We start from the raw sequence: 131,247 nt of genomic DNA on the forward strand, positions 1-131,247 counted from the left end.
CTAATCTGCCCCCCACAACGTCGCCGACACCTACCTACACTTATTAACCCCTAATCTGCCGAGCGGACCTGAGCGCTACTATAATAAATGTATTAACCCCTAATCCGCCTCACTAACCCTATCATAAATAGTATTAACCCCTAATCTGCCCTCCCTAACATCGCCGACACCTACCTTCAATTATTAACCCCTAATCTGCCGACCGGAGCTCACCGCTATTCTAATAAATGGATTAACCCCTAAAGCTAAGTCTAACCCTAACACTAACACCCCCCTAACTTAAATATAATTTACATCTAACGAAATAAATTAACTCTTATTAAATAACTTATTCCTATTTAAAGCTAAATACTTACCTGTAAAATAAATCCTAATATAGCTACAATATAAATTACATTTATATTATAGCTATTTTAGGATTAATATTTATTTTACAGGCAACTTTGTAATTATTTTAACCAGGTACAATAGCTATTAAATAGTTAAGAACTATTTAATAGTTACCTAGTTAAAATAATTACAAATTGACCTGTAAAATAAATCCTAACCTAAGTTATAATTAAACCTAACACTACCCTATCAATAAAATAATTAAATAAACTACCTACAATTACCTACAATTAACCTAACACTACACTATCAATACATTAAATAAACACAATTGCTACAAATAAATACAATTAAATAAACTATCTAAAGTACAAAAAATAAAAAAGAACTAAGTTACAGAAAATAAAAAAATATTTACAAACATAAGAAAAATATTACAACAATTTTAAACTAATTACACCTACTCTAAGCCCCCTAATAAAATAACAAAGCCCCCCAAAATAAAAAATTCCCTACCCTATTCTAAAATACAAAAATTACAAGCTCTTTTACCTTACCAGCCCTGAACAGGGCCCTTTGCGGGGCATGCCCCAAGAAGTTCAGCTCTTTTGCCTGTAAAAAAAAACATACAATACCCCCCCCCCAACATTACAACCCACCACCCACATACCCCTAATCTAACCCAAACCCCCCTTAAATAAACCTAACACTAAGCCCCTGAAGATCTTCCTACCTTGTCTTCACCTCACCAGGTATCACCGATCCGTCCTGGCTCCAAGATCTTCATCCAACCCAAGCGGGGGTTGGCGATCCATAATCCGGTGCTCCAAAGTCTTCCTCCTATCCGGCAAGAAGAGGACATCCGGACCGGCAAACATCTTCTCCAAGCGGCATCTTCTATGTTCTTCCATCCGATGACGACCGGCTCCATCTTGAAGACCTCCAGCGCGGATCCATCCTCTTCTTCCGACGACTAGACGACGAATGACGGTTCCTTTAAGGGACGTCATCCAAGATGGCGTCCCTCGAATTCCGATTGGCTGATAGGATTCTATCAGCCAATCGGAATTAAGGTAGGAATTTTCTGATTGGCTGATGGAATCAGCCAATCAGAATCAAGTTCAATCCGATTGGCTGATCCAATCAGCCAATCAGATTGAGCTTGCATTCTATTGGCTGTTCCGATCAGCCAATAGAATGCGAGCTCAATCTGATTGGCTGATGGGATCGGCCAATCGGATTGAACTTGATTCTGATTGGCTGATTCCATCAGCCAATCAGAAAATTCCTACCTTAATTCCGATTGGCTGATAGAATCCTATCAGCCAATCGGAATTCGAGGGACGCCATCTTGGATGACGTCCCTTAAAGGAACCGTCATTCGTCGTCTAGTCGTCGGAAGAAGAGGATGGATCCGCGCTGGAGGTCTTCAAGATGGAGCCGGTCGTCATCGGATGGAAGAACATAGAAGATGCCGCTTGGAGAAGATGTTTGCCGGTCCGGATGTCCTCTTCTTGCCGGATAGGAGGAAGACTTTGGAGCACCGGATTATGGATCGCCAACCCCCGCTTGGGTTGGATGAAGATCTTGGAGCCAGGACGGATCGGTGATACCTGGTGAGGTGAAGACAAGGTAGGAAGATCTTCAGGGGCTTAGTGTTAGGTTTATTTAAGGGGGGTTTGGGTTAGATTAGGGGTATGTGGGTGGTGGGTTGTAATGTTGGGGGGGGGGTATTGTATGTTTTTTTTTACAGGCAAAAGAGCTGAACTTCTTGGGGCATGCCCCGCAAAGGGCCCTGTTCAGGGCTGGTAAGGTAAAAGAGCTTGTAATTTTTGTATTTTAGAATAGGGTAGGGAATTTTTTATTTTGGGGGGCTTTGTTATTTTATTAGGGGGCTTAGAGTAGGTGTAATTAGTTTAAAATTGTTGTAATATTTTTCTTATGTTTGTAAATATTTTTTTATTTTCTGTAACTTAGTTCTTTTTTATTTTTTGTACTTTAGATAGTTTATTTAATTGTATTTATTTGTAGCAATTGTGTTTATTTAATGTATTGATAGTGTAGTGTTAGGTTAATTGTAGGTAATTGTAGGTAGTTTATTTAATTATTTTATTGATAGGGTAGTGTTAGGTTTAATTATAACTTAGGTTAGGATTTATTTTACAGGTCAATTTGTAATTATTTTAACTAGGTAACTATTAAATAGTTCTTAACTATTTAATAGCTATTGTACCTGGTTAAAATAATTACAAAGTTGCCTGTAAAATAAATATTAATCCTAAAATAGCTATAATATAAATGTAATTTATATTGTAGCTATATTAGGATTTATTTTACAGGTAAGTATTTAGCTTTAAATAGGAATAAGTTATTTAATAAGAGTTAATTTATTTCGTTAGATGTAAATTATATTTAAGTTAGGGGGGTGTTAGTGTTAGGGTTAGACTTAGCTTTAGGGGTTAATCCATTTATTAGAATAGCGGTGAGCTCCGGTCGGCAGATTAGGGGTTAATAATTGAAGGTAGGTGTCGGCGATGTTAGGGAGGGCAGATTAGGGGTTAATACTATTTATGATAGGGTTAGTGAGGCGGATTAGGGGTTAATACATTTATTATAGTAGCGCTCAGGTCCGCTCGGCAGATTAGGGGTTAATAAGTGTAGGTAGGTGTCGGCGACGTTGTGGGGGGCAGATTAGGGGTTAATAAATATAACATAGGGGTCGGCGATGTTAGGGCAGCAGATTAGGGGTACATAGGGATAACGTAGGTGGCGGCGGTTTACGGAGCGGCAGATTAGGGGTTAAAAGTGTAATGCAGGGGTCAGCGATAGCGGGGGCGGCAGATTAGGGGTTAATAAGTGTAAGGTTAGGGGTGTTTAGACTCGGGGTACATGTTAGAGTGTTAGGTGCAGACGTAGGAAGTGTTTCCCCATAGGAAACAATGGGGCTGCGTTAGGAGCTGAACGCGGCTTTTTTGCAGGTGTTAGGTTTTTTTTCAGCTCAAACAGCCCCATTGTTTCCTATGGGAGAATCGTGCACGAGCACGTTTTTGAGGCTGGCCGCGTCCGTAAGCAACTCTGGTATCGAGAGTTGCATTTGCGGTAAAAATGCTCTACGCTCCTTTTTTGGAGCCTAACGCAGCATTTTTTTGGACTCTCGATACCAGAGTTAAATTTATGGTGCGGCCAGAAAAAAAACCCGCGGAGCGTTAACAGCCCTTTTACCGCCGAACTCCAAATCTAGGCCTTAGAGAGCTTGTGGAGCATTCAGCAGGAGAAGTCCTCTTCTTTAAAGAAACCCTTTGTTTTGCGCCATTTTTTTAAAATATTCGCAAGGTGATGATGGTAGATTTTTCATGTTCTTTTTTTTACAAAAGAAATACTATAATTTGCAGAAATAGCAGCAGCACTAGCAACATCAACTGTAGATTATGAATGCTAAATATCATATAACATTAAATTCTAGTAGTACAAGACACTGTTTATCTGATTCGAAATCCAGCAGCAGTAGCAGTAGGTAGCGGTAGGACAGCCGAGGAAGCAGTAAAAGGACATAAAAAATAAAAATGATCTTTTATACTTTGATTTTTAAAAAATTATTTTTATATTTTATATCCTTTTAAAAAAAAATTTTGGGGGAGGTTTACATATTTGTATCCACCGCAAACACAATTGGTCTTTGTTCTGAGGGATCATCGTCGTCTGTATCACTGCTGCCGGTAGTGTTTTGTCTGATAGCCTCCAACTGATGTTGTTCTGGTATCCAGTGTTGATTCATTTTGAGAAATGTTAAACGGTCAACATTTACACTAGATAGTCTATTTCGATGATCAGTCACAACACTACCAGCAGCACTAAACACACGCTCTGACTGAACACTCGTTGGGGGACAACTTAAATATTGAAAGGCAATATGTGACAATTCAGGCCATAATATTTTTTTGGATTTCCAGTAACTCAATGGGTCAGAACGAGGCTCGATAAAAGTGTTATCCAACATATATGCAGTTACCATTTGCACTGCAGAACACTGATTGTCTTCATGTAATCTTGCATCTTGACCTGTAGCCATAATGCCATATTTGCCAAAAAGACCCCACAATGAGTTAGTGGAATTACCGCCGCACACTGAATTGTCAGATATTGAGTCAGACTCAGAACTGTTACAATCTGGGAAAGAAGTCCGACCACTACCAGTGCAACTGCTGCTAGACTGATTTGTAGAGTTGTTTGAGTTTGCTCGCCGATTAATTTCAATTTCTTGCTTTACTTTGTAGATGAGTACTCCCTTGCATCTCTCAACCGTATGTTCTTTTCCATCAACAAAATTATACATCTGACCTTTAAAACGTGGGTCCAACAGAGTAGCAAGAAGGTACTCATCTCTTTTTTTGATGGAGATGATCCTTGGATCTTTCAACAAACACAAAATTAATTTTCTTCCAAGCTGAGCAAGATCAAACAACTCTATATCATTCTCATCTTCAGCAGAATCAGATAAACAGTTATCTTGCACTTGATGCAAGGAACTCAGTCTAGTTTCAAGAAGCGAAATTAATGGAAGGACCTGACTAAGGCTTGCATCTTGTTCACTTACCATTAATGTTGCCTCTTTAAACGGCTGAAGAACCTTGCACACATCACTCATAAGATGCCACTGTGCCGAAGTCAAATGGACTCCATCTAATGTTTTTCTTAAAGTCATAAGGTATTCAATTATTGCCTTTCGTTGTTCATAAAGGCGTTGAAGCATGTCAAACGTGCTATTCCATCGCGTAGAAACATCAATTATGAGTTGATGGCGTGGCAAATTATTGTTTTCTTGTAATGTTAGTAACGAATTTTGGGCATGGTAGGAACGGTGGAAATGCGAGCATATCTTTCGTGAAGCATTCAACATGTCATGAATATGTGTTGAATCTGAAAGAAATTTGTTAACAACCAAATTTAATATATGTGCAAAACAAGGCACATGTATCATTTGTCCATTCTTGAGTGCACAAACAATGTTAGAGCCATTGTCTGAAGACACAAAACCAACCGTGAGGCTGCGTGGCAAAAACCAATCATTTATTACTTCATTCAGCTTATCAAGAATATTAGCTGCATTGTGATTCTTTCGTTCAAAACTATTCATGCACAGTGTTGCATGCTTACGATAAGATATGCGTTGCATTGGCCTTGAGGAAACATACTCATTAGAGTCATTACTTACGGCAAATGATACCCAATGTGCAGTCACAGTCATATAGTCTGCACCCTGTGGACTTGTCCACATGTCAGTTGTAATATGAACTTTGTTACACTCTGACATTTCTAATTGTTTGCCAACATTTTGTAAAACAATTTTATGAATTTCTGGAACACCTTTTCGTGAAAAATAATGACGACTCGGGATTTGCCAACGGGGAACCACTGATTGCATTAATTCCCGAAAGCCTTGACCTTCAACAAATTTAAAAGGAAGCATATCGATTGCAAGCATTTTTGCAACTTTAAAATTAATTTGGCGAACGCGTTCATGGTTTGGGGGATATTTTTGACCACTCTCAAAAGCAACTTGTAAAGTACTCTGTCGCTTAGACACTGCTGTACTCCCAGAACTTGGCACTAAATTTGATAAAAGTTGATTGCTGCTGCTGCATGAACTTCTACTGGTGTTATTAAAGCCATCATCATTGGCAGTAGGTGGTAGCATAACATTAGTATTTCTTTCTGTGGATAAAGCAAGATTTTTATTTAAATATCTGTCCCATATCACTTTATGTCTACTATTCATATGAGACCGCAAGGAAGTGGTTCCCAAATTACTTCCTGCTTTTCCTCGACTTATTTTTTTATTACATATTTTACATGTTGCTTTACTTTGATCTAGTTTATCGACAGAATAAAAATTCCAAACTACACTACCACCTACTGCACTACTACGTGACCTGGGAGTCATAATGGATGATGATGATGGAATTTCCATTACAGCAGCGCCAGCTGCTCTTATTTCACAAGTTGCAACTTGTGGTGGTGTAGCATCTAGTGGTTCAATTGTGGGAATTTTTCTTTGTTTGGCCCCGTTGGCAGCATTAGAATGAATTCTATCTGACTGTGACTGCAACATTGGTGACTCTTTGGATGGAATAGCACGTTTGAGATGCTTTTGGAACAGTGGATACGTAGAAGTGATGGTGCAAGGTGGATTTGGTTCCTCAATGATACTACAATCTGAATCATCAGAATCACAATCGAGATTTGGAGTATACACAGATCCTTCAGATATAAAATCTTCAAATTCAAATTCAGAATTATTTTCATTTTCTACAGAGATGCTGCTACTGCTGCTGCTATTCCTTCCGGAAGTTTCCATAGTTATTTCAAGATCAACTCCATTATCACCTGCTGGTTCTCTGGGTAATTCATTAATAGAAGTGGATTTTTCTAATGCTGCTTCCTGCAAGCACTGCTGCTCTGCATGTTCAGATCCAATTGGGGGATTTTTTTTCTTCAAAAATGCATGAATTGCCATTCTTTGACGACCACTGCGTGTGGTTCCGGACACTTTGTTTTCTTTAACTACTTCAACTGCATCATTATTGGTCTCCATTTGCTTTTGCTGCTGTTGACTGCTGCTGCTGGAAGCTGAAATCATTCTTCTTGCAACTTTTTTTGGCAACTTGGTAGATTCCAATTAAAGAAGACACTGCTTTAATTTTATTGAATAATAAAATTTGATGAGTAACAAAATGCTATTGCACGTCTGTGTCGTTATTTCTTGCTGCTACTGCTGCTGCTGTATAAATCTTCTCACTCTATAATTAACAATGATTTAACTTAGGATAAAACATACATATACACCCAAATAATACATATATATATAATACATATAACATTACATATATGTCTAGTATGCAAACCAAAGTTAATAGAAATGTATTACATTTTTGTATAGTCTACTGACTATGTGATTTTGAATGTTCTTGATTGACAAAGCAGATTAGAACTATATAGTTGGTAAAACTTGTAGTGTAGTATACGTGAGTGTGTGTGTATGTATGTGAGTGAGTGTGTGTGTGTGGTTGTATGAGTCTGTGTATGAGATTGTGTGTGTATGAGAGAGTGTGTGTATGAGAGTATGTGTGTATGGGATTGTGTGTGTATGGGATTGTGTGTGTATGAGTGCGTGTGTGCGAGAGTATGTGTGTGCATGAGATTCTGTGTGTGTGTTGTATCAGTGTTTGTGTATTAGAGTGTGTGTGTGTGTAAGAGTGTGTGTGTATGAGAGTATGTATGTATGAGTGTGTCTGAAAGTGTGTGTGTATGAGAGTGTGTGTATGAGATTGTGTGTGTGTATGAGAATGTGTGTGTATGACTGTGTGTGCGTGTGTACGTGTACTTATGCAATTTTAATAAATACATTACAAGCGTGGAGGGGTCTCATTTCAAACATTTAGCCAAATGGGAGACGAACTGTCTTAGACTTTGATAACTAAGATAAAAAATTTGAATTCTAATTTTAATTAGAAATAAAACCATCTTATCTATTATAGTTAGTAATGGAATGGTGTTAAAATTCGAATTTTAACACTTCTAGTATTAACTATAATAGCTAAGATGTGTTAATTTCGAAATAAAATTCGAATTTTAACACCACTAGTAACCATTATAGATAAGATGTGCTAATTTAGAATTAAAATTCGAATTCGAATTTTACATCTTTGCTATTGTTTTAAATTCGCAATTAACATAATGATACATACAATTCGAAAATAAAACAATAACTATAATAAAGATGTAAAATTCGAATTCGAAATGAACATATGTATTATAGTTAATAGTGTTGTTAAAATTCGAATTTTAATTCGAAATCAACACCTCTATCATTTAATAGTTATACTATGTGATGGAGGTGTTGGTTTCGAATTAAAATTCGAATATTAACACTACTTGTAACTATAATAGATAAGTTATGCTAATTTAGAATTAAAATTCGAATTTTACATCTTTGCGATAGTTTTAAATTCGAAATTAAAATAATGTTACATACAATTCGAAAATAAAACAATAAGTATAATAAATATATAAAATTCGAATTCGAAATCAACACTTCTATCATTTAATAGTTATAGAAAGTAAAGGAAGTGTTGATTTCGAATTAAAATTCGAATATTAACAGTACTTGTAACTATAATAGATAAGATGTGCTAATTTCGAATTAAAATTCGAATTCGAATTTTACAACTTTGCAATAGTTTGAAATTCGAAATTAACATAATGTTACATACAATTCGAAAATAAAACAATAAGTATAATAAATAGGTAAAATTCGAATTCGAAATGAACATATCTATTATAGTTAATAGTGCTGTTAAAATTCGAATTTTAATTCGAAATCAACACTTCTATCATTTAATAGTTATAGAAAGTAAAGGAAGGGTTGATTTCGAATTAAAATTCGAATATTTACAGTACTTGTAACTATAATAGATAAGATGTGCTAATTTCGAATTAAAATTCGAATTCGAATTTTACAACTTTGCAATAGTTTGAAAATCGAAATTAACATAATGTTACATACAATTCGAAAATAAAACAATAAGTATAATAAATAGGTAAAATTCGAATTCGAAATGAACATATCTATTATACTTCTATCATTTAATAGTTTTAGAAAGTAAAGGAAGGGTTGATTTCGAATTAAAATTCGAACATTAACAGTACTTGTAACTATAATAGATAAGATGTGCTAATTTCGAATTAAAATTCGAATTCGAATTTTACAACTTTGCAATAGTTTGAAATTCGAAATTAACATAATGTTACATACAATTCGAAAATAAAACAATAAGTATAATAAATAGGTAAAATTCGAATTCGAAATGAACATATCTATTATAGTTAATAGTGCTGTTAAAATTCGAATTTTAATTCGAAATCAACACTTCTATCATTTAATAGTTATAGAAAGTAAAGGAAGTGTTGATTTTGAATTAAAATTCGAATATTAACAGTACATGTAACTATAATAGATAAGATGTGCTAATTTCGAAATAAAATTCGAATTCGAATTTTACATCTTTGCAATAGTTTTAAATTCGAAATTAACATAATGTTACATACAATTCGAAACTAAAACAATAACTATAACAAAGATGTAAAATTCGAATTCGAAATGAATATATGTATTATAGTTAATAGTGTTGTTAAAATTCGAATTTTAATTCGAAATCAACACCTCTATCATTTAATTGTTAGATTAAGTGATGGAGGTGTTGGTTTCGAATTAAAATTTGAATTTTAACAGCACAAGTAACTATAATAGATAAGATGTGTTAATTTCGAATTAAAATTCGAATTCGAATTTTACACTATCCTTATTGTTTTAAATTCGAAATTAACACAATACATACAATTCGATAATAAAACATAACTATAACAAATATGTAAAATTCGAATTCGAAATGAACATATCTATTATAGTTAATAGTTGTGTTAAAATTTGATTTTTAATTCGAAATCAACACCTCTATCACTTAATAGTTAGATTAAGGGATGGAAGTGTTGGTTTCGAATTAAAAATCGAATTTTAACAGCACTAGTAGCTATAATAGATAAGATGTGTTAATTTCGAATAAAATTTCGATTTTTACATCTTTGCTATAGTTTTAAATTAGAAAATAATACAATAATACATACAAATCGAAAATAAAACAATAACTATAACAAATATGTAAAATTCGAAATTAACATATCTAATATAGTTAATAGTTGTGTTAAAATTCGAATTTTAATTTGAAATCAAGACCTCTATCACTTCATATAGTCATATAAAGTGATATGTGTTGATTTCGATTTTAAATTCGAATTTTAACACCTTTAGTAATTAATAATAGAGAAGATAGTTCATTTAGAATTAAAAATCGAATTTTACATCTTTAATAGTTAATAATTCGAAATTAACACAATAATAACTGAAATTCGAAATTTAAAAAATTAAACACATCTATCACTTGATATAACTACTATATTAGCCTTAAATTCGAAATGAACTCCATAACTATAAAAGATATAACATTTGAAAATAACACCATCATAACTTTATTAAAGGGACATGAAACCCACATTTTTTCTTTCATGATTCAGAAAGAGCATGTGATTTTAAACTACTTTATAATTACTTCTATGATCTAATTTGCTTCATTCTCTTGATATCCTTTGCTGAAAAGTATATCTAGATAGCATCTGTAGCTGCTGATTGGTTGCTGCACATAGATGCTTCGTGTGATTGGTTCACCCATGTGCATTACTATATCTTCAAAAAAGATATCTAAAGAATGAAGCAAATTAGCTAATAGAAGGAAATTGGAATGTTGTTTAAAACTTGGAATTTCAAATAGAAAAAAATACAATACAATACAATCTACATAGGTAAATATAGCACTACAGCAATATCAACTCATCAAAATGCAAAGCCAAAAAAATGCATACCATTTTTAAAAAAAAATGAAAAAATCCAATTAAAAAAAAAAAAATATATTAAAATAAGCTTTTTACATTACAGTACCTAATTATACATATCAGAGTTAAAAAATCTCAAATAAAATCGAGTATATATACAATACATATAAATTAGAACCTAGTCAGCATCACTGGCTGCCAAATTGCAAATTTGCCCAATTCCATACTACAACACAGGACTAGCAGGCAGCACAGTAAAAAAGAAACAACACTACATTACAACAATTACAACATCTCTATGATGAACATCAGTACTTCTCAACCACAGTCCTCAAGTTAACCTAGGCTAGTAGTAAGCTATCTTTATAACGTCTTAAAAGGATTGTCTAGTCAAAATTAAAGTTTGCTGATTCAGACAGAGGCAGAGCATGCAATTTTAAGCAACTTTCAATTTTACTCCTATTATCAATGTTTCTCAATTCTCTTGGTAAAAGTGAAAGAAATATCTGAATCATGAAAAAAAAAAAAAAATCTGTTTCATATCACTTTAACTGGAGCACAGGTTAAATAATCAGTAACCATGTTAACTAAATTGGCCCTCACCTTAGGTACTGATTATTTCACCAGTGCTCTAGTTAAGACAGCATGAAAATATGGGCTGTATTTTGCCTATAAAAATAAATAGACCGCATATTACCTCCACAAATATTGATGAAATTGATTGAAGATGAAGATAACAAATGAGTCTTCTCACGGCGTGCAGTCCACCCTCCACAGTTGTGTAATGTGTCCACACAAAATTCCAAAAAAAGATGCCACAGGAGCAAATAGATAATAGTATATAGAAAAAAATTGGTATCCAAATAATCCAACACGAGTACACGACCACAAAACCAGTACGTCCTTCTCCAAAACTAAACCTTTCAAATGAAATGTTAAGAGCTACATCTATTTATAACATTTACATATGGGAGGGAATAACTTGATTTAAATATTTAAATTCGAATATTAAATAATTCGAATTCGAATATTACATTTAAAAATACAATTTTAGTTAAGAAATACAATTTCGAAATTAAAATCAAATTCGAAAATTTCGAATATTTATAATATAATAGCATTATTATAACAAATTCGAATTTGAATAGTACATTAGAAAAGCAAATACTATTTCGAAATTTAAATCGAATTCGAATATCTCATTACAAATAGTATATAATATATTCAATCGAATTCGAATATAACATTTCGAATTAGAATATGATATATCTCATCGAATTCGATTAGAATCGAATTCGAATATTATATTTCGAATTCGAATGTGAAATATAGTTTTCGAATTCTAATATAATATTCGAATTTGAATAGAATAGAATTCGAATATTATATATCGAATTCGAATGTGAAATATAGATTTCGAATTCGAATATAATATTATCCAAAATAAAACATTCTATTAATAAGAAAATCGAATGTTCGAAATGTTAACTAAACATTCGAAATTCGGTTCGAACGAACGAATATCGGAAAATTCGTTTTAAAATTCGAATGTTTAGAAACATTCGCCCATCCCTAGTTACATGTATAAGCTGTATTATATAACATATAAATATTACCTGTCTGATTACAGTACTGTACTGTCTGTCTGAGGGTGCTGTGTATAAACATGATATAAAACTACCTTTAGGTTACATGTATAATCTGTATTATATAACATATAAATATTACCTGTCTGATTACAGTACTGTCTGTCTCAGGGTGCTGTGTATAAACATGATATAAAACTAACTTTATGTTACATGTATAAGCTGTATTATATAACATATAAATATTACTGTCTGATTACTGTACTGTCTGTCTGAGGGTGATGTGTATAAACATGATATAAAACTACCTGTATGTTACATGTATAAGCTGTATTATATAACATATAAATATTACGTTTCTGATTACTGTACTGTCTGTCTGAGGGTGATGTGTATAAACATGATATAAAACTACCTTTAGGTTACATGTATAAGCTGTATTATATAACATATAAATATTACCCGTCTGATTACAGTACTGTCTGTCTGACGGTGCTGTGTATAAACATGATATAAAACTACCTTTAGGTTACATGTATAAGCTGTACTATATAACATATAAATATTACCTGTCTGATTACAGTACTGTACTGTCTGTCTGAGGGTACTGTGTATAAACATTATATAAAACTACCTTTAGGTTACATGTATAAGCTGCATTATATAACATATAAATATTACCTATCTGATTACAGTACTGTCTGAGGGTGCTGTTTATAAACATGATATAAAACTACCTTTAGGTTACATGTATAAGATGTATTATATAACATATAAATATTACCTGTCTGATTACTGTATAGTGATGTCCCGAACTGTTCGCCCGCGAACGGTTCACAGCGAACATAGCTTGTTCGCGTTCGCGTTTGTGGGCGAACACATGGCGATGTTCGATCCGCCCCTATGTGTCATCATTGTGGAAACTTTGACCCTTTATGTCACAGCCGCCTGACACATTAGAGCCAATCAACATCAGACACTCCCTCACAGACACTCCCAGCTACTCGGAATCCGCCATTTTAGACTCATAACGACCTTGCTTTTTTAATGAGAGGACGTGTTGTGTTTTTGCTCCTGACATTAATAGTAAAAACATAGCTAGGCTAGTGTATTTACAGTCTAGAAGGACTCCACTCATCTCTGCTGCAAGCACAGCACCCCAAAAAGCCCTTTTTAGGGCTATATTTCGTGCCGTTTTTTTTTTGTTTTGTTTTTTTTTTATTAGCATTTGCCTGGCTTTCAGCTGTGTGTTTAAGGCTCACAGCATATGCTGTGACTACTGCCACCACTGATATCTCCCTAACAACATTAGTTTAAATTTAACTAACCCAAAAATATAATTATTTTTCTAGTGTAATTTTTTTTCATTTTTTATCAGGCCAGTGTCACACAGCATATACTCTGGTTCATTGCTCTGTGCCAGCCAGCAGCCAGCAGTGTTAATATCCGTTTATAACATTATTTTTAATTTAAAAAAAAAACACAAAAAAATATTTTTCTAGTGTAATCTAATTACATTTACTATCATGCCTGTGTCTGTCAGGCTCAGTCAGCATTAATATACCTCTTTTTTTTCAGTCTTTTGGTTAATTGGTCTGTGCCAGGCAGCCACCCAGCACTCATATCTATTTTTCTTTCACCTTAATTTTAATATAAAAAAAAAAAAGTTTAAATTTGTTTGCTAGTGTAATCAAATCTAATTTTCTATCCGGCCTGTGTGTTTTGCTGACATAGAGAGCCTACTGTGTTTACTTGCTGCCCTCCCTAGTCTATGAGCCACGACTCATATGTGTTTAACCTTTTTTTAATTTCCCCCCCAAAAAAATAATTTCAATCATTTTTCTAGTGTAATCTAATAGTATTTTCTATCAGGCGTGTGTGTATCCGACATACATAGCCTACTGTTTTTAATAGCTGCCCTTCCAAGGCTATCAGCCACGACTCATATGTATGTGCTTAACCTTTTTCTTAAAATTTCCAAAAAAAAGTCTTTAAATCATTATGCTAGTGTAATCTAATTGTATTTTCTATCAGGCCTGTGTCTAACTGTCTATCTGACTTACACAGCATACTGTTGTTATAATTGCTGCCCTACGTAGCAGCCAGCCAGTGCGACCACTCATAGAGTCATATGTGCATTGCACTTCTTAACATAATTGTAATATTAAAATCTAAAATTTTAAAATATTTTGCTAGTGTAATGTAACTTAATTTTCTATCAGTCCTGTGTTTTTGTCACTTACACAGCATACTGTGTTAAATTACTGCCCTACCTACCATCCACGACTCATATCTGCCAGCCTGTCTGCCAGGCCCAAGTAGCCAATTAGTGGCACCAATCACAATTCTTGTAACAGTAATAAAAATAAAAAAAATCATAATTTTTTGGACTGCAAATATTCAGTCTCCTAGGGCCATTGAATTTCATTTACCTCCTGCCTGCCACTGCCAGCCTTTTGTGCCAGGCCGTCTAGCCAACTATTTACACCAATCATAATTGTTGTCACAGTCAGACAGTATAGTTATTAATTTAAATTAAAAAAATTTTTAGTGTTGATCTTAACCCTCAGTTTGCTCGTGCCTTTGAATTGCACTTTTCTACAGCCTTCCAAGCCTGTGTGCCAGGCCTACTTAAAAAATATTTACACCAATCATATTTGTTGTGACAGTATTCTAATAATTAAAAATTAAAATTTTTGGTAATAGTTGCTGTGATTTGAATCGTCAGTTTGCTGGTGCCATTGAAACGCACTTTCCTGCTGCCTTGCAGCCTGCTGTGAGCCAGGCCCCCACCTAGCCAATTGTTGTCAGCAATCATATTTCTGTTAACAGTATTGCAAAAATTGTCAATCATCACTGTTTAGACTGTCAGTAATCAGTCTCCTAGTGTCCTTGAATTGCATCTCCCTCCTGCCTGCCATCCTTTTGTGCCAGGCCGTCTTGCCAACTATTTACACCAATCTTAATTTTTTGTCACAGTATAGTTACTAATTAAAATTAAAAAAATCTTTATTGTTGATGATCTTAACCCTCAGTTTGCTCGTGCCTTTGAATTGCAGTTTTCTACAGCCTTCCAAGCCTGTGTGCCAGGCCTACTTAAAAAATATTTACACCAATCATATTTGTTGTGACAGTATTCTAATAATTAAAAATTAAAATTTTTGGTAATAGTTGCTGTGATTTGAATCGTCAGTTTGCTGGTGCCATTGAAACGCACTTTCCTGCTGCCTTGCAGCCTGCTGTGAGCCAGGCCCCCACCTAGTCAATTGTTGTCAGCAATCATATTTCTGTTAACAGTATTTCAAAAATTGTCAATCATCACTGTTTAGACTGTCAGTAATCAGTCTCCTAGTGTCCTTGAATTGCATCTCCCTCCTGCCTGCCATCCTTTTGTGCCAGGCCGTCTTGCCAACTATTTACACCAATCCTAATTTTTTGTCACAGTATAGTTACTAATTATAATTAAAAAAATCTTTATTGTTGATGATCTTAACCCTCAGTTTGCTCGTGCCTTTGAATTCAGTTGTCTACAGCCTTCCAAGCCTGTGTGCCAGGCCTACTTAAAAAATATTTACACCAATCATATTTGTTGTGACAGTATTCTAATAATTAAAAATTAAAATTTTTGGTAATAGTTGCTGTGATTTGAATCGTCAGTTTGCTGGTGCCATTGAAACGCACTTTCCTGCTGCCTTGCAGCCTGCTGTGAGCCAGGCCCCCACCTAGCCAATTGTTGTCAGCAATCATATTTCTGTTAACAGTATTGCAAAAATTGTCAATCATCACTGTTTAGACTGTCAGTAATCAGTCTCCTAGTGTCCTTGAATTGCATCTCCCTCCTGCCTGCCATCCTTTTGTGCCAGGCCGTCTTGCCAACTATTTACACCAATCTTAATTTTTTGTCACAGTATAGTTACTAATTAAAATTAAAAAAATCTTTTTTGTTGATGATCTTAACCCTCAGTTTGCTCGTGCCTTTGAATTGCAGTTTTCTACAGCCTTCCAAGCCTGTGTGCCAGGCCTACTTAAAAAATATTTACACCAATCATATTTGTTGTGACAGTATTCTAATAATTAAAAATTAAAATTTTTGGTAATAGTTGCTGTGATTTGAATCGTCAGTTTGCTGGTGCCATTGAAACGCACTTTCCTGCTGCCTTGCAGCCTGCTGTGAGCCAGGCCCCCACCTAGCCAATTGTTGTCAGCAATCATATTTCTGTTAACAGTATTGCAAAAATTGTCAATCATCACTGTTTAGACTGTCAGTAATCAGTCTCCTAGTGTCCTTGAATTGCATCTCCCTCCTGCCTGCCATCCTTTTGTGCCAGGCCGTCTTGCCAACTATTTACACCAATCCTAATTTTTTGTCACAGTATAGTTACTAATTATAATTAAAAAAATCTTTATTGTTGATGATCTTAACCCTCAGTTTGCTCGTGCCTTTGAATTCAGTTGTCTACAGCCTTCCAAGCCTGTGTGCCAGGCCTACTTAAAAAATATTTACACCAATCATATTTGTTGTGACAGTATTCTAATAATTAAAAATTAAAATTTTTGGTAATAGTTGCTGTGATTTGAATCGTCAGTTTGCTGGTGCCATTGAAACGCACTAATGCGTTAACACAACATAGTTACCATGGGTCGCAGACCAAGAGCAGATGTCTTATTATTATATTTTGTATGGGTAATCATCCAGGCCGTATAGACCTCACCAAATAGGGGGAGTTACAGAGATTAAAGTGCTAAGAATGGTAGTACTTAAAACACAACCTCGTTAAAATAGGTAGCAGACCACATGTCTTATTATTATAATTTTTCAGGGTAATCTGGCAGGCCATATAGAACTCCCACGATAGGGGGGGGAACAGGGATTAAAGTGCTAAGAAAAGTACTAATTGACACAAGCTAGTTGGGTCCAAGAAAGGCATGTTTGATTATTAGAATTTATTAGGGTAATTATATCTAACAAATATATCTATTTCTCTTCTATCGATTCTATCTAACTATCAATCTATGTATATCTATCTATCCTATCTATCACTATCAATCTATCTTCTGTCCGGGATGTTTTGAGACAGCCACTTTGGGAATGTTAGTTGATTTAGACCCATTATGGCTTAAAAGCAGACTCTGCATCAACTATGTAATTTTCCATGGGAGTTTTGCCAGGGATCCCCCTCCAGCATGCAACAGTCCAGGTGTTAGGACCCTTGAAACAACTTTTCCATCACTATTGTGGCCAGAAAGAGTCCTTGTAGGTTTTAAAGTTCGCCTGCCTATTGAATTCAATGGCGGTTCGCGCGGTTCGCGCGTTCGCGAACAATACCGGAAGTTCGAGTCCGCGGTTCGCGAACCGAAAATTTTAGGTTCGCGACATCACTATTACTGTACTGTCTGTCTGAGGGTGCTGTGTATAAACATGATATAAAACTACCTTTAGGTTACATGTATAAGCTGTATTATATAACATATAAATATTACATGTATGATTACAGCATTGTATGTCTGAGGGTGCTGTGTATAAACATGATATAAAACTACCTTTAGGTTACATGTATAAGCTGTATTATATAACATTTACATATAACTGTCTGATTACAGTACTGTACTGTCTGTCTGAGGGTGCTGTGTATAAACATGATATAAAACTACCTTTAGGTTACACGTATAAGCTGTATTATATAACATATAAATATTACCTGTCTGATTACTGTACTGTCTGTCTGAGGGTGCTGTGTATAAACATGATATAAAACTACCTCAAGGTTACATGTATAAGCTGTATTATATAACATATAAATATTACTTGTCTGATTACAGTACTGTACTGTCTGTCTGAGGGTGCTGTGTATAAATATGATATAAAACTACCTTTAGGTTACATGTATAAGCTGTATTATATAACATATAAATATTACTGTCTGATTACTGTACTGTCTGTCTGAGGGTGCTGTGTATAAACATGATATAAAACTACCTTTAGGTTACATGTATAAGCTGTATTATATAACATATAAATATTACTTGTCTGATTACAGTACTGTACTGTCTGTCTGAGGGTGCTGTGTATAAATATGATATAAAACTTCCTTTAGGTTACATGTATAAGCTGTATTATATAACATATAAATATTACATGTATGATTACAGTATTGTATGTCTGAGGGTGCTGTGTATAAACATGATATAAAACTACCTTTAGGTTACATGTATAAGCTGTATTATATAACATATAAATATTACCTGTCTGATTACAGTACTGTACTCTGAGGGTGCTGTGTATAAACATGATATAAAACTACCTTTAGGTTACATGTATAAGCTGTATTATATAACATATACATATTACCTGTCTGATTACTGTACTGTCTGTATGAGGGTGCTGTGTATAAACATGATATAAAACTACCTTTAGGCTACATGTATAAGCTGTATTATATAACATATAAATATTACCTGTCTGATTACAGTACTGTCTGAGGGTGCTGTGTATAAACATGATATATAACTACCTTTAGGTTACATGTATAATCAGTATTATATAACATATAAATATTACCTGTCTGATTACAGTACTCTACTGTCTGTCTGTGGGTGCTATGTATAAACGGATATAAAACTACCTTTAGGTTACATGTATAAGCTGTATTATATAACATATAAATATAACCTGTCTGATTACTGTCAGTCTGTCTGAGGGTACTGTGTATAAACATGATATAAAACTACCTTTAGGTTACATTTATAAGCTGTATTATATAACATATAAATATTTCCTGTCTGATTACTGTACTGTACTGTCTGTCTGAGGGTGCTGTGTATAAACATGATATAAAACTACCTTTAGGTTACATGTATAAACTGTATTATATAACATATAAATATTACCCGTCTGATTACTGTACTGTACTGTCTGTCTGATGGTGCTGTGTATAAACATGATATAAAACTACCTTTAGGTTACATTTATAAGTACTGTCTGTCTGAGGGTGCTGTGTATAAACATGATATAAAACTACCTTTAGGTTACATGTATAATCTGTATTATATAACATATAAATATTACCTGTCTGATTACAGTACTGTCCGTCTGTCTGAGGGTGCTGAGTATAAACATGATATAAAACTACCTTTAGGTTACATGTATAAGCTGTATTATATAACATATAAATATTACCTGTCTGATTACTGTACTATCTGTCTGAGGGTGCTGAGTATAAATATGATATAAAACTACCTTTAGGTTACATGTATAAGCTGTATTATATAACATATACATATTACCTGTCTAATTATATTATTTTTATTATTATACTTTATTTATGAATCGCCATCATATTCCGCAGCGCTGTCCATGGATACAGTTAATTTAAATAAAACAATAATATAAAACTTCTAAGACACAGGACAAAATTTACAAACACATACAGGAAGAATTGAGGGCCCTATTCCTGTGGGAATTTATAATCTATGCTGGATTGCCTATCTGTTAATGAACTCTGCCTGTCTGACAACTCTGCTTGTTTAACCCCTGAATTGCTAGATTGCCTAACTGTTATTGAACTCTGCCGGTCTGACCACTCTGCTTGATTAACCCCTGAATTGCTGGATTGCCTAACTGTTAATGAACTCTGCCTGTCTGACCACTCTGCTTGCTTAACCCCTGAATTGCTGGATTGCCTAACTGTTAATGAACTCTGCCTATCTGACCACTCTTCTTGTTTAACCCCTGAATTAATTGATTTCTTAAATGTTAATGAATTCTGCCTGTATGACCATTCTGCTTGCTTAACCCTTGAATTGCTGGATTGCCTAACTGTTATTGAACTCTGCCTGTCTGACCACTCTGCTTTTTTAACCCCTGAATTGCTGGATTGCCTAACTGTTATTGAACTCTGCCTGTCTGACCACTCTGCTTGTTTAACCCCTGAATTGCTGGATTGCTTAACTGTTAATGAACTCTGCCTGTCTGACCACTCTGCATGCTTAACCCCTGAACTGCTGAATTGTCATACTGTTATTGAGCCCTGCCTACCTGGATTTCCTTTGTTGCTGACACCTGCCTGTTCCTGGTCATTCTATTGGTTTACCCCTGAACTGCTATACTGCAGGATTGCCTTCTTATTGCCGTGAAGGACTACCCTGCCTACCGTGAGTACTGCTTACCTCTTTTCATAAACTCACTCTGTTCTGGGATATTTCCTATCATTCCACTTGACGCCGAGATAAGAAGACTACTGGCCAAGTTTGGTCTGATAGAGGAATATCCCACGAGCATTACAGAAGCAAATTTGCTAATAGAAGTAAACTTGAAAGTTGTATCAAATTGTGTGTTCTAACTAAATCATGAAAGAACATTTTTGGGTTTAATTTTCCTTTAAGTGTCTTATCATTTGGTGCAGTTTCATTTGCTATATGACATCACTGCAGTTAGATATATCTGTATGACTAAAGAATATTAACCTTATTCATGTAAAGGGAAACAAGTGAAGTGGCATAGCTGTTAGTGCAAATAAAAATGTGCTGTATCACAAGTTCTTATAAATATATTGTTGCTTTTAATGTTATTAATTTTATTGTATCATTATGTCACAAGCATAGGTCATCTCTAGTTAAGATCTCCACCTTTGGTGAACGTGATATTGATGATTATCTTCAGCAAGAGTTTACTAGCACCATCCTTTTTAAATGATTCAGTTTAAAAGGGTAAGCTGTGAGCTTTAGGTTCATAACATTTCTTTTTTAGATCATTTAATAAAATCTATGACGAGTCCTATATCATAAAAATGATTAGAAAAGTCACCATCCATGTAATAAGAATTGGAATACAAAGTGCTGATTTGCTGCCATAACTTATATTTAGGAATGAATTTGGTGTGAATCTAACATTTTGCACAACTGCTGAGGCTTCGGGAGCATTTTCTACTATCCAGTCTGCATAGGCCGGCAGGCGAGTGTACACTCCAGGGCGGTTCTCAATACCACAACCCTCTCCGAAACTTACCAACCCAACCAAGTACCAGCGCCCATCCTGGGCACACACCAAAGGTCCACCAGAGTCCCCCTGAAATGTAAGATACAATGCGTAATTACTGATGTGTAGAACAATACATGACACTTTAGTATAAATCAGTAATAGTTTCTGTATAAGGTAACGCTATTACATCTTTTCAGGGTCACTTGTTCTGGCCTGGGCTAGTGAGTTTGTCTTTTTACCTTGATTTAGAATTGTATTGTATCTGAGAATCTGAGGGATATGAAAGTCAAAATTAAAGTCCATGATTCAGAAAGACCATTCAATTTAAAAAAAAAAAAAATACATTTCAATTTATGTCCATTTTCAAATTTATTTATTTTACATGGCAAAAAACTGGAGTACTGGCAAATAAATGGGATCCTAAATTTAAGAAAAAGACATACATTTAAGAATTAAATTATATTAAACTGGAAATCTCTATAGGGTTAATGAGGGCATTGTCTCTCCAAATGCCAGCAAATGCCTTATTATTATTATAATTATTTATAATAATAATAATAATAATTATAATGATAATAATAATACTTATATATAAGGTTCTCAAATGTCCATTTTAGGCTATTAATTATTTAGATAACTTTTTATATAGCTAGTTTTTTTTTTATGTAAATATTATACATTTCTTTAATGCTTCATGCATCCTTGAAATACCTTATTGACAAGACAACTGTTATTGCTCTTTTTCTCTTCCATCTTTTTGGGCAATTCCTAAACTGGCTAATGCAACAATGTAATTTTTAGATCATAAAATCACCTTCAAAAACCTTACATAACAAATTAATTTAAAAAAGAAAACACCCTCTACAAAACAGCCCTGGCTTATTAATGCAAAATAGAACACAAGAACATAAATAAATAAAAATGGAACAACCTTGTCAACTTTGAAATCGTGAGACATAATCACAAGACAAGATGCTTGACAGGGGTAATAGCGTTCTGCATGCTGGGCTGAGGTGTAGGAAAATCCCAACCATACCTCTAGAATGCCCATGGCGAGTCCCTGTAGACACCTTAGATCCTACCCAGTGAGGTTATATAACAGAACAGATGTGAATATTTTACAATCACCTTTACATAAACTAATAAGTTCTTGTTTGATATGTGAGATATGTATTAGCCGCTCACGCAACTATGGGTGTCAATGGCAGAAACGCCCACTATCAAAGTGCTTAGGGAACGTTCAATGAACTTTGAATATGATCTTGTGCTCACGAGCACCCTATGCAACCTTATGAGCATCTATAAACCTAGTTCAAAGTTTTATTTCAAAGCTATTTTATTAAGTATATTTCTTAAAGTGGCAGTAAACTTAAAATGAAACTTTCATGATTCAGACAGAGCATGCAATTTCAAACAACCGCCGTTTCTCTTCCCGCATCTCCTATTGTATTTAGCATATTAATGATGAATCCAGTTTCCTCCAATCATTGCGTGCCCTCGTTGGCATTCAGCTCGTATGACATGCAACGGTTGGAAGAAGCCGGATTCGTCATTGATCTGCTTAATACAGTAGGAGATGCGGGTGGAGGAAAAACGTTATGTTTACCATAACGCAATGGTAAGTATTTTAAAAAAAAAATCGTCTTTGTAAAGTTTAATGAAGTAAGTAAAGTGCCCCTGTTTTTAGGATTATTTTTAGATACCTGGGAACTAATTACTTAAACTTTACTATCACTTTAAAGGACCATTAAATACTTGGGAATTGCATAATCAAATGCATAATTAAAAGAAAATGCAATAACATAATTTTCTTGTCTACTGTATCATGTGACAGCCATCAGCCAACCACAACATGCGTATATATATATATATATATATATATATATATATATATACTGTGAGCTCTTGCACATGCTCAGTAGGAGCTGGTGCATATAAAACAATTGTGCACATTATGAATTTGAAATGTTTTTTTCAATTGCTGCTCTATCTGAATCATGACAGTTACATTTTTACTTTAGTGTTCCTTTAATAAAGGTCTGTTTTTATTTAGGAATATGGATTTATCACTCATTAAAAATATTAATAATTAAAAATATCTACAAAAAATTATATTATTAATACACCTAGGGCTAGAGTACTAATGGTGCACTAACAGTTATGCACAAGCAAAAAGGGGTTTATTGGGAATGTTTGTGCGCGTCATGTTTTTCACTCGTATTGCAAATTGAAAGTAAACGCAATCGCTTGAGCTTAACTGAAGTGAATATGTGTCAGAGCTCTGGTTAACTGTTTCGCAAAACGAAATTAAAAATACATTACAAAGTACAGTTGCACTCATAATAACACCATCTAATAAATATACATTACACAGTACAGTTACACACATAATAACACCATATAATAAATATACATTACATAGTACAGTTACACACATAATAACACTATCTAATAAATATACATTATACAGTACAGTTACACTCATAATAACACTATCTAATAAATATACATTATACGGTACAGTTACATAATAACACTATCTAATAAATATACATTATACAGTACAGTTACATAATAACACTGTCTAATAAATATACATTACACAGTACAGTTACACTCATAATAACACCATCTAATAAATATACATTACACAGTACAGTTACACACATAATAACACTATCTAATAAATATACATTATACAGTACAGTTACATAATAACACTGTCTAATAAATATACATTACACAGTACAGTTACACACATAATAACACTGTCTAATAAATATACATTACACAGTACAGTTACACACATAATAACACTATCTGATAAATATGCATTACACAGTACAGTTACACTCATAATAACATCATCTAATAAATATACATTACATAGTACAGTTACACACATAATAACACTGTCTAATAAATATACATTACACAGTACAGTTACACACATAATAACACCATCTAATAAATATACATTACATAGTACAGTTACACACATAATAACACCATCTAATAAATATACATTACACAGTACAGTTACACACATAATAACACTATCTAATAAATATGCATTACACAGTACAGTTACACACATAATAACACTATCTAATAAATATACCTTACACAGTACAGTTACACACATAATAACACTATCTAATAAATATACATTACACTGTACAGTTACACACATAATAACACTATCTGATAAATATGCATTACACAGTACAGTTACACACATAATAACACATCTAATAAATATACATTACATAGTACAGTTACACACATAATAACACCATCTAATAAATATACATTACACAGTACAGTTACACACATAATAACACTATCTAATAAATATGCATTACACAGTACAGTTACACTCATAATAACACTGTCTAATAAATTTACATAAAACCAAGAAAAGAGTAATGTAGTTCTGAATGGTCTCTATGCGTGGCTTACTGTGTACTAAAGTTGCTGATCCCATAGGTAGCGTGAAGGGAAAACACTGCTCCTTGTTACTAGAGCCTGATGTATCAGGTATCATAAAGGACTTCAAGTGTTCATATTCAAAGGATGAGGGGTTATATATGCCTCCAACTGCTTAGTAATACAAAGCAGTGACTTTCTAGGAAATATTCCTGTCCTTAGGTAATGTTCACAAGAACCGTGTAAGTGCCCCCAAACCTCCTAAGAAAGCTGGAACCGCTATGCGGTAAACTCCGTCTCACGGAGAACAAGTTGTGTCACAGCGGAGGTGAGCAGGATGAGATAGCCCAAACGTTCACAACAAAGTAGTTGGGTAAATGCGGGAGAGGGAACAGAGTGAAACCGTGCACTCACTTAACATCTCTCTCCGACCGTCAGAATGCACCACCACCATAGAACGCTGTCACCGGCGTCTTCCTGGTATCCTGATGACGTGTGCACAACACGTGATTCACTTCTTCGATGTAGCCGCAATACACACCTTCCTTCCAAAGCCAATCAATGGGTAGGTTGAAGGGGCACTCCACACGGTCAGTCCAACGGGGAATCAGCGCCACAAAATAGGGGGAGCGCTGCTGCCATACAGGCTCAAAACATAATGATCCAAAATAGAAAAAAGAAGTGGCAGCAGCATGTATAATAAAAAGTCAAAATTTTATTTATAATCCATTTAAAAAGTATTCCATGGAGGAACGGTGAAAGTAGAAAAATAAATAGAGCACAGGCATGAAAAAACAGTATAAGCGTTTCAGCGTGAGCCGTAATCACTAATGATACAAACTTTTACTCTAAGGTGCTTTAAAAAGGGGTTGCAGAAACCTTATTGGTTAAAACAAATATTGAATTCAACCAATGCCCGTGCTACAATGTAGTTAGTTTCCATTGACGAAAACACACTATACACAGATTCAAATACGTATAAAACACAATGTTAAATATTTCTACAAAGGATATATAAATATACAAGTATGCATATATACACCACTACAGTATAAATACTCCTACCTAGGTAAACCTCGAATATAGAAATCAGCACATATTAGATTTTAATTAATATATTTATTTAATTTTATTTTGTTCCATTTCATTTTATTCCAAATTATTTTAATTCATTTTAAAAACATATGTTGTGGAGCCGCCAGCTTATAAGAGCATATAGGAATGACCATACTTTAAAAGGTGTCATTATGATCCAAGGTGCAGGCTCCCCATCCAAGTGCTCAAACAATATAAAACAAAACAAAATGAAACAAATCAAACCATACTCTAAAGTAGCAAGAGTCCCTAGAGTGCCAAGACAATCATAGTGTTGAAATGCTAAAGACAACAATCTATACCAACGTTTCACAGAGAAAAGAGATAAAATACAATATACATATATGTCCTAGACTTTTCATAGACGTTTTCTTATTGGCTCTGTACACAAGACAACATATCTGTATGGGTACCATGTTGTATATGTGTGTAACAGACATCTCTATTGATGAAGAAACTAGTATGTCAAATAAATATGTTAATATGGGAAGTAGTGTTCAAAAATTATTCCCAATAGTTAATAAGATCAAACTCTGCATTAAGGCCCAAAGGGACCTTAGTGCAGAGCTTGAAAATCCATAGCATTTCTCGTCTCTCCAACAGTCTCTGTCTATCTCCACCCCTTGTGGGAGGAGTTACCTTGTCTATGGCTAGCCACCTAAAACTGGTTACATCTTTCTGGTGAAAGACAGAGAAATGTTGAACTATGGGGGATGTGGACTTTCCTGTGTTGATTTTAGAAAGATGCTCTCTGATCCTTGATCTAATGTCACGGGTCGTAAGTCCCACATATTGAATTTTACAAATTGTACATGTGATTAAATAAATCCCAAATGTAGACATACAATTGAGACAGTAATTGATTTCAAAAGTGTGGCCCGTGACAGCAGATGTAAAGGTATCTGAGACATCAATATGGTCGCATGCTCTGCATCTACTGCTACCACATTTAAACATGCCCTTGCTAGTAAGCCAAGAGCTAGTGTGTACAGTGGTTTTGGGTAGTACAGTAGGTGATAGATAGTTGCCCAAAGATTTGTTTTTTCTGTATGAGCATCTTACACCATCTTTCACACAGTCCACCAGCCTGTCATCAGCTATCAAGAGTTTGAAATGTTTTCTTACAATATCACAAATTTTGTGATATTCAGTGCTGTAGTCAGTCACAAAATTCACCTGATTTGTCACTCCCTTTATAGTGTCCTGTCTGTCCTTAAGTAGGCTTGTCCTACTTACAGTCTTAACCTCGTTCATAGCTCTGTTGATGATTTTTCTTGGGTAGCCTCTAGAGCGTAAACGACCCACTAGTTCCCTTTGATGATGTTGAAAGCTCTCATCTGTAGAGCAATTTCTTTTAGTTCTCATCAGCTGTCCCTTTGCAATAGAATATGATATATTCTTAGGGTGACAGCTGTTTGCATGCAATACACAGTTGCCCGAGATTGGTTTTCTGTATATGCTACTCTCAATTTTACCATCATTATTGCCCTTTAAAGTCACATCTAAAAAATATATGGATGAGGTAGACGTTTCAAAAGTAAACTGGAGATTAAATGTGTTGGTATTAATGAATTCCATGAATTGTAGCAATTCTCCATGTGTGCCTTGCCATTCAAGCAGGAGATCATCAATGAATCGGCCATAATATACAATGCAGTCTCTGTGGGGGTTCATATCCCCAAAGATGTGGGACAGCTCCCACCAACCCATATATAGGTTGGCATAGGAGGGGGCAAACTTAGCCCCCATAGCTGTCCCACACCTCTGGAGATAAAAAAAACCCTCAAACTCAAAGTAGTTATGGCTTAGTAAAAAACGTGTTACCTCAACCACAAAATTACTGAAATCACTTCCCAAATTAGAATATAGGGAAAGCATAGAACTCAGTGCCTCCAACCCCTTGTCGTGGGGGATGGAGGAATAAAGAGCAGCAACATCTACTGTGAGCCAGCTATAAGATGGATCCCAGTTGAAGTCGTTCAGATCCCTGAGTACATGTTTAGTATCACGTATAAAGCTGGGAAAAATCTGGACCAGTGGATAAAGAACAGCATCGAGCCACTCAGATACATGCTCTGTAAGTGACCCGATGCCACTGACAATAGGTCGTCCCTTGACTGATGTAAGGGACTTGTCCACCTTCGGGAGATGGTGAAACACAGGGGTCACAGGATGTTGGACACTCAGATAGTCAAATGTACTTTGATCAATAAAACCCTGCTCAAGTCCATCATCCAGAAAGTGCACAAGTTCCCTTTGATATTTATGGACAGGATTCGCCGGTAGTATAAAATACTGTGTTTCATCACAGAGTTGGCGTAGGGCTTCATCTCTATATGCTGTTTTGTCCATAACCACTACAGAGCCGCCTTTGTCGGCTGCCCTGATCACAATGTTGTTATTGGATTGTAGTTCAGTATACATTACATAGTACAGTTACACTCATAACACCATCTAATAAATATACATTACACAGTACAGTTACACGCATAATAACACTATCTAATAAATATACATTGCACAGTATAGTTACACACATAATAACACTATCTAATAAATACATTACACAGTACAGTTACACTTATAATAACACCATCTAATAAATATACATTACACAGTACAGTTACACACATAATAACACTGCCTAATAAATATACATTACACAGTACAGTTACACTTATAATAACACCATCTAATAAATATACATTACACAGTACAGTTACACTTATAATAACACTGTCTAATAAATATGCATTACACAGTACAGTTACACTTATAATAACACCATCTAATAAATATACATTACACAGTACAGTTAAACTCATAATAACACTATCTAATAAATATACCTTACACAGTACAGTTACACTCATAATAACACCATCTAATAAATATACCTTACACAGTACAGTTACACTTATAATAACACCATCTAATAAATATACATTACACAGTACAGTTACACTCATAATAACACCATCTAATAAATACACCTTACACAGTACAGTTACACTTATAATAACACCATCTAATAAATATACATTACACAGTACAGTTACACTCATAATAACACCATCTAATAAATATACCTTACACAGTACAGTTACACGCATAATAACACTATGTAATAAATATACATTACATAGTACAGTTACACATAATAACACTATCTAATAAATATACATTACACAGTACAGTTACACATAATAACACTATCTAATAAATATACATTACATAGTACAGTTACACTCATATTAACACTGTCTAATAAATATACATTACACAGTACAGTTACACATAATAACACTATCTAATAAATATACATTACACAGTACAGTTACACACATATTAACACTGTCTAATAAATATACATTACACAGTACAGTTACACTTATAATAACACTATCTAATAAATATACATTACACAGTAGAGTTACTCATAATAACACTATCTAATAAATATACATTACACAGTACAGTTACACACATAATAACTGTCTAATAAATATACATTACACAGTACAGTTACACACATAATAACACTATCTAATAAATATACATTACACAGTACAGTTAAACTCATAATAACACTATCTAATAAATATACCTTACACAGTACAGTTACACACATATTAACACTATCTAATAAATATACATTACACATTACAGTTACACTCATAATAACACCATCTAATAAATATACATTACACAGTACAGTTACACACATATTAACACTATCTAATAAATATACATTACACAGTACAGTTACACTCATAATAACACCATCTAATAAATATACATTGCACAGTACAGTTACACACATAATAACACTGTCTAATAAATATACATTACACAGTACAGTTACACACATAATAACACTATCTAATAAATATACATTACACAGTACAGTTACGCTCATAATAACACTATCTAATAAATATACCTTACACTGTACAGTTACACACATAATAACACTATCTAATAAATATACATTACACAGTACAGTTACACTTATAATAACACTATCTAATAAATATACATTACACAGTACAGTTACACTCATAATAACAATATCTTATAAATATACCTTACACAGTACATAGATATGAGATCTCAGGTGTTAAAAACAAAAAAGTCTGCAAAGTGCTTTAAGATTGATATATATACATATACATGTCTAAAGATTTTTATGTATGGAAATATATATATATATATGTTTATATGTGTGAACATATGTATTTATATATGTGTATACAGACATATATATATATATAAACACATAAATATATATGTACACATTTATAGACATATATATAAGTGCATTGGAGCCCTTTGCAGTTAAGTAGATGAAAACATGTAAAAAGCATATTTATGCAATATTCATATTTAATAAAGTGTTATAGTGTGTATTTACTGTAAATATTTCACATTCCTATCTTCTGCACATAGCAGAATAAGTTCTGTTTTTTAATTAGATATTTATATATATATATATATATATATATATATATACACTATATATATATATATATATATATATATATATATATATATAAATCTGTATATATCTATTCTTATATATAATCATGTATAAATATAGGTATAGATATATATTTTACAAAAGTACTATCAGATATATATAGAAATCTGTATTTATGAATAAAAAGAACATATTCTGCTATGTGAAGAACATTGGAATGTGAAATATTCGTATTTTCATGTCGGGTTAGCGCACTTAAGAAAATGTGATCGGGTTTGCGTGCGAGTAGGTTGGGTTTTTTTAGATTTCTTTTTTTCCATTGAATTCTATGGGGTACCGGTGCATGATATTGTAAGTTCGGCTTTTTACACTCGTCGGGTTAGCGCACAAGCGAAAACAGTTTACTTTTAAAATTGTAGTTCAAGCGCAACCAGACGCGTTAAGCGGAAGCAGTAAATAACACTCCACTTGCAATCTGGTCCTTAATGTCTCAAATCATAGGGCACATATGCAGGGGAGGTGCAGAATACTCTGCTTTACTACATTTAACTGTCACCAGCCGCTATAGGGCTAGTGGAGAACTATTTATCGTACCCGCTCGCGTATTAGCTCTGCTAGAAGTAAGCTTTTTACCCGCATCATGTAGTGCTCGTATTACAAGTTGAAAGTAAAAGGTTTTCGCACAAGCGCTAACCCAACAGTCGCATTATCGTATTCCCCAAAAAATTTCAATGGAGCAGGAAAAGTAGACCTTACTCGTGCGCAAACCAGATCCCTTTTTCAAGTGCTCTAACCTGACATGAAAATATTAATATTTCACATTCCATTATTTTTCATCTAGCAGAATACGTTCTATTTATTCTTAAATTGAATGTAAAGTTTCATGAATGAGTGCCCGGTTTTTAAAAATACTAATAAAAACAGGGGCACTTTCATTCATTAAACTTTACATTGCAGCGTTTTTTTTTTAAATACCTATTTGTTTAGCAAACACAGACCGTGATGCCCGCAGCTCCTCTGTACTTACCTCAGATATGACTAAACCGTCTTCCTCCAATCACGGCGTGGCCTCGCGAGATGGATGCTCTGGGGTGCACGCCATTATTGGAGGAAGATGGTTTAGTCATATCTGAGGTACGTACAGAGGAGCTGCGGGCATCGCGGTCTGTGTTTGCTAAACAAAAAGGTATTTAAAAAAAAACGCTGCAATGTAAAGTTTAATGAATGAAAGTGCCCCTGTTTTTAATAGTATTTTTAAAAACCGGGCACTCATTCATGAAACTTTACATTCACTTTAAATATATATACAGTATATATAACACACAGAGAAAGTCCAGCACTCACTTACAAGCTCTCAGCTAAGATTTAAAGCAAAACTGAAAGAGTTAGTTACAGCATCTGGCCAAATGGGACAAGCCCAGGTACCACGTCAAGGTCTCTTCCAAAACCTAATGCGCATAAAACAAATATAAAAACTTACATTTCCAGCTAGACATAATACCTTTTACTTATGCTCAGTGGATATATTGTGTGTTTTTATATTTCTTTTATGCGCATTAGTTTGATGCCCGCATCTTATACTCATCTCTTATAGATTGTTTGTCATCTCTACTGTATTTGCTTTGCTTTCTTTTCAGAGACATTTTTCATATATTTTTTACACATTTCTTGTATTACTACTTCTTTTATTAAAGGGACAGTCAACACCAGAATTTTTGTTGTTTAAAAAGAAAGATAATCCCTTTATTACCCATTCCCCAGTTTTGCATAAACAACACAGTTATAATAATACACTTTTTACCTCTGTAATTACCTTATATCTAAGCCTCTGCAGACTACCCTCTTATTTCAGTTCTTTTGACAGACTTGTATTTTAGCCAATCAGTGCTCACTCCAGGGTAACTTCACGTGCATGAGCTCAATGTTATCTATATGAAACACATGAACTAATGCCCTCTAGTGGTCAAAATGCATTCAGATTAGAGGCAGTCTTCAAGGTCTAAAAAAATTAGCATATGAAGCTCCTAGATTTAGCTTTCAACTAAGAATACCAAGAGAACAAAGAAAAATTGGTGATAAAAGTAAATCGGAAAGTTGTTTAAAATTACATTACATGAAAGTTTTTTTGGACTTGACTGTCCCTTTAAATAGTGTATTTTGACATATTTATATTTCTAGCTTTGTTTTGATAATCAGCTCTTTTTTAGGAGTGCTTCTCCCTATCTCCATTATTCAAATTTTGGAACTTTAACATTTAAAACATTGGGACTGTTTTATAAAAGTTTGTTTATTTCTAGAAATACATAAATTAGAAAAACATATGTTGTGATCTAGGGGCCGAATTATCAAGCTCCGAATGGAGCTGGATGCCCCTGTTTCCGCGCAAGCCTTCTCGCCTCTGAGGCGGTGGTCTGCAATCCGCCCGATCCTATACGATCGGGCTGATTGACACCCCCTGCTAGTGGCCGATTGGCCGTCAATCCCAAGCAGTTCTGGTGAACTGCTTGTGCAATGTTAAATGCCGACAGCATGATGTCAGCATTCAGCGATGTCTGTCGGACATGATAAGCTACATTGTATCATGTCGGACAGGCATTGATAAATCGGCCCCCTAGTGTTGAATGATATAGAACAAATGTATAATAATACAAAATGCAAGAATGTGGGTAATAACATAAATACTATTTCTAAAAATGGCTCCAATGCACATATATATATATATATATATATATATATATATATATATATACAGTATCTCACAAAAGTGAGTACACCCCTCACATTTTTGAAAATATTTTATTATATCTTTTCATGTGACAACACTGAAGAAATGACACTTTGCTACAATGTAAAGTAGTGAGTGTACAGCCTGTATAACAGTATCAATTTGCTGTCCCCTCAAAATAACTCAACACACAGCCATTAATGTCTAAACCGTTGGGAACAAAAGTGAGTACACCCCTAAGTGGAAATGTCCAAATTGGGCCCAATTAGCCATTTTCCCTCCCCGGTGTCATGTGACTCGTTAGTGTTACAAGGTCTCAGGTGTGAATGGGGAGCAGGTGTGTTAAATTTGGTGTTATCGCTCTCACACTCTGTCATACTGGTCACTGGAGGTTCAACAGGGCACCTCATGGCAAAGAACTCTCTGATGATCTGAAAAAAAAACATTGTTGCTCTACATAAAGATGGCCTAGGCTATAAGAAGATTCCCAAGACCCTGAAACTGAGCTGCAGCACGGTCGGCAAGACCATACAGCGGTTTCACAGAACAGGTTCCACTCAGAACAGGCCTCGCCATGGTCGACCAAAGAAGTTGAGTGCACGTGCTCAGCGTCAGATCCAGAGGTTGTCTTTGGGAAATAGATGTATGAGTGCTGCCAGCATTGCTGCAGATGTTGAAGGGGTGGGGGATCAGCCTGTCAGTGCTCAGACCATATGCCGCACACTGCATCAAATCGGTCTGCATGGCTGTCGTCCCAGAAGGAAGCATCTTCTAAAGATGATGCACAAGAAAGCCCGCAAACAGTTTGATGAAGATTACTGGAACCATGTCCTGTGGTCCGATATTGGAAAAATTGGCCATAATCGCTATATGTGATGGAAACAGAGTCACGTGATCTACACACTGCAGTAGCCGTTACAGGTTGTCCTCCTGGATGTGGATGGAGCCGCTGAGAGGAACCGCAAAAACGAACTGCAGTACAAGCACCTCCACAAGTGGTCTATCTGATGTTAAAGGTACTTTACCTTTGGCGGTCCTTAATGTGACAAATCGGGACTTTGTTGTCCGTGCGCTATTCAGCGCTTGCCCCCTCCCTATTGGTGGTTGTTTGGCGATATATGTATTGCTCAGAATATATGTATTTGATTGTGTCTAGAGACTATATCAACCTGGGTTTCTACTATTGATATTGGCTTCTATTATTGATTCTGGCTAATATTTATTTTAACCTCTTTTATTATTGATTAAGGGAAACGTCCCATTTTATATCATTTTTTATATATTATTACTATATGCATTGCATTCTTGTATCTATTATGTGTGAGTCTTACTAATATATGTTACATTGTCTATGTTCATTTAGATTACATTTTATCCGTGTTTTCAGCGCTCCTCTTTTTTCTTTTACTGTGGTCCGATAAGACCAAGATAAACTTATTTGGTTCAGATGGTGTCAAGCATATGTGGTGGCAACCAGGTGAGGAGTACAAAGACAAGTGTGTCTTTCCTACAGTCAAGCATGGTGGTGGGAGTGTCATGGTCTGGGCCTGCATGAGTGCTGCAGCCCTGCGGACACTGGGGAGCTACAGTTCATTGAGGGAACCATGAATGCCAACATGTACTGTGACATACTAAAGCAGAGCATGATCCCCACCCTTCGGAGACTGGGCCGCAGGGCAGTATTCCAACATGATAACGACCCCAAACACACCTCCAATACGACCACTGTCTTGCTAAAGAAGCTGAGGGTAAAGGTGATGGACTGGACAAGCTTGTCTCCAGACCTAAACCCTATTGAGCATCTGTGGGGCATCCTCAAATGGAAGGAGGGAGAACGCAAGGTCTCTAACATCCACCAGCTCCGTGATGTCGTCATGGAGGAGTGGAAGAGGACATTAGTGGCAACCTGTGAAGCTCTGGTGAACTCCAAGAGGGTTAAGGCAGTGCTGGAAAATAATGGTGGCCCCACAAAATATTGACACTTTGGGCCCAATTTGGACATTTCCACTTAGGAGTGTACTCACTTTTGTTGCCAACGGTGTAGACATTAAAGGGACAGTTTACCCAAAAAGTGTTCAATTTTTAAACACATAGCAGGAAAAGTTGAGTATAGTGGTGCTGAACATTCTGTTTTAATCATGCTCTGTATTTAGAAATATTTTTTTGAAATGTCTGTATACAATGCACTTTGCCTAAACCCCTTAGAAAATGTTCTGGCCGCACGGCCAGTCTGCTGTTACTCGCCCTCAGTGCATTGTGCATGTGCTGTCCTCTCCTAAAGCTTTTGCAACAAGCTGCCTGATAAGCTGTACCCGACATTGTATAGCTGTTTACTTGCTCAGATGCCGTGGCTGCCCTGCATTACCTGCTAAAAATTCCTATGTGTAATAAAAGTCAGAGCTTTGACTGCAGACATCAGCTCTGTAAGATGTATGAGAGACTGAGAATGGCAAGACAAGCAGAGAGATCACTTCAGATAAACTTCTCACAGCGTGTAGTGAGCATATCAGGAGGACTACGTACTTGCAACAAAACATTCTCACTGCAGAAATACATACGTTGTCTGCACAAATACAGAGGTAAGAATTTCAGGTCAAATGATGTCTGTGTTGTAACAAGTACGTAGTCCTCCTGATATGCTCACTACACACTGTGAGAAGTTTAGCTGAAGTGATCTCTCTGCTTGTCTTGCTGTTCTTCAGCCTGTCCCAGTCTCATCAATCTTACAGAGCCAATGGCCTCTAGTTATCAAGCCGTCAACCTCAAATACGCTGGAATTCCGCAGCGTATTTGTGGCGAGGCTGATTCGCCTAAGTTATCAAGCCCTACACACCGGCAAAAGTAGAATTTTGTGACGTAAGCTTCGATCCGCCGGACTAAGTCCGACACAGATCTATTCTGAAGTCACTCCAGATGTGCCGAACGCAAGTTCGGCACAATCTGACTACTTTTGAAAGTTATCAAATTCCTAGCAGGTACACTCGGCACTTTTCCGGCCCAGCGTACCTGGTTTTGAATCCGCCGCCCTGGAGGCGGCGGATCCCATAGGAATCAATGGGAGTCTGACCATAGTGAAAGTTCATGTTCGCTGCTGCCCGACATCCCATTGATTCCTATGGGAAACGTCTGCACCTAACACCCTAACATGTACCCCGAGTCTAAACACCCCTAATCTGCCCCCCTACACCGCCACCACCTATATTAAACATGTTAACCCCAAAACCGCCGCTCCCGGAGCCCACCGCCACTCTAATAATCTTATTAACCCCTAAACCGCCGCTCCCCCCGGACCCCGCCGCAACTATAATAAATTTCTTAACCCCTATCCTGCCGATCCCGTACCCCGCCGCAACTAAATAAATTGTTTAACCCCTAAACCGCCGCTCCCGGACCCCGCCACCACCTATATTAAACTTATTAACCCCTAATCTGCCCCCCTACACCGTTGCCACCTATAATAAATTTATTAACCCCTATCCTGCCCCCCTATACCGCCGCCATCTATATTAAACTAATTAACCCCTAAACCTAAGTCTAACCCTAACCCTAACACCCCCCTAACTTAAATATTATTTTAATAAATCTAAATAAAAATTACTCTTATTAACTAAATTAATCCTATTTAAAACTAAATACTTACCTATAAAATAAACCCTAAGATAGCTACAATATAACTAATAATTATATTGTAGCTATTTTAGGATTTATTTTTATTTTACAGGTAACTTTATATTTATTTTAACTAGGTACAATAGCTATTAAATAGTTTTTAACTATTTAATAACTACCTAGCTAAAAGAAATACAAAATTACCTGTAAAATAAATCCTAACCTAAGTTACAATTAAACCTAACACTACACTATCATTAAATTAATTAAATAAATTATCTACCAATACCTACAATTAAATACAATTAAATAAACTAAACTAAATTACAAAAAAAAAACACTAAATTACAGAAAATAAAAAAAAATTACAAGAATGTTAAACTAATTACACCTAATCTAAGCCCCCTAATAAAATAAAAAAAAATAAAAAAAATAATGATCGGAACAGCCAATAGAATGCGAGCTCAATCTAATTGGCTGATTGGATCAGCCAATCCGATTGAACTTGAATCTGATTGGCTGATTGAATCAGCCAATCAGATTTTTCCTACCTTAATTCCGATTGGCTGATAGAATCCTATCAGCCAATCGGAATTCGAGGGACGCCATCTTGGATGACGTCCCTTAAAGGGAACCTTCATTCGGCGAGTAGGCGTCGGTTGAAGAGGATGGATCCGCGTCGGCTGGGAAGAAGATGGCTCCGCTCCGCTCCGGATGGATGAAGATTGAAGACGCCGCCTGGATGAAGACTTCTATCGGATGGAAGACCTCTTCAGCGCCCCTTGGATGATGACTTCTATTGGATGGAAGACCTCTTCAGCACCCCTTGGATGATGACTTCGGCCCGGCTGGGTGAACACGACTCAATGTAGGGAGATCTTCAGGGGGGTAGTGTTAGGTTTATTTAAGGGGAGTTTGGGTGGGTTAGAGTAGGGGTATGTGGGTGGTGGGTTTTAATGTTGGGGGGGTTGTATTTTTTTTACAGGTAAAAGAGCTGATTACTTTGGGGCAATGCCCCGCAAAAAGCCCCTTTAAGGGCTTGTAAAAGAGCTGATTACTTTGTAATGTAGATTAGGGTAGGGACTTTTATTATTTTTATTTTTTTTATTTTATTAGGGGGCTTAGATTAGGTGTAATTAGTTTAACATTCTTGTAAAAAAAAAATATTTTCTGTAATTTAGTGTTTTGTTTAGTTTATTTAATTGTATTTAATTGTAGGTATTGGTAGCTAATTTATTTCATTAATTTAATGATAGTGTAGTGTTAGGTTTAATTGTAACTTAGGTTAGGATTTATTTTACAGGTAATTTTGTATTTCTTTTAGCTAGGTAGTTATTAAATAGTTAATAACTATTTAATAACTATTGTACCTAGTTAAAATAAATACAAAGTTACCTGTAAAATAAATATAAATCCTAAAATAGCTACAATGTAATTATTAATTACATTGTAGCTATATTAGGGTTTATTTTATAGGTAAGTATTTAGTTTTAAATAGGAATAATTAATTTAATAAGAGTAATATTATTTAGATTTATTTAATTAATATTTAAGTTAGGGGGTGTTAGGGTTAGTGTTAGACTTAGGTTTAGGGGTTAATAATTTTATTATAGGTGGCGACGGTGTAGGGGGGTAGATTAGGGGTTAATACGTTTAATATATAGGTGGCGGTGGGGTCCGGGAGCGGCGGTTTAGGGGTTAAACAATTTATTTAGTTGCGGCGGGGTACGGGATCCGCAGGATGGGGGTTAATAAATTTATTATAGGTGGCGGCGGTATAGAGGGGGCAGGATAGGGGTTAATAGGTATTATGTAGGTGACGGAGGGGTCCGTGAGTGGCGGTTTAGGGGTTAATACATTTATTATAGTTGTGGCGGGGTCTAGGAGCGGCGGTTTAGGGGTTAATAACTTTATTTAGTTGCGGGGGACTCCGGGGGTGGCGGTATAGGGGGTAGAACAGTATAGTATAGTGTGAGTGCTTAGTGACAGCTTATCAATAAAGCTGTAGAAAAGCCGAAGAGCAGCGAGATCGGATGAGTGATAACTATCACAGTCCACTGCTCATCGCCCCGTACTTGGTGCACGGCTTTTTGACAGCTTTTTTGATAACTTTGGCGAACGTATTCAGGTCCGCGGCGGCGATGGTAGGAGAGCTTAGGCGAGCGTATTGGGGCCGGTGAAGGCAGGTACGTACGGAGCTTGATAACTAGAGGCCAATGTCTGCAGTCAAAGCTCTGCCTTTTATTACACATAGGAAATTTTAAAAATGATGTATTTTTACTGTTTAACAGGGATTAGAGAGGATTTGTTGTGCAGGCAAATTTCTAATGCTCATTTGACATAGGAATTTGCATATAGCCTATGATTGGAGAGTGGGCGTGCTAGACTAAAGCACAGCTCAGCCCTTTCATGGGGGAGTGCCAGCACCGTGGGTAATAGTGACAGAAGCAGGAATAAAAAGCTAACATTTGCTAAACATATAGTTAGCAAGTTGAACTATACAGTATATGTATATTTTCCTTAGTCACTGTATTTCCTTTATGGGCATAAACTGGTGATTGCTGTGTAAACTGGCCCTTTAATGGCTGTGTGTTGAGATATTTTGAGGGGACAGCAAATTAACACTGTTATACAGGCTGTACACTCACTACTTTACATTGTAGCAAAGTGTCATTTCTTCAGTGTTGTCACATGAAAAGATATAATAAAATATTTACAAAAATGTGAGGGGTGTACTCACTTTTGTGAGATACTGTATATGTCTAGATATGTGTGTATCTATGTGTTTATATGTGTATATATAATAATAATAACTAATATTTATATAGCGCCTTTCTCCCAGTGGGACTCAAAGCGCTTTTTCAGCGCTCGCTCTTGGAATTTACCAAATCGGCAGTTGTTATTATTATATATGTCTGCTAATACATATATACACATATAAAGACATAAATACATATGTATACACTTATATATATATATATTATTATTATTATTATTTATTTGTATAGCGCCGCCAAATTCCGCTGGGTACAATGATAGGGCTATACAATGACAAGAATTTGTGATAAAATACAAAACATAACAAGACTAAACAAATCTAGCACAGGAGGAAAAGGGCCCTGCTCCGGAGAGCTCACAGTCTATAGGTTAAGGGTGCAGAGACATAAGGTTGGGGTAGCTTGTTACATCGGTTGTATTTGCAGCATTGAGTCAGGCAGTTCATGTATTAGTTTGGTTCGGATGCGGGATGGAGGAGAGATGGTACGCCTCTCTGAATAGGTGGGTTTTCAAGGATCGTCTGAAGCTATATAAGGTTGGAGACAGTCTGATGGAGCGGGGTAGAGAGTTCCAGAGGACAGGAGCAGCACGTGCGAAGTCTTGGAGGCGGGAGTGGGATGTAGAGATAACAGGAGTGTAGAGACGTAGGTCAGAGGTTGATCGAAGAGGATGGGATGGGGAGTATTTCACGATGAGAGAGGAAATATAGTTGGGAGTTAGACTGTTGAGTGCTTTGTAGGTTAGGGCTAATACTTTAAATTGTATTCTGGAGTGTATGGGGAGCCAGTGTAGAGACTGGCAGAGCGGAGCAGCTGATGTAGATCGTCGACTTAGGTGGATGAGTCTAGCAGAAGCATTCATAATAGATTGGAGGGAGGAGAGGCGGTGTTTTGGAAGGCCATTTAAGAGTAGATTGCAATAATCAATGCATGACAGGATGAGGGAATGAATAAGTATTTTTGTAGTTTTTTGAGTAAGGAAGGGACAAATTCTGGAAATGTTGCGTAGGTGTGAACGGCAGGATTTGGTAAGCGTTTGTATATGTGGGTTGAATGTGAGTTCTGAGTCTAGTGTGAGCCCAAGGCAGCGGACCTGAGGTGAGGTGTTGAGAATAGAGTCTCCAACCATCAGAGAAATGTCAGGTGTCGGATGTCTCGAAGATATATATATATTTAGAGATTCATTTTTTGTATCTATATGTTAAAGCCCTTTGCAGCCTTTTTATTCTAACACCTTAGACCTCATTTTGTATTGCATTTTTTTTTAAATATTTTTATTCGATAGTGTTATTATGAGTGTAACTTTACTTTTAAATATGTTTGATGTGTTGTGTGCAATTTTTTAGTCGAGCATAACAGTTAACCAAAGCTCTGAAGTTGCGCTGTCCCAACACCGGTTAAATTAAATTGCACTCAAGCAAACACATTTCCTTTCAACCTGTAATACACACACTACTTCCGATCTGCGCAAAGAGCCGTAATAAACCCCTTTTCCTGCCGTGCAACAGTTAGCGTACCACTCGATTTCTAGCACGTTGTTGGAAAGTATTTTTTTTACTTGCAGACTAAATCATGAAGAATTCTCTTTAACGATAGATCACTCACCTGGCAGGAGTCTTTTCCTCCCTTTATAAAACCCGCACAGATCATGTCACCAAGAATAATCTTTGTATATGCACTGGTACTAGACTTGATGTGATAAAGGTTGTCACACGCTCCTGCGTCAATCAGCGGAACCTGTACTTCCTGCAGAGTTTGTGGATCAGGCAGACTGACTGTGGGCAGAGAATAGACTTAATGTAAAATCACAAGACAGCTACAATGACTTAGAAGGAAACTGAACTCAAATTTTTTTCTTTCATGATTCAGATAATGGGGCATATTTATCAAGTTCCGTATGGTGCTTGATGCCCTGTGTTTCCGGCGAGCCTGAAGGCTCGTGGGAAACAGAATTTATGAAGCAGCGGTTGAAAGACCGCTGCTCCATAACCTTTCCGCCTGCTCTGAGGCGGCGGACAGAAATCAACCCGATCAAATACGTTGATTGACACCCCCTGCTAGCGGCTGATTGGCCGCGAATCTGCAGGAGGCGGCATTCCACCAGCAATGATAAATGCCAAGAGCATATGCTGTCTGCATTTATCGATGAGTAGTGGACATGATCCGCAATATCGGATAATGTCTGTTCGCAGCAACATAAATAGGCCCCATACAGGCCAAATACGCTGTCAGCATTCAGCAATGTCTGTCGGACATGATGCGCTACAGCGTATCATGTCGGACAGACATTGATAACAACTTTCTAATTTATTCCTATTATCATTTTTGCTTTGTTCTCTTGGTATCTTTATTTGAAAAAAGCAGGAATGTAAGCTTACGAGCCGGCCCATCTTTGGGTCAGCGCCTGGGTAGCGCTTGCCGATTGGTGGCTAAATGTAGCCACCAATCGGCAAACGCTATTCAGGGTCTGAACCAAAAAATGGGCTATCTGCTTTCATTTCTGCTTTTTCAAATAAAGATACCAAGAGAATGAAGAAAAATTGATAATAGGAGTAAATTAGAAAGTCAATTAAAAATGGCATGCTCTATCTGAATCATAAAATTAAAAAAATTGGGTTCAGTGTCCCTTTAACAATGAATATGTAAATATCAATAGTTTCCTTCTGCAGCAACCTCTCACAATGTCTTCTAGTTATCACTCAAATCCCTGTTGTACAAAACCATAGAAAGAAAGAAAAACCCACAAATAGGGCAATTCTTTATATAAACCATGGAATATTAATCTTCAGTATGTGCTCTATATGGTACCAGAAGTTAAAGACCACACAAGGTCATATCATCATCATTATTATTATTATCATTATCTTTATTATTATTATTATTATTATTATTATTATTATTATTATCATCATTATTATTATTATTATTATTATTATTATTATTATTATTATCATTATTATTATTATCATCATCATCATTATTATTATTATTATCATTATTATTATTATTATTATTATCATTATTATCATTATTATTATTATTATCATTATTATTATTATTATTATTATTAGTATTATTATTATTATGATTTATTTGTATAGCTCCGCACAATTCTGTAGCCCTTTGTCACTAACAAAAGCAGTATAGTCCTAAATCCCACTGAAGCTCAGTTTCCTGTAGGCTAAATTGGTTAGAATGTAAAGGGGCGCCTCGCTTTACCTTTCTTTTTTAGTGGGCGTTACTGACATAATATACTGTATATAGATATGTTAAGTGCCCCAGTATAGCTCACACAGCCAATAAGAATGGCTAACAGGCAACAACAATCATTCATTTATATTAAAAAAAGAATTACAGCAGGAAACAGATCTTGTAAATGTGCGTAGTTATTAAATATTCATGTGTGTTTAGTTGTGGTGCAGTAGTCTTGCTGGATAGTAGGAACAATTCTCAGAGACAATGTGAGTGTTATTGAATAAAGGCCAATGCATTTTGTTATATCACTGCCTTCCTCAAAATCAGTCATTAGAAGTGAAGCAGAAGAGAAATAAGATGTTATGGCATTTATGTAATTATCTACTACTACTATAGACTTACAGGCCCCTAGTTATCAAGCCGTCAACCTCAAATACGCTGGAATTCCACAGCGTATTTGTGGCGAGGCTGATTCGCCTTAGTTATCAAAGGCTAGAGACCGGCAAAAGTAGAATTTAGTGACGTAAGCTTCGATCCGCCGGACTCAGTCCGACACAGATCGATTCTTACGTCACTCCAGATGTTCCGCACACAAGTTCGGCACAATCTGACTACTTTTGCTAGTTATCAAAAAACTAGCAGGTACGCTCGGCACTTTTCCGGCCCAGCGTACCTGGTTTTCAACCCGCCGCCCTGGAGGCGGCGGATCCCATAGGAATCAATGGGAGTCTGACCATAGCGAAAGTTCATGTTCGCTGCTGCCCGACATCCCATTGATTCCTATGGGAGATGTCTGCACCTAACACCCTAACATGTACCCCGAGTCTAAACACCCCTAATCTGTCCCCCCCCCTACACCGCCGCAACTAAATAAATGTATTACCCCCTAAACCGCCGCTCCAGGAGCCCACCGCCACTATAATAAACTGATTAACCCCTAAACCGCCACTCCCGGACCCCGCCGCCACTATAATAAATATGTTAACCCCTAAACCGCCGCTCCCGGACCCCGCCGCCACCTACATAATACCTATTAACCCCTATCCTGCGCCCCTACACCACCGCCACTATAATAAAATTATTAACCCCTAAACCTAAGTCTAACCCTAACACCCCCCTAACTTAAATATTAATTAAATAAATCTAAATAAATATTACTCTTATTAACTAAATTAATCCTATTTAAAACTAAATACTTACCTTTAAAATAAACCCTAATATAGCTACAATATAAATAATAATTATATTGTAGCTATTTTAGGATTTATTTTTATTTTACAGCCAACTTTCAATTTATTTTAACTAGGTACAATAGCTATTAAATAGTTATTAACTATTTAATACCTACCTAGTTAAAATAAAGAGAAAATTACCTGTAAAATAAAAACTAACCTAAGTTACAATTACACCTAACACTACACTATACTTAAATACATTATTCCTATTAAAAACTAAATACTTACCTGTAAAATAAACCCTAAGATAGCTACAATGTAATTAATAATTACATTGTAGCTATTTTAGGGTTTATATTTATTTTACAGGTAACTTTGTATTTATTTTAGCTAGTTAGAATAGTTATTAAATAGTTATTAACTATTTAATAACTACCTAGCTAAAAGAAATACAAAATTACCTGTAAAATAAATCCTAACGTAAGTTACAATTAAACCTAACACTACACTATCATTAAATTAATTAAATAAATTACCTACAAATAACTACAATTAAATACAATTAAATAAACTAACTAAAGTAAAAAAAAATAAAAAAAGCTAAGTTACAAAAAATAAAAAAAATAAGTTACAAACATTTCAAAAATATTACAACAATTTTAAACTACTTACACCTAATCTAAGCCCCCTAATAAAATAACAAAGCCCCCCAAAATAAAAAAAATGCCCTACCCTATTCTACATTAAAAAGTTAACAGCTCTATTACCTTACCAGCCCTTAAAAGGGCCTTTTGTGGGGCATGCCCCAAAGAAAACAGCTCTTTTGCCTGTAAAAAAAAAAATACAACCCCCCCCAACATTAAAACCCACCACCCACACACCCCTACTCTAACCCAAACCCCCCTTAAAATAAACCTAACACTACCCCCCTGAAGATCATCCTACCTTTAGCCGTCTTCAGCCAGCCGACCACCGATGGAACAGAAGAGGAGATCCGCAGCGGCAGAAGTCATCATCCAAGGGGCGCTGAAGAAGTCTTCCATCCGATTGAAGTCATCATCCAAGGGGCACTGAAGAGGTCTTCCATCCGATTGAAGTCATCATCCAGGCGGCGTCTTCAATCTTCATCCATCCGGAGCGGAGCGGAGCCATCTTCAGACGAGCCAACGCGGAGCCATCCTCTTCTACCAATGGACTAACGATGAATGACAGTTCCTTTAAGTGACGTCATCCAAGATGGCGTCCCTCAAATTCCGATTGGCTGATAGGATTCTATCAGCCAATCGGAATTAAGGTAGGAAAAATCTGATTGGCTGATTGGATCAGCCAATCAGATTGAGCTTGCATTCTATTGGCTGTTCCGATCAGCCAATAGAATGCGAGCTCAATCTGATTGGCTGATTGGATCAGCCAATTGGATTGAACTTCAATCTGATTGGCTGATTAAATCAGCCAATCAGATTTTTCCTACCTTAATTCCGATTGGCTGATAGAATCCTATCAGCCAATCGGAATTCGAGGGACGCCATCTTGGATGACGTCCCTTAAAGGAACCGTCATTCGTCGTTAGTCTGTCGGTAGAAGAGGATGGCTCCGCGTCGGCTCGTCTGAAAATAGCTGCGCTCCGCTCCGGATGGATGAAGATTGAAGACGCCTCCTGGATGATGACTTCAATCGGATGGAAGACTTCTTCAGCGCCCCTTGGATGATGACTTCTGCCACTGCGGATCTCCTCTTCTGTTCCATCAGGGGTCGGCTGGCTGAAGACGGCTAAAGGTAGGATGATCTTCAGGAGGGTAGTGTTAGGTTTATTTTAAGGGGGGTTTGGGTTAGAGTAGGGGTGTGTGGGTGGTGGGTTTTAATGTTGGGGGGGGTTGTATTTTTTTTTTACAGGCAAAAGAGCTGTTTTCTTTGGGGCATGCCCCGCAAAAGGCCCTTTTAAGGGCTGGTAAGGTAATAGAGCTGTTAACTTTTTAATGTAGAATAGGGTAGGGCATTTTTTTTATTTTGGGGGGCTTTGTTATTTTATTAGGGGGCTTAGATTAGGTTTAAGTAGTTTAAAATTGTTGTAATATTTTTGAAATGTTTGTAACTTATTTTTTTTATTTTTTGTAACTTAGCTTTTTTATTTTTTGTACTTTAGTTAGTTTATTTAATTGTAGTTATTTGTAGGTAATTTATTTAATTAATTTAATGATAGTGTAGTGTTAGGTTTAATTGTAACTTAGGTTAGGATTTATTTTACAGGTAATTTTGTATTTCTTTTAGCTAGGTAGTTATTAAATAGTTAATAACTATTTAATAACTATTCTAACTAGCTAAAATAAATACAAAGTTACCTGTAAAATAAATATAAACCCTAAAATAGCTACAATGTAATTATTAATTACATTGTAGCTATCTTAGGGTTTATTTTACAGGTAAGTATTTAGTTTTAAATAGGAATAATGTATTTAAGTATAGTGTAGTGTTAGGTGTAATTGTAACTTAGGTTAGTTTTTATTTTACAGGTAATTTTCTCTTTATTTTAACTAGGTAGGTATTAAATAGTTAATAACTATTTAATAGCTATTGTACCTAGTTAAAATAAATTGAAAGTTGGCTGTAAAATAAAAATAAATCCTAAAATAGCTACAATATAATTATTTTTTATATTGTAGCTATATTAGGGTTTATTTTAAAGGTAAGTATTTAGTTTTAAATAGGATTAATTTAGTTAATAAGAGTAATATTTATTTAGATTTATTTAATTAATATTTAAGTTAGGGGGGTGTTAGGGTTAGACTTAGGTTTAGGGGTTAATAATTTTAGTATAGTGGCGGCGGTGTAGGGGGGGCAGGATAGGGGTTAATAAATTTATTATAGGTGGCGACTGTGTAGGGGGGGCAGATTAGGGGTTAATAAGTTTAATATAGGTGGCGGTGGGGTCCGGGAGCGGCGGTTTAGGGGTTAAACAATTTATTTAGTTGCGGCGGGGTCTGGGATCGGCAGGATAGGGGTTAATAAATTTATTATAGGTGGCGGCGGGCGGGATAGGGGTTACTAGGTATAATGTAGGTGGCGGTGGGCCCCGGGAGCGGCGGTTTAGGGGTTAATACATTTATTATAGTTGCAGTGGTGTCCGGGAGCGGAGGTTTAGGGGTTAATAACTTTATTTAGTTGCGGGGGCTCCGGGGGCGCCGGTATAGAGGGTAGAACAGTGTAGTTTAGTGTGGGTGCTTAGTGAAAGGCTAGCAATAAAGCTGGGAAAAAGCCGAAGAGCAGCGAGATCGGATGAGTGATAACTATCACAGTCCGCTGCTCATCGCCCCATACTTGGTGCGCGGCTTTTTGACAGCTTTATTGATAACTTTGGCGAGATTATTCAGGTCTGCGGCGGCGATGGTAGGCGAGCTTAGGTGGGCGTATTGGGGCCGGCGAAGGCAGGTAAGTAGACACGTTGATAACTAGAGGCCATAGGGGCTGATTTATTAAAGTGAGGACGGGCATTATTCGATGTAGCGATCATGTCTGCCGCACATCGATAAATGCCGACAGCCAGAGGCGTAACTAGAAACCACAGGGCCCAGGTGCAAGAATCTAAGAAGGGCCCCCTCCCACCCCCACACCTTCCCAAAAAAAGTGAATTGATACATTTTATTTTTTTAACATTTAGCACAGAAAAAAATGTGAATCAGATTACATGTCGGCAAAAGGAGGTACCCTGTGTGCCCACAGTCTGTTAGATGATCTGACCCCCTATTACTATATATAGTGACACTGTTTAACCCACCAGTACTGTATATAGTGAGTCAGTGACACAGTCTGTAATCTGCCGCTGAGATGGCTGGCCTGACCCTACCCGCCCCAGTACTTTATAAAGTGACCACAGTAGTCTGTGACATAGTCCAGCAGGGACATTAAACACATTGGGGTAGATGTTGCATTCTACGTCCATCGTTTCCGGCTCGCCTAAAAATGGAAGTTAAGAAATAGCGGTTTTAAGACTGCTGCTCTCTAACTTCTCGGCCACCTTTTAGGCATACAGTCGGGATGATCGACACCCCCTGCTAGCAGCCAATTGGCTATAATCATGTCCTCTCAACCATTAATAAATCTACCCCTTTAATATAAAATGATAAATCATATATATATATATTAAAAAATACTCAGCAATATGCTTTCATTATTTATTTTGTCCCCTTTTCCTATCATTCCATTCTGAAATTGTGAGTTTTTCAGGTCCTGTTAGAAATAAAATTGCAGAACACTGCTGTATTCCACACAGACCTATATATAATTGTCCATAATTGGCCACAGGAGAAGGTAACCTAAGTTAAAACATGGCAGCTCCCATTGTTTTATAGACACTAAAACTTTACACTTCTTTTGTCAATATTGAAACAGGTAATGAAACTTTAAAAAATACATCTACTTTTTATTCTCAGACTAATCCTTTCATTTTACAGAGCATTTATATGCGTCTAGATTTAGAGTTCTGCGTTAGCCGTCAAAACCAGCGTTAAGGGCTCCTAACGCTGCTTTTTACCGCCCGCTGGTATTTAGAGTCAGTCAGGAAAGGGTCTAACGCTCATTTTCCAGCCGCGACTTTTCCATACCACAGATCCCCTTACGCCAATTGCGTATCCTATCTTTTCAATGGGATCTTCCTAACGCTGGTATTTAGAGTCTTGGCTGAAGTAAGCGTTAGAACTCTAACGACAAAACTCCAGCCGCAGAAAAAAGTCAGGAGTTAAGAGCTTTATGGGCTAACGCCGGTTCATAAAGCTCTTAACTACTGTGCTCTAAAGTACACTAACACCCATAAACTACCTATGTACCCCTAAACCGAGGTCCCCCCACATCGCCTACACTATAATACATTTTTTTAAACCCCTAACCTGCCGACCGCACACCGCCGCCACCTACATTATCCCTATGAACCCCTAATCTGCTGCCCCTAACATCGCCGACACCTATATTATATTTATTAACCCCTAATCTGCCCCCTCCCCAACGTCGCTGCTACCTTACCTACACTTATTAACCCCTAATCTGCCGACCGGACCTCGCCGCCACTATAATAAATGTATTAACCCCTAAACCGCCGCACTCCCGCCTTGCAAACCCTATAATAAATAGTATTAACCCCTAATCTGCCCTCCCTAACATCTTTGACACCTAACTTCAAGTATTAACCCCTAATCTGCCGACCGGACCTCGCCGCTACTCTAATAAATGTATTAACCCCTAAAGCTAAATCTAACCCTAACACTAACACCCCCCCTAAGTTAAATATAATTTTTATCTAACGAAATAAATTAACTCTTATTAATTAATTCTATTTAAAGCTAAATACTTATCTGTAAAATAAACCCTAATATAGCTACAATATAACGAATAATTATATTTTAGCTATTTTAGGATTTATATTTATTTTATAGGCAACTTTGTATTTATTTTAACTAGGTACAATAGCTATTAAATAGTTAATAACTATTTAATAGCTACCTAGTTAAAATAATTACAAAATTACCTGTAAATTAAATCCTAACCTAAGTTACAATTAAACCTAACACTACACTATCAATAAATAAATTAACTAAACTACCAACAATTACCTACAATTAAATCAACTAAACTAAATTACAAAAAAAACAAAACACTAAATTACAAAAAATAAAAAAAGATTTCAAGAATTTTAAAATAATTACACCTACTCTAAGCCCCCTAAAAAAATAACAAAGCCCCCCAAAATAAAAAAAAATGCCCTACCCTATTCTAAAATAAAAAGTTAACAGCTCTATTACCTTACCAGCCCTTAAAAGGGCCTTTTGCGGGGCATGCCCCAAAGAAAACAGCTCTTTTGCCTGTAAAAAAAACATACAATACCCCCCCCAACATTACAACCCACCACCCACATACCCCTAATCTAACCCACCCAAACCCCCCCTTAAAAAACCTAACACTAAGCCCCTGAAGATCTTCCTACCTTATCTTCACCCAGCCGGGTATCACCGATCCGTCCAGAAGAGGGTCTGAAGTCTTCATCCTATCCGGGCAGAAGAGGACATCCGGACCGGCAGACATCTTCATCCAGGCGGCATCTTCTATCTTCTTCCATCCAGCGCGGAGCGGGACCATCTTGAAGCAGCCGACGCGGAGCCATCCTTCTTCACCGACGGACTAACGACGAATGAAGGTTCCTTTAAATGATGTCATCCAAGATGGCGTCCCTCGAATTCCGATTGGCTGATAGGATTCTATCAGCCAATCGGAATTAAGGTAGGAAAAATGTGATTCGCTGATTGAATCAGCCAATCAGATTCAAGTTCAATCTGATTGGCTGATTGGATCAGCCAATCAGATTGAGCTCGCATTCTATTGGCTGTTCCGATCAGCCAATAGAATGCGAGCTCAATCTGATTGGCTGATCCAATCAGCCAATCGGATTGAACTTGAATCTGATTGGCTGATTCAATCAGCCAATCAGATTTTTCCTACCTTAATTCCGATTGGCTGATAGAATCCTATCAGCCAATCGGAATTCGAGGGGCGCCATCTTGGATGACGTCATTTAAAGGAACCTTCATTCGTCGTTAGTCCGTCGGTGAAGAAGGATGCCTCCGCGTCAGCTGCTTCAAGATGGTCCCGCTCCGTGCCGGATGGAAGAAGATAGAAGATGCCGCCTGTATGAAGATGTCTGCCGGTCCAGATGTCCTCTTCTGCCCGGATAGGATGAAGACTTCAGACCCTCTGGAGGAGCTCTTCTGCCCGGATAGGATGAAGACTTCGGACCCTCTTCTGGACGGATCGGTGATACCCGTCTGGGTGAAGATAAGGTAGGAAGATCTTCAGGGGCTTAGTGTTAGGTTTTTTAAGGGGGGTTTGGGTGGGTTAGATTAGGGGTATGTGGGTGGTGGGTTGTAATGTTGGGGGGGGGGGGTATTGTATGGTTTTTTTACAGGCAAAAGAGCTGTTTTCTTTTGGGCATGCCCCGCAAAAGGCCCTTTTAAGGGCTGGTAAGGTAATAGAGCTGTTAACTTTTTATTTTAGAATAGGGTAGGGCATTTTTTTATTTTGGGGGGCTTTGTTATTTTTTTAGGGGGTTTAGAGTAGGTGTAATTAGTTTAAATTTCTTGTAATCTTTTTTTATTTTTTGTAATTTAGTTTAGTTGATTTAATTGTAGGTAATTGTAGGTAGTTTAGTTAATTTATTTATTGATAGTGTAGTGTTAGGTTTAATTGTAACTTAGGTTAGGATTTATTTTACAGGTAATTTTGTAATTATTTTAACTAGGTAGCTATTAAATAGTTATTAACTATTTAATAGCTATTGTACCTAGTTAAAATAAATACAAAGTTGCCTGTAAAATAAATATAAATCCTAAAATAGCTACAATATAATTATTCGTTATATTGTAGCTTTATTAGGGTTTATTTTACAGGTAAGTATTTAGCTTTAAATAGAATTAATTTATTTAATAAGAGTTAATTTATTTCGTTAGATAAAAATTATATTTAACTTAGGGGGTTGTTAGTGTTAGGGTTAGACTTAGCTTTAGGGGTTAATACATTTATTAGAGTAGCGGCGAGGTCCGGTCGGCAGATTAGGGGTTAATACTTGAAGTTAGGTGTCAAAGATGTTAGGGAGGGCAGATTAGGGGTTAATACTATTTATTATAGGGTTTGCGAGGCGGGAGTGCTGCGGTTTAGGGGTTAATACATTTATTATAGTGGCGGCGAGGTCCGGTCGGCAGATTAGGGGTTAATAAGTGTAGGTAAGGTAGCGGCGACGTTGGGGGGGGGCAAATTAGGGGTTAATAATTTTAATGTTGGTGTCTGCGACGTTGGGGGCAGCAGATTAGGGGTTCATAGGGATAACGTAGGTTGCGGCGGTGTCCGGAGCGGCAGATTAGGGGTTAATAATATAATGCAGGGGTCAGCAATAGCGGGGGCGGCAGATTAGGGGTTAATAAGTGTAAGGTTAGGGGTGTTTAGACTCGGGGTACATGTTAGGGTGTTAGGTGCAGACTTAGGAAGTGTTTCCCCATTGGAAACAATGGGGCTGCGTTAGGAGCTGAACGCTGCTTTTTTGCAGGTGTTAGGTTTTTTTTCAGCTCAAACTGCCCCATTGTTTCCTATGGGGATATCGTGCACGAGCACGTTTTTGAAGCTGGCCGCGTCCGTAAGCAACGCTGGTATTTAGAGTTGAAGTGGCGGTAAATTATGCTCTACGCTCCCTTTTTGGAGCCTAACAGAGAACTCTAAATACCAGCGGTATTTAAAAGGTGCTGGGGGAAAAAACATGCGTAGCTAACGCACCCCTTTGGCCGCAAAACTCTAAATCTAGCCGTTAGTGTTTAAAGGGAAATCTGGTCAAAATTTAAATGCACATAGATGAATTACAGATTTGATTAAAAACATATTTGCAATATACAGTACATGTGTTGGCTAAAAATGCTTCTAGTAAAAGTTATCACTGTTTTAGTGTTAGTATTCTTCTCTGCACGTGCATGTGAGGCACAGCTAGATATTCTCAGTGTGCCAGCATTTTAAACACTACAGCTGCTCAGAGCACCAGTGGGGCTTGTATCCTGTAAGCAATAAACAAACAGCTAGATTATGAGTTTTGCATTATGATTGAAAAAGCATCGTTATGTCCCATAACGCTGCTTTTTCCCTAACGCTGCTATTACAAGTCTTGTAGGTATAGGTGTACCGCACACCTTTTTGGCTGTCAGTACTGCACTTTTAAAACAGTCCTTTTTAAATTGGACTTCCACAGCCGGTATTACGAGTTTGCCTGGGAGGCCAAAAAGTGAGCGGTACAGCCTATAACCACAAGATTCGTACCGCCATCTAAAGTCAGTAGTTATGAGTTTTATGCTACAAAGCTGGGTCCCGCAGGAGCAGCTTTGTCTCTCCTTGTCTTTTATTTTAACTTGCTTACCATGTTTAAAAAATAGTTTACCTCTAACACTTTCGTTATTCACCTTAGCCTAACAGGTGTATTATACTTAAAAATATAAGATTAATCCAGCCCTCGGATTGCAGGGGCTTAGTTTATTTTTAAACTCATACTGTTGGCTGATACTTATTATCTATAATTATCTCTCTGGTAACCCTATATATAATACAAACCTGGTTAAAGTGTTTTTAACTTAGCTTAAAGGGACATTAAACCCAATTTTTTTCTTTCATGATTTAGATAGAGAATACAATTTTAAAAAACTTCTATTATCTAATTTGCTTCATTCTCTTGATATTCTTTCCTGAAAAGCATATCTAGATAGGCTCAGTAGCTTCAGATAGGTGGCTGCACATAGATGCCTCATGTGATTGGCTCACCAATGTGCATTGATATTTATTTAACAAAGGATATCTAAAGATTGCAGCAAATTAGGTAATAGAAGTAAATTGGAATGTTGTTAAAAATTGTATACTCTGTCTGAATCATAAAATAAAATTGGGGGGTTTAATGGCCCTTTAAGCTATTGTATGAATTATTATTCCTTGTTGTGATTTATATTCCCTAATAAAGATAGAAATGTGTGAATGTAATGAAATAATATTTTTCTAAAAAATCCCTAATCAGTTTTGCTGAGTTAACTAACGGCTAGATTTAGAGTTTTGTCGGTAAGGACCCGAAAAGCTAACGCCGGCTTTTTTCTGGCCGCACCATAAAAATAACTCTGGTATTGAGAGTCCACATAAAGGCTGTGTTAGGCTCCAAAAAAGGAGCGTAGAGCATTTTTAACGCAGCTTCAACTCTCGATACCAGAGTTGCTTACGCAAGCGGCCAGCCTCAAAAACGTGCTCGTGCACGATTCCCCCATAGAAAACAATGGGGCTGATTGGATTAGCCAATCGGATTGAACTTGATTCTGATTGGCTGATTCCATCAGCCAATCAGAATATTCCTACCTTAATTCCAATTGGCTGATAGAATCCTATCAGCCAATCGGAATTCGAGGGACGCCATCTTGGATGACGTCATTTAAAGGAACCGTCATTCGTCGTTCAGTCGTCGGCCAGGATGGATGTTCCGCGTCGGAGGTCTTCAGGATCCTGCCGCTCCGCTCCGGATGGATGACCATAGAAGATCCCGCTTGGATGAAGACTTCAATCGGATGGAAAACCTCTTCTGCCCCGCTTGGATGAAGACTTCAGCCGGATCATGGACCTCTTCAGCTCCCGCTTGGATGATGACTTCAGCCGGATCATGGACCTCTTCAGCCCCCCGCTTGGGCTTGGATCAGGACATCGGAGGAGTTCATCTGGATCGATCGGTGAACCTGGTATGGTGAAGATAAGGTAGGAAGATCTTCAGGGGCTTAGTGTTAGGTTTATTTAAGGGGGGTTTGGGTTAGATTAGGGGTATGTGGGTGGTGGGTTGTAATGTTGGGGGGGGGGTATTGTATGTTTTTTTTTACAAGCAAAAGAGCTGAACTTCTTGGGGCATGCCCCGCAAAGGGCCCTGTTCAGGGCTGGTAAGGTAAAAGAGCTTTGAACTTTAGTAATTTAGAATAGGGTAGGGCATTTTTTTATTTTGGGGGGCTTTGTTATTTTATTAGGGGGCTTAGAGTAGGTGTAATTAGTTTAAAATTGTTGTAATATTTTTCTTATGTTTGTAAATATTTTTTTATTTTTTGTAACTTAGTTCTTTTTTATTTTTTGTACTTTAGATAGTTTATTTCATTGTAGTTATTTGTAGGTATTGTATTTAATTTATTTATTGATAGTGTAGTGTTAGGTTTAATTGTAGATAATTATAGGTATTTTATTTAATTAATTTATTGATAGTGTAGTGGTAGGTTTAATTGTAACTTAGGTTAGGATTTATTTTACAGGTAAATTTGTAATTATTTTAACTATTTTAGCTATTAAATAGTTCTTAACTATTAAATAGCTATTGTACCTGGTTAAAATAATTACAAAGTTGCCTGTAAAATAAATATTAATCCTAAAATAGCTACAATGTAATTATTATTTATATTGTAGCTATATTAGGATTTATTTTACAGGTAAGTATTTATCTTTAAATAGGAATAATTTATTTAATAAGAGTTAATTAATTTCGTTAGATTAAAATTATATTTAATTTAGGGGGGTGTTAGTGTTAGGGTTAGACTTAGCTTTAGGGGTTAATACATTTATTAGAATAGCGGTGAGCTCCGGTCGGCAGATTAGGGGTTAATAATTGAAGTTAGGTGTCGGCGATGTTAGGGAGGGCAGATTAGGGGTTAATACTATTTATTATAGGGTTAGTGAGGCGGATTAGGGGTTAATAACTTTATTATAGTAGCGCTCAGGTCCGCTCGGCAGATTAGGGGTTAATACGTGTAGGCAGGTGGAGGCGACGATGAGGGGGGCAGATTAGGGGTTAATAAATATAATATAGGGGTCGGCGGTGTTAGGGGCAGCAGATTATGGGTACATAAGTATAACGTAGGTGGCGGTCGGCAGATTAGGGGTTAAAAAAATTTAATCGAGTGGCGGCGATGTGGGGGGACCTCGGTTTAGGGGTACATAGGTAGTTTATGGGTGTTAGTGTACTTTAGAGTACAGTAGTTAAGAGCTTTATGAACCGCCTGCGGCTGGAGTTTTGTCGTTAGATGTCTAACGCTCACTTCAGACACGACTCTAAATACCGGAGTTAGAAAAATCCCATTGAAAAGATAGGATACGCAATTGACGTAAGGGGATCTGCGGTATGGAAAAGTCACGGCTGAAAAGTGAGCGTTAGACCCTTTTTTTAATGACTCCAAATACCGGAGGTAGCCTAAAACCAGCGTTAGGAGCCTCTAACGCTGGTTTTCACGGCTAACGCCAAACTCTAAATCTAGGCCATATACTCTTATCGTGGAGCTAATTCTTCTATACTCAATTGTATATCTCTTTACAATTAGTTTAGCTAGTTGTGGTGTCCCTTACATCCCTATTGGCTGAAAGATTTCTATCAGCCAATAGAAATTAAAGGGGAAAAAAATCCTATTGGCTGTTGCAATCAGCCAATAGGATTGAGCTTTCATCCTATTGGCTGATCCAATCAGCCAACAGGATTGAGCTCTCATTCTATTGGCTGATTGGATCAGCCAATAGGATGAAAGCTCAATTCTATTGGCTAAATGCAAAAGCGAATAGGATTTTTTTTCCCCTTTTATTCCTATTGGCTGATAGAAATCTTTCAGCCAATAGGAATGTAAGGGAAGCCATCTTGGATGATGTCACTTAAAAGGAACCTTCAGTTTAAGGCGGCGACCATAAAAAGAGGATGCTCCACGCCGGATGTCTTGAAGATGGACCCGCTCTGTGCTGGATGGATGAAGATAGAAGATGCCATCTGGATGAAGACTTCTTGCTGCTTGGATGAGGACTTCGCCGGCTGGATGAAGATCGAAGAGGCCGTCTGGATGAAGACTTCTTGCCGCTTGGATGAGGACTTAGCTGGCTGGATGAAGATTGAAGAAGCCGCCTGGATGAAGGCTTCTTGTCGCTTGGATGAGGACTTCGCCGGCTGGATGAGGATGGATGTCTGGACTTCGATAACTGTAAGTGGATTGTCGGGGTTAGTGTTATGTTTTTTAAAATTTTTTTGGGTGAGTTTTATTTTTAGGTTAGGGTTTTGGGCAGTAAAATAGCTAAATGCCCTTTTAAGGGCAATGCCCATCCAAATGCCCTTTTCAGGGCAATGTTTACCTTAGGTTTATTTAGATAGGTTTTTATTTGGGGCATTTGGTTGGGTGGGTGATGGGTTTTACTGTTGGGGGGTTGTTTGTATTTTTTTATTGCAATGTAAAAGAACTGGTATCTTTGGGGCAATGTCCCGCAGAAGGCCCTTTTAAGGGACATTGGCAGTTTAGTGTAGGCTAGGGGTTTTTTTGGGGGGAGGGGCTTTTTTATTTTGATAGGGCTATTAGATTAGGAGTAATTCGTTTTTATTTTTGATAATTTTGTTGGTTTTTTATGTAATTTAGAAAATTTTATTTTATTAATTTAATTTAATTTATTTTATTGTAATGTTAGGTTTAGTGTAAGGCAAGTTAGGTTTTTTTTACAGGTAAGTTTGTATTTATTTTAACTAGGTATCTAGTAAATAGTTAATAACTATTTAGTAACTAGTCTACCTCGTTAAAATAAATACAAACTTACCTGTGAAATAAAAATAAAACCTAAGATAGATAAAATGTAACTATTATTTATATTGTAGCTAGCATAGGTTTTATTTTACAGGTAAGTATTTAGTTTTAAATAGGTATTATTTAGTTAATAATTGTAAGGTTAATTTAGCTTTCTTTTAATTATATTTAAGTTAGGGGGTGTTAGGGTTAGACTTAGGCTTAGGGTTATGCTTAGGGTTAGGGTAAGGTTTAGGGGTTAATATATTTATTTAGTGTTAGTGATGTTGGAGGCCAGAGGTTTAGGGGTTAATAACTTTAGTATAGTGGCGGCCACATTGGGGGCGGCCGATTAGGGGTTAATAAGTGTATTTAGGTGGCGGCGAGGTTAGGGGCAGCAGATTAGGGGTTAATAAGTGTAGTTAGGTGGCGGCGAGGTTAGGGGCAGCAGATTAGGGGTTAATAAGTGTATCTAGGTGGCAGCGAGGTTAGGGGCAGCAGATTAGGGTCTAATAAATTTATGAAGGTGGCGGCGATGTTAGGGGTGGCAGATTAGGGGTTAATAACTGTAGGCAGGTGGCGGCGATGTCGGGGGCGGCAGATTAGGGGTGTTTAGATGTGGGGTTTATGTTAGGGTGTTAGGTTTAAACGTAACTTTTTATTTCCCCATAGACATCAATGGGGCTGCGTTACGGAGCTTTTCTTTCCGCGATCGCAGGTGTTAGGCTCTTTTTGCCGGCTCTCCCCATTGATTTCTATGGGGAAATCGTGCACGAGCACGTCAAAGCAGCGCTTGTATTTGGGTGCGGTATTGAGCTCAACGCCAGCATATCGCCCGCACAAGCCTGCTTTTTTAAAATTTGTAATAGCAGCAATATAGGGAGGTGAAATAACCCCGCTTTTGTGGGGATCGTTAAAATCCCTATAGCGCTCAAAACTCGTAATCTAGCTGAAAGTGAGTCATTGCCAGATGGTATAAGCACCTTAGGCTCTCTGTGCAAGTGCTGTATTTAAAATGCTGGTGGCATAGATGCATTTTTATAACATACATGGTGCATATTTAGATACACTTTTAAAAACGCTATAGCATTTATTAGAAACATTTTTGCTAATACATGTATGTTACAAAAATGCATCTATTCAAAAATTAAATGCAGCCACGTGGATTCCAATTTTGACTGTAATGTCCCTTTAATGTCCCTTTAAGGACTGATGTTCAAAGATGTCTTGTTAGTACGTTGAGGTCCCTCAAAGAATTTTAGAAATGCATTTTTTTATATCTCACTATGCAGGTTCTAGATGTAAAGAAGAGGCAATATAATACTCCAAAAAAAACCCAAAGATTTTGTGATTTCTCTCTATGCCAGCAAGTTTTTCATCATCAAGACAGACATAGGGGTCAATTTATCAAGCTTTGTATGGAGCTTGATGCCCCGTGTTTCCGGCAAGCCTTCAGGCTCGCCGGAAACAGAAATTATGAAGCATCGGTCTAAAGAGGCGGCGGACAGAAATTAACCCGATTGAATACGATCGGGTTGATTGACACCCCCTGGTAGCGGCTGATTGGCTGCAAATCTGCAGGGGGCAGCATTGCACCAGCAGTTCACAAGAACGGCTGGTACAATGATAAATGCAGAGAGCATATGCAGTCGGGATTTATCGATGTGCAGTGGACATGATCCTCAATATTGGATCATGTCCGCTTGCACATTAATGAATTGGACCCAATGAATTATTAGTCCATCACTTTAGTTCTTTTTCTTACTATTCTAACAATATTTGCGCATCCTGTACAAACGCTATGTTAATTAACCATCTGATATCTAAAACAGCATTCTTCAGATTTAGGGGCTGAATTATCAAGCTCCAAATGGACCTTGTTCCCCTTGTTTCTGCGCAAGCCTTCATGCTCGCCAGAAACAGTAGTTATGAAGCAGCAGTCTAAAGACCACTGCTCCATAACTTATCTGCCTGCTCTGAGGCTGCAGACATCAATCTGATTGACACCCCCTGTTGGATTGGCCATGAATCTGCAGGGGGCGGCATTGCACCAGAAGTTCACAAGAACTGCTTGTGCAATGATAAATGCAGATAGTGTATGCTGTCAGCATTTATCAATGTGCGGCGGACATGATCGGCTACATCGTATCATGTCCGCTCACACTTTCATAAATCGGCCCCTTAGTCCTTGGTATCTTTCAAGAAGAATTAGAACAAAAAGTAGATTGTTTAGTGGTCTAAATTCCAAATAAAACCAACTGATTAGTAATACCAAAATCTGAACAGTTGTTGGGCCCTGGGGACTGGAATTGAAAAACACTGATCTAGAAAGTTTTGTTTTTGGCTGAGAAAGAGAAACAGATTCAAGTCCCATCAATGTTTACCCTCAAAAGTTGATGTATAATGGTTATGTAATTGGCCTTTTCTTATTGATCTTGGATATATACTGTATAGCATAATAACATTTGAAAGAGGAGTTTTTACTCCATATAATGAGAAGTCACATGATTAAAGATCTGCTATTCAAAACCTTGCCGCTCAGAGGAGATATTCTAAGGAGTCTTGTCAGTATGGCGAGTCCACTAAAACATTTTTAGAAACACAAATTTTATCTTGAGAAATGTATATGTTGCTATGTAGTGTTCTTTATGTAAAACAGAAACTCCTACATTACAAAGTCTGAAAAAATCCCAAAGATTTTGAATATCAGACCCTAAGAGAGTCTTAGGGGTAGATTTATTAAATGTTGGGCGAAAATGATTCGCTGTGAAATGCTTGTGCAATGCCGACCCCCTGAATATTTGCTGCCGGCCACTAGCAGCGGGTGTCAATCATCCCGATCGTATCTGATCCGGATGATTGCTGTTTGTCACCTCAGACGCTGCTTCTTAACTTAAGTAACTTTCAGGCGGACCTGAAACTCGGGGGTAGACTGCAGCATCCGCTGTTTGATAAATCTAACAACAAATAGTGGAATAGTGGAGTGTCTAGTCTGTGAGATCCCCACAAATTCTCTCTGGCAGCCAGAGGGTTAAGAAGCCAATTGTACAGATTAAAGCGGCCTTTGAAAGGCTGCCACTCAAATTGCCATACGGCTCACATACTGTGGATTAGCAGCTACCAGCCTGAGATCCCTTTTCGGCTCATCCTTGGAAAAGCTGATCTGCCTTGAGAGTCAGCCGAACGGCTCGGAAGCTTCGGCTTGTCTGACATTGCACTGGCTGTGCAATCTCCTTTGTATTGTCACATTGGAAGTTTCGAAGACCTACAGTGAATTCACATAACAGACCGGACAGATTTGAGTCAGCCGAGCGGCTCTGAAGCTTCGGCTCACTAGATATTGCACTGATTGGGCAATTACACTTGTGAGTATTGATCCTATCATCAACACAAGTGCTACTTTATACTGTTTTATGGTTGTCTGCACCAAGAGCGTCTTTACCTTTTTTGTCTTACAGGACTTGTTACATCTTGATAAATCTACCCCAATGACTTACCGGTGGCAAAAAATGGTCTTTTTAATCATTTTTAGTTTTTAAATAATAATAATAAAAAACGTTTACATTTTGTAATAATTACGGATTTGGGGATTTTCACCTTTATACAATATTTCATGCTGTAAGGCTCGCGCAGAATCAGCAGCATACGCAGCTTGTTAAATATACCCCATAGGCTGAGTTCACATTGACAGTGTTAACCTTGTGATGTAAAGCATTCAGTTTGTGTCTGGTGTAAAGTGATAAAGTCCTCTGTTCACACCTGACTCAGTAGCAATAGATACAAACATATATAAATATATATAAATATGCACTAAACCTATTAGTGTGCATCTATGTAATGCATGGACATTGCTGGAAATAATAATAAGAACATTTTTGACATAATAGATAATCTCCATTGCATGGTGCTCTATTACAGTCTATAAGAGGCACATCTCTTATGGTTTTCTGTGGGTTTACAAATCTAAGACAATTCTGAAAAAACATTCGCCTAGATTACGAGTTTTGCGTTAGAGGCAATGCGGTGCTAACGAGAAGTTTATGCTCACCGCTCACCTACAGACAACGCTGGTATTATGGGTATTTACAAACCCGGCGTTAGCCGCAGAAAAGTGAGCGGAGAGCAAAATTTTGCTCCACATCTCACTCTAATACCAGCGCTACTTAAATTAGCGGTGAGCTGGTAAAACGTGCTGGTGCACGATTTCCCCATAGGAATCAATGGGGGAGAGCCGGCTGAAAAAAAAACTAACACCTGCAAAAAATCAGCGTTCAGCTCCTAACGCAGCCCCATTGATTCCTATGGGGAAATAAAAGTTATGTCTACATCTAACACCTTAACATGAACCCAGAGTCTAAACACCCCTAATCTTACACTTATTAACCCCTAATCTGCCGCCCCCGACATCGCCACACCTACATTATATTATTAACCCCTAATCTGCCGCTCCGGACACCGCCGCCACCTACATTATACTTATGAACCCCTAATCTGCTGCCCCCAACATCGCTGACACCTACATTATAGTTATTAACCCCTATTCTGCTGCCCCCAATGTCGCTGCCACCTACCTACACTTATTAACCCCTAATCTGCCGCCCCAATGTCACCGCCACTATATTAAAGTTCTTAACCCCTAAACCTAAGTCTAACCCTAACCCCCCTAACTTAAATATAGTTTAAATAAATCTAAATAAAATTACTACAATTAACTAAATTATTCCGATTTAAAACTAAATACTTACCTATAAAATAAACCCTAATATAGCTACAATATAACTAATAGTTACATTGAAGCTAGCTTAGGGTTTATTTCTTTCATGTAATTAGCAAGAGTCCATGAGCTAGTGACGTATGGGATATACATTCCTACCAGGAGGGGCAAAGTTTCCCAAACCTCAAAATGCCTATAAATACACCCCTCACCACACCCACAATTCAGTTTTACAAACTTTGCCTCCCGTGGAGGTGGTGAAGTAAGTTTGTGCTTAAGATTCTTCGTTGATATGCACTTCGCAGCAGGCTGAAGCCCGGTTTTCCTCTCAGAGTGCAGTGAATGTCAGAGGGATGTGAAGAGAGTATTGCCTATTTGAATACAATGGTCTCCTTCTACGGGATCTATTTCATAGGTTCTCTGTTATCGGTCGTAGAGATTCATCTCTTACCTCCCTTTTCAGATCGACGATATACTCTTATATACCATTACCTCTACTGATTCTCGTTTCAGTACTGGTTTGGCTGTCTACTATATGTAGATGAGTGTCTTAGGGTAAGTAAGTCTTATTTTTTATGACACTCTAAGCTATGGTTGGGCACTTTATATGTAAAGTTCTAAATATATGTGTTTAAACTTATATTTGCCTTGATTCAGGATAATCAGTATTCCTTATTTCAGACAGTCAGTTTCATTATTTGGGATAATGCATATGAAATATTTTTCTTACCGTAAAGAATTTTTTCAATTGACTTTTTTTCCCTGTGGGCTGTTAGGCTCGCGGGGGCTGAAAATTTAATTAAATTTATTGCGTCATTTTTGGTGCGGACTTTTTTGGCGCAAAAAAATTGTCATTTCTGGCGCCCTAATTGACGCCGGAAGTTTGCGTATGGTTGCGTCATATTTGACGTTCAGACGTTTTTTTGCGCCAAAATTGTGGGCGTCGTTTTTTCGGCGTCACATGATGTGGCGTCATACTTGGCGCCAAAAAATATGGGCGTTGTACTTGGCGCCAATAATGTGGGCGTCATTTTTGGCGCCAAAAAATGTGGGCGTCATTCTTGTCTCCACCTTTTTTTCACATTATTTCAGTCTCATTTTTCATTGCTTCTGGTTGCTAGAGGCTTGTTCATTTGGCATTTTTTTCCCATTTCTGAAACTGTCATTTAAGGAATTTGATAATTTTGCTTTATATGTTGTTTTTTCTATTACATATTGCAAGATGTCTCAACATGACCCTGGATCAGAATCTACTTCTGGAAAGACGCTGCCTGATGCTGGTTCTACCAAAGTTAAGTGCATCTGTTGTAAACTTTTGGTAACTGTTCCTCCAGCTGTTGTTTGTGATAACTGTCATGATAAACTTTCTAATGCAAATTGTATTTCCATTAGTAATAATCCATTACCTGTTGTTGTTCCTTCAACATCTAATGTTCAGGATGTCCCTGTTAATGTAAAAGAATTTGTTTCTAAATCTATTAGGAAGGCTCTGTCTGTTATTCCTCCTTCCAGTAAGCGTAAAAGGTATTTTAAAACTTCTCATATTTCAGATGAATTTTTAAGTGAACATCATCATTCTGACTTATCTGTTTCTGATGAGGATCTATCTGGCTCAGAAGATTCTGCCTCAGATATTGACACTGATAAATCTTCATATTTATTTAAGATGGAGTTTATTCGTTCTTTACTTAAAGAAGTGTTAATTGCATTAGATATGGAGGAGTCTAGTCCTCTTGATACTAAATCTACTAAGCGTTTAAATTCGGTTTTCAAACCTCATGTAGTTATTCCTGAAGTTTTTCCAGTTCCTGATGCTATTTCAGAAGTAATTTCTAGGGAATGGAATAGTCTGGGTACTTCATTTACTCCTTCTCAAAGGTTTAGGAAATTGTACCCTGTGCCATCTGATAGATTAGAGTTTTGGGATAAAATCCCTAAAGTTGATGGGGCTATTTCTACTCTTGCTAAACGTACTACTATTCCTACGGCGGATAGTACTTCCTTTAAGGATCCTTTAGACAGGAAGCTTGAATCCTTTCTAAGGAGAGCTTATTTATGTTCAGGTAATCTTCTTAGACCTGCTATTTCTTTGGCTGATGTTGCTGCAGCTTCAACTTTCTGGTTGGAGGCTTTAGCGCAACAAGTGTCAGACCATAATGCTTATAGCATTGTTAAACTTCTTCAACATGCTAATAACTTTATTTGTGATACCATTTTTGATATCATTAGAATTGATTTCAGATATATGTCTTTAGCTATTTTAGCTAGAAGAGCTTTATGGCTTAAATCTTGGAATGCAGATATGACTTCTAAGTCAACTTTGCTTTCTCTTTCTTTTCAAGGTAATAAATTATTTGGTTCACAGTTGGATTCTATTATTTCAACTGTTACTGGGGGGAAAGGAACCTTTTTGCCTCAGGACAAAAAATCTAAAGGTAAATACAGGGCTGCTAATCGTTTTCGTTCCTTTCGTCAGAATAAAGAACAGAAGCCTGACCCTTCCCCTAAAGGAACGGTTTCCGTTTGGAAACCTTCTCCAGTCTGGAATAAATCCAAGCCTTTTAGAAAGTCAAAACCAGCTCCTAAATCCGCATGAAGGTGCGGCCCTCATTCCAGCGCAGCTGGTAGGGGGCAGGTTACGATTTTTCAAAGATGTTTGGATCAATTCGATTCACAGTCTTTGGATTCAGAACATTGTTTCTCAAGGATACAGAATAGGTTTCAAGATAAGACCTCCTGTGAGAAGATTTTTTCTCTCTCGCGTTCCAGTAAACCCAGTGAAGGCTCAGGCATTTCTGAAATGTGTTTCAGATCTAGAGTTGGCTGGGGTAATTGTTCCAGTTCCAGTTCTGGGACGGGGTCTGGGGTTTTACTCAAATCTATTCATTGTACCAAAGAAGGAGAATTCCTTCAGACCAGTTCTGGATCTAAAAATATTGAATCGTTATGTAAGAATACCAACATTCAAAATGGTGACTATAAGGACTATTCTGCCTTTTGTTCAGCAAGGGCATTATATGTCCACAATAGATTTACAGGATGCATATCTTCATATTCCAATTCATCCAGATCACTATCAGTTTCTGAGATTCTCTTTTCTAGACAAGCATTACCAGTTTGTTACCCTTCCGTTTGGCCTAGCAACAGCTCCAAGGATCTTTTCAAAGGTTCTTGGTGCCCTTCTCTCTGTAATCAGAGAACAGGGTATTGCGGTATTTCCTTATTTGTACGATATCTTGGTACTTGCTCAGTCTTTACATTCTGCAGAATCTCATACGAATCATCTTGTGTTGTTTCTTCAAAAACATGGTTGGAGGATCAATTTACCAAAGAGTTCTTTGATTCCTCAGACAAAGGTAACCTTTTTGGGCTTTCAAATAGATTCAGTGTCCATGACTTTGTCTCTAACAGAAAAGAGACGTCTGAAGTTGGTTTCAGCTTGTCGAAACCTTCAGTCTCAGTCATTCCCTTCGGTTGCTTTTTGCATGGAAATTCTAGGTCTCATGACTGCTGCATCGGACGCGATCCCCTTTGCTCATTTTCACATGAGACCTCTTCAGCTTTGTATGCTGAACCAGTGGTGCAGGGATTATACAAGGATATCACAAATAATATCCTTAAATCCCAATGTTTGGTCTTCTCTGACTTGGTGGTTGGATCACCATCGTTTAATTCAAGGGGCCTCTTTTGTTCGCCCAACCTAGACTGTGATCTCAACAGATGCGAGTCTTTCAGGTTGGGGAGCTGTATGGGGATCTCTGACAGCGCAGGGGGTTTGGGAATCTCAGGAGGCGAGATTACCAATCAATATTTTGGAACTCCGTGCGATTTTCAGAGCTCTTCAGTTCTGGCCTCTTCTGAAGAGAGAATCGTTTATTTGTTTTTAGACGGACAATGTCACAACCGTGGCGTGTGTCAATCATCAAGGTGGGACTCACAGTCCTCAAGCTATGAAAGAAGTATCTCGGATACTTGTATGGGCGGAATCCAGCTCCTCTCTAATTTCTGCGGTTCACATCCCAGGTGTAGACAATTGGGAAGCGGATTATCTCAGTCGCCAGACGTTACATCCGGGTGAATGGTCTCTTCACCCAGAGGTATTTCTTCAGATTGTTCAAATCTGGGGACTTCCAGAAATAGATCTGATGGCCTCTCATCTAAACAAGAAACTTCCCAGGTATCTGTCCAGATTCAGGGATCCTCAGGCGGAAGCAGTGGACGCGTTGTCGCTTCCTTGGAATTATCATCCTGCCTATATCTTTCCGCCTCTAGTTCTTCTTCCAAGAGTAATTTCCAAAATTCTAATGGAACGTTCGTTTGTACTGCTGGTGGCTCCAGCATGGCCTCACAGGTTTTGGTATGTGGATCTCATTCGGATGGCCAGTTGCCAACCTTGGACACTTCCGTTAAGACCAGACCTTCTATCTCAAGGCCCATTTTTCCATCAGGATCTCAAATCATTAAATTTGAAGGTATGGAAATTGAACGCTTGATTCTTAGTCATAGAGGTTTCTCTGAGTCAGTAATTAATACTATGTTACAGGCTTGTAAATCTGTGTCTAGAAAAATTTATTATCGAGTCTGGAAGACTTACATTTCTTGGTGTTCTTCTCATAAGTTCTCCTGGCATTCTTTTAGAATTCCTAGAATTTTACAGTTTCTTCAAGATGGTTTGGATAAAGGTTTATCTGCAAGTTCTTTGAAAGGACAAATCTCTGCTCTTTCTGCTCTTTTTCACAGAAAGATTGCTAATCTTCCTGATATTCATTGTTTTGTACAGGCTTTGGTTCATATCAAGCCTGTCATTAAGTCAATCTCTCCTCCTTGGAGTCTTATTTTGGTTCTGAGGGCTTTACAGGCTCCTCCGTTCGAACCTATGCATTCTCTGGATATTAAATTACTTTCTTGGAAAGTTTTGTTCCTTTTGGCCATCTCTTCTGCTAGAAGAGTTTCTGAGTTATCTGCTCTTTCTTGTGAATCTCCTTTTCTGATTTTTCATCAGGATAAGGCGATGTTGCGGACTTCATTTCAATTTTTACCTAAGGTTGTGAATTCTAACAACATTAGTAGAGAAATTGTTGTCCCTTCATTGTGTCCTAATCCTAAGAATTCAAAGGAGAGATCTTTACATTCTTTGGATGTAGTAAGAGCTTTGAAATATTATGTTGAAGCTTCTAAAGATTTTAGAAAGACTTCTAGTCTATTTGTTATCTTTTCTGGTTCCAGTCTTTGATTCATCATGCTTATGTGGAGTCGGGTAAGTCCCCGCCTCAAAGGATTATGGCTCATTCTACTAGGTCAGTTTCTACTTCCTGGGCTTTTAGGAATGAAGCTTCTGTTGATCAGATTTGCAAAGCAGCAACTTGGTCTTCTTTGCATACTTTTACTAAATTCTACCATTTTGATGTTTTCTCTTCTTCTGAAGCAGTTTTTGGTAGAAAAGTACTTCAGGCAGCTGTTTCAGTTTGATTCTTCTGCTTATGATTTCAGTTTTTTTCATTATTAAGATTAAAACTTTTGATTTGGGTTGTGGATTATTTTTTCAGCGGAATTGGCTGTCTTTATTTTATCCCTCCCTCTCTAGTGACTCTTGCGTGGAAGTTCCACATCTTGGGTATCTGCTATCCCATACGTCACTAGCTCATGGACTCTTGCTAATTACATGAAAGAAAACATAATTTATGTAAGAACTTACCTGATAAATTCATTTCTTTCATATTAGCAAGAGTCTATGAGACCCACCCTTTTTTGTGGTGGTTATGATTTTTCTGTATAAAGCACAATTATTCCAATTCCTTATTTTTGATGCTTTCGCTCCTTTCTTATCACCCCACTTCTTGGCTATTCATTAAACTGAATTGTGGGTGTGGTGAGGGGTGTAATTATAAGCATTTTGAGGTTTGGGAAACTTTGCCCCTCCTGGTAGGAATGTATATCCCATACGTCACTAGCTCATGGACTCTTGCTAATATGAAAGAAATTAATTTATCAGGTAAGTTCTTACATAAATTATGTTTTATATTTTACAGGCAACTTTGTATTTATTTTAACTAGGTAGAATAGTTACTAAATAGTTATTAACTATTTAATAGCTACCTAGTTAAAATAAATACAAATTGACCTGTAAAATAAACCCTAACCTAAGTTACAATTACAGCTAACACTACACTATAATTAAATTAATTCCCTAAATTAACTACAATTAAATACAATTAAATACAATTATCTAAAGTACGGAAAAAAAAAAACTAAATTACAGAAAATAATAAAATAATTACAAGATTTTTAAACTAATTACACGTAATCTAATCCCCCTAATAAAATAAAAAAGCCCCCCAAAATAATAAAAAGCCCTACCCTATACTAAATTACAAATAGCCCTTAAAAGGGCCTTTTGCTGGGCATTGCCCCAAAGTAATCAGCTCTTTTACCTGTAAAAAAAAGTACAATACCCCCCCCCCAACATTAAAAACCACCACCCACACACCCAACCCTACTCTAAAACCCACCCAATACCCCCTTAATAAAACCTAACACTAACCCCTTGAAGATCACCTTACCGGGAGACGTCTTAACCCAACCAGGCCGAAGTCCTCAACGAAGCCGCGGGAAGTCTTCATCCAACCGGGCAGAAGTGGTCCTCCAGACGGGCAGAAGTCTTCATCCAGACGGCATCTTCTATCTTCATCCATCCGGCGTGGAGCAGGTCCATTTTCAAGACATCCAACGCGGAGCATCCTCTTCATCCGACGGCCGACAACTGAATGAAGGTTCCTTTAAATGACATCATCCAAGATGGCGTCCCTTCAATTCCAATTGGCTGATGTTGGGGGGGTATTGCACTTTTTTTTACAGGTAAAAGAGCTGATTACTTTGGGGCAATGCCCTGCAAAAGGCCCTTTTAAGGGCTATTTGTAATTTAGTATAGGGTAGGGCTTTTTATTATTTTAGGGGGCTTTTTTATTTTATTAGGGGGACTATTATACCTAGTTAAAAGAAATACAAACTTGCCTGTAAAATAAAAATAAACCCTAAGCTAGATACAATGTAACTATTAGTTATATTGTAGCTAGCTTAGGGTTTATTTTATAGGTAAGTATTTAGTTTTAAATAGGAATAATTTAGTTAATTGTAGCAATTTTATTTAGATTTATTTAAATTATATTTACATTAGGGGGTGTTAGGGTTAGGGTTAGACTTAGATTTAGGGGTTAATAACTTCAATATAGTGGCGGCGACGTTGGGGGCGGCAGATTAGAGGTTAATAAATGTAGGTAGGTGTCGGCGCTGTTAGGGACGGCAGATTAGGGGTTAATAAAATTTAACTAGTGTTTGCGAGGCGGGAGTGCCGCGGTTTAGGGGTTAATATATTTATTATAGTGGCGGCGATGTCCAGTTCGGCAGATTAGGGGTTAAAAATTTTATTTTAGTGTTTGCGATGTGGGGGGGCCTCGGTTTAGGGGTTAATAGGTAGTTTATGGGTGTTAGTGTACTTTTTAGCACTTTAGTTAAGAGTTTTATACTACGGCGTTAGCCCATAAAACTCTTAACTACTGACTTTAAAATGCGGTACCAGGCTTGACAGGAGAGGTTCTACCGCTCACTTTTTGGAAGACTCGTAATACCGGTGCTATGCAAGTCCCATTGAAAAAATAGGATACGCAATTGACGTACAGTGGATATAAAAAGTCTACACACCCCTGTTAAAATGTCAGGTTTCTGTGATGTAAAAAAATGAGACAAAGATAAATCATTTCAGAACTTTTTCCACCTTTAATGTGACCTATAAACTGTACAACTCAATTGAAAAACAAACTGAAATCTTTTAGGTAAAGGGAAATAAAAATAAAAAAATAAAATAATATTGTTGCATAAGTGTGAACACCCTTTAATAACTGGGGATGTAGTTGTGTTCAGAATTTAGCAATCACATTCAAAATCATGTTAAATAGGAGTCAGTACACACCTGTCATCATTTAAAGTGCCTCTGATTAACCCCAAATAAAGTTCAGCTGTTCTAGTAGGTATTTCCTGACATTTTGTTAGTCGCATCCTACAGCAAAAGCCATGGTCCGCAGAGAACTTCTAAAGCATCAGAGGGATGTCATTGTTAAAAGGTATCAGTCACGAGAAGGGTACAAAAGAATTTCCAAGGCATTAGATATACCATGGAACACAGTGAAGACAGTCATCATCAAGTGAAGAAAATATGGTGCAACAGTGGCATTACCAAGAACTGGATGTCCCTCCAAAATTGATGAAAAGACGAGAAGAAAACTGGTCTGGGAGGCTGCCAAGAGGCCTACAGCAACATTAAAGGAGCTGCAGGAATATCTGGCAAGTACTGGCTGTGTGGTACATGTGACAACAATCGCCCGCATTCTTCATATGTCTGGGCTATGGGGTAGAGTGGCAAGACAAAAGCCTTTTCTTACATAAAAAAACATCCAAGCCCGGCTAAATTTTGCAAAAACACATCTGAAGTTTCCCAAAAGCATGTTGCAAAAGGTGTTCTGGTCTGATGAAACCAAAGTGGAACTTTTTGGCCATAATTCCAAAAGATATGTTTGGCGCAAAAAAAACACTGCATATCACCAAAAGAACACCATACCCACAGTGAAGCATGGTGGTATCAGCATCATGCTTTGGGGCTGTTTTTCTTCAGCTGGAACTGGGGCCTTAGTCAAGGTAGAGGGAATAATGAACAGTTCCAAATACCAGACAATATTGTCACAAAACCTTCAGGCTTCTGCTAGAAAGCTGAACATGAAGAGGAACTTCATCTTTCAGCATGACAACGACCCAAAACATACATCCAAATTAACAAAGGAATGGCTTCACCAGAAGAAGATTAAAGTTTTGGGATGGCCCAGCCAGAGCCCAGACCTGAATCCAATTCAAAATCTGTGTGGTGATCTGAAGAGGGCTGTGCACAGGAGATGCCCTCGCATTCTGACAGATTTAGAGTGTTTTTGCAAAGAAGAGTGGGCAAATCTTGCCAAGTCAAGATGTGCCATGCTGATAGACTCATACGCAAAAAGACTGAGTGCTGTAATAAAATCAAAAGGTGCTTCAATAAAGTATTAGTTTAAGGGTGTTCACACTTATGCAACCATATTATTTTAGTTTTATATTTTTATTTCCCTTTACCTAAAAGATTTAAGTTTGTTTTTCAATTGAGTTGTACAGTTTATAGGTCACATTAAAGGTGGAAAAAGTTCTGAAATGATTTATCTTTGTCTCATTTTTTTATATCACAGAAACCTGACATTTTAACAGGGGTGTGTAGACTTTTTATATCCACTCTAAGTGGATTAGCGATATTTTCGAGTCTGTCCGAAAAAGTGAGCAGTACACCTGTACCTGCAAGACTCGTAATACCAGCGGGCGTTAAAAAGCAGCGTTGGGACCTCTCAACGCTGCTTTTTAAGGCTAACGCAAGACTCGTAATCTAGCCGAATGTATCTGTGGTTTCTCAGTAGCTTTGTACCACCTTGCCTTTCCCAACACTTTGCAGCAGTATTCTACTTCATCAGATAACATCTTTCAAATGATTTTTACATGAATCTAATTTAACAGCATTGAACCCTTTGAAACCTAGTTCCCTGGTCTAATAAAATATCAGACTTTGTACATAACTTAAAGGGACACTGAACCCAATTTTTTTCTTTCGTAACTCAGATAGAGCATGCAATTTTAAGGAACTTTCTAATTTACACCTATTATCACATTTTTCTTCGTTCTCTTGCTATCTTTATTTGAAAAAGAAGGCATCTAAGCTATTTTTTTTGTTCAGAACTATGGACAGCAGTTTTTTATTGGTGGATGAATTTATCCACCAATCAGCAAGGACAACCCAGGTTGTTCACCAAAAATGGGCCAGCATCTAAACTTACATTCTTGCATTTCCAATAAAGATACCAAGAGAATGAAGAAAATTTGATAATAGGAGTAAATTAGAAAGTTGCTTAAAATTGCATGCTCTATCTGAATCACAAAAGAAAAAAATATGGGTCCAGTGTCCCTTTAAACACAATCATCAGAAAGTTCAATAATGATTGCAATGAAGTGTTTGGATTTTTTTAAATAAAATGTATATACATAACATTTTAGAGCTATATGAAATTGTTAAATGCTTATACGTCTTTAATATATGGCGAAATGCTTCATTCAAAATCCTTAAGCAGTCTGCATCAATAATAAATCCCCTGGCCACCATGATTTACTAGCACTTTATATAACTTTAAACCCCTAAAAACCTGTAATGACAGATGACATTTTAAGTATGGAAATTTGTGCACTTATCCCAGACTCTGGTCCACAAAATAGCTTAAAGGGACACTAAACCCAAATTTCTTATTTCATGATTCAGATAGAGCAGCAATTTTAAGCAACTTTCTCTTTTACTCCTAATATCAAATTTTCTTCATTCTCTTGCTATCTTTATTTAAAAAGCCGGAATGTAAGCATAGGAGCCGGCCCATTTTCGGTTCAGCACCCTGGATAGTGCTTGCTTATTGGTGGCTGCATTTAGCCACCAATAAGCAAGCCTAACCCATTTTCTGAACCAAAAATGGGCCGGGACCTAAGCTTTAGATTCCTTTAAATTGCATGCGCTATCTAAATCATTAAAGAAATCATTTGGGTTTAGTATCCCTTTAATGGAAGTCAGGTGTATGTAGCCAGGAATGTCTGTTTTTAATAACAAGAGAAGCATTAATGTCATAAAATATCATTTTGTAAATGAGATCAGAAATACTCACCACCTGATTCAATGTTCCCCCAGCCAGTCACCCAACAGTACATTCCTGAGGGTAACTGAACCTCAGCAGATGGGAGACACACTGGGAGGATTTTATCTGTATAATTAACTGCATTAAGGAGTTCCAGTAGACAAATATCCCCACTGGTTCCTACGCCTCCAAATATGGGATTGCAAATGGCTCTTTTCACCCAGATAGACACCTCTTGGGAATTGTACTGGGACAGTTTGTAGGAACCAAGATATACTTTAACTGACGATGCTGGGTAACTGGAAAATACAGAAATAACTTTCATCAGAAGATAAGATTCATGGGCACAAATAATATAACACACACAATCGCAGAGGAAAGGCAACTAACTATGAACAAACAGAGATACTTTTATCCTTGTGACGAGTTGCTGAAATTGCTAGGGATCAGATACAGACAGACTGAAACCTATATCTGTAATCAGATGTGCAAATCCCTAAATTAGAGGAGAACTGCTTTACAATTTTGTAATTTGACTGCCATATATACAGTATATATCACCACCTTGTGCTAAAGGCACACAATCTGGTATTACAAGCAGATGATGAAAAAGGTTTACCAGAGAATCTTAACACAGCAGTAAATTTTTATGGCACCTCATACTTTTAATAGATAGCACGGGGGGTGCTATGAGCAGGGATAGGCAAGGTGTCCATGACTGGCCTTTGCAGTGTCCGCCGCACGTTTTACGGTGGGGAGGGACTCGGGATGAGTAGAATCCTTCTTTACACATGTGGCACCATGTTTTGCAGGTTTGGGGCAGCGCCGGTGTGAGGACGCCACTCAGTAGTGGGAAAGTGACTCTGAGTGAGATGAGAAAGGGACGATTCAAGTAGCAAGCTGACATTTCTTTATATGCAAAGGTAAAGCATAAAAATGCAGTGCACCTACCTGAGATCTAGTGCTGATTATAAGGAAGCCATTCATAGTTGTAATTTTAGCTTGCGTCCTGCTTTTGCACATCTCTAGTTTACCTCTGTTGTTATAAATGTATTGCAATTTGAATTTCTTCAGTTGAAGACAATAGCTATTCTGATATCCCAGACGGTCATGATATATAAATACTCAATACAATTTTGTAATTTTGGCTATGTACATTTTAATTTAAAATGCATAATATTTATATTATTGTTTTTTCTTTTATTTCTCTCTGAAAGATTGATTAGATTTTTAACTATTAATAATAATAATAATGAAATGTAAGAAACTTGTGGGGTTTCACAAACTAACAGGTCACAGAGGCCAGCATTCTATGTCACTTTTACATTTTTGTTACTGTTTTCTTTATGCCCTAAAGCCAACAAAATGGTGATATTTTCTTTTTAACCTTTCTTGCACCACACACAATATAATGTATGATCCAGTTAGATTGATGGAAATTTTGTTTCCATTAAAGGGACACTAAACCCATTTTTTTTCCTCATGATTCAGATAGAGCATGCAATTTTAAGCAACTTTCTAATTTATTCCTATAATCAATTTCTCTTTGTTCTCTTGGTATCTTTATTTGAAAAAGCAGGAATGTAAGCTTAGTAGCTGACCCATTTTTTATTGAGCACCTGGGTAGAGCTTGCTGATTGGTAGCTAAATGTAGACCTTGGTGTCCTTCACTAAGGTCTGTACTTTGGAAAATCTCGGCCGCAGCTTTGGTCCATGCCTATCCCTGGCTATGAGTGCTCATTTACAAGTGGTGAGTTAAGTACTGCACTCAAGCACAACACAAAATAGCACTGGAAAAGCTAGCACTTTTGGAAATCAGAAGTAATGTGTTAACGCTTGAAAATATGCAAAATTAAATAGATCAAAAATTTATTAAAAACTATTTATTTCAGTTATATTTAAACAAAGTAATTACAAAATAAAGGTTTAAGTGATTTAATGGTCTGTATGTATGTATCTGTGCCGTGTTTGTAACTACTTTCAGTACAAAACCATAGTGTAAAAACTCTACTTCAGCGATGTCTGTCGGACATGATCCACTGAGCAGATCATGTCCGACAGACATTTGATAAATCGGCCCCAATGTGTGCTCAGAAAGCCACAACAAGCTGAACTAGTAATTCCCCCATTAAAGGGACAGTCAACACCAGAATTGTTGTTGTTTAAAAAGATAGGTAATCCCTTTATTACCCATTCCCCAGGTTTGCATAACAAACACAGTTATAATAATACACGTTTTACCTCTGTAATTACCTTGTATCCAAGCCTCAGCAGACTGCCCCCTTAATTCAGTTCATTTGACAGACTTGCATATTAGCCAATCAGTGCTCACTCCTTGGTAAATTCATGTGCATGAGCTCAATGTTATCTATGTGAAACACATGAACTAATGCCCTCTAGTGGTGAAAAACTGTCAAAATTCTTTCAGATTAGAGGCGGCCTTTAACCCGTTAATGACAACTGACGTACCAGGTACGTCATGCAAAAACTTACTGTTAATGACAATAGACGTACCTGGTACGTCAGTTGTCTAACAGAGTGCTGGAAGTGATCACAATCACTTCCAGCAGCTCTGAGGGTATTGCAGTGATGCCTCGATATGGAGGCATCCTGCAATACCCCTTTACAAGCCTCCGATGCAGAGAGAGCCACTCTGTGGCCCTCTCTGCACCGGTAGCGATGTTGCCGATGGTGCCGTTGTCGGGTGGGAGGAGGGAGCGTGCGCGCGCGTGCACGATGCGCGCGCGTGTGCACAATGCGCGGGAGGTGCGCGTGCACGGGGCGCGTGTGCACGGGGCGCGTGCACGCGCACGTGCACACATTAGCCACATTAGCCACACTGACAATGAAGGAACTGGAAGGGGAAAAAAAAAAAGTTAATTTTTTTTTTTTTTTACATATAAAAGGATCTGGGAGGGGGAGGGGGGTGGGGGTATTGTGGGGGGGCTGCTACACTACAGAAATAATTAAAAATAAAAATAAAAGTAATAAATAAAATTAAAATACTTTGGTTTGTGGGGCCAAACTGGGTACTGGCAGACAGCTGCCAGTACCCAAGATGGCGGCAATTAGGTAGGGGAGAGGGTTAGAGAGCTGGAAGGGGGGATCAGGGAGGTTGGTGCTAAGGCAGGGGTCCATCACAACTAAAATATTTTATTATTTTTATTTAAAAAAAAAACCAAACTTTTATTTAGTACTGGCAGACTTTCTGCCAGTACTTAAGATGGCGGGAACAATTGTGGGGTGGGGGAGGGAAGAGAGCTGTTTGGGAGGGATCAGGGGGTGGGATGTGTCAGGTGGGAGGCTGATCTCTAAAATTAACCCTGCAAGCTCCCTACAAGCTACCTAATTTAACCCCTTCACTGCTGGGCATAATTCACGTGTGGTGCGCAGCAGCATTTAGCGGCCTTCTAATTACCAAAAAGCAGCGCCAAAGTCATATAAGTCTGCTATTTCTGAACAAAGGGGATCCCAGAGAAGCTTTTACAACAATTCCTGCCATAATAGCACAAGCTGTTTGTAAATAATTTCAGTGAGAAACCTAAAATTGTGAAAAATGTAAAGTTTTTTTTTTATTTGCTCGCATTTGGCGGTTAAATGGTGGCATAAAATATACCAAAATGGGCCTAGATCAATACTTGGGGTTGTCTACTACACTACACTAAAGCTAAAATTAACCCTACAAGCTCCCTACAAGCTCCCTAATTAACCCCTTCACTCCTGGGCATAAAACACGTGTGGTGCGCAGCGGCATTTAGCGGCATTCTAATTACCAAAAAGCAACCACAAAGCCATATAAGTCTGCTATTTCTGAACAAAGAGGATCCCAGAGAAGCATTTACAACCATTTGTGCCATAATTGCAGAAGCTGTTTGTAAATAATTTCAGTGGGAAACCTAAAGTTTGTGAGAAAATTTGTGAAAAAATGAACTTTTTTTTTTTTTTATCGCATTTGGCGGTGAAATGGTGGCATGAAATATACCAAAATGGGCCTAGATCAATACTTTGGGATGTTTTCTAAAACAAAATATATACATGTCAAGGGATATTCAGGTATTCCTGACAGATATCAGGGTTCCAAAGTAACTAGCGCTAATTTTGAAAAAAAAGTGGTTTGGAAATAGCAAAGTGCTACTTGTATTTATTGCCCCATAAATTGCAAAAAAAGCAAAGAACATGTAAACATTGGGTATTTCTAAACTCAGGACAAAATTTATAAACTATTTAGCATGGGTGTTTTTTGGTGATTGTAGATGTGTAACAGATTTTGGGGGCCAAAGATAGAAAAAGTGTGTTTTTTTCCATTTTTTTCCTCATATTTTATTATTTTTTTTTAGTAAATTATAAGATATGATGAAAATAATGGTATCTTTAGAAAGTCCATTTAATGACGAGAAAAACGGTATATAATATGTGTGGGTACAGTAAATGAGTAAGAGGAAAATTACAGCTAAACACAAACACTGCAGAAATGTAAAAATAGCCATTGTCATTAAGGGTAAGAAAATTGAAAAATGGTCCGGTCATTAAGGGGTTAAGGTCTAAGAAATTAGCATATGAACCTCCTAGGTTTAGCTTTCAACTAAGAATACCAAGAGAACAAAGCAAAATTGCTGATAAACGTAAATTGGAAATTTATTTAAAATTACATGCCCTATTTGAATCATGAAAGTTTTTTTGGACTTGACTGTCCTTTTAGCTTACTGAATAGACTTAATTAAAGGGACATAAAACCCAAAAAATTTCTTTCATGATTCAGATAGAGAATACAATTTTAAACAACTTTCCAATTTACTTCTATTATTTAATTTGCTTCCTTCTCTTATTATCCTTTGCTGAAATCTTTATCTAGGAAAGCCCAGGAGCAGCAAAAACCTAGGTTCTAGCTGCTGATTGGTGGCTGCATATATATACCGATTGTCATTGGCTCACCAATGTGTTCAGTTAGAAACCAGTTGTGCATTGCTGCTCCTTCAACAAAGCATACCAAGAGAATGAAGCAAATGTGATAATAGAAATAAACTGGAAAGTTGTTTAAAATGTTATGTTCTACCTAAATCATGAAATACATTTTTTTGGGTCTCATGTCCCTTTAAGGACTGAGATGCTAAATATTTACCGGGAGAAGCAGTGAGCTGCAGAGATGACCCATTTGTTACCAACGAGGGACCCTCCACAGAAATGACGTCCATTGTACCTCAAGCTGACCTGCCAGGGCCAGGCCCCGTTTAAGGCATCTTCACCCCCCATAATCCGACTGTTTACTTGGGGTCTCCCACACCCTAGAGGGGAAATAATGTTACAGTTAATTTCTGGATAAAATAATAAAATAGGATCTCAGAATAAAAGAAAATAGAAAGAAGCACTTACTAAACCAACTTTATCATCTCAAGTTTGTTAAACTGACCCTACACTATGGACATAGAGATCCCTCTTAGTGATTTGCTGCTACATTTCAAAGCATTATTAAAATCTATTGAGAAACAGAGGGAATAAATGTCATATAAATATTACCTGATAGTGACCCTTTGGTGGGGGTTGTGATTCCTGTACTGACAGTGATAGCCGGTGTTTGCGGTGAGTTTACTGTTCCTGACCCTTTAATGGAGGTTCTGATTCCTGTACTGACAGTGCTAGACGTTATTTGTGGTGAGGATATTGTTCCTGAAATCCATTCTCTATAATATGAGACACGGATGTAGACCCCAGGGCGATTGGGCAAAGCACATTCTTCTCCCCAGCTCACAATGCCCACCAGAAGCCAAGTGCCATTTACCTGGCAAACCAGCGGTCCTCCAGAATCTCCCTGGGTACAAGAAAATATTATTTTGATGACACAAATCAAATAAAACTGATTTTAAAATTGTCTGTCAATTTAATGTTCTAATTTCATAAACTAAATATGTGAATAAATAATCACAATCTATCTCTATCTATCATCTATCTATCTATCTATCATCTGTCTATCTAGGATCTATCTATCTCTGTCTGCCCCTATGTCTGTCTATCTATCTATCTATCTATCTATCTATCTATCTATCTATCATCTATCTATCTATCTATCTATCTATCTATCTATCTATGTATCATCTGTCTATCTAGGATCTATCTCTGTCTGCCCCTATGTCTATCTATCTATCTATCTATCCAGAAATAAAATAGCACTTTCCCAAACAGAATATAAACATGTAGCCAAAACAAACTATCGGCCAGATTACGAGTTTTGCGTTATGGCTGCCTTGCTGCTAACTTGCAAGTTATTTCCACCGCTCACCTTTAACAGCGCTGGTATTACAGCTTTACAAAAACCCTGCGTTTGCGGGCGATATGGCAGCATTGAGCTCCTTTGAACTCCATACCGCACACAAATACCAGCGCTGCTTTAAGCTGCTGTTACGTGCTCATGCACAATTTCCCCATAGAAATAAATGGGGAGAGCCGGCTAAAAAAAAGCCTAACACCTGCAATAAAGGAGCGTAAAGCTCCATAACGCAGCCCCATTGATTCCTATGGGGAAAGAAAATTTATGTTTACACCTAACTCCCTAACATAAACCCCGAGTCTAAACACCCTTAATCTGCCACCCCCGACATCGCCGTCACCTACATTATACTTATTAACCCCTAATCTGCCACCCCCAATGTCACCGCAACCTACCTACACTTATTAACCACTAATCTGCCACCCCGACATCGCCGCCACCTACATTACACTTATTAACCCTAATATGCCGCCCCCAATGTCGCTGCCACCTACATTACACTTATTAACCACTAATATGCCGCCCCCAACGTTGCTGCCGCCTCTATACTAAAGTTATTAACCCCTAAACCTCTGGCCTCCCACATCACTAACACTAAATAAATATATTAACCCCTAAACCTAAGTTTAACCCTAACCCTAACCCCCCAAACTTTAATATAATTAAAATAAATCTAAATAAAAATTACTATTATTACCTAAATAATACCTATTTAAGACTAAATACTTACCTGTAAAATAAACCTAAGTTAGCTACAATATAACTAATAGTTATATTGTACCTATCTTAGGTTTTATTTTTATTTTACAGGTAAGTTTGTATTTATTTTAGCTAGGTAGATTAGTTATTAAATAGTTATTAATTATTTACTAGCTACCTAGTTAAAATAAATACAAATTTACCTGTAAAATAAAACCTATCCTGAGTTACACTAACACCTAACACACTAAAATTAAATAAATAAATAAAAAAAAACATTTATCTAAATTACAAAAAATAATAAACACTAAATTACACAAAATTACCCTATCAAAATAAAAAGCCCCCCCAAAATTAAAAAAAACCCTAGCCTACACTAAACTGCCAATGGCCCTTAAAAGAGCCTTTTGCGGGGCATTGCCCCAAAGAAATCTGCTCTTTTACCTGTAATAAAAAAATACAAACAACCCCCAAACAGTAAAACCCACCACCCACACAACCAACCCCCCAAATAAAATCCTATCTAAATAAACCTAAGCTCCCCATTGCCCTGAAAATGGCATTTGGATGGGCATTGCCCTTAAAAGGGTATTCAGTTCTTTTACATTGCCCAAAGTCCCTAATCTAAAAATAAAACCCCCCAATAAACCCTTAAAAAACCTCCAAGCGGCAAGAAGTCCTCAATGAAGCCGGGAGAAGTCTTCATCCAAGCGGCAAGAAGTCGTCCTCCAGGCGGGCAGAAGTCTTCATCCAGACGGCATCTTCAATCTTCAGGGTTAGGGTTACGTTAGAGTTAGGGTTAGACTTAGGGTTAGGTTTAGGGGTTAATAACTTTAGTATAGTGGCAGCAATTTTGGGGGCAGCAGATTAGGGGTTAATAACAGTAATGTAGGTTGCAGGGATGTTAGGGACAGCAGATTAGGGGTTAATAATATTTAACTAGTGTTTACGATGCAGGAGTGAGACGGTTTAGGGGTTAATATGTTTATTATAGTGGCGGCGATGTCCGGAGCGGCAGATTAGGGGTTAATAATTTTATTATAGTGTTTGCAACGCGGGAGGGCCTCTGTTTAGGGGTTAATAGGTAGTTTATGGGTGTTAGTGTACTTTTTAACACTTTAGTTATGAGTTTTATGTTACTGTTTTGTAACATAAAAGCCATAGCTACTGACTTTCAGTTGACGGTACGGATCATGTAGTTATGGGCTGTACCGCTCGCTTTTTGGCCGGACAGGCAAACTCGTAATACCGGCGCTATGGAAGTCCCATTGAAAAAGGACTTTTTGAAAGCTGCGGTAGTTACGTTGCATGACGGCCAAAAAAGTGTGCGGTACAGCGATACCTGCGAGACTCGTAATACCAGCGGTAGTGAAAAAGCAGCGTTATGAAGCTTTTTCACTCATACCGCAAAACTCGTAATCTAGCCGTATATTTTTTACAATAGATATGCATAGTCAAGTGATACAATCCAAACACTTCTGAAAAAATTAAAGCCACACTATTTTATTTGCACGTTTATAAACATTTAATATGCAGTTTCATTTTTTTTATACTTTGGAATTTGTGTTACTTAACCAACTCAACTAAGAGTGTCTACCATGTTTTGGGAATTAATCTTATATGTGTGTGTGCATCCTTACCTGGCAAGAGTCCTTTCCCCCATCCTTGTCCCCAGCACAGATCATGTCTTGTGTGACAATCACTTCCCCAGGGCTATAACTGGAGTTAATGTGATACATCTTGTCACAACTCTGCTGATCCAACAGGGGCACCTCTACCTGCTGAAGGGTCTTGGGATAAGGAAGGAGAACTAAAGGAAAATGTAAAAAATTAACTGATAGCAAATCTGAGTGACTGTTTTCTCTCTTGTCTGTATACTGCTTGTCTGTCCTCTGCTATTTTCTGTCTGTATATCTATCTATCTATCTATCTATCTATCATGTATCTATGTATCTATCTATCATCTATTTTTCTATCTTTCTGTCCTTAATTTACAGTTCAAAGAAAGCAGCAGCACTCACAAATCTTCAAAGTTTAAAAGGCTTATTCAACAAACCTAGGTCAATCAAGATAATGTTTCAGGCCACATGCCCTTAGTCATGCTGCTTTCTTTAAACTGTACCTGATTGTGGATAGGGGATTGTGCAGGACCACCGTATTTGCATGGTGCTGAATTCATTGTGGATTTATCTATCTTTCATTCTCACTCTCTGTCTGTCTATCACCCAGAATTATTAATTTATTTTTTCCAATGTGCTTTAATGTCACACTGAGGTCACAAAGTTTATGTTCATGCAAGTTTTGGACTATTGCTCAAATTACTAATTTACCCCACTGTATATAATGATACATAACTGTACACTACAGTGCCGGGCTCCATAACACTCACCTGACGAGCTGGTTGAGCCCCAGCCTGTGACCCAGCTGCTCATGCCAGTGGTAAATATAGAAGAATTATCAGGAAGACATACAGGCAGTATATATGAGGTAAACGATACTGATGTATTGAGCTTCAACAGAGCAATGTCTCCAAATAATGTAGTTTTATTGAATGTAGGATGGATTATGATCTCGCTGACGTTTAATATGATTTCATTACTGTTGGGTTTAGATAGCTGATAGGCACCTAACCTTACACTGTATGCAGAAGGTACTTTTGTTCTGGAAGAAAGATAAAAGATAATCCTTATTTTTAATATTGTTTTTATTGCACTAAAATTTCTACGGCTAGATTACGAGTTTTGCGTTAACGTGAAAAAGCAGCGTTATCAGGTTATAACGCTGCTTTTTCACTACCGCTGGTATTACGAGCCTTGCAGGTTTAGGGGCACCGCACATTTTTTTGGCCTTACCGCAAATCAACTTACGCAAATTGCGTATAGTCTTTTTTCAATGGGACTTCAATTGCGCCGGTATTACAAGCTTTTTTTTTCACCAAAAAGTGAGCGGGACACCCTATCCCGTCAAGATTGGTAACGCATTCTAAAGTCAGTAGTTATGAGTTTTACACTACAAAGCTGTAGCATAAAACTCATAACTAAAGTGCTAAAAAGTACACTAACACCCATAAACTACCTATTCTATTAACCTCTAAGCCGAGGCCCTCCCGCATCGCAAACACTAAAATAAAAGTATTAACCCCTAATCTGCCGCTCCAGACATCGCCACCACTAGAATAAACATATTAACCCCTAAACCGCTGCACTCCCACCTCGCAAACACTAGTAAATATTATTAACCCCTAATCTGCCGCCCCTAACATCGCCGCCACCTACCTACATTTAATAACCCCTAATCTGCCGTCCCCAACGTTGCTGCCACTATACTAAATTTATTAACCCCTAAACCTAAGTCTAACTCTAACCCTAACACCCCCTAACTTAAATATAATTAAAATAAATCTAAATACAAATTACTATCATTAACTAAATTATTCCTATTTAAAACTAAATACCTATAAAATAAACCCTAAGCTAGCTACAATATAACTAATAGTTACAGTGTAGCTAGCTTAGGGTTTATTTTTATTTTACAGGCAAGTTTGTATTTATTTTAACTAGTTAGAATAGTTACTAAATAGTTATTAACTATTTACTAATTACCTAGCTAAAATAAATACAAATTTATCTGTAAAATAAAACCTAACCTAAGTTACACTAACACCTAACACTATACTACAATTAAATAAATTACCTAAATTAAATACAATTAAATAAATTAAATACAAATACCTAAATTACAAAATAAAAAAAAACTAAATTACACAAAATAAAAAACAAATTACAAGATCTTTAAACTAATTACACCTAATCTAATAGCCCTATAAAAATAAAAAAGCCCCCCCAAAACAAACTCCCCCTAGCCTAAACTAAACTACCAATAGCCCTTAAAAGGGCCTTTTGCGGGGCATTGCCCCAAAGAAATCAGCTCTTTTACCTGAAAAAAAATACAAACAACCCTCCCAACAGTAAAACCCACCACAAAACACAACCAACCCCCCAAATAAAACCCTAACTAAAAAAAAACTAAGCTCCCCATTGCCCTGAGAAGGACATTTGGATGGGCATTGCCCTTAAAAGGGCATTTAGCTCTATTGCACCCTAAAGCCCTAACCTAAAAATAAAACCCACCCAATAAATCCTTAAAAAAACCTAACACTAACCCCCTGAAGATCCACTTACAGTTTTGAAGATCCGACATCCATCCTCAACGAAGCCGGGAGAAGTCCTAATCGCAGCGGCAAGAAGTCCTCAATGAAGCCGTGAGAAGTCTTCATCCAAGTCGGGAGAAGTGGTCCTCCAGACGGGTTGAAGTCTTCATCTAGACGGCATCTTCTATCTTCATCCATTCAGCGTGGAGCGGGTCCATCTTCAAGTCATCCGACGCGGAGCATCCTCTTCTTTCTGATGACTAACGATGAATGAAGGTTCCTTTAAATGACGTCATCCAAGTTGGCGTCCCTTAGATTCCGATTGGCTGATAGAATTCTATCAGCCAATCGGAATTAAGGTTGAAAAAATCCTATTGGCTTATCTAATCAGCCAATAAAATGCGCGCTCAATCCTATTGGCTGATTGGATCAGTCAATGGGATTTAAGTTCAATCCTATTGGCTGATGGATTTTTTCAAACTTAATTCCGATTGGCTGATAGAATTCTATCAGCCAATCGGAATCTAAGGGACGCCATCTTGGATGACGTCATTTAAAGGAACCTTCATTCATCGTTAGTCGTCGGAAAGAAGAGGATGCTCGCGTTGGATGTCTTGAAGATGGACCCGCTCCGCGCCGGATGGATGAAGATAGAAGATGCCGTCTGGATGAAGACTTCTGCCCGTCTGGAGGACCACTTCTCCCGGCTTGGATGAAGGCTTCTCCCGGCTTCATTGAGGACTTCTTGCCACTTCGATGAGGACTTCTCCCGTCTTCGTGGAGGATGGATGTCGGATCTTCAAAACTGTAAGTGGATCTTCAGGGCGTTAGTGTTAGGTTTTTCAAGGGTTTATTGGGTGGGTTTTATTTTTAGGTTAGGGCTTTAGGCTGCAATAGAGCTAAATGCCCTTTTAAGGGCAATGTCCATCCAAATGCCCTTTTCAGGACAATGGGGAGCTTAGTATTTTTTAGTTAGGGTTTAATTTGGGGGGTTGGTTGTGTGGGTGGAGGGTTTTACTGTTGGGGGGTTGTTTGTATTTTTTTTTTCAGGTAAAAGAGCTGATTTCTTTGGGGCAATGCCGCGCAAAAGGCCCTTTTAAGGGCTATTGGTAGTTTAGTTTAGGCTAGGGTTTTTTTTTATTTTGGGGGGGCTTTTTTATTTTGATAGGGCTATTAGATTAGGTGTAATTAGTTTAAATATCTTGTAATTTGTTTTTTATTTTCTGTAATTTAGTGTTTGTTTGTTTTTTGTAATTTAGCTAATTGTATTTCATTTATTTAATTGTATTTCTTTTAGGTAATTTATTAAATTGTAGTGTAGTGTTAGGTGTTAGTGTTTTATTTTAAAGGTAAATTTGTATTTATTTTAGCTAGGTAGTTAGTAAAAAGTTAATACCTAGTTAAAATAAATACAAAGTTGCCTGTAAAATAAAAATAAAACCTAAGCTAGATACAATGTAACTATTAGTTATATTGTAGCTAGCTTAGGGTTTATTTTATAGGTAAGTATTTAGTTTTAAATAGGAATAATTTAGGTAATGATAGTAATTTTATTTAGATTTATTTAAATTATATTTAAGTTAGGGGGTGTTAGGGTTAGGGTTAGACTTAGGTTGGGGGCGGCAGATTAGGGGTTAATAAATGTAGGTAGGTTGCGGCGACATTGGGGGAGGGAGATTAGGGGTTAATAAATATAATGTAGGTGGCAGCAATATCCGGAGCGGCAGATTAGGGGTTAATAAGTATAATGTAGGTGTCAGCGATGTTGGGGGCGGCAGATTAGGGGTTAATAAGTGTAAGATTAGGGGTGTTTAGACTCGGGGTTCATGTTAGGGTGTTAGGTGTAAACATAAATTTAGTTTCCCCATAGGAATCAATGGGGCTGCGTTACTGAGCTAAACGCTGCTTTTTTGCAGGTGTTATACTTTTTCTCAGCCGGCTCTCCCCATTGATGTCTATGGGGAAATCGTGCACGAGCACGTACAACCAGCTCACCGCTCACTTAAGCAGCGCTGGTATTGGAGTGCGGTATGGAGCACAATTTTGCTCTACGCTCACTTTTTGCCTTTTAACGCTGGGTTTATAAAAACCTGTAATACCAGCGCTGTAGGAAAGTGAGCAGAGAGAATAAAGTGCAAGTTAGCAACTCACCCCTCTTACCGCAAAACTCGTAATCTGGCCGCTAGTTTGTTATGTTTTATTAAAATACAAATAATAAGAATAGCCAAATTAAAAATATGTGAAATGTATCTCTTTAGTTTAAATTTTATGTTAGAGGCTCATGTTTTTTTATGTGTCGCTGAGCCTTATAGCCTCGATCACAATCTATATGAGATTTGTTCCTGAAAAGGCTTTTTGCTTTCCAATCGAATTGGTAGCTGAATTTCACAACTGATCACAAGGCTATATCATTTTGTTTGTCAAAACTCCTGCTACCATGAACAAGTTTTAACTAAAAAACCTCCTGAAAATTGTGAGTTATAACCCGTTCACACCTCTTATAGGGACATATATAGGGTTGCATTTCAGTTTTGAATAGAATCATTTTTGTAATATTCATGTAATAGCAAAAATGCTTCTAACAAAAACTATAGCAGTTTCAAAGGTGTATTTAAGTATGCACCGTGCACCAGCATTTTAATCACAGCACTTACTGAGCCCCACTGGTGCTCTGAGCACCTGCAGTATTTAAAATGTGCACTGAGTATATCTAGCTGTACTTCACATGCACGTGCAGAGAAAAACTTTAAAGGGACAGTCTAGTCCAAAATAAACTTTTATGATTGAGATAGAGAATGTAATTTTAAACAATTTTCCAATTTACTTTTATCACCAATTTTGCTTTGTTCTCTTGGTATTTTTAGTTGAAAGCTAAACCTAGGAGGTTCATATGCTAATTTCTAAGCCCTTGAAGACCGCCTCTTCTCTCAGGGCATTTTGACAGTTTTTCACCACTAGATGGTGTTAGTTCATGTGTCATATAGATAACACTGTGCTCACACACGTGGAGTTCCAGTGAGCTAGCTTTAATTGGCTAAAATGGACGTCTGAAACTGAAATAAGGGGGCAGTCTGCAGAGGCTTAGATACAAGGTAATCACAGAGGTAAAAAGTGTATTAATATAACTGTGTTGGTTATGCAAAACTGGGGAATGGGTAATAAAGGAATTATCTATCTTTTTAAACAATAACAATTCTGGTGTAGACTGTCCCTTTAATACTAAAACAGTGATAACTTTTACTAGAAGCATTTTTGTCCGTTGCAAATATGTTTCTATTCAAAAATATAAACCATCTTTGTGCATATATATTTTGATCGTAATGTCCCTTTAAGGTTAAAGGAAAGCTCTATAAATGTAACTCCTTGATCACTGAGCAAAGAAAATACTCATTTACAGCTGTGACATTAACCTATTGTCATCAGATTACATCTTCATCATGATTTTATTTTCATTTTTAATATTTGATTGAAAGTCTCACTACTGGTGTTATTAAAATCGTGTTTTTTTTAAAGGGAAACGCTTAATTATGACTTTCAAAGTTGGGATGGGCAGACTGTGCACTGTTTTTCTTGCGCAATTTCAACTTTGACAAGTATTTTTAACATTATTTAAAACTTTTTTGGCGTGAACTGAAAACAAAATGGCGTCTATGAGTTTCTATGCAATGAGTTATAATATCTTCTTTTACTCAATCTTAGCATTATTTAACCCCTTAAGGACCGGGTATTTCAGACTAAAACTTCCCCAAAGGACCAGAGCATTTTTGCCATCATTACATTTAAACAGAAATAGAGCCTTTTTTGTCTGTTTTTTTATTTACCTATCAAAACCATATATTTTATTTTAGTAGACAACACAAAATATTGATCAAGGCTCATTTTGGTATATTTCATGCCACCATTTAACCGCCAATAGCAATCAAATAAAAAAAAAACATTAACTTTTTCACAAACTTTGGGTTTCTCACTGAAATTATTCACATACTGCTTGTGCAATTATGGCACAGATGGTTGTAAAAGCTTTTCTTGGATCCCCTTTGTTTAGAAATAGCAGACTTATATGGCTTTGTCATTGCTTTTCAGTAATTAGAAGGCCACTAATTGCAGCTGTGCGCCACACTTTTATTATTTCCAGCATCGAAGGGGTTAATCAGGTAACTTGTAAGGATATTTTTAGCTTTAGTGTAGAGATTACCCTCCCACCTGACACTTCCCACCCCCTGATCCCTACCTGATCCCTCTCAAACATCTCTCTTCTGTCCCTCACACCTCCAATGGTCACCCCCACTTTAAGTCTGCCAGTATGCAGTTTTACACTTTTTTTTTATAATTGTTTTTATTATTATCCTTAGTGTAGGATTACCCCCTTACCTTCCCACCTCCCTGATCCCTCCCAAAGAGCTCGTCTAACTAATTCCGTTCATCTTAGGTACTGGTAGCTGTCTGCCAGAACCCAGTTTTCTATCATTCTTAATTTATTTTAATTAAAAAAAACAAAAACTTTTTTTTTTGTAGTGCAGCAGCCCAATTCCCTCCCCCTCCCTCATTTACCCCCTCCAAGAACCTTTCCCTGTCCTCTAATTCCCCCTCCACTATATGATCCCTTATTCCCTCCTTCTCCCTCCCTCCTTCCCCCTCCCTGCCGCTTTCAGAGTTTTTTTTCTGTAGTCTAGTGGTCCCACCCGTTTCTGCCCCTCCCGCCCCCTACAGTGATGAGCAGCCCTCCCGCCTCCCTTCTAACCCTCCCACACCACCAATGATCGGCACCACAATGGTACCTCTGCACGTCTATTTCTGCACTGCCCCACTCGTGCGTCATGCAGAAATAGCGAAATCTCGCTACTTTTAGCGAGATCGCGGCAGAGAGAGGCCCAGGACAGCAGCGTCATACAGGGTACGACGCTGGTACTTTAGGGCTTAACGACCAGCGCTGTACAAGGTATGGTGCTGGTCCTTAAGGGGTTAAAGTGTAAATCGTGAACCTGCTGCCTTCCGAAGACACCCTTAAATGATATTGTGTCTTTGTGACTAGGTTTTTATAAAGGACGCATCTCCATGCATGTAAGTCCAAACACTCCATGCAAGTCCAAACACGGTCATTGTGGAAGTTGTAAACTGGATCGAGCATGTATATGTACCTATATATTTGTAATTGTGTGCCCTCTTCCCTGAATATGGCCTTTTTAATATGGATGAATGGAGTTTGAATGAATCAACACCATATAAGTTAATAAACCTCTAGAATGTCATCTGTGGCCATTTCAGAGTGTTTTACATATGTGCAAGATAACAGAGTTCCAAAAATCTATGAAATAGTGTTGAATATGTCCAAAATATCCTTTTGAGGACTTTCAAATGCCTAGAGGTGTAAAATTTGAAAAGCCAAAAAATTGTCATTGAAACGCTGTTGAAAAGTAACTTGAAAAGGTATTTTGATCGCAGAGAACCTTTCGACTCCATAGGAGTCCATAGGGCTTTTATAAAGGATCTGTAAACCTATTGGCAATTGTGGGAATCAGCTGAAAACGAGCTATTGTGATCACGCTGAAAAAGCCGTTGCTGATACATTTTGATCGAATCCTTAAAGGGACATTAAACACTGAATAAATGCTAACTAGAATGATGCATTCAGACAAAGTATTGATCGTAGAATAATATGTAGATGTATTTTTTACATTTTCATTAGCTGTTTAAATATTGATAAAATATGTGTAAAGTTTTAGGGGCCGATTTATCAAGGGCCGAGTGGCCCCTGATGCCACTATTTCCGCGCAAGCCTTCAGGCTCGCTGGAATCAGCAGTTATGAAGCAGCGGTCTTAAGATCGAGTTGATTGACACCCCCTGCTAGTGGCCGCAAATCTGCAGGGGGCAGCATTGCACAGTACAGTTATACGTTTTGTTGTAAACCTATAAAACATTCATCTTTACATTACAAGTGTGATATTGTCGACTAAAAGACAATAGAAGATATAATAACGTAACACAACGGTACTCACAAAGTAAAACAATGCGCTGCAGACAACACCCAACGTTCTGAAATTAGGGACCCACCACAGATGTGTGAACCGTAGCGGTGCAGGCTGACCTGCCAAGGCCATGTCCCTGGCACTGCATCCTCACCGCCAACAATGCGACTCTGGCCATACATGGGCCTGCCACACTCTGTACAGGGAAAGAACATAACATTGCACTGTTAGTACAAATCACAGTGAATGTGGTTTCTTTACTTCTCATTACCATACAATACATTTCAGGTCCCCTGGCAAAGTAAGAATTAATAATCACACAGACAAACTAGATTTAAAAATATATATTTCAGTTATGTTTGATATAAATGAAAAAAAAAAATATTGTTTATGATAGACTTAACCACCAGCCGTGTGGGCCCGATCAAAACAAATATTGTCGGATATAAATTGATTATAAAGAGAATGGGCAACAAAACACAGATATATTTCCTGTACATTACAGCGCGGTAGGCTTTGTAGGAATTTCTAAAAAGAAAATGTAAAAAAGCAAAAAACATATATTTCCTAAATCTACAAATATTTGTCTCACACACAAACCATAAGATACAAATCGGAAGGTAGATCAGAGGTAAGTGATTGGAGAGCACGGTAGAGTCGCAACTAAATATCAGTAACTGTGCACAGTGGCTGTAATAGATACATTCCAGACCATTATAAGTTGAAGAACAAGGACAAAGATATGAGTGTGTGACTATGTCAAGTTTTCCTCACATCTCTAAACAAACATCTCTGGCTACTTCTTTTAACCCAGGGAGGTAACAAAAAGTCTGTCATGGTCTGATAACACACATATCTCAGCTTTGGTAACTTCATTTTAACTTCAGTGAACAGGAATGAAAACCCTTTATCTACAAACCAGAGGCTGAGCAATGGATGTAGGTGCAATCTATATCTGGCAAAGAAAAAGAAAATCATTGCTTTAGATGGTACATGAGTTTGGGCACTGCCGTGCTGCTCCTGCTTCCCTATGTTACTTTGGGCCTCATACTGCTTTAGTGGATTTTTAATGTGAATATATTGCGGTTATTGCCAAGGTGAATTTTTACATCTTTTACAAACATATTTCAACAGAACTTGTCATATGCACTTTAGACCAGGGCTCCAAATTGCAGATCCACTCTTTCTTAATTGGTAATTAATAGAGATCTACAATCAGGCACTAAATGTTGGATTTTAATCATACAGGATGTTCTAATCAAGCCTTATTCTTTCATAGAGAGGTGGGAAACTAAAGAAGGCTCAGATGTTTTTAATCATTTTGACTAGAGCTATTGCAATGCACAGTTGTGAGACTTCTGCACCTCTGAGAGACAGTCATTGGGGCATATTTATCAATGTGTGAGCGGACATGATACGAAGTAGCGTATCATGTCTGCTGCACATTGATAAATGCCGACAGCATACACTACTGGCATTTATTATTGCAGAAAGTGTTGGAAATGGCGGCGCTGCATCACCTCCAGGGAACCAAGCTGCCCACATCCTCTGAGTCAACCTTGTTGCTTTCACCAAAATTAAAAATAAACATGGAGCTTGATAAATATAAAATATGAAAAAAAGTTAATATCCGTGAGATAGATGAAATAAAAAGGTACTTTATTGAAGGCAATCCATAGTAAAACAAATGTAAGAAAAAGACATACAGGGTTTACGCGTTTCGGCAGGAGCCATATTCATAAACCTGTAGGTACTACTGCTACTCAATTTTAAAAAGCATGTTCTAAAAATTCATTGGCTGGTGTAAACACACCTCCAATTACTTTAACTCTTTACCACACAAGTTACAAATAGAGAGTTAAACATATACATGCAAATAAATGGTTATACATACACACACACTGTGAGTCTGGATTAATTAACATGCAATTCCTCACCTCAAGCAACAAAGTCATATATGAATATTAGGGAAATATAAAAAATATATTTTAGTATTTTGATAATTTAGTATTTTGATAAACCCTGACATGGTCGATTTGTATTTACTTGTAAGGGCTCAAATCTCCTTAAAGGTATATCCCAAAGCTGTCAAATATTGATAGATGTTAGATAGAGTGTATTAAGTGCAATTAGTATCCGTTACAATCATGTCAAAAATCCTAGTTCCAATATATATGGATTTGAACAACAAATGAATGTATATAAACACAGTATAACCCTCAGTACTTTAAGAAAGGTATTGTGTATAAAAGGAAAAAAGACATGTTTTGTGATAGCAATAATTACATAAATAATAACGTCAAAACACGGTTTACAACCAAGATAATAACACCATTGATAACTTCTATAAGGTTAGCAATGGAGACCCTTCAAGTTATATATACATTATCCAGTCATAGTATTATTCAGTACTATATGTCTATACTTGTTAGCTATGTATGAAGTGCATGTGTATCTGTCTCAATTTATTTCCAGTGATTTATTATGTCATATTCCGAATTAAATCCAAAAGGAATTTGGGTTTGTAATTTCATAATCCAATATACCTCTTGCCTGGCTAGAAGTTGATCTTTGTCACCACCCCTCATGGGTAGTGTCACCGCCTCTATTGCTCGCCATTTGAAGGATTTCACATCCTTTTGGTGGACTTCAAGGAAGTGTCTTGATAATGCTGAGCATGGTTTTTCATATTTAATATAACCTAGATGCTCGCGTATGCGAGTTCTAACATCCCGACTAGTCATGCCAACATACTGCTTTGAATGATCTGTACACTCTATAAGGTATATGGCATAGTTTGTTGAACATTTCACACAGCCTTTTGTGAGGAATGATTCACGTGACTGACAAGAGTAAAATTCCCGGCCCTCAGTCACAAAGTCACATGCTTTACATCTATGGTTACCACATTTATATGTGCCATTCACAAGTAACCATGATCCGTCATTTTTCTTTGTGTTTGGTAGCTGACCGGGGGCGAGGATATTACCCAAGGTGTGATTTCTGGAATACACGCATCTGAATCCTTTCTCAACTGTTTCTTTTAAACACGTGTCTCCCAATAGAATTGGGAAATATTTCTTTACAATGTCACATACCGATGTGTAATCAGAAGAATATTTTGTAATAAAGGATAGATTCCTATCCTCTGTATTATTCCGGACAGGATTTTGTAGGGGAGGTCGACCTTCTTCCAGAGTTTTTTTGGCTAGATGGTTAAGCAATCTGGGTGGATAACCTCGTAGTTTTACTCTGTTTTTGATATTCAAACTCTCTATTTTAAAATCCTGATCCCTGCTACAGATCCTGCGTGCCCTAAGGAATTGACTTTTGGCAATTCCTTTAAACACATGTGAAGGATAGGCACTTTTGTTATGGAGGATAGTGTTACCAGAGATCGGCTTTCTGTAGAGTGTAGAATGAATTTTATTGTCTGTGTCGGCACCACTTAAGGTGATATCCAGAAAATTCACATAGTTTCTATGCCATTCAAAAGTGAAATTGAGTCCATTATCACTGGCCATTTAAAACAACTATAAATTTTAAAAAGAAAGAATGCCGACTAGTGATTCACTACAATAAATAGGTAAAGTGAGCCTCAAGGGTAGGTGAGGAGACATGGGGTAGCTATATCGGTAAACTGGGCTGTTTAAAAGGCATGAGAGCTTAAATAGAAAAATGTGTTGCAATCACAAGTATGTACGTTTAAAAAACAAAACTTTTAATAATGTAATAACCAAAAAAATGTCAATTGGATACATATGACAGTCTCATATGTCGATATATATGATTAAGCACCCACAGGAGGCGTGAAACGCGTATGGCTACCATAACATCAGAAACATTTTTGTGATTGTGATTACTGGAAAACCACACTGGCAATACCGTCTGAAGTTCAGAAATCGTTATCTACTGAAGACAAGCATAAGATTGTGATCAACCGCATGGTGTTGATTACTATGTGGTAGGAACATCTGAATTTTGCTAACAATTTGTTTGAAAAGCCCTTTACAGAAGATTTGTGTATTTTTCTGTTTATCAGGTATTCTTTATCATAGTTTGAAAATGATCTTTTTTTATTTTTTTTATTACTGCTCTTGTGTTTATTGAAACATCTGAATGTTCACTGCTTCCCACGATTCTATGGAGTGACAATATCAGCAAGGAGGAGCTATATTGGTGTAAAGTGTCTGGCAATAAACGAACACCAAATGGAAAATACTCATAGAGAGTGTCTGCTTAGGAAGTTTTATTTCTCAAAAAGCTTAATACGAATTGTAACAGCTTTAATAAAACAAATACAATTATCTTAACACATTTCATCAGAATGAGCCATCTTTTGTTTGATTGAGCTTCGAAAAGTACCCTTGGGAGATCAGAAGATATTGTTAAACAGTGAAGGAGAGGCAGGGCCAGGCTGCGATTCCCCTAAAGGGGAAAAGCTCAGTTATTTATTGTCTATATTAACAATAAATACATTTTTATTTTGTTGTGGTAATTTCTCTTACATTATAAAAACATATAAATCCTCGCAGCTGACAAACTTCATCCTGGGAACTGTTTTACACCGAGACTGCAGGATTTCTTACTGTATAGAATAGTGTTTGTGCTCTACTGCTGTGTAAACTGCTGGTTACATTACTGATGCTAAGTATCTATTAATTAATCTGCTATTTCATTGGTCAATAGTCTACTTACCTTTTAATAGAATAACTGAATTATCTAATTATTTTATATCTTAATAAAACTAATAATCTAATTGGTTACACAACTTTTGTCACATGACACCATTTCTGGGTAACTTAGTTGTCACACTTGGCGCATATTGTGGAGACACAAAATCCCAGATATAGCCCAAAACAGGTTTTTGGATGTTTTTGGTTTGTGAATTTCTATGTTAGCAATTTAGTGTGTTTTGACTGGTCATGGATCAATAATTACCTTTGACTAGATTAGCACTATATACGTTTTCCTCATTGTGTTGAGCGTGTTAACACCAGATATAACCAGAAGCTCAGCTCCCTTACGCTAATGTGCTCATGAATCACACACACAGTTAAAGGGACTCTGTGCTGATAAACCTGTTTTTACCATTAATGTGTTTCCAAGGATTTGTTATATCAGCTACAGAGTATTAAAGGGACAGTAAAGTCAAAATTAAACTCTTCTGATTCAGATAGAGCTTGTAATTTTAAACAACTTTAAAATTTACTTTTATTTTGAAATGTTCTTTGATCTTTGAATATCCTTTGTTAAAAAGTAAACTTAGGCCGTCTCATAGGACTTCAGGAGAATGCACACGTTTTTAGCACTCTATGACAGCAGTGTTTGCAACAATGTTTGTAGGAATGTTATACATAGTTGCAAGAACATACAGAAATAAAAGCAATCTGCCAGGAATGAACAACATATCAGTGGCTTGTTTGAATTTCCGAATTACTCTAGCAACGAAACTAAAATAATCCGAATGAATTTGTAACGAATAAATCTGTATTAGTTTAGATTTATTCGTTACTTTCGAATGGCCATGGACTAATCACAATTCAGTATAAAAATTAAATTTATAATCACAATTCATTAAAAAATTACATTTAGTGAGATTTAGTGAGATAGAACAGTGAAATAATTCCGTTTGTGTAACTTGGAACCATCTGAATCAACATAACACATATCGAACTTCCGAATTTATGAATTGAATACGAAATGAATACATCCGAATACATCCGAATCTGAATGAAGCCAAAATAAATGCATTCAAATTTATCTGAATTCGAATCAATCCGAAACGAAATTCGAAAAAATCCAAATAGGTCCGAAACAAATTTTTTCACTGCGCACATGTCTATCTTTTAGCCCAACTGTGGGGCCGATTTATCATGCTGCGAATGCAGCAGTTTCCGCCAGAAACAAAAGTGAAGAAGCAGCGGTCATAAGACCGCTGCTCCTTAACTCATCCATTACCTCTGAGGTGGCGGACAGCAATCATCCCGATCGGATACGATGGGGAGGATTGACACCCCCTGCTAGCGGCCGATTGGATGCAAATGTGCAGGGGGCGGAATTGCACCAGCATTTCACACGAAATGCTTGTGCAACGATAAATGCCGACAGCGTATTTAAATTCAATAGATAAAATAATTGACTTGAAAGAATGATGCAACAATACAACTGTGCTGTTCTGTTTGGCTCTATTTGTAAAGTAAATGATAAAAAATGTAAAAGTTACAGTATATTAAATCCTCAGTTCCCACAAGCAGCTGTCTGTCCCTGCACTATAGATGTTTAATGTCAGAAGGAAAAACATTGCTCAATAAATGGCAATAGAATCAAGAGGATCCTCTTTGAGGTTTAAAGGGGCAAGAAAAGGAAAACATTCGGTTAGATTACGAGTTGTGCGTTAGGGTTAAAAAGCAGCGTTGAGAGGTCCCAACGCTCCTTTTTAACGCCCGCTGGTATTACGCGTCTGGCAGGTACAGGTGTACCGCTCACTTTTTTTCTGCGACTCGAGCATACCGCAAATCCCATTATGTCAATTGCGTATCCTATCTTTTTAATGGGATTTGCCTAACGCTGGTATTACGAGTCTTGGAAGAAGTGAACGGTAGACCCTCTCCTGTCAAGACTCCTAGCGCATTTAAAAGTCAGTAGTTAAGAGTTTTATGGGCTAACGCCGGAACATAAAACTCTTAACTAAAGTGCTACAAAGTACACTAACACCCATAAACTACCTATTAACCCCTAAACCGAGCCCCCCCCCCCACATCGCAAACACTATAATAACATTTTTAACACCTAATCTGCCAAACCGGAGATCGCCGCCACTATAATAAATGTATTAACCCCTAAACCACCATACTCCCACCTAGCAAACACTAGTTAAATTTTATTAACCCCTAATCTGCCGTCCCTAACATCGCCGATACCTACCTACATTTATTAACCCCTAATCTGCCGCCCACAACGTCGCCGCCACTATATTAAAGTTATTATCCCCTAAACCTAAGTCTAACCCTAAGTCTAACCCCCCCTAACTTAAATATAATTTAAAATAAATCTAAATAAAATTACTATTATTAACTAAATAATTCCTATTTAAAACTAAATACTTACCTATAAAATAAACCCTAAGCTAGCTACAATATAACTAATAGTTACATTGTAGCTAGCTTAGGTTTTATTTTTATTTTACAGACAAGTTTTTAATTATTTTAACTAGGTAGAATAGTTATTAAATAGTTATTAACTATTTAATAACTACCTAGTTAAAATAAAGACAAATTTACCTGTAAAATAAACCCTAACCTAAGTTACAATTACACCTAACACTACACTATCATTAAATTAATTACCTAAACTAACTACAATTAAATTAAATAAACTAAAGTACGAAAAAAAACACTAAATTACAAAAAATAATTAAATAATTAAAAAAAATTAAACTAATTACACCTAATCTAATCCCCCTAATAAAATAAAAAAGCCCCTCAAAATAATAAAAAGCCCTACCCTATACTAAATTACAAATAGCCCTTGAAAGGGCCTTTTGCGGGGCATTGCCCCAAAGTAATCAGCTCTTTTACCTGTAAGAAAAAATACAATACCCCCCAACATTAAAACCCACCACCCACACACCCAACCCTACTCTAAAACCCACCCAATCCCCCTTAATAAAACCTAACACTAACCCCCTGAAGATCACCCTACCTTGAGACGTCTTCACCCAGCCGGGCAGAAGTGGTCCTCCAGAGGGGCAGAAGTCTTCATCCGATCCGGGCAGAAGAGGTCCTCCAGACAGGCAGAAGTCTCCATCCAGGTGGCATCTTCTATCTTCATCCATCCGGAGCGGAGCGGGTCCATCTTCAAGCCAGCCGACGCGGAGCATCCTCTTCCAACGACATCCAAATGAAGAATGAAGGTTCCTTTAAGTGACGTCATCCAAGATGGTGTACCTTGAATTCCGATTGGCTGATAGAATTCTATCAGTCAATCGGAATTAAGGTAGGAAAAATCCTATTGGCTGATGCAATCAGCCAATAGGATTGAAGTTCAATCCTATTGGCTGATCCAATCAGTCAATAGGATTGAGCTTGCATTCTATTGGCTGTTCCAATCAGCCAATAGAATGCAAGCTCAATCCTATTGGCTGATTGCATCAGCCAATAGGATTTTTCCTACCTTAATTCCGATTGGCTGATAGAATCCTATCAGCCAATTGTAATTCAAGGGACACCATCTTGGATGACGTCACTTAAAGGAACCTTCATTCTTCATTTGGATGTTGTTGGAAGAGGATGCTCCGCATCGACTGGCTTGAAGATGGACCCGCTCCACTCCGGATGGATGAAGATAGAAGATGCCGCCTGGATGAAGACTTATGCCCGTCTGGAGGTCCTCTTATGCCCGGATCGGATGAAGACTTCTGCCCCTCTGAACGACCACTTCTGCCTGGTTGAGTGAAGACGTCTCAAGGTAGGGTGATCTTCAGGGGGTTAGTGTTAGGTTTTATTAAGGGGGGATTGGGTGGGTTTTAGAGTATGGTTGGGAGTGTGGGTGGTGGGTTTTAATGTTGGGGGTTATTGTATTTTTTTTTACAGGTAAAAGAGCTGATTACTTTGGGGCAATGCCCCACAAAAAGCCCTTTTAAGGGCTATTTGTAATTTAGTATAGGGTAGGGCTTTTTATTATTTTGGGGGGCTTTTTATTTTATTAGGGGGATTAGATTAGGTTTAATTAGTTTAATTTTTTTGTAATTTGTTTTTTTTTAGTACTTTAGTTTATTTTATTTAATTGTAGTTAGTTTAGGTAATTAATTTAATTATAGTGTAGTGTTAGGTGTAATTGTAACTTAGGTTAGGGTTTATTTTACAGGTAAATGTGTCTTTATTTTAACTAGGTAGTTATTAAATAGTTAATAACTATTTAATAACTATTGTACCTAGTTAAAATAAATACAAAGTTGCCTGTAAAATAAATATAAACCCTGAGATAGCTACACTGTAACTGTAACTATTAGTTATATTGTAGCTAGCTTAGGGTTTATTTTATAGGTAAGTATTTAGTTTTAAATTGGATTCATTTATTTAATTGTATTAATTTTATTTAGATTTATTTAAAATTATATTTAAGTTAGAGGGGTGTTAGGGTTAGGGTTAGACTTAGGTTTAGGGGTTAAAATATTTATTATAGTGGCGGCGAACATTGGGGGCATCTGATTAGGGGTTAATACATATAAAGTAGGTGTCGGCGATGTTGGGGGCAGCAGATTAGGGGTTCATAACTGTAATGTAGGTTGCGGCGGTGTCCGGAGCGGCAGATTAGGGGTTAATAATATAATGTAGGTGTTGGCGATGTCGGGGGCGGCAGATTAGGGGTTAATATGTGTAAGATTAGGGGTGTTTAGACTCGGGGTTCATGTTAGGGTGTTAGGTGTAGACATAAAATGTATTTCCCCATAGGAATCAATGGGGCTGCGTTAGGAGCTGAACGCTGCTTTTTTTCAGGTGTTAGGTTTTTTTTCAGCCAGCTCTCCCCCATTGATTCCTATGGGGAAATCGTGCACGAGCACATAACACCAGCTTACCGCTCCCGTAAGCAGCGCTGGTATTGAGGTGAGATGTGGAGCTAAATTCTGCTCTACGCTCACCTTTTTGCGGCTAACACCGGGTTTAAAAAAACCTGTAATACCAGCGTTGTCTTAAGTGAGCGGTGAGAAAAAAATGCTTGTTAGCACCGCATAGCCTCTAACGCAAAACTCGTAATCTAGGTGATTGTGTTTAAAGGGACACTAAACCCAATAGTTTTCTTTCATGATTCAGATTGAGCAGCAATTTTAAGCAACTTTCTGATGTACTCCTATTATCAATGTTGCTTTGTTCTCTTGGTATCGTTATTTGAAAAGCAATAATGAAAGCTTAGGAGCCAGCCCATTTTTGGTTCAGCACCTGGGTTATGTTTGCTTATTGGGGGCTAAATGTAGCCACCAATCAGCAAGCACTATCCAGGGTGCTGGACCAAAAATGGGATGGCTCCTTAGCTTAGATTCCTGCTTTTTCAAATAACGATAGCAAGAGAACTAAGAAAAATTGATAATAGGAGTACATCAGAAAGTTGCTTAAAATTGCTGCCCAATCTGAATCATGAAAGAAAACATTTGGGTTTAGTGTCCCTTTAAGATGTTGCAGAGATTAAAATATTTTTTCTAGACACCAATGAGTGAGATACATATAGGATCTGACGTAACTATAAAGGGACAGTGCTGTTACACTCTTGTGGGGACATTTGTTCTTGTAAGTTTTAACGTTGTGCTCCTGAAGCCACAGATTCCTATATTTATTCTGCTGCATAACTATTTCTCTTAGATTATTAATGAATATGATTTATTTATTGGATATATTTATAGCTAAACCTTGACAACTACTATCTAAAAAGGTTTTTAATCAGTTGAGCTGTGCATTAGACATATTTACAGCACTGCTCCATAACTGTATAGAACTGTCCAGTTAATAAATACATTCATCCTTTTAACTTATCCACCGGCTGTTGTTTATACAGTAAGGGGTTGAATTGTGTAGATACCAGCAACAGCGATGAGATTGCGCTATAATCCGAATGCCTCAGGAAGCACCCATAGGACTCACAACATATTGGTACGTCCATGGCATTAAAGGGACACTGAACCCAATTGTTTTCTTTTGTGATTCAGATAGAGCATGCAATTTTAAGCAAATTTCTAATTTACTCCTATTATCATTATTTCTTTGTTCTCTTGCTCTCTTTATTTGAAAAAGAAGGCATCTAAGCTAAGGAGCCAGCCAACTTTTGGTTCAGCACCATGGACAGCACTTGTTTATTGGTGGGTGAATGTATCCACCAATCAGCAAGAACAACCCAGGTTGTTGACCAAAAATGGTCTGGCATCTAACCTTACATTCTTGCTTTTCAAATAAAGATATCAAGAGAACGAGTAAATTAGAAAGTTGCTTAAAATTACATGCTTTATCTGAATCACGAAAGAAAAAAATTGGGTTCAGTGTCCCTTTAAGGGGTTAAAAGTTTCAGATTTATAGTTTTTTCCTTTTTTTCTTTTTTTTTGTCCTCATTTTACTTAGGATGGACCTAGCAATTTAATTAAATTTTGTTTTCATGGATACTAATTTGTATTTATTATTTATATATACTGTAAATAATAATATGGGGCATATTTAACAATGTGTGAGCGGACATTATATTAAGTAGCGTATCATGTCCGCGGCACATCGCTGCACATCGATAAATGCTGACAGCATACGCTGTTGGCATTTATTATTGCACAAGCAGTTCTTGTGAACTGCTGGTGCAATGTTGCCCCCTGCAGATTTGCGGCCGCTAACAGGGGGTGTCAATCAACCCAATCGTATTTGATCGTGTTGATTTCTGTCCGCTGCTTCAGAGCAGGCGGTTAAGTTATAGAGCAGCGGTGCTTCATAACTTCTGTTTCCGGCGAGCCTGAAGAGTCGCCGGAAACAAGGGGCCCTAAGTTCTATACGGAACTTGATAAATGTGCCCCTATGTGTCAGGTTAGGGCCTAATTATCAATAACTCGCTGGCGTGGAGATAAATCTCACTTACACGACCCTGCAACACGGAATAAACTGTTATCAAGCAAACATTTGACTTTGTAAGATTATATGAGGTTCCACACAACACTGGTGAAACTTCTTAGATAATCTTCTGATTTAGATCATCAAACCGAATATACAATCTTAATTTTATACACACCGTAAGGTAACTTTCCCTTCCGTGAAGATTCTATGTATCATATGTATTGTACACTGTAGAAACTGTATATATGTATTGTACACTGTAGAAACTGTATATATGTAAAGCTTTAGATGTCTGGAACTTCAATTTAAAACAAATAAAAAAATTGTCCTCCAATGAATAGAATAATTGAAAAGAATATCATATTTACAAATTAACAGCAGCCACAAATACACATAATTCCCATAATACTGTCACATAAAAACACAAATACACATAATTCCCATAATACTGTCACATAAAAACACAAATACACATAATTCCCATAATACTGTCACATAAAAACACAAATACACATAATTCCCATAATACTGTCACATAAAAACACAAATACACATAATTCCCATAATACTGTCACATAAAAACACAAATACACATAATTCCCATAATACTGTCACATAAAAACACAAATACACATAATTCCCATAATACTATCACATAAAAACACAAATACACATAATTCCCATAATACTATCACATAAAAACACAAATAGCCTTATGGCAGATTATTAACCATTATATGACAACTTACCAGATCCAACCCCAATGATCTCATGGATACCTTGGGGGGAAAATATATATATATATATCAGTTAAACATTGACATTTAAAAAAAAACAGCAGACAGTTTAGAGAAGATTATTGTTTACAATATGAAATATAGGATCTCTCGCTTTTATGAACCCTCTCTGTAATATTTTTGCTCTTGTTGTGGCACTGACCAGTGTTATTTATCAGTAGTTGTTATCTAGGTCTCCATCTCAGATATACTCACAGAAAGCCATTAGCAGCACTGCTACCTGCATAGACACACGGCTCACGGGTATTGCTGATTCAGAGCAACTCATCTGTGCAGCTTCAGTAATTGTGCAGTGAGAATGCTGGGTGACCTGTTCTTTAGATATATAGCCCAAAACTTGCATATGATATGAAAACAATCCTCGCCCCCAGACACACACACCTTACCTGGTTTTTCATTCTTCACCCAATGAAATGTCTTTGTCACATTTTCTATCTAATGTCTCTCTTATTTCTGTCCTTGCCCCCATATAATAATAATAATAATAATAATAATAATAATAATATATAATAATATATAATATTAATATAATAATATCCCCAACTCACATCATTCTGCTACTTGATATATGTTATGGTAACATTGGTTTGTAGTTCCTCAGACCTTATGATCTGGAAAATTGTGCTAAAAATACATAAGGATAAAAGCAAAATAAGTTTGTTTTCTTACTCCAAATTTTCTGCCCTAAATTTTCTTTTCCATTGCACAGGTCTTCACTCATTGATTCGTTTAATAAATAGAAGGGGAACTCATTCAATAGAAAAGGCCTTCAGCATTTACATCAGCAGCTTTTGTTGTTGGTTCTAGACAGAGAGATCTTTTCTAGTGTCTGATCTATTAATTCTTTAATTTTAGTTTATTTTCTGTTTTATCTGCTGGACCTGCATGATTGTATTTGCTCTTGGCCTGTACTAGTTACGCTTTTGAATTGTAATAATAGTCTGTTCGGCCATCTAGTATCTCCGACATGAACTGCACACCTTGGTCTCTTTCCTATAATTCAGCAGTTATCAGCTGCCACCTTCCTCGTTATTTCAAGGTACCTTTATTGTAGCTTATTTGTCCAACACCATTCAAGGTGTTAGGTGTTGTCTTTGGTATGTTTAAAATCCTGATGCAGTCTCTGTGTCCAGCTCTTTGAAGGACAGTTACTACCGAACATTAGAGAATGATTCTCATGCTTATTAAATAATAGACATCTGCACCGGTCAAATAATTCAGCAGATTTATTTTTCTTGGCACTTGAGATGGGTTCAAGAGGTTGTTCATAACGGACACATTTTGATAACAGTATTCAGATGTTTACTAAATGAATTTCCTATTATTTCCTTTAGAGAATGTCTTCACAGCATCAACGAGACAGATGAATAGGGGTAAAAGAGACAGATGAATAGGGGTAAAAGAGACAGATGAATAGGGGTAAAAGAGACAGATGAATAGGGGTAAAAGAGACAGATGAATAGGGGTAAAAATGGACATAGAGGCACCTAGAGCAGTAGAGGAGCAGTACAGCCATTACAAGGTTTGCTTTAGGCTTAACACCATTGTCAGTGAACAGGACACAGCGTTAGACATCAGACCTGCTGGAGCAGCAGCAGTGGTACAAATAGGTGGATAGAGACCCAGGACAAAGGAGCCAATGACATGATGACCACCAACTGCTTAAAAAGACCCAAATATACATAGATGAATCAGGGTTTGAAGAGATAAAGATGTCCCTAAGAATATGTTGGGGATCCACTATTGTAAGATTTGAAGATAGCTGCAAAGTATAATCAGCAGCTTACAGTTCCCAAAAATATGATGAACCAGGCATTGAAGATGCTTCAAAACTATGAACCTCAGTTTGAAAATCTGATCATCCTCTGCCCCCCCCATATCCTGTTATAGAATATGAATATACTACACTGACTGTCCCACTAATGATGCCCCTAAAATAGACAAACTGTTGTTTTAAGAACTGAAGTTAGGTCCTGTAAATGGACATTGACTACACAGCTAACAATAGGAATTGTTGGAACAGCACAAGTGGGCTGGAGGTCAATCAGGTCATCCAAGGAACAACAAGAGCTGTGGTATATGGTGACACTTTATTACCCGTCATTAATATCTTATCTTATAATTATAAACCATTGTTTGTAAGAGCTAAAGATGGCCTGAAAATATGAACAGCAGAGTGAAGATGTCTAAAAAGATTATGGACAACTCTAAATAGCTAAAGATGCCCAAACAATATACTATGGGCCAGATTTCAAGTGGCGTGCTATTTAGTGCTTTCGCACGCACCCTAACAGCATGTCAACTGACATCCTAGCTCAGCTATTGGTCTAGAGGTGGAAACGTCACCTCATTGGATAAAAAGCGCTGTGCCATGGGTGGCCGGAGGCACTGAGTTTGCGATATACTTGCCTTACAGCTAGGGTGAGTTTAACATAGTTTTAGGAAATGATAACAGAAACTAATGTTTATTTTTAGTGATGGTAAATCCTAGCATTGGTTATAGGCTTGGCTTTACCATCACTTTAACCGTTGTGATTTTTTTTTAAATATTTAAATGAATAATTTTTATTAGATACTTAGGGTGAGATGCTGGGTGAGCAGGGAAAGGACAGGCCATTGACACTCTTCTGATCCCAGTAAAGTAAGGGACTGCAACTTAAGGTGATTGGAAGCACTGACATGTTAGCTTACACCTGTACAGAGGTGCTGCTGTCTTATTATTGATCTACATGACTGCTGCTTCCTACCAAAGCATCACATGCCTCTGCCAAAACTGCAGACTCACCACACTGTTTGATGCGGTGCCAGTGCTTGTGTCCAACTGAGGCGAGTTGAGCTACTGGTGCTGGTGCATGTGGTTACTTCAGATTGTTATAGATCCCCTTCTCCAATATCAGAAAACACGTCTTGGTCTGCAACTTATGCACCGATCTCATAAGGTCTTGTGTCCAGTGGTCCAGTCTACTGGTCTACTCATAATCCGTGAGTCACAGGTAGTTGTTTAACTGGCCTACCTTATATAAAGATCTCTGGGAGAGAATCTGCATCCTCAAGGATAGAATATATCGTACTGATAAGGTACATAAACATATGGATAATCTGTTCTGGAGCAGCACCAGTAAGTCCCTCCCTTGTGACATTAGTTGTTACTAGAATTCAACATGAACTATAAAAAATGACTCTATAGGGGGCACTTAATGATAGAATACATAAAACATACAAGGTGAAACAAAGTATATACAGATAATGATACACAACAATATCCCTAGTCAGCTACGTTTGTGGTTTATGTCTTAACATGTGTATGTGGTGTACAGTATTTGGGGCACACCGGTAGGAAGATCAGGACCAGATGGAGTGAACATCTTCGTAAGATCAAAAAAGGCTCCCTTAAACACAGTGGGGCATGTGTATCAAGGTCTGGCGGACCAGCGCTGAATACGGCGAGCAATACGCTCGCCGTATTCAGCATTGCACCAGCAGCTCACAAGAGCTGCTGGTGCAACGCCGCCCCCTGCAGACTCGCGGCCAATAGGCCGCCAGCAGGGGGTGTCAATCAACCCGATCGTACTCGATCGGGTTGTATTGTGGCGATGTCTGTCCGCCTGCTCAGAGCAGGCGGACAGGTTATGGAACAGCGGTCTTTGTGACCGCTGCTTCATAACTGCTGTTTCTGGCGAGCCTGCAGGCTCGCCAGAAACACGGGCATCAAGCTCCATTCGGAGCTTGATACATATGCCCCAGTGTATCTAGACATAACACATTAGAACACTGTAAGGGTACCTGTAGCTTTTCCATCACACCCCTTGAAGTAATCCCCCTAGTCCAACAATATAATAGGTATACCAGGCTACGTCAGAGAGAAACCTATTGGATCTTTCGGTTCCAGGCTCTCTTTCCCACAGGGTTAAATTAAGTTATTGATTCAGCTGTTTTTTTTTATTGCCGTGTGCATTTAAATACAAATGACAACTTATATCATCATATACCAATTTTTACATTTCATGAGCAATAAGCTCACACACGATCAGAGATCCACCCCCAGGGGGTTTACACTTCTAAAGACACACATGGAATTAGAATTGTGAATAGCAGTTTGTGCACACACATATAGCAGTTTGTGCACACACCTATAGGCATTTACGTACATTATTGCCATCAAGTGAGCAATAAGCTCACACACAATTAGAGATCTACCACCCTGGAGTTCTCACTGCCAATAGATAATTCAGGTAAAGACACATACAGGTATACCCTGCTAATACAGCGGGTTAGGGACCTGAGCCCCGCTGTAAAGTGAAAACCGCCTTAAAGTGAAACAAGGCAGTTTTAGCTTTCTTTTCAGTGTTTAAAATCTTAAAAACATGTTTGAACTAACACATATTAGGGGTGCAATAGTGCTATGTTTAGTTTAACACTAGCACAGCACAGTATTCAATTAGTATTCAATAAATACTGTACCTGTAAAATAGTGACAATTACTGTAGTAAAATTTGCCAGACTATAGCACTGAGACAAAGATTGCACTGCAATGCTGTTAACAGAGTGGACTAAGCATAACAAAATGGTGCCAGACACTTTTCTTGCAATCTCACAATGAGTACAGCACTGTTTCAAAATCTTGGAGGTTGAACTTCAGCTCCACAAAGCGCTGTATTAGCGAATCGCTGTAAAGTGAAGCGCTGTAAAGTGAGGTATACCTGTACAGAATTAGAACTAGAATTATTAATAGCAGTTTGTGCACACACATATAGTAGTTTGTGCACACACTTACAGGCACTCAAGTATATAATTATTTTTAAATATTTCACTCACGATAAGAGATCTAACTCCATGGAGTTTTTAACTTCCAATAGATAATTTTTGTATATATACATATTTAATTAGTATTGGAATAGCAGTTTGTGCACGGACATTCAGCAGGTTGTGCACATACTTATAGGCACTTATGTACATAATCCCCTCAAAGTGAGCAATAAGCTCACACACGATCAGAGATCCACCCCCAGGGGGTTTACACTTCTAAAGACACACATGGAATTAGAATTGTGAATAGCAGTTTGTGCACACACATATAGCAGTTTGTGCACACACCTATAGGCATTTACGTACATTATTGCCATCAAGTGAGCAATAAGCTCACACACAATTAGAGATCTACCACCCTGGAGTTCTCACTGCCAATAGATAATTCAGGTAAAGACACATACAGGTATACCCTGCTAATACAGCGGGTTAGGGACCTGAGCCCCGCTGTAAAGTGAAAACCGCCTTAAAGTGAAACAAGGCAGTTTTAGCTTTCTTTTCAGTGTTTAAAATCTTAAAAACATGTTTGAACTAACACATATTAGGGGTGCAATAGTGCTATGTTTAGTTTAACACTAGCACAGCACAGTATTCAATTAGTATTCAATAAATACTGTACCTGTAAAATAGTGACAATTACTGTAGTAAAATTTGCCAGACTATAGCACTGAGACAAAGATTGCACTGCAATGCTGTTAACAGAGTGGACTAAGCATAACAAAATGGTGCCAGACACTTTTCTTGCAATCTCACAATGAGTACAGCACTGTTTCAAAATCTTGGAGGTTGAACTTCAGCTCCACAAAGCGCTGTATTAGCGAATCGCTGTAAAGTGAAGCGCTGTAAAGTGAGGTATACCTGTACAGAATTAGAACTAGAATTATTAATAGCAGTTTGTGCACACACATATAGTAGTTTGTGCACACACTTACAGGCACTCAAGTATATAATTATTTTTAAATATTTCACTCACGATAAGAGATCTAACTCCATGGAGTTTTTAACTTCCAATAGATAATTTTTGTATATATACATATTTAATTAGTATTGGAATAGCAGTTTGTGCACGGACATTCAGCAGGTTGTGCACATACTTATAGGCACTTATGTACATAATCCCCTCAAAGTGAGCAATAAGCTCACACACGATTAGAGATTCACCTTCTTGGAGTTTTCACCTTCAATATATAATGTAGGTATAGACACATAAGGAATTAAAATTAGAATTTTGAATAGCATTTTGTGCACACACTTATAGGCACTCACGCACGTAATTAATTTAAAATGAGAAATAAGCTCACACATGATTAATGATCCACCTTCATGTAGTTTCTAATAGACAATTTTGGTAAAGACACTTATGGAATTCGAATAAGAATTGTGAAGAGCAGTTTGTGCACACACATTTAACAGTTTGTGCACACACTTATAGTCACTTACTCATATCAAGTGAGCAATAAGCGCACACATGTTTAGAGATCCACCTCCATGGAGTTTTCATTATCAATAGACAATTTAGGTAAGACACATATGATATTAGAATTAGAATTGTGAATAGCAGTTTGTGCACACACATATAGTAGTTTGTGCACACACTTATAGGCATTTCATACATCATTCATCTGAAGTCCACACATTATTTATTTTTATTATTAGTTATTTCTGGCAGCTTCTGACAGCTTCAACTGAATTTTTACATTGTATTATTTTGTCTATACACTGTATAAATTAACTTCCTTAATGTCAGCATGAATGTGTCATCTACTTTTGATCTATCATATGTGATGTGTCAGTTATTTATTTTATTCTGTTTCATCATAAGCATTTTTCATCGCTGTTCCAATAGGATATATGTACATATGATTTTATCTGTGAAATAGCTTTGTATACAAGGATTAATCCGTTGGGATTGATTAATTGTATTATATAATGTAGACATATTTTAGATCTAACACTGTTTTGAAACTGACTGTTTGACACAACAGCTAAAGACTGTTGGTGATTAGATGACATGTTCATTACATCTGTGCTTTCAGAATCTGATTGGATAGGATAGCATTTAAATAAGTGCATCAGTATAGGGTTTGTTATGCCTGAGGAAACAGCGTAACTGCTGAGGAATGCGTTGCATATCTGGGGGTACAGACTTTGTATACCCACCAATTTTTAACACTGTATTGTTTGAATTTTATATGGTTTTAATAAATCAGTTTTTAAACTGCAAACAGTGTTTATAAGCCCTAATTGCCAGGTGCACATATGTGTTGGGCCTACTGTTTTGTTCTTCACTGTGAGTTTGAGCTGTCCCTGGACTACGTGGAGCTGTCAGGAGGAGGTGAGCTGACACCTTTATACTGCTAGCCTGCATCTTCTAGCACATAAGGGTGCTATGGAAATGTGAGTACCCTGTGTTTTACATTTTATATCTGATTTGTCTATTTGGTGACTGATACACACATGAGGCGCCTCTTTTATATTTGCTAGATGCTTTAGTTGTTACTATTACTGCTGTCAGAGACAGTAACACATACTGCACACTAGGGGAGCTTTGGATATTGAATTCCTGAACTTATGAGATTCCCCACACTTTGCCTCAGCTTACCTTTTTTCCATCTAGCCAAGCTTCCATATCCCATACTCTTAAAATGTTTCCACCATACCACGGTATGACTGTCCTGTTGATGCCCTAGCAGCTAACAATAGAGGTGCTGATCTATCTTTCATTTCTAGAACATCCTGCGGTACCAATGTTGTAACTGGTAGCGGCTCCTATACTTGGGGACACAGATTTTTCCTTCTCTTTCTTGTATCGTTCTTGGGATGAACACCAGTGAATTAGAGAAGTATGTTCCTTGTGGTGCTAGATACAATGGCAGTTGGGTTATGGGTGGTACAGGGTACATTGGTTATGCTGACAATTGGAACAGGACAAAGTGGTGCTAGATGTACTGCCAGTTGGGGCAGGAATGCCAGTTTGCAGGACTCTAGCACTTCTTATTTTGCTGCTTATATATCTGTCCGCCAGAAAAAAGTTTACACAACACTACAGACTGTTAATTAGTGTTGAACTCATGCCACAATTTTATGGCAATATCAGCTGTGCCGTTATTTTGTTAATCTACAAATAAATCACACACACTCAGTTAGCCAACTTTGTGCGTCTGATCTGCCAGTTACCAAAACCACAAATCAAAACTCCACAGGCACTTACAAGAAAAACAAGCAACGTTTCAGGATATTATCCCTTAATCATGCTTAGTCATGAGGCCTATGAGCATGATTAAGGGATAATATCCCGAAACTTTGCTTGTTTTTCTTGTAAGTGCCTGTGGAGTTTTGATTTGTGGTTTTGGTAACTGGCAGATCAGACACACAAAGTTGGCCAACTGAGTGTGTGTGATTTATTGTAGATTAACAAAATAACGGCACAGTTCTGTGGGCACAGTAATGATCAGTGATCACTATTGTTAGCTAATCAGGTACAGGAAGTGTATTTTAAGCTATTTTTGTACATAGACTGTACATTAAGAACATAAATGGCTTAAGGGAAAGCTGGACCCAGTTGGAATGTCTTTAAATTCCATCAGGTGTATTACCAGAAACCTGTCACATGATATAAACAATGGCTTACGAGAAATAAAGACAGGCTTCTGTATGAGCTAACAAATTGCAAGCCTCTAACCTATTTTACAGCATTTTTCTCATTCAGGGCTAAATTACAAGTGAAGCGCTTATTTAATTTATTTGACCGTTTATGGGCGCACATTAAATATCCAGCCATTACGATTGGCTTGTTAATGCTTGAATGAGCTCATGGTAGCACTTTGCTTTAGCATTCATTAACCAGAGATGAGATCTCTGGTTAATGAAAAAAATGTCCCCTAATTTCTACCAAAATAAAGTGGACAGTTTATTTTTAAAATAAAATAATATGAGCATATGTTTTTAAAAAAATATATAAATGGCTGCACGAAGCAGTTATAAGGGGATAAAGTGAGCGGATGGGGGGTGTTAGAAAAAAAACGGCACTGAAATGTGTGTTTACATAGCAGTTTATGGGGACTGTTTTAAAACTGTAAATATATATATATGTATATGCTTATATACACATTTGTTTATATGTTAATATGTGTATATCGAAGAAAAGACTATCCAGCCCCTCCGGTAGGTATAAAAAGCAAAAGTTTATTTGATAGAATTAAAACATGGGAACGAAACCAGTTGAGTAAGCTCATTGGCTCTGTGCAAACTCAATTAAAAACACATAACCACGCTCTCATTTTTAAAGGGACAGTCAACACCAGAATTTTTGTTGTTTAAAAAGAAAGATAATCCCTTCATTACCCATTCCCCAGTTTTGCATAATCAACAGTGTTATAGAAATACACTTTTTACCTCTGTGATTACCTTGTATCTAAGCCTCTGAAAACTGCCCCCTTATTTCAGTTCTTTTGACAGACATGCATTTTAGTCAATCAGTGCTGGCTCCAGGGTAACTTCACGTGCATGAGCTCAATGTTATCTATATGAAACACATGAACTAATGTCCTCTAGTGGTCAAAATGCATTCAGATTAGAGGCAATCTTCAATGTCTAAGAAATTAGCATAGGAACCTCCTACAATTAGCTTTCAACTAAGAATACGAAGCGAACAAAGCAAAATTGGTGATAAAAGTAAATTGGAAAGTTGTTTAAAATTACATTCCCTATTTAAATCATGAAAGTTTTTTTTTGGACTTGACTGTCCCTCTAACCATTATACAGCCTGCCTAACAGAAAGGAAACAGAAATTCACAGGTAATAACATTGGTGAAAGTAATATGGACCAATCTGAAGAAGACTTGCTTAAAACAAATTTGGATAAATGCTCTAATCACATAAACAGTATATAATTTATATTGATCATACAAAATGAACATTTCCACAGTATATATTGAAACAAAATGATGGGAATAACTAATTGTACCTTAGTGGAAAAGGACAAATTGCAACAATCATGAGCCGAAATAACAAAATGTCAATGAACAATAGAAATAAAATAAACTAAATACATGAATTAAACAAAGCAAAAGAACAATACAATGTAAATCAAGTAAATAAATAACATTAGTAATCCTTGCACTGATGGGACCTACTCTAAACATAATTGGAAACCAATTATGCTATATTTGAAAATCCTATGTATGAACATTCAAATGTCTACTTAAAGTACACCAAGCCACAACATTTAAATGCATATAAATTGGGAACCCAAAGGGGAAATAAGGTAGTGCATATCCACATGGACACTAGGGTCTCACGGCCCCAAAGTGGGGCTGGATTACTCCCAGTAATTGATCATGTCAAATCTGGAGTTAAGTCCACTGGCCACCCTGGTGTCCAACTGGAAGATCCAAAAGATTTCTCTTTCGGCCAAAAGTTGGTCTAAATTGCCACCCCTTTTGGGTAATACCACCTTCTCAATGGCACTCCATCTGAACGTATTTAAGTTGCCATTATGTGTTTTGGCAAAATGCTGAACTAAGGGGGTAGATGCCTTGCCTATGTTAATAGTTGAAAGATGCTCCCTAATTCTGGACCTCATATCTCTGAAAGTGAGGCCCACATACTGCAAATTACACTGGAAACATGTGATCAAATATATAACATAACTGGTGGTACACTTAAGACAAGATGAAATGTGAAAGGATTTGCCATTCACAGTTGATGTAAAACTTTCGGTAACATGGACATACTCGCAGGGTCTACACCGACTACTGACACATTTATACATGCCAGTGTGTCTAAGCCAAGAACTACTCGTATGAGTTGTGTGTTTTATCTGTGTCGGTGCCAAAATACACCCCAATGTCCTGCTCTTTTCATAGGAGCACCTGATACCCCTATCCCCAACACTTATCAAACGATCATCTGCTGCAAGAAGTGAAAAATGCTTTTTCACTATCTTGCATATTTGCTGGTACTGGGCGCTAAACTCGGTGACAAAATGTGCCCCTTTAAAATCATCTGTATGTGTTTCTCTCCCCTTCTCTTCCAAGAGAAATTTCTCTGGATGGACTCCACAACTTTCCTTGCTCTCAAAATGTTGTGTGTAGGGTATTTTCCGTCCATGAGTCGTGTACATAGCTCATTAGCCTCTTGTTCAAAATCCGAGGGGTTGGAGCAGTTTCTCTTTAGCCTTATAAATTGTCCTTTTGCAACTGCAAACCTTATTTTTTTGGGGTGACTGCTATTGCCATGTAGAAGAGTATTCCCTGTTATGGGCTTGCGATACACACTGGTAGATATTTTCTCCCCTTCAATTCCCTGTAGGGTCAAAGCCAGGAAATTAATCCTAACTGGGTTAGTTTTGAATGTGAAGCGCAAGCCCAGATCATTTAGATTCAAATAATTCACAAAACTATCCATATCACTGAGATCTCCTGCCCACATGTGCTAGTGTCAGAAGCTCACTCAGAACACTGAAATTATATAACCTCATTGCACCAAACCTTTATTATCAATATGTGTATATCCTCATATAAACACATAAATATATAAGTATATATTAATATACATATATTTAAACTCTGCTGCCCATCGCTGAACGACTTACACCCTTTGCTGCTCTAGGTTCTGCGCTATATCTATCAGCATCAGAAGGAGGCTCCCATTGGAGCCTATGGAAGCGCGCTCTGCGTGTGCTGGTGTCACGAGTGGTGCACAAATATTGCGCTCATAATTTAGTCTTAAATTTTGCTGATATAACATTTATGTTTTGCCCTTTTGTGTATGTTTGTGTGTTTTTCACTTTGTTTTCAGCTTCCAGGGACATTAAACTCTACATAAATGCAAGATAGAATGCTGCATTCAAAGAAAATATTAGTCTGAGAATACCATGTAGATGTATTTTACACTGTTATACAGGCTGTACACTCACTACTTTACATTGTAGCAACGTGTCATTTCTACAGTGTTGTCACATGAAAAGATATAATAAAATATTTACAAAAATGTGAGGGGTGTACTCACTTTTGTGAGATACTGTTGATAGATAGATAAATAGATAGATAGATAGAGATAGATAAATAGATAGATAGAGATAGATAAATAGATAGATAGAGATAGAGAGAAAGATTAGAGAAAATGTACTTCATACTTACTGTTATTTTCCTTTCCCGGTTATGGGCCATGACAGCAATACGCCAGGGTTAGCTCCTCCCCTCACTCTCTCAGGACAGGAAATTGAATTAAATAATGCTATAAGTACCCTATAGCCCCTGTACTCCTCAGTTCGTAACCAGCCACACCAAAGGGCGGACCGTAATGCTGTCATGGCCCATAACCAGGAAAGGAAAATAATTTTCCCTATTCCCAGCGATGGCCATGACAGTAATACGCCAGGGTAATACCCTAGCACAAGAACTCTGGGAGGGAAAAGAAAACACAACAACAGAAGATGCTGCAAAAAAGTGTATTCATTGTTAATAAAAAAAATATTAAGATGCTGCCAGAACAGCTGCTCCAAAATTAGCCTGTTTAGCTGATCTGACATCCAGGTGGTAGTGAGAACTAAATGTATTCACAGAAGACCATGATGCCACCTTGCATATCTGGTTCATAGGGATGTGTGCAGCAGCTGCACAGGAAGCAGATAGGGCTCGAGTAGAATGTGCTTTAATGCCCTGAGGAACCAGACCCTGACAACATTAATAGGCCTTTGAGATGGTGGACACTATCCATCGAGAAATTGTAGCCACTGAGGCCATCTCTCCTCTCTTAGGACCCGTGGGAAGGACAAAGAGCCTTGAGGATTTCCTCCAATCCATAGATCTCTGAAGGTAAATAGACAAACACCGGACAACATCCAGGGTATGCCAGACCTCCTCTTATGCAGAAATAGGATTCAGGAAAAATGTTGTTAGAACAATTTGCCGGTCAATGTGAAAAGAGGAAACCACCTTAGGGCGGAATTTAAGAACAGTCCGCAACACCACTTTATCTGGAAAAAAGGATATAAACGATTCCTGTGCTGACAGAGCACCCAGTTCTAAAACCCTCCGACCCGAGATTAGGGCCATCAATAGCACATAATTTAGAGTAAGGAGCATCATAGGGATGTCCCACTAAAGGTTCAAAAGGAGTTTTCTGAAGAGCAGATAAAACAAGAGGCAAATCCCATGGAGGTGAAAAAAAGACTTCCTAGGAGGTCTGATGTGCATAACAGCCCACAGAAATCAAACTACATCTGGATCCAATGCCCATTTAACACCTGAAAGGGCAGATAATGCTGTAAGTTTAACTTTCAAGATATTCAAGCTGATTCCCTTGTCCAGACCATCCTGGAGAAAACCCATAAGCTCCGTAGAAGAGAAGGAACATGGAGAGATCCCTTTGTGGGAGGCCCATTCCGAAAAATATATCCCATATTCGGTAATATGCAGCAGAAGATGACCACTTCCTTGCCTGCATGAGAGTGGAGATGACTTGATCCGAAAAACCCTTTTCTCTCAGTTGCTGTTGTAGTAGAGGACTCTGGTACAGCAGGTCTGGCATTGCAGGTAGAATCATAGGAGCCTCTATGGACAGGCTCAACAACATGGGAAACCAAGGACTCCTGGGCCAATAAGAGATTACTGCCAACACCTCCACTTTCTCTCTGCGAATTCTCCTGAGAAGGCTGAGAATCAAAAGCATGGAGGGAAGGCATAACCCCTCTTGAACTTCCATGAGCAGGGACAGGACATCCCAGCCTTCTGCTTGAGGATGAGGGGATCTCGAGAAGAACTTCACCTGCCAGTGAAGACCGCAGCGATCCACAATTATCTGAAATGCTCAGTCTGCTAAGCACCGGTTTACCGGTTGGATGGCATACCTGCTGAGGTAATCTGCTTCCATGTTCTTTTTACAAGGAAAATAGACATCCGATAGACCCCCTCAAGCTGGATTGCACCCATTGCATCAGAGGAACCATAATTCTCATCATGTGGCGACTGTGTGTGCCTCCCTGATGATTCAGGTATGCCACCACAGTCCTGTTGTCTGTCTGAATCTTGACCCAATGATGACAGATTACACTTTCCAACTGAATTAGAGATTGAACACTGCCCTTAACTCTTAAGAGGTTTGATAGAATCTTTTTCATGTTGATAGACCATGTTCCCTGAACACAGTAATTTCTCATATGAGCTTCCCATCCTGACTGACTTGCGTCTGTCGTAACTATTTTCCAGTCAAAATCTTCCAGGGGAAACCCCAAAAAAATATGTTGATCTTGTAGCCACCACGTCAGCTTTTTCTTGACCACTCCGGAGACTAGAATGGGTGGATGCAGACTCCTGTCCTTGAACTGCAAAAGGTAGGACTCATGAGAAACACTAAGGTGCCATTGAGCCCACTTGGTCCGACCAATGCGTCCCCAGCAGACTCATGAAACCCTTTGCTGATATTTGCCTGAGCCAAAACACCAATCGAATCTTCTCCCTCAGCCTAACTGCTTGGCCCTCGGAAAACTGAACTAGACCCCGTTGGGTACTGAATAGGGCACCCAGAAAAATCATCTGCTGAGAGGGCTGGCTCTTGCGGAGGTGCAAGACACAACCACAATTAATGCTACCAGAGCCTTGGAGAATATTGCGGAGCAGAACTTAGACCGAAAGGGAGGGTTTGAAACTGCAGACATTTGCTGTCCAGACAAAACCTTAGATATTTTAATGGGAAATGGCCATGGGGATGTGGAAATAGACATCCTTTAGATCCACCGAAGCCATCCATACGCTTGGAGAGACCACCTTTATGATGGACTGCAACAATTCCATCCTGAATTTTCTTGCATGCAAGAAGGTATTCAGCCGTGAGAGATCCATGATCGGCCTCCAATTGTCTGGACCCTTCGGAGCCAGAAGCAGTCTGGAATAAAAACCCTTGAAGCACTCTCCCTGTGGAACTGGACAGATAACCCTATCCTGCAGAAGGGATTCCACAAACTATGGCAGTGCTGCCTTCTTTTCCTGAAATTGGACCGACCAAAACTTTGGAGGAGTGTTTTTTTAACTCCAGATGACACCCTATTGAGACGACACTGCAGACCCAAGCATCTTCTATGGATCGGCACCAGATCCCAGAGAACCTCATTAATTTTGCCCCTACCTCTGGAAACTGGGCCGGAAACTCATCAGAATTTCTGTCCCTGACAGGAGGAGTCGCCCCTGCCTCTTCCAAATTTGTTGGAAAATTGGCAACCTCTCCAGGGCTGATTCTGGAAAGCTTGTCTCCCTGGTCTAAATTGCCTTGTTTCACGAAAGGAACGGCGATCCCTGCCAGATGAGCAAATTCCTCTTCTGTCTGAAGGCAAAAGGGCCTTCTTACCTCCTGCCACTTTTTTAATACAGTCATCCATATGCTGACTAAACAACATCTCGCCCTGGAAGGGAAGGGCACACAAGCTGTTCTTGGAAGCTGTATCAGCATCCCATGCATTCAACCATAAGGCTCTCCTGCTTGCCACATTTAACACCATGAATCGTGCAATTGATCTGACCAGATCTACTGAAGCTTCAGTACAAAAATCCACTGCCAGATGTATTTCAGCAACTGTATTCAAGAGATGAGATCTACGGAACACCCCCTTAATTTCCTATTCTAGGTCATCTGCCCATTGCTTGAGGGCCCTTGAGACCAAGGTAAGAGCAGCAGCAGGGCGTAGATTTGCCCCAGATGCCACATAGGCTTTGGAGAGCTTAATATCCACCCTTCTGTCCATAGGGTCACGCAAAGAACCTGAATTGTCCACAGGTAAAGTAATTTTAATAGTCAAACACAACACTGCTGCGTCCACCTTAGGGGCTGCAATCCAGGAGGCTGAATCCGACTCCTTAAAAGGATACAATCTGCCAAACCTTCCTTGAATAGAAACTTTATTTTCTACTTTCAGCCATTCATCTTTAATAAGGTCTCTGATGGTATCATGAAGAGGAAAGGAAAAGTCTTTCTTTTCAGGCTGGCAAAATGCTTGCTACCAGTAGATTCATGAACTGAGACCTCTTGTAAGCCTATGGTTCTCCTCATAGCCTCAATAAGGGTCTCTGTTCTGCTGTCATCAAAGCTGCTTTTGGCCCCTAAACCTTCATCCCCGAGGGATCATCCTTTTCTCTGGAAGGGTTGCCCCACAATTGACCTTCCTCCTCTTAGCTCCCCACCTCAGGCGCCTCTGAAACAGCTTATCTTGTCTGCTTGAGGCTGAGGATAGCTTCTCTTACCCCTTCTGCCACAAACTGACGTATAAAGGATATAACGTCTGTTGAAGGAGCCTGGGAGGTTGAGGGTCCTGCCACCATATTAATACACCCAAGGCAGAGCTTTTTCCCTTAGACCACAGGTTCATCACATAACATACAGAGGGAGGGTCTTGGACTCCTATCCACAGGATTAGCCGGGGATCTACCAGGAGGCATGAGTGTCTTTTTTTAACCTATAACTGAGCATTGCTTAGCTTGAACCTCTTGAATGTGACCTATTTTTTCTATGCGTGCGGGAAGCCATGAAAACCTGGGCAACTAACAGTAAAAAATGCAAACTAAGTAAAAAGAAAAGCATGAATGCCTAAAAAAAACACCAACAGAAAAGAATACAAAGGAAAAAAAAACTACCTGCTGAACTGAAAACAGACCAGGAGAACAAACAGGAAGTAACAAACACACTGCTACATTCAAACTTACTAAAAAAGGCACCAAAAGAGCCCTATATATGATATACATGTCTGTTACCATGGCAACAAGAAAACAGGAAGTACCTGATTTGCACTGTTTATCTGCTTCCCCCACCTTCACTGTATGAAGGAACTGTTCCCTAAGGGATCTGCAGGTATCTGAGGATTTATCCTGCCCCTGTATTCCATGATGCCACCAGCACATCACTGCAGATTCTTACCCCCGGACGTTAAAGGAGGTCTTGCAGAAGGTTGCCCTTGAAGAAGCACCATGCACTGCAGTTTCCAGGGGGAGAGAGGCAGAACTCCCCCCAGGCATGAGGCTAAACAGCCCCCAGTAAGCAATAAAATAAAATATCCATAAAAGAAATGATTAAGTCCTAGGGAGTGTGGACAGGAAAAAGAACTGAGGAGTACAGAGGCTATAGGGTACTTATAGTATCTTTTTATTCAATTTCCTGTCCTGAGGAAGTGAGGGGAGGAACTAACCCTGGCGTATTGCTGTCATGGCCATAGCCGGGAAAGATAGATAGATAGATAGATAGATAGATAGATACTGTAGATACATAAATAGATATATAGTACGCTTGTTACTTTTTGGAGGGTGGTCTGGTCTGCTTCAGTGTATCTGCAGTAAGGTAGAGGAAGCCCCTTTTGCCTCTGTCTCACAAGCATGTAGGTACAAGCAGATACAAATAACAGACCAATAGTGCAATACTGTTATTTAAAGGGACAGTCTACACTAAAATTGTTATTGTTTAAAAAGAGAGATAACGCCTTTACTACATATTCCCCCAGCTTGAGTGCTAGTTCATGTGAGCTATATAGATAACATTGTGCTCATGCCCGTGGTTTATGGCAGACATTGCACTAATTGCCTTAAGTTCAAGTCAATAGCTAATAAATAAAATGTCATGTGATAATGGGACTGTCAGAAGATGCTTAGATACAAGGTAATCATAGAGGTAAAATGTATATTAATATAACAGTGCAGGTCATGCAAAACTGGGGAATGTGTAATAAAAGGGATTATTTATCTTTTAAAACAATAAAAAGGGGTGGAGCCTAGCAGCGCTCTAAGATGGACACGCTGGCATAGAGCTCCGTGGTCAGAGCAAGCCTTGGGGCATACCACCTTCTCTAAACCCAGCACATCCACACCAAAAGGGGATGTAATAATGCTCCCGGTCATCGTGGATGCACTGATCTGACTGGTACTGTAAAATTGACATCTGCCAGCGAGGAAAGACAGGAGGGAGAGACACCATCGTCAACATAGAGACAACGCCATAACAAGGCCGAAATTTGTGCTGCGGTGAAAAGGACTCCTAAAGACTGGCCATAGAGATGAGACAGGAGACGGCTGCCTTAAATCCGACAACACCGGCACCAATATCGCCGGGGGCAGTAAGTACCTGCACATCGCGACCCACCATAAGGCCTACTGCAACAGCAAAATTGATCTGCAATAAAGGGGAAAAGATCACGGAAGTATAGCTGTAACAGCCATATTATAGACCCATATATCACCCTTAACATCTTTGGAATAGAATCCACATAAAGGCCTGCAAAATGGTTTTATACACCGTACTACATAGCTGAATCTCCCTCATGGCAGTCTGAAATACTAATAGGACTTTATACCTATGAATGTGTTAATAAGGGGATATTTGATAACCAAAGCGATATAATAACTCCCACTGGGCATAAAATAAAGAACAGTTTCCATAACTTTAATACCTACTACTTTTTCACTGCGTGACCTACTTATTTGAGGTATGGATAAACTACATTCATTGAATATCATTGGGCTGTAAACACTGACACCTAGAGGCCTTCTAGCTGATAACAGCATTATTCAACCTGTAATACCCATTACATTTCAGGGAAGATATGAAATACTAACAATATTATTCAAGAGCTCCTCTAAGAGTTACTTAAAGGGACACTAAACCCAATTTTTTTTCTTTTGTGATTCAGATAGAGCATGCAATTTTAAGCAACTTTCTAATTTACTCCTATTATCAATTTTTCTTCAATCTCGTGCTATCTTTATTTGAAAAAGAAGGCATCTAAGCTTTTTTTTCGTTCTGAAACTCTGGACAGCATTTTTTTTATTGGTGGATGAATTTATCCACCAATTTGCAAGGACAACCCAGGTTGTTCACCAAAAATGGGCCGGCATCTAAACTTACAATCTTGCATTTCAAATAAAGATACCAAGAGAAGGAAGAAAGTTTGATAATAGTCATGCTCTATCTGAATCACAAAAGAAAAAATTGGGTTCAGAGTTCCTTTAATACTCTACAATTACCTAACTGAGGTAGATATGTTCTCCATTACTGGGACACCAACACTATACGACACAATGTCATCTAAGAAATTAAATAAACTGAAAAACCTGGAAGATCAGATATTTTAAATTAACAAAGGGGGAAAACAGATAGAGCCCCCAGGTTAGGAGGGTACAGATAAAGAAGACAACACTACACAACAACAAGAATTGCCCTCTGATTCCCAACCCCTTACTAAGGCAGACCTTAGCTTGCTGGTATCCAAACAGGATAAACTCTGGGGAAAAAATTGACAGTATGCATAAATCAGTCTCTGCTAGCCTGGCAGATATCAAGCTATAACAGACTTGAGGAACACAGTTGGCACACTAGAGGAAGCTAAGGACACCCTAGAGGAGGATGTAGAAACTACAATCAACCAGGTATCCCAACAGTCTTAAACTATCTCTGAACTCTTAGACAAAATAGAGGATATGGAGAATAGAAGTAGGAGATGCATATTAGAATAAAGGGGATCCCGGAGGATGTAAACTCAGAAGAACTACCATCTTACCTGCAGCAGTTATTCACCATGCTTGCTGGAGTACCACCTGATTCCGAAATAGACTTGGAAAGAGCCCACATGGCGTTAAATCCCAAGCCCAAACCTAATGCCCCTACAAGGGATGTAATAGTGGCCTTCTTGAGATTTCCGGAAAAAGACAAACGGCCAGATTACGAGTTTTGCGTTATGAGCAGTGCGGTGCTAATTTGCAAGTTATTGTCACCGCTCACCTCCCTACAGCGCTGCTATTACAGGTTTAAATAAACCCGGTGTTAGCAGGCAAGAAGTGAGCGTAGAGCTAAATTGAGCTCCATACCACACTCCAATACCAGCGTTGCGGGTAAGCTGGTTTTACGTGCTCGTGCACGATTTCCCCATAGACATCAATGGGGAGAGATGGCTGAAAAAAGCCTAACACCTGCAATAAAGGAGCGTAAAGCTCCGTAACGCAGTCCCATTAATTCCTATGGGGAAAGAAAAGTTATGTTTACACCTAACGCCCTAACATAAACCCCAAGTCTAAACACCCCTAATCTGCCGCCCCTGACATCGCCAACACCTACATTATACTTATTAACCCCTAATCTGCCACCCCGACATCACCGCCACCTACATTACACTTATTAACCCCTAATCTGAATAAACCTAACACTAAGCCTAACCCTAACGTAACCCTAACCCTAATACCCACTAACTTTAATGTAATTAAAATAAATCTAAATAGAACCTACTATTAATAACTAAATAATTCCTATTTAAAAATAAATACTTACCTGTAAAATAAACCTAAGTTAGCTACAATATAACTAATAGTTACATTGTAGCTATCTTAGGTGTTATTTTTATTTCACAGGTAAGTTTGTATTTATTTTAACTAGGTAGAATAGTTAGTAAATAGTTATTAAACTATTTACTATCTACCTAGCTAAAATAAATACAAATTTACCTGTAAAATAAAACCTAACCTGTCTTACACTAACACCTAACCTTACACTACAATTAAATCAATTACATTAATAAAATACAATTAACTAAATTCCAAAAAAAAAAACACGCTAAGTTACAAAAAATAATGAACATTAAAAAAATTACACAAAATAAAAAAGAAATTATCAAATATTTAAACTAATTACACCTAATCTAATAGCCTTATCAAAATAAAAAAGCCCCCCAAAATAAAAAAAACCCTAGCCTAAACTAAACTGCCAATGGCCCTTAAAAGGGCCTTTTGCGGGGCATTGCCCCAAATAAATCAGCTCTTTTACCTGTAAATACAAATACCCCCCCAACAGTAAAACCCATCACCCACACAACCAACCCCCCAAATAAAAACCTATCTAAAAAACCTATGCTCCCCATTGCCCTGAAAAGGGCATTTGGATGGGCATTGCCTTTAAAAGGGCATTTAGCTCTTTTACAAGCCCAAACCCTACTCTAATAATAAAACCCACCCAATAAACCCTTAAAAAAGCCTAACACTAACCCCGGCATCCGGCACGGAGCATCCTCTTCAATCGACGTCTTCTTGAACAATGAATTCTCCTTTAAATTACATCATCCAAGATGGCGTCCCTTGAATTCCGATTGGCTGATAGAATTCTATCAGTCAATCGGAATTAAAGGTGAAAAAATCCTATTGGCTAATGCAATCAGCCAATAGGATTGAGCTTGGATTCTATTGGCTGTTCCAATCAGCCAATAGAATGCAAGCTCAATCCTATTGGCTGATTGGATCAGCCAATAGGATTGAAGCTCAATCCTATGGGCTGATTGCATCAGCCAATAGGATTTTTTCACCTTTAATTCCGATTGGCTGATAGAATTCTATCAACCAATCAGAATTCAAGGGACGCCATCTTGGATGACGTGATTTAAAGGAGAATTCATTGTTCAAGAAGACGTCGATTGAAGAGGATGCTCCGCGCCGGATGTCTTGAAGATGGACCTGCTCCGCGCCGGATGGATGAAGATTGAAGATGCCGTCTGGATGAAGACTTCTGCCCGATTGGATGAAGACTTCTGCCGCTTCTTTGAGGATGGATGTCAGGTCTTAAAAAACTGTAAGTGGATCTTCGGGGGTTAGTGTTAGGCTTTTTTAAGGGTTTATTGGGTGGGTTTTATTTTTAGAGTAGGGTTTGGGCTTGTAAAAGAGCTAAATACCCTTTTAAGGGCAATGCCCATCCAAATGCCCTTTTCAGGGCAATGGGGAGCTTAGTTTTTTTAGATAGGTTTTTATGTGGGGGGTTGGTTGTGTGGGTGGTGGGTTTCACTGTTGGGGGGTATTTTATTTGTATTTACAGGTAAAAGAGTTGATGTCTTTGGGGCAATGCCCCGCAAAAGGCCCTTTTAAGGGCCATTGGCAGTTTAGTTTAGGCTAGGGTTTTTTTTTATTTTGGGGGGCTTTTTTATTTTTATAGGGCTATTAGATTAGGTGTAATTAGTTTAAATATTTCATAATTTATTTTTTATTTTGTGTAATTTTGTGTTTATTATTTTTTGTAACAGTGTTTTTTTATTTTTGTAATTTAGTTCAAATTTGTATTTATTTTAACTAGGTAGTTAGTAAATAGTTAATAACTATTTAATAACTAATCTACCTAGTTAAAATAAATACAAACTTACCTGTAAAATAAAAATAACACCTAAGATAGCTACAATGTAACTATTAGTTATATTGTATCTAGCTTAGGTTTATTTTACAGTTAAGTATTTAGTTTTAAATAGGTATTATTTAGGTATTAATTGTAATTTTTATTTAGAATTATTTTAATTATATTAGAGTTAGTGGGTGTTAGGGTTAGTGTTATGTTAGGGTTAGGGTTAGACTTAGTGTTAGGTTTAGGGGTTAATAACTTTAGTATAGTGGCAGCGACGTTGGGGGCAGCAGATTAGGGGTTAATAAGTGTAATGTAGGTTGCAGCGATGTTAGGGACAGCAGATTAGGGGTTAATAACAGTAATGTAGGTGGCGACGATGTCCGGAGCGGAAGATTAGGGGTTAATATTTTTAATATAGTGTTTGCGATGCAGGAGGGCCTTGGTTAAGGGGTTAATAGGTAGTTTATGGGTGTTAGTGTACTTTTTAGCACTTTAGTTATACTACTGACTTTTAATTTACGTTATGGATCTTGACGGTATGGGCTGTACCGCTCACTTTTTGGCCTCCCAGGCAGACTCGTTATACCGGCACTTTTGAAGTCCCATTGAAAAAGGACTTTTTGAAAGCTGCGGGAGTTACGTTGCGTTACGGTCAAAAAAGTGTGCGGTACACCTGTACCTGCAAGACTCGTAATACCAGTGGTAGTAAAAAAGCGCCTTAACGCTGCTTTTTAACTCATACCGCAAAACTCGTAATCTTGTCCAAAGTGCTTAGAGCAGCGATGAAACATCCAACACTCAAATTCCAAGGAAATCTTCTACAAATATTTCAAGACTTAAGCATAAGAACATTGCAAAGAAGAAATGCTCTACGCCAATTAACAATTATATTAAGGAAACAACAAATAACATACAGATGGGGACACCCGTTTAGCCTTATTATAAACAAAGACAAATTCACCTATATAGCTAAAGACCCATCAGATATACCAGATATATGCACAGCAATGGGTCTAGAGACCCCAAAAATATTAAATATGCCCAGTGGTGAGGACACCACGACACCTACAACCCATCAAGGTTAGACTAAAAGATCACGTTGGTCCAAGGTTCCCAAGAAAAGGACAAAAACACGTGACCAACTTGCACTAATGAGGACATTGGAAATGCTTTCTCCTTTTACATAGGACGAACATTATTCCCTTTGAAACTTCACAACCAGTACTACTTGCCACATAATAGACGGAACTGTAACGTAGAGGGGTGGGATATGATAACAGTAACTCTTAAGACTTACCTACCTTTATGGACCCTTAGGAAAATTCCTCTATAAAAGAAGCCTTTAACGTCAGACTTTGATCATCTATAGGCACTCGAGATGGCGATTACCAGGACATGGCAAATCAATCCATACTGAAATCAATGATAGATTTTAAGACCTTTATAGGAGTCGGGGGTTGAGAGTCTACCTTTATTTAATATCACAAGTTGTCATCCTGTTTTTTTTTCTTCTTCTTTCTTTCTTATGTTCATAGGCAACATTCTAATGTTATTATAGAGTTTGAGTTCTTGTTACTGTATAGTTGAAAAGGTTAATATAATAGAGCCTACTTTTAGGTTATCCCAGGTTTTATGATATTCTCTCCTTGCTGACAGGAAATAATATATATAAATTAGAGGAGGTGTGTATCTCTGAATTCTCCCAGATTTACACTATAAAGTTTAAGCTGTCTAATATGTTCTTGTTTATTCTTTCTATTCTTTACTCTAACCTTTGGGTTTTTTTTACCTTTTTTAGATGCTATTAACATCACCAATATTAATTCCTTGTCCAATCCTTCCTCTCTCCCAACGAGACTTCTCCTAGTCAGACACCGGAGCCCGCCCTCGACAATACAATGGACCAAATCCCATGAAAGGCAAAATTACTGGGTGCATACCCTAGGTAAAAGGGGATACATATAATATTGCTTTGGAAACCCATGATCCCTTATAATAGACAAATTATTTACATAATACCCATATATGGCCTCCAATAACATAGTAGTACTCTCACAATGTGAGAGGACTAAATACGGATATAAAACGTAGAAAAGCCATGAACCAATATAAACAAATAGGGGCAAATGTAATCTTCTTACAGGAGACACATTTTGAAAAAAGTCACATCCCTAAATATTGGTCACACCAAGTTCCCCCTAACATTTTCATGCTACAACAAATAAAAAGAGAAGGGGGTATCTATACTGTTCCACTCCTCAATAAAATTTTGTGGTTGAAGATAAACTGATAGATCTGGAAGGTAGATATTTGATAATCAAGGGACATATACAAGAAACTGAAGGGAAGTTTCACACTTACTGACTGGGACCACACTAGATTAATTATAGCAGGAGACTATAATATCTCCTTACAACCACATAGTTCACTGCCTAACACCAACCTCTCCCACTCTCAAATTAGAAACAATGGTAACACTTGTCCAACAGCACCTACAAAAGCTAACTGAGAATCATCCATATTTGCCAAGCCAAGTAGCACAAAGCCAATCAGCAGAGCAAACGCACAAGGAGTAACAAGGTATGCAAAAACACAAAAGTGATTTGATACAATGTCGATCACAAGGGACGCTTTAGCCATGTTGTTTGGGGGATTTATAGTGCAATATGTCCAATGGTAGCGTGTTCGCAATGATTGCTGATTGTATCCACTTGATTGTATGTGAGCGGCGCGAATGCTTTCAAAGTGGGCATTTTTTTAGGTGTTTGATGAAATTTTGTTTTCCCCAATAAATCCTAATGTTAAAGTGTAAATGTAACATATACAGTGCATCTTCGTAATGTTTGTTCATATGCGCAATAAATACTTATTAAACGCAATGTTATAGTAAAAAGCACACGTCACGCTAACATGATTGAAAGTGCATACTTTTGTATAATGTGTGCATAGATATGGCATAGAATCTGATCGATCAATGTTTGCTGCAATATTGTTGCAAAACAATAAAGTAACGGCTGACATCTATAATATTCTATATATAAGTGATTTGCGAGATGTCAATATTTTACGTGTCCCATTGAAATCGCAATAATAATAAAGATCTTCCTGCTGACATCTATAATATTCTATATATATATGTAATTGTCGAGATGTCGATATTTTACTCGTCCCATTGAAATCTCAATAATGAAGATCTTCAACCTCTCGTCTACGTATATGTAATATTGTAGTTTTGAATGAGAAACTGATGAAAGGGGCGGTACAGTCCTAATGCTGTAATCTGTATGGTTGAAGCTTCGAATGATGTCATCATATTAACCCCTTAATGACCACAGCACTTTTCCATTTTCTGACCGTTTGGGACCAAGGCTATTTTTACATTTCTGCAGTGTTTTGTGTTTAGCTGTAATTTTACTCTTACTCATTTACTGTACCCACACATATTATATACCGTTTTTCTCGCCATTAAATGGACTTTCTAAAGATACCATTATTTTCATCATATCTTATAATTTACTATAAAAAAAATATAAATATGAGGAAAAAATTGAAAAAAACACACTTTTTCTAACTTTGACCCCCAAAATCTGTTACACATCTGCAACCACCAAAAAACACTCATGCTAAATAGTTTCCAAATTTTGTCCTGAGTTTAGAAATACCCAATGTTTACATGTTCTTTGCTTTTTTTGCAAGTTATAGGGCAATAAATACAAGAAGCACTTTGCTATTTCCAAACCACTTTTTTTCAAACTTAGCGCTAGTTACATTGGAACACTGATATCTTCCAGGAATCCCTGAATATCCCTTGACATGTATATATTTTTTTTTAGAAGACATCCCAAAGTATTGATCTAGGCCCATTTTGGTATATTTCATGCCACCATTTCACCGCCAAATGCGATCAAATAAAAAAAAATTGTTCACTTTTTCACACATTTTGTTACAAACTTTAGGTTTCTCACTGAATTTATTTACAAACAGCTCGTGCAATTATGGCACAAATGGTTGTAAATGCTTCTCTGGAATCCCCTTTTTTCATAAATAGCAGACATATATGGATTTGGTGTTGCTTTTTGGTAATTAGAAGGCCGCTAAATGCCACTGCGCACCACACGTGTATTATGCCCAGCAATGAAGGGGTTAATTAGGGAGCATGTAGGGAGCTTGTAGGGTTAATTTTAGCTTTATTGTAGTGTAGTAGACAACCCTAAGTATTGATCTAGGCCCATTTTGGTATATTTCATGCCACCATTTCAACGCCAAATGCGATTAAATAAAAAAAAAAGTAAAATTTTTCACAATTTTAGGTTTCTCACTGAAATAATTTACAAACAGCTTGTGCAATTATGGCACAAATGGTTGTAAATGCTTCTCTGGGATCCCCTTTGTTGAGAAATAGCAGACATAACATGGCTTTGGCGTTGCTTTTTGGTAATTAGAAGGCCGCTAAATGCCGCTGCGCATCACACGTGTATTATGGCTAGCAGTGAAGGGGTTAATTAGGTAGCATGTAGGAGCTTGCAGGGTTAATTTTAGCTTTAGTGTAGAGATCAGCCTCCCACCTGACACATTACAACCTCCTGATCCCTCCCAAACAGCTCTCTTCCCTCCCCCACCCCACAATTGTCCCCGCCATGTTAAGTACTGGCAGAAAGTCTGCCGAGTAACTAAAAAAAAAGCTATCCCTTGATAAAAAATAAATTAAAAAAAGGGCATATTTACATATGCTGCTCTGGAGGATCCCCCCTTAGCCCCCAACCTCCCTGATACCCCCCAAACAGCTCTTTACCCATCCCCCTCTAACTTATTAGTAGCCATCTTTGGTACTGGCAGCTGTCTGCCAGTACCCAGTTTATAGTAAAAACATGTTTTATTTTTATTTTTTAAATAATTTTCTGTAGTGTAGCTTGGCCCCCCCCCAAAAGACCAACCACCACCCTCCCAGATCTCTAGATCTCCATATATTTAAATATATTTGGCAATCACTGCCACTTTTCACCCATAATTTTTCTGTAGGTGTAGCGGTTCCCCACCCGCTTCCTACCCCCGCGCGCGCCCCCGCGCGCGCACCCTCGTGCACGCGCGCGCACCCGCGCGCGCACCCTCGTGCAACCTGCGGCGCGCACCGCGCGCGCACCCCGGCGTTCCCGCCCACGATCCCGCCCCCCCTCCACATCATACGGGCCCATCGATGGCCGCCCACCCGCCTCCCAGACTGGCTCCCACCCCCACCAACGAAACCGGCCATCGATGTCCGGTACAGAGAGGGCCACAGAGTGGCTCTCTCTGCATCGGATGGCAAGGGGGGTTATTGCAGGATGCCTCGATGTTGAGGCATCACTGCAATAACCGGGAAAGCAGCTGGAAGCGAGCAGGATCGCTTCCAGCTGCCTTTCCAGACCAAGGACGTACGCCACACGTCCTCGGTCATTAACTGTATTTTTTTTGAGGACGTGTGGCGTACGTCCTTGGTCGTTAAGGGGTTAACAACATGCCTGTCTAGTTTGCAAAATCTTCGTTGTGTTGTTGTATTTTTCAACATTCTTATTGTGTGCTGACTAAAAATAAAAATTTGTATAAAGCAGTATAGCATTGTTGTTACTTCCAAAAAAGCGACAACTCTATTTTCTAATGATATCTTATTATTCTAGAGAATTCCTAATATTATATTATGTTTAAATCGTGATGTTAAAGGACAGTAAGCCATAATTTCTCTTTTCCTGATTGAGAGAGAGAAACCATGTTAACCAACCTTCCAATGTACTTGTATTATGTAAATGTGTTCATTGTTTGTATATGGTTTGTTGAATAAATAGCAATGCACATGTGTGAGAGCAATGACAAAAGGCATCTATGTGCAGCCATCAATCATCATCTGCTGAGCCTATCTAGCATATACTGTTCTTCCAAGCATATGACTTGAATAACCGAATGCTTAATAGATGTAAATGAGAAAAGTGTTTAAAATGGCCTACTGTTTGTGAATAATAAAATGTTAAAAAGTATTTTATCTGTCCGTTTAAATATGAATTCATTCTTGAAACGATTTCGTATTGTTGATAATCGAATTGATGGTGATTTATAGTTGATGTAATGTAATTTCCTAAAAGATTTTGATGCTGTAGTGATGTTCACAACAAGTAAAAGCCATAACTCCAGTGTGAAATAGTCAAATTTCTTGATCTATTTGTCATAGCGGAACCAACGCAAAGAATGAATGAATTAGCGCGGGCTAGTGCCACAATTGTACGCTGCTATCTACGATTTTAAAGAGAAAAATCTGTCTTACGTTAGGGAAATCTGCCGTCGCATGCACGAGCATGTATTCCCCATAGAAGTCAATGGAGGCTAGAAATTTCCTTATAAAAAAACTTCCAACACTTGTGTTGAGCGTAAAGTGCAGTGACGTTATGTCCTTCTGTGAAAAGTTGCTAAATCGTGTTAATTTCTCTTTAAAATATGTTTTGTGTACGTTATGTGCTGTGTGTTGTTTGTATGTATCTAATTCTTTATATATGTGATGATATTTGTACGTAGATGTAGCTAAATGAGTGCATGTTCACGTATGTCTATGTAAGTCAATGTGAAAAAAAAAAAATTTCTAACACCCGAGATCTCGTATCTTTTATCCGTTATATATTTTTTTTCTAAATACATTCTGGAACAAAAAAAATTGTCGAGTGTTTGTATGAGTGTAAGTGTACTTTGTATAATATTTTTTAATCAATTTGTGAATGTTTTTGTTAACGATCTATCACTAAATACTGGTCTGGGAGAGCGTTCTGGATTTGAGCGTAGATGGTGATTTTTGTGGCGCTACATAAACTTGTAATAGCAGCGGTAGGGAAAATGAGGCGTTATGGGCCCGTAACAATGCTATTTGAGTCATAACGCAAAACTCGTAATCTAGCTGATTATTAATAAAACACAAAATAGATATATTTGATCATATCACAAAAACATTTTATCAAGAAGCAGTAAGGAAAGTTACATCATGTGTTGAGGATGTATCTTCACCTTGCACTAGCCCTGAGTATTTCCGCTTTTGTGTAGTATTCATTTAAGTTATGGCGGGGAATAAAAGCATGAGATTAAGATCCTCCCTTTCAATAAAGTATGGACCAACAAATGTATTGCATAGCATTAATAAAATGTGCTGTTCATAAACCTATATTACACGCTTTATTTTTTATAAAGCCGATAGCACTCATAGTAATTTATTGTTTTATTTCAGAATCTCTAAAGTTTTACAGGAGATTTCAATAAATGAGAGAGATAAGCATCAGATGTCAGCGTGCACGATCAAGGAGAGCAGTACACAATGTGACCGATTTACTAAGCTGCGGATGCCTTCAGTCTCGCCGGAAACCAAAGTTAAAAAGCAGCGCTCTTAAGATTCGCTCCTTAAACTCATCCGCCACCTCTGAGGTGGCCGACAGCAATCATCCCGATCAGATACGATCCGTGAATGTGCAGGCCGCAAATGTGCAGG

At 37.7% G+C, this 131,247-nt stretch overlaps 1 protein-coding gene across 1 annotated transcript; it reads right to left on the minus strand.

Annotated features, from left to right (window-relative positions):
- Window positions 1-20,894: 20,894 nt before the first annotated feature.
- LOC128643459 (transmembrane protease serine 9-like) lies at window positions 20,895-102,132 on the minus strand. Its single transcript, XM_053696308.1, has 10 exons — window positions 102,021-102,132; window positions 101,778-101,807; window positions 89,477-89,642; window positions 81,719-81,990; window positions 80,970-81,139; window positions 77,883-78,174; window positions 77,488-77,650; window positions 72,399-72,667; window positions 41,057-41,226; window positions 20,895-21,423 (listed from the first exon to the last, which is right to left on the minus strand). The coding sequence occupies exons 1-10, from the start codon at window positions 102,091-102,093 to the stop codon at window positions 21,133-21,135; spliced, it is 1,896 nt and encodes a 631-aa protein (XP_053552283.1). The 5' UTR covers window positions 102,094-102,132; the 3' UTR covers window positions 20,895-21,132.
- Window positions 102,133-131,247: the final 29,115 nt, after the last annotated feature.

The sequence above is a fragment of the Bombina bombina genome, unplaced genomic scaffold (assembly GCF_027579735.1).
Source record: "Bombina bombina isolate aBomBom1 unplaced genomic scaffold, aBomBom1.pri scaffold_940, whole genome shotgun sequence".
Taxonomy (NCBI): domain Eukaryota; kingdom Metazoa; phylum Chordata; class Amphibia; order Anura; family Bombinatoridae; genus Bombina; species Bombina bombina.

Bases quoted from the DNA above. Each gene is read 5' to 3' on its own strand.
- LOC128643459 (XM_053696308.1), bottom strand. From the start codon at position 102,093: ATGAGTTGCTCTGAATCAGCAATACCCGTGAGCCGTGTGTCTATGCAG. The intron at 81,991-89,476 runs GTGAGTACCGTT...TCTTTCTTCCAG, and splicing joins GCAGCGCATTGTTTTACTTT to AACAAAAGTACCTTCTGCAT. The intron at 78,175-80,969 runs GTAAGGATGCAC...TCTTGTACCCAG, and splicing joins GGGGAAAGGACTCTTGCCAG to GGAGATTCTGGAGGACCGCT.